At 33.7% G+C, this 134,842-nt stretch overlaps 1 protein-coding gene across 1 annotated transcript; it reads left to right on the plus strand.

Annotated features, from left to right (window-relative positions):
- Positions 1-11,449: 11,449 nt before the first annotated feature.
- LOC118198391 (esterase E4-like) lies at positions 11,450-116,748 on the plus strand. Its single transcript, XM_085821706.1, has 10 exons — positions 11,450-12,143; positions 58,882-59,022; positions 78,032-78,185; positions 78,356-78,541; positions 80,240-80,430; positions 86,595-86,757; positions 99,095-99,288; positions 106,637-106,793; positions 109,050-109,179; positions 116,106-116,748. Exons 1-10 carry the CDS (start codon positions 11,940-11,942, stop codon positions 116,473-116,475), a joined length of 1,890 nt encoding a protein of 629 aa, XP_085677832.1. The 5' UTR covers positions 11,450-11,939; the 3' UTR covers positions 116,476-116,748.
- The last annotated feature ends 18,094 nt before the right edge of the window (positions 116,749-134,842 follow it).

Below are 134,842 nucleotides of genomic sequence, written 5' to 3' on the forward strand. Positions count from 1 at the left end.
TGATCGTTTAATCAAAAGATGGCTCATGGTTCCTGTAACAATGTAAAACTATCGAAATTTTCAAAAAGCAACATCCATTTTCTCCTGCTGAAATTGATAAGCACATTGAAAGACCATAAATGACGTTGAAATGATGTACGTATGACGAAAATTGCGGGTGTAAAACATTTGAAAAGAACAGCATTGTAAAGGACCAACGATAACACAAGAGAGGAGAGGGAAAAAAATTTTATTGGAATTCCAAGTTTTCAAACTTTCAAACCTGCGCAAACGATAACGCACTGCATGCGGAAAATTGTTGACAACAATGAACGTAATACCGCAGAAGGAATCGGTATAACTTCATATTTTATGGCATCTTTCAGTTCTGAGAAATCTTGTGGATTTGATGTATTCACGTTAGATTTCACAAAAATGCATCAGAATGAGGTCGGAGGATCGCGATGGCCACAAAACTACAAAGTTACGGGCGATGACCATGTCTCCAAAGTGCTCTTGTAATACTTGCCGAACACATGTGACGACGTAGAGGCACACCGTCTTGCATCCATAAAATATGTCATTAACGACATTTTGCTGCTGAAATTCTGGAAGCACATCATTCTGAATGAAATCCTAGCTTTCTTTCTCGGCGTTGCCAACTGTGCTTGTCACGTCAGTGTAAGTTGAGCTAACTTGCGCGTTAAACATTTCTGCGTATCCTTTAAGCTAGCTTAAAATTTAACTCAGTATTAATTTGAATTCCTTATTTTTGAGTTAAGCCATAAAAGCTGGATGATTTTGTAACCGCAAAAAGTGCCTACTGTTCAGTTATTTGAGATCTGAATAAAAGGATCTTTTACACTCTTCCAGTTTTGTGTAAGTAACTGGACATAACGATAAGTCGCTTAGTTCCATTCAGAGTCTTGCCTTAGTGATTCCTACCTAAAAACGGAAGGCTCAACAATTTTTTTAGAAAATGTTATTTATTGATTTTTGTAGCTTATCAGATTTTATTTTTAAATACTTTACTCTGATGTAGGTCACTTTTTTATCCATAACCGTGATATTGAGTAATATAACAACGGTTTGAGTATCCCACACTGTGAGACTCAAATCCGTAATTACTTAATATTTTCCAAATTTCAGAGTAATAGGTTCATTTCTGTTGTAAATCATACTTTGGTGATGGAAGTCATATTGCTGTAACTAACTCAGTTGCTTTTAGACTGAAACCTACAACTGTTTTCTTTTACTTCTTAGTTAGCTCCATCGTAACATTCACAGTAAAGGAATACTGTCTTCAATTTCGTATTTTTCCTTTTTTCCTATTAATTTAGCCGCTAAAAATTGGAAGGAGAAAAATGTACGGTATATACTATTTCTGAAGAGACTGGTTTAAATGGCATAGCACATAAAAAACACACATAAAGATACACTAATATCATTATATACATCTTACACATGTTACTATAAATTAAGAGTTTCTCAATACGCTGAAAAAGGCCAAGGGAAGAAGTATGGTAGTAAATCTGGTGCTGAAGTTTCTCCTCTTCAGTTATATTCAGAAATAAAGAGTGGGATAATTTATCACAGCAAAGCACTCTAAGGCTATCTCAAGAGGAATTTTTTTAAGAGCACTTCACTGGGAAAATATTTGGGCGAATACTACACACTGAAGGAGGAAAGAAGCACCTATGGCGACAACTCCCTACGCTTCTAGCTTCTATATAGGGCACCTACAGCATAATAGTTTTGTAGGTAATTTTGGGTTTAAAATGTGTGAATTGGTTAGCGGCATATCTGCGATTCAAATTAGATCGGATATTTAGAACTCTGCTGGGTGAAACCATGCCCCAATTATCTGGGTTGACTTTGGTCACTGTTAGTTTGGAACGCCGAAAAATCCGAATAATTGGGTTATGTTTCTTCTCCTTCTCCAGGTATTACTATATTATACATCAGATATCACAAAAGAGATTTTTTTCAAAATATTTTTCTTTAATTGTATTTTATTTAGACGAACACTGTGTAATCAAAAAATTATGTTTATGTCAGTAAAATGAAATACAAAACACACACTTTTTGCGATAAAATTAAGTAAATAAATTTTATTTTTTGGACTAGACAGGTGACTACTATTTCAATATAAACATAATAACGAAATTAATTTTCCTTTATGCAGGCTATAAAATCAAACTTATAATCATGTTCTTATGTTCCTTGTACTGAAATTAAAAAATTAGTCATGTATTATACTATTTCTGAGTTATACAAATATTCGTTATGATTATAAGGAATTTACGCTATGGAATTCGTCACTAGACATAGCATCTGCGTCCAGCTTCAGAAAAAAACAACGACATTTGTTGTCTAGCACTCATGAGAAAACGACACATTATACTCATCCACTTTGAGTAAGTATGATTTGACTTTACTTTACTTCACCCACAAAGCAGCTGGTATACTTAAAGTTGGTGTTTATTAGCACCTGCTTAAACCCTGTCTGTGATCCTAATTTTGTTCGCAAGTCAGGATGAAGGGAGCTCTCTTTGTAGCAAAGGGTAACGAAAGTACAGTGTAAAAAATCAATACAGACAATCAAAGTGAAGTCAATCAATACAGACAAACAAAGTGAAGTCAATCAATACAGACAGCTAAAGCAGTCTGCATTGATTGTACTACTATGATGCTGAAGGGGGCAGTGCAGGTGCTGTTCTTTTGGTTTTGGTTTAAAACTAGAGCTGTCTTCTTGGGGATTCTCGAAATGCTACACTGTTGTAAACATATTCTTGCCCTTATTTGAAAATAGGTACATGGCAATAAACTATTACACATATACAAAGAAAATAATATTGTGCAACATATAATACAATTCATAGCAAAAGCACTTAAAAGATATTGTGCACTACCAAAATACTGGTGCATCAGTACAAGTACACATATATAGCGGTATGATACAATTATAATATTAGTACATTATTATGACAGACTATTATATTTCCAATACCAGTTCATTTTACAAAAATGTTGTACATATATTAATAATGTTATGTAGAGTTTACGTTGGAAATAGAAGTTCAAAGAGTACTTGAAAAGACTTCTAGTCTCTGATATACCACTATCTACTGCTCTTAGCTATGGCAGGATACCGTCTAGTTATTTAGCCGAATAGAGATTCCAAGAGCTATTCTGTGCATTTCTGGATACGTCTGAGTGCGTATGTGTGGCAGCAGATGTCATTTGCTGATACATGTTTGTTTTCAGCTGATGGAATGAGGAGATGATAAGCCCTTGTTTCTGGACAATCAAAAATATTAATAGCCAGATTCTCCAGCCCCTTCACATATGCATTGGGCACTGTCCCAAAAGCCAAAACGAAATAAATGGGCTCATGTATGGGCCATGTTCCGTCAGGAATTGGTTCAGCTCAGAAGTACCACTGAGTAATTTATCTCTGATCTTGGGAAGGTAATTATATTTTCTCCTGCCAATGCCTACGTTATTCAGGAACTTTGCCATTACTCCATCAAAAGGCGCCTAGTAGATTTTTCCATGTACGACTTCGACCATGTTATATACAGTATCCGTGTATATTCGTCCGTGGCTTTCAATTTGGCAATTTCCTCTGTTTTTTTCATTGCCGAGTACTCCATGGTGTGCACGAATCCATTGGAGCTTTGGTCTGATATATGCAGGCAAATAAATTAGCATTCTCTTAATCTGATTAATTAAGTTATTCTGAATTTTCTAATCTAGTATAAAGTGTAGACGTGATGCTGAGTCAGAATATTTGGTTAATTCATGACTAACCCGAATGTTGTAATGAACTGCTGCTGTAAGTGCCGCAAGTTAACCTGGAACACTTTTCTGGCAGAATTTAGTTTCAATGCCCAAGTGAATTACAATGTTGGTACCTGATATCACATAGAAGCCACAGCATGTGCCTTGACCCACCTTTGATCCATCAGTATATACAATTGTTGATGTAGGTTGCAGTTTCGTATCAAGATTGAATTCTTCTGGGTGGCACGGCACTGTTGGGATGTTGTGCTCATAGTCAGTGCTAATGAATTCTCTGCCCGACAAAGACATATTAGTGTGCAGTCTAAGTGTGTGGACTATGGCATTTTCCTCTTGTAGTTGTACAATGAGATGGAGGGAAGAAGGCCAGCTAGGACATTTAGCGCACTATTAGAAGATGTTCTGCTTCCGTTACATATGCTGAAAAGGAAAGATCGTTGTGCAGACTTGAGTTCAAGCGCATACGTTTTGTGATATGAGAACCTCATACAGAGGCCCCATACTAGGTTATTTTTACAGCTACTGTTTGATACTATATTATTTGCATCATCGAGGATACTCCTAAAGAGGAATTTATTTCTGTATCGATTCTTTGTGTTGTATTGCAGATTAAAATGTACAAAGAATTCTATGAAGTGAGGATAGCTTTACATGAGAAGTTCGTTTATTTCCACCCCTAAATTATCGGAAAGGTGATACTTGTCAGTGTCAAGTCTGGCCAGCCTTGAGAACGGCTGTTCCAGAAGGTTGGTGGACCTGTTCCAGAAGGTTGGTGGACCTGTTACAGAAGGTTGGTGGACTGTCGTTGGGATTTACACCTGCTATCCTGTGAGAAGAGATGTATTCTACTGCTGAACATACTCTGAAGTTATCTGAAGAAGCACCCCAGAGAATGCTTGGTAAAGTAAAAACTAATTGAAAAGTAAGTGTCACTATACTTTCTTCACCAAAATGAAAGACCCATTGCGAGGGATCCAATACAACATTAGAGAAGAGGTTATCCGTGTTAAAATGCGTTCGCGGAGCACAATTGGCAGAAATGTACGTGCTGACCGTATACAACGCTTTTTAGTAATTTAACAGTAAGAAGAAGATGCGGTAGACTATTATATTGGGAGACTGATTGTCAGTGTTTGTGCGTGCAGTAGTAAAGTATTTTCCGAACTTACTTCGTTCGATTTATTTTTCCGATTACTTCGTTCAGTATTTTTATCAAAAACGTTGTAAATACGCCACTAGCTCTGGTAAAAAAATAATAATCCTGAAAGAAAAAAAAATCCTCCTATAATAATATTTAAATATCCTTACATGTAATATTTTGATAAATAAAATTTCTGTTCCAAACAAGTTCTGAATATCTCCTTGGGCGATTATGTTAAAGAAACGAACAAGGAAAAACTTAAGAAATTATGCTTTCCTAGATAAAGGTAACATTTTATCACGACATTTAAAGAACATAAGAACTGTTAACTGAAGGCTTTGTTAAGATAAATTTAAAGAATCTGACTAATAGTAGTATAAACAGGCAGCCATATCAAAATAGAAAGGAATATTTTAAGTAATAGCATGAAAATCTTAAACTGTGTTATTAATTAAACTAATGTTATTAAAATACTGTAAAGTCTCACTCTTTTTTGGTGACATACACTAGGCCAAGACTCTATGTGGATCTAAGCGACTTATCGCTATGTCTATGTAAGCAATAAGAAAGTATGAAGGATGTAAAGGATACTTTTATTAAGAACTCAGATAGCTGAACAGAAGGCTCTTCTGGTGCTCACAAGACCAGCCAGGATTTATAGTGTAACTCTAAGGAATTCATAGTTAAACTAAATTTAAGTAGAATTTAGCCAAAGGCTATACAGAGATATTTAACGCGCAAGTTGGTTGTAACCTACACGCGCATGTTGGTTGTAACCTACACCGACGTCACAGCACACTCTCCAAGAATAAAGTAATGCCGTAGAAAGAAATGCTATCATAGAATATAAACTAGTTACGTGGTCTTCAGCAGGCGGAACATGCTCTGACTAAAATACTCTCACACTCTCGCTTAAATATGCGCGAGCTAAAATTTCTATTCTGGTAGGGAAACGGAAAAGGAGAAGTGACAGTAAAGACTCGTAACATAAAATAACTGGTTAGTTAACATAACTATCTTATAATACGAACGCGTGTTTTAAATTCATGGAAATTCAGAGAGTAACTTGTAAAAGAAATGATTGCCATAATTAGAAATAAGGTATTTTTGTCACTGTATTGAAAATATTTAGATTTCAATTAACTGCATAAAAAAACAGTTCTCATATTTTAAGATTTTACATAAAATTACAACTTAGTGTTTATATTTTTTAATATAACCAGGCTAAATATAAACAAAAAACATGGGTTTAACATTGTGGAGCTATTTGAACTTCCGAGTAGAAGACGGGAAAAATCAACTAAACCCTTACCGGGATTCAAAAAATCTTTCAGTAGCAGCTAGACGTGCTAACAATTACACCCCGGGAAACACGCAGTGTTTCCCGGGGTGTAATCCTCGGAAGGCACTCGAGACATGAATCTGAGACCTTCTCTCTACAGATTAGTAAGCTGCTGCTTCTACCCCTGTGCTAGTAATTTCTCTTTACGGATTAGAATTCAAGCTTAATTTTGGCCTTTATTATCTCTTCATCTAACTAATTGCGTTGCCACATCGACTGTGTACATTATCAGTTTCCACAGTCTGTGAGCGCTCCACCTACACATCGAAGGTTCTAAGTCGAGAGACATTTTAAAGTCTATACAACGACTGAAAATAACACGATATCAACTCAATGACCACACATCGATTGAATATTTACTCAAAGACTACACGTCGACGGAATACAATTCCATATCTGCTCATCCATAGATGGGCGCACTATTCTTGACCTCCTGAAGCCGGTAACTAGCAATAGTTAATTCTGTTTTCAATTTTAAAATTCAACCGAATTTTAGACCTGAACGGAGATTTTACAGCGGGCTTAATGAAATGCCTTACCCAAAACTGATATTCTCAGTACTTTAAAATCGCATTTGAATCATTAAATTTCTAATTCTTAATGATAGGTTTGGTTTGGTTTATTGAAATTACGGCAAAGCATACTAGGGCTACCTGCCCATGGGGAGGGATGCTTCGTGGAGGAGTTTCCAAGGAAACGTGGCTCGTATATACGTTATACATGGGGAAAACTATGAAAACACCCATGAAGCCAGCCCGTTCGTGGGATTCGAACCTCGGATAGAACTACCAGTGTTCAGCGACTTTACCGGTCGTCCGCTGGTAGGCTTTCTTAATGAGAGATATTTACACGGACGCTAAGTAAGAGTATCTAGCTGCCGAGAGAACATCCCAAATTTTACGGTTTCTAAATCCATCTTCAGAGTAAAAAGTCTCGAGTTTGATTCATGGTCAAACTCGAGAAAGCAACGAATTGCGTTTTTTAAAAGATACGTGATATTTTTCATACATCATCAGGAAGCTAGTTCTGGCTTATATACTTTTCCGTGATTTGTTTCAAAAAAACTTCGAAGACAAAAAAGAAGATATTACTTTCCTTATTTGGGGCGAATGTCTTTAAAAAAAAAGGGTCTTCTGAGAGGATATTGCTTGTATCCAATTCCCATTACATGAAAAAGAAATGCGAAAAGTCTAGACAGATAACTTTTTAACCTAAATATATAATCAAGGACATAAGAGAAATACTAGGATTATTTCTTTCAGCTATGGGATATACCTGGATCAAAAACTTTGGTAAAAGTGTGGACTAAATTTGTCAACCTGTCATATTTGTATACAAGGTTGTAAATCTGCAAATATATAATTGTTTTCCTCAAACGAAAATTAATTGGTTTAAATTTATTATTGAAAAAGCTTATCCTTCATACAGAATAGTAGCAGGTGTGGTAGGAGAGGTAATATTTTTAGCCCTACCTTTGGTACGCTTAAGAGTCGCACATTAAAAATATATTAAATTTTTGGTAAAAGAAACGAGGGCTATCTTCCTAAGGGGAAGATTTCTTCACAGAGGTTTATTTGTGGGAAACCGGCTCATACTCACGCTACATGTGAGGAAAATGACAAAAACCAGCCCGTTCACCAGGATTTAAACCTGGATCGAACCACCAGTGTTTACTGGTTTTACTGCTCGGTCCCTGGGTTTACGAATACTACAGTAACTACCAAGCAAGAAATGAGAATGCGAGTGCTCTTTAAATTCGATTTAGAAATGTACTTTTTGTCACATTTTTATAAGCTGCTTGCTTTGATCCTTTTTAAAAACTGGAATATCAGAAATTGTTCATCGAGTCTAATTTACCTTCCAGTTTTTCAGTTTCCCCCTTTTCCCCTGTCTGTTTTCACCAAAGTATGTCTGCATTGGTTTTTAAAACGACTATGAATGTATGTTTTCATAAAATTTAAACCAAAGAATTTGTATTAAAAAAAATATGTTATATTCTGAGTATTATTCCTTATTCTTTGACATGTATTATTGTCATAACTAAAGAAAACGTTAAGTAAAAAAGAATGCTTGAATTTTTTACAGCTAGAGTTTTTCCTACGCAACTTTTATGGGTGCAGAATAAAGACTATTGTTTGAAAAGTTAACTTTAAGAAAATATTCGTCGCTTCTTTTCATTTTTCAATGACTATTAAAATGCAAATTGTGTATTTTTGCGTCTAATCTGTAAACAATCAACTTCTTTAAACTTTTCTTTAAAAAGCTGACTTCTGCACCAGACGATCCTTTCCAACAGCAATTACCAATTAACGTTAAGATTGATTAAAATAATTAATTAAATTGATTAAAAGTTAAGAAAGAGAAAGGTTGTTGTCTCCGACGTGTACTAAATTTGTCATTCCAGTAACTGGCTTCTTAAATACCAGAAAGCTTTCGATTCTATAACGAATCGAATAATGCTATAATTAAAATGACCAGCCAACATACCCTTCGTTGAACCCTTGTTTTCAGTGCCTAATGATCTGTCTCAAATAATTATTTTGATGTGTTAATATTGAAGTTAACTCTTGTCCAGAACTAAATTCTTTTTTACTGCTCAATGATCTTTCTCAGATTGTTTTTGATTACTTTCATTTTCGAAAACATTACTTGTAAATGTAAACATTGATCATCTGAGTGCGTCCACTTGACACATATTTTTTCGACCTTTTTTCTCTTTGTCTTTCTGAATTACAGTAACCGAGATGCTGCTGTCACTGTTATCGCTGAAAATAATAAAACAACAATAAATGTTAATTAATGCAAACAATAACTAAAGTAGGCGACTCATACCTTCAAGTTCATTCTTCTCATAAAGTCTTAAAACTAACATCACAACAGTTTGCAAAATGCAAATTATAAAATTAGATCGTAATATAGATCGTATCCTATTGATTGTATTATTCGAATCTTAAAATTCACAATCTTAAATACAGAAAAATAACATTTTAACTACTTTTCAAAATACAAGTTTTAAAACTTCGAATTAAATTTTAAACGGCTTTACAAGTCGTGGCCATCTATAACTGTTCTTTTTTTGGAGGGGAAAAATAAATTAAACATTTAGATATTTTCAGTGCTTCTCAACACTGAGCTATTATTTTTCATGCTGATAGTTCGTATAAACTTTGTGAATATGTATGTCAGAAGAGAAAAAAAAATGAACCAAAAAACTTGGAATATTTTTACAATTCCATGCAGTAACAATTTTTACAGATGAAATATCCGGATATCTTTATCATCCGGATATTTTCATCAATTTACCTTATAAATATAAATATATGTAGCGAATGTAAAAAAGTATAGCAACACTTAACACACTCCCTAAACGTGACATTGATCCGCTGACTGCGCCCACGGCACACACATTTTTTTCTCTTCGCCTTCTCTAATATAAGACAAACGAATTGAAGGGTAAACGAAACAATAATACGAATGTTCAGTCCTTCGTTTCGTTTTCACTTAAGGAGATGGTGATAAATATCGAAGTAGAAAAGAAGTTAAATCTTTTCTACTATCCATTCTATTTATCCCACTGCAGGGTTTATTACTATTATCCTATTTTCCGTACTTTTAATTTAAATGTTTAAATCTTACCCCTGCATAAAGGTATTATAGACGGCAACATTATTCTCTTTATTTGAAAGTTTCTACACTTGCTCATGCTTATTTAAATTGTTTAAATCATAAAAACATGAGGTATAAGTTAGACTATTAACTTGTACAATACGGATTCGAAGGACCTGAGCAAATAAGTTTTGTAGAAATGCTCGTTTATAATCATATAGAAAAGAATTTTTTTTGCAAAATTTTCTGCGAATAGAATGAGCGTATTTATCGGAAATTAAAATTATTAATACATTATTTGAATAATAGATCGTATTTGAGTAAGTGATCATTATTTAAATAACTGATCATATGAATAATGGATAATGTCAACATTTGTGTATGTGATCATATAAATAATTGATAGTATCATATACAATATTATTCTATATATCATCAAAATACATATTTTGAATAAATTATCATAAAATTATTTATACATTATTTTAATAACTGTATAATTTATCATATACTTTTACATCAGTATATCAAGAGAGAAGAGAAACACGCCAAAAGAAGGTTAAAATTAGCAAAACAACTACCTTATGTTTTATTAAAATGCAAATTAGGTAATTGAATTTCTCTAAAATAATTTTCCCCCCTGACGTAGAGGTACTTGTACCTATTCGCTCTTGAAATAGACAGAGTTTCAGTTAAAAATCTATGCCAAACACAAGGTTGTTGTTTTGCATAATTTTAACTAATGTTTGGTAAGCTTTTGAAGAAAGGCTAACTTTATTTATGAATCTGTGGGATACTATCGTCCCATATAATGAACTAATATTTTGCATACCATTTAAAGGCAAGTGTTTTTAAGTTATGCACTAAACTCCACCTCCCAATTCTGCTATGGTATACGATTTCAGGATATTAATTATTACAACCTCTTGATGTTCTCTAAATTTGTTAAATAGATAACTGATTAAAGAAAATTAGTGAGATTTGACTGCTCACATTAGAAAAGGAAAGATTAGTTAAAAAAACATACTTTACCAAAATTTTTTATAGCTTGCCATTAATTAGCCTTGTAAAATTATATTCTTTTTTTATAGGTGCAGTTGAATCAATAAAATATTCGAAATTTTATGAATAATATTAATTTTTAAACTTAAGAGCAAAGGAAAGTGCAAAAAATATATTTTTAATATATATAGAGATAACAGCATTTTAAAAAATGTATCAGTATTCCATTTCATTTTATATGAAATTCTTCTAAACTCAAAAACGACGATGATTCTATAAGTTTTCTAGGCATTTCGTAGATCCTTGGCATAATAATTATTTTTTACTAAATACGTGAATGTTTACAAAAACGTAATACATTTAAGCATAGTAAGCAATGAGGGCATCAGCTATGATCTAACGCAATATTTAGTTGTTGCCGTATGCTGGAGCCCACATAGCAATTTCAATGCGAAAACCACCCATTTCTAGGTATAAGACGCCAAATTCCATCGCCAAATGACCTGCAACCCTGATTCGAGTAAAGGGGGAGGGAAGGCTGCTATTATTATCCTTTGCGCGAACAAAAACTCTGCTGCACGTGCATTGTAGCGTTATTAGCCCAAAACCAGTGATGACGAACAATTCCGAAGCTTTCGCGCGTACCTGACATCAAATGAAACCGTAACTGCAAGTTGCTCATTCACTTTTCACTTTCGCATAAAAGTTTGAAAATTTTATTAATTTTCTTTTCCCCATAAGCAAGTTATTCCTTATTGGGACTTACTTCGATATATTATAGATTTAATTAATGTGGAATGATGTAATACAAGAAATAAATGTCAAGTTTTATTTTGAATGGACTGGTTTGGAGATGAAATATCTGTTCTGTTCTTCAAAGAAAATAATGTGCCATGAATGAAAATTCATAATATTATTCAATTTTTCATCTATGGAACATTTCATAATATTTTCAAAATATTGTGGACTGTCATCCTTAAGTCAAGTCGAACCAAAGTGAAACATTTCTTTTTTATCATCGCATAGCGCTCTGTGTGACTGTATCGTCTCATAAACTCATAAAAAATGCGTCGTATATTTACTTTTCAGTTTTTTGCCGTCTTCATGTTTGTTTTGAGTGGTGTTTTGAGTCAAGAATATGGAACTACTCTAACATTAAAGCAAGGTTTGGTGATTGGTCGAATTTTGAAAACATCCAACGGAAGAGACTTTTATGCTTTTAGAGGAATACCTTATGCCACGCCGCCTATAGGTCTTCTGCGATTCAGAGTAAGTTATAACTCATATTTGAAACTATTTTCATAGATTTATGTACTTAGATTTGATTATTCAAATTATTTATCTTGGGGAATATATATATATATATATATATATATATATAGCATTTCAATTACAAATTTTCATAGGTTTTAAAAAAAGGTTTTTTTTTTTTTTTTTTTTTTTTTTTTTTTTTTTTCAAAATAATTTTAACGAATTCAAAACGCTTAATAGTTCAGAACGTTTTTTTAGTCACACACTGTTTTCTTAATCTAAATTAACAGTTAAAATATTTCTTAAATTTCCAGGATAATATAATCTTTATATTAAAATTTTACATTTGGTGAAAAACAAATTCATTCTTAAGCAGCTTTAGCACTTGATTTTAGTATATGTTATTATATTTTTTAGTCCTTAATATATAACTTTGGAATAATTTTTTATATGTATATGGAGAGAGATTCTAATGCAGTAGCTTTGTTTATTATATTTAAACTATACTTTCAACTCTCAAATGATAGTCCGTATTAGAATGATATACTGAGAAAAACATCAAGTTCTGTGTCTGCTCTTTGTTAGAAAAAACTAACACTAAATTTAAATTGAGAGAGAAAAATTCACAGAAAGTTGCGTAAAACCCTTATTAGAATTATAAATTAAACCAAATTCTGAATAATACGCTGTTATTGTTTACAACCAAGTAACTTATTTTTCATATTTACTAATCGCTATTTTAATTTTTTGTTTGAAAAACCAAACTGATATACGTAACTTTTAATAATATTGCACTTGTTTCGGCTATACAAGTATACTGCTAAAAAATTCAGTATCTGCATAAAAGTATTCAAAACTGTATATTACTATGCATGCAATTTTTTTTTATTTGAAGAACCTAAAAGCAGACAAATAAAAATTGTCTGTTATACGTGATAAATTTCATGTAAATACTATACCCGCATTGATAATAAGGTTCTCATATTTTGTTAAAAAAATTCTTTACGTTATTATTAAATACACGACAGTAAACAAAATATTAACAATTATATAAAAGAACATTTTTAAATTTCACGTTAATAATTAAATTCCTTAAAAATAAAAAAAATATAATTTTTAGCCATAGTAATATTTTGCAACATACATGACTAAAAGTAAACGATTTTACTTTAACAAATAAAAAATGTAGTTTTTAGTAGTAATATTTTGCAGCATACACGACTAAAAGTATTAAAGAAAAGACGTCAATTTTTAGCGTTGAGCGTTGTAGGTTAGAGTTCTTCCGCATAATGTCTTTTTAACATACATAGTAATTTCAGCTTACGTTACAGATTTTAATTTAAAGCTGTTACTTGCAAAGCATACAAACTGTTCTTCTTCCATCATGTTAGACCCGAAGACGATTAATTTAAATATTATTTTTAGTAAAACATTTATATCAAGTGACTGATAACAATGACAAGATTAAATGCACTAAAATATTAATATATTCCACGCCCATTTCCTCTTCTAATGACTTTTTCTCTTCATTCCCTACATATTCCATTTCAGTTGTAAGACATCTAAAAATAAAGATTTTATGATGTCTGCAAAATGAATGATTAAAACTTCTATAAAGCCGATGTATTAAGAGTAATGAACTCTTAATACATGAAGCATCGCATTAAAAAAGCGTTTTACTTCTTTATACAGATTGTAAAGAACATACTAAGCGAAATTAAATTCCACTTTGGAGCAAGCATGATTAAATAGAAGTTTTGCATCTTTTCTTATCCTACTTTTCTAAATTAAAAACATTGCATTGTGTTTCAACAGTAGTTAGAATTGAATGTTGACTAACGAAGTTACAATATTATTTTCAAAAACATTTACGCCTATTTTAATAAATCTTTCAAATGCTTTGTTAAAATAAGTGTAAAATTTAAAAAAAAAATATTTAAAAAAATTTGAATCTGTCAGATTTTATATTACGCCCACAGGGGCGTTTTTTTAACGTTTTGTGTGTTATAGTTATTTATTAAATATCATGTTTTCCACTCTTAAACCATAAAATTCAATTCAACTACAATATCACAAAATATTTAAGAGAGCATATCTTTAGAATTTCTGATACACAGTCTCGCGCGCTGGATATATTTTTTTTTCTGAGGGGGGGGGGGCATTGCTCGCTTTGAAATCATTGATTTTCTTAATCAGAAACACATAAATGCTTCACATAATATGAAATAGATAATAAAACAGATTTCGAAGTCCAAATTTGTTCTTCTGGATGCCCATATTTGGATGGAGACGTACGTTATTCAAAATGTGACGGTTCTAGGTACTATTTTTTTATTACAATGCAAGAAACATACATACGTTTATGCAGATTCTTCCTTATTTAATTTCTTTAAATATAATACAGAGCTCTAATATTTTATGGCAACAATTTGAAAAGTGATTCGCCGTTTATAGTGAATCGACGCAAAATGTCAAAATGAAATTAATATCCCTTTTGGACAAATTGTCCCTTTGGGATAAAAAGCAGTGACGTTGGCAAAGATGCACATTCTATGAACAAAAAAAAAATCAGCTTCTAATTTAGCTTTGAGTAATTAAACATAAAAGTTCCATCCCTTTGTGGTCAAGCTTTCCTACTCAAAAAAATCCAAAAATGAAAAAGAACTTAAAAGTATAATCATTTCCTGTTATTTTGTCGTGCCTATTAGCGATCTACATTTAAATGCTTCAGAAATCATTGGGAATTTTCCGAAACAAAAAGTGCTCTATTGGACACTTATTTGGTTTCGCTTCTGTAAAAAAATTTTTTTTCTTCATGGAATCTGTAGTAAGCCTCTTCCTTTTTTATATTTTTAATCTTTGATTATTTTAATAAGTTTTGAATACAAATTTTATTGATGCATTGTTAAAAATAGTTTGTTTTCAGCTAATCAAAACATAGTAAGTATTTACTAACTAGAATTTATACTTTACAGGAACAATGAAAAAAAATCGAAATTATTTTTATTCGCTTTCCGTTATCCTTTCTATGGACAGCGTTCAGATTCTCGAACAGCAGTTTCCAGCTGGGATTCGCAAAAAACTCTAGATGTTAGGGGAAAATCGCTAGGAGTTTTGCGTAAAGTTCTACGATTCGCTCTGGAACTTATTCAAAAAACCTATTCACTTTACAGAACGAATCAACAATTGATTCCAGCAAACAGAGTTATAGCTCTTTTACAGTTCAAGGAGAGCCCTTATTGCAAGCGTAACACGAAGAGAGATGTGCTATTCGTTCACCACCGGATTCACTTTACTGAGCGAGCAAACGCCTGATTTGCAAAAACTCTTTTAGAGATCCACGTGCGAGGAAATTTCGATTCTCATTTTAGGGATTTTTCATTAGTCTCTCATGTTAAAATTGAGTTTAAATTGTTATCATTTCTCGAATGTTTGAAAATTCTTTTATTCTAGAATTTTAATGCGAGTTCTGTATAGGAAGGAGGTTTTAGGGAACTTCAAACTGCATTTGAAAGACATCAGTGCCTGAAGTTAGCGTTTGATTAATTTGATTCTTTCCATGTCACTGCCCATTCTATTCTTTTCATTCCAACCCCGCTAACCGTTTCCAATCCATCTGCTCGTTCAACTCTTCCCGCTCTTTGCTCCATCCTCGCTCACCACCGTTGATTCAGTCTTCGTTCTCGATTATTTTTTAATCAAGGTTATAATAGTTAGCAAGCAGCGAGTCATGAAAAAGAACTCATTCAGTTCCGAAGGACTCAGAAATGAAGATCTAGATTGCTCATGTTCGTTTTAATTATGACTGGGATAAATAATTCAGCAAGTAAGGCTGTAGGGATTTTTTCCCGAGAAAACATTCGATGTCTACGTAACGATAATTTTTAATTAATTGACAGCTACGTAAACTTGAAAAGAATCGCTTTATACACGTATTTATTACACGTATTTCCTTGAGAAGAAATTCTTGAACTTTTTAGCGCATCTTATTCTTGGTTTTCATCAAGAGATTTATTGTTCAAGATTTTTCATCGATATTGCGTTACGTTTTATACATAGAAGACTTGAACTTTTAGCATTAACGTGCCCAAATTCTGTACAGATCCTTTGTAGGTAACAAAATTTTGAAAACCTTTCTGCCCTTTATAAAAAAAAAATGTGGAGTAATTGCAAAATTAGTAATTACCAAAAGAAGAAAAGGAAAGCAATTTCAAAATATAATACAAAATTTCTCCCATTCTATCAGTAAAGACCTAAATTTTATAGGTAAATAACCGTTACCTAAATTTTAAAAATATTTCCTTCTAAAGCATACAAAGTATGCACTGTAAAATGTGTAATTAATTTGCTTCCCGATTATATATATGAAATTCAGGAGAAAAACAAAATCTTAATAATGTTTATAATTTGTTTAAAGATTTCATAGAATCACCGTTTTTGTATAAATTCAATTCATTACATACTTTCATATTAATTTTTTAAAATTAAAGCGTAAATTTGATAAAATTTAGGTTTAATTTTTAAAAGGTTTCAGATATTAAAGTTCAACAAATTATTTTTATTATATGTAAAGAAAGATGCATATTATGCGAGAGATGGCAAAAGAAAATCTTCATAACCCTCAGTGAGTTCAGTTCGCATTCCAGTTATGTACCGCAGTGAGCCCAAAGAACACAACTCGCGTTACAAATTTACAACTGATAAATATCACGTGTCTTTGGGAAGGAAGAACTGCATCATCTCGCAGCCGCCTAAAGGTTAAACAGAGATAGAGTTGTAGAGATTGCCAGATCTTCAGACTGTTCTAACCACCAAACATTTAAATCCAACTATGCCCCCGAAGGAATTCGAACAGCAGATCTTCGAATTATTAGCTGGACGTATTTATACAAAGCGTATAAGCAAGAGGAATGCGATACTATTTGCATTTTCCCCACTTAAAGGTAAACTAAAGAGATACCAAAATCCAGATAATCAAATCCAAGTACTGGCAATATATCCTGAAAATCCAAGAAGTAAGAGTGATCTATTTCGTACCCCTTTTTAGCTCGTGTTCCTTGAGATTTTCTTCAGCCGAGAAGCATGAAAATTTACGATGCCTACGAATTCGCCACTTTCCAATTGGATAAAGCTAACCACTAGCACCATGCGCACACACACGGAGGCATGCACTAGTTCCTTTTAGAATTACGAATTTCAGGAAAAACAGTTCATAAAATCTGCGCTTCCGTTTGATGCAACCCTGCTGATTCTTGATTAGGCACTTATTATTTTTAAGAACACACATGTAAAGTAAATGGTATTGCTGTAATAATTTTCTAATTTTCAAAATAAAAGTGATTAAAATTTGGTATGATGTGCATTTCGGAGAACAGTAGGCAGTGAAATACTTTTAAAATTATGGGATCCTACATCAGAGAAGTGTGTATTAATGAACAGGGTATGGTGAGCTGAATATAACCGATGAAACAGTAATACACTGGAACAATTACCTGCGAGAAGTTTGTGATCATAGCGTTCCAAACAGAGCTTCTAATAAAATTGGAGTATCTAACAAAGTAGTAGAAATTGAAAGGTAGCCTTTTTACGAAAATTAAAAACGAAGTAAGTCGAATACTGATTGTTCATTAAATAAAAAAGCAAAAGTTCCTTCAAAATCCTGTAGTAATATTTTTATCTTGTAGTAACGACTTTCACCATTCGGTAGCATCCAACTTTCACCGTCAACGGGATAATACTACATAGTACGTAAGTACCGAAAACAGTTATTATTTAAATGATTATAATAAATTACGTAAGGATTATTCTTCGTGGGAAGATTGCCTTTGCAAAAGGCGTTTTGAGAGAAATAGACTTGCATTATTATAAATTCATACAAAACCATAAAATTTTCTTTCAGTATAAATTCATATACAACCATAAAAATTCCTTTCTGTTCTGTCCTTAACTACTTGATATAAATCTCATATGAAGTTAGCAAAGTCTGTCGGAGGAATATTAAAATTTTGCTCAAACGGACCGCAAGTCTTTCCCACACACGTATCTAGTTGATGCCGCTTCAATAAATTTGAATATTCAGATGATGAGTGACCTTTTCTTCCGCACTGTAGCAAACTAATAAACTTCTTACAGTAAACCAAGGCTTCAAGTGACGTTACAGACCTACCTTCACTAGCCAAAAGGTCGAAACTAAAGAAAGATCACTCAAAACGTTTTTGGAGACCTATCAATTGTCCTTGAACAGATGCTGTATTTAAGAGACACTCCCCTTTGTCCAGTCGGCAGTAAGAAGATCGACCACAAGAGTAAAACAATGAACTTTGTTTATCAGATTACTCTTATTAGCTATTAGAAAAGTACCATATCTTTTTCATAAGGACTTTAAATGACAGTTTCGATTTATTTTAATTAATATTGCCACTTTTAATTAATGTTTAAAAACAGCTGTTGATAATAACACTCTACATTCAATAGTTTCAAAAATTGTTAAATTTATTGTTTTGGATTTACAATTCAGATTATTTGATCTCATTATTTTTTAGGTCTAACATTTGTTGTTATTCTGAGGTACGTAGTACATTAGGAAACAATTGAATTAAAGTAACGCAAATTGATATCTTTATTGAATGGTTTCTCAAAAATAACTGCAAAAATTTAGCTCATTAATAATTTCTAAGCGAATTGGAAATTTATCAACCCTTAAATATATGGCATTTTGAAATCAGTCGAAATAAATCATTCAGTTACTGTTATTTAAGGATTTTTTAAAGAATTATACAAAATACGTTATCGTAATTTGTATGCTCCATAGTGTGCAAAATATGTTTGCTTTTAATATCGGCATCTAATAATGAATGGATATATTTTTACTAAATTGCAACAAACTGCAGGTTGAAACAAGGCTGGTACCCTGCATTCCCGGTATCAGCCTTGTTTCAACCTGCAGTTTCATACATATGTTACGGTGAAACACCGAAATCTGGAGAATGTCGACTTTCACAGGAGAATGTCAACATTCACATAGCCGCTTGGTTATATGTCCGAAATATTTTCCAAATACTCTTATTTCTGACTTATACCGGTATATGTCGACATTCACCATGTACTAATGGTGAATGTTGAACATATAAGAATATTATATTTTCTTCTCCGTAATTCAGTCGCTAAAAAACGCACTTGAAACTTAAAATAAGAACTTAAGAACCTAAGAACTTAAAACACACAGTACACACGGTACAAACACACAGTACATTTAAAATGAGAAAGGAAAATAATAGAAGTTAAAAACTTACTAAACTATGTGATTCAAATCTTATTTATTGCAACAATTTAAACTGTTATGACACTTTGAATTTCACAAGAGTCCCTTGCTTTTACAACTGCATATATTTGTGAAAACTTCCTTTTGCAATGACAGCGTGTATATATACTCCTCTATTTTCGACTTACACCACAGCATGTTAGAGCACTGTCGACATACACCGGTGAGGATCCGAATGTACAAGAATGTAATGCAATATTCAATCTTTAACCGACGTATTTGGTAAATATTGACATTCTCCGGTGAAAGTCGACATTCTACAATTTCGTTCTTTCACAGTAACATATATATATTAAGTATTGCCTGGCTTTGTTAACTGTTAAGCTTCTGTCCCATTATTGAAAAGCACTTGAAATAGGCGGTGCGAGGGTCTCGTATTATTCTTCCCCTGTCACTAATTTCTCGAGAGAAATTTCAGTTCGCCATGTATTTTCACTGCCCCCATGCCATACAGACACTATCCGTCTAAACATCCATGAGATTCGAACCCGGACCTATCGGTACAGACGCAGCATCACTAACCACTGTACTGGCTGGGCTGCTGCAACAAACACAATAAACCAGTATCCTAAAATACAGGTATAATTTATAAATATTATTTTACTACTGGTATTCAGTGTAATAAAAATGGAATAAAATACCGTGAAAATGTTTAAAGTGCAAAGTAATACTCAAAAACCTCTAGTTTGGGAATCCCAGCAGCGGCAGAACGATAAAGCAGCTCAATACTGTCAGTTCAACTTATTAACGGTTTCAGGCAAATGAATTGTCTTCGTGGTTTTCTCCATGTGTAACGTGCATACGAGCCAGGTTTCATTAGAATATCCTCCCCGACAGGATCCCTCCTCTTAGGCAGATAGCCCACACGTGCTTTGCCATAACCAAATAAATCAAATTAGTCTATCTTCTGAATTAATAATGGGCTTAATGAATTTTTGTGCTTATAACCTTTACGTACCTTAAAATAATAGCATTTTCATATATTCTACCTTCATTTAGAACATATGAAACTTCAAACATATTTCTTCCAGTTTTATTGTATTTGATTTTGTTATTGTTGTCGCAGATATACAACAGCGTGCATTTAAAGGTTAAAATAAAGAAAATTAACGTATTTATTACACTGAGAAACTTTTATAAGGATCTTAAGCGAAAATATTATTTCAGTTAATTAAATATTTTTCAAAATTGCATTATTATTTTTCGTGTTACCGCTTTCTAAATGCCTTGTAAGCCACGGCGCCTAAACACGTTACCAAGACATTACGGTTCCCAAAATAACGCTCTTGTTAGATTCTTAGAAAGATCAAAGCAATTAGACCTATGTTTCTAAAAACATCAACTGCGTCGAGACACGATTTTGCCCTCAACAACAACAGCTAAAAAAAAAAAAAAAAAAAAAAAAAAAAAAAAAAAAGATAAAAAAAATAAGAGCATTTTTTTCCACTTTACGATTGTTTCTTACCCTATAAATTTTCAGCAAAACTTATGAGTCAAGGTTAGCAATGCGTCCCACCTCCCATTTAGCAATATAATAGCTCACTTCCGAGCTAAAGATTTAGTTCACTTTATTGTATTCATTAAATTTATCATGTGACTTACGCATTCTGTTCCCAAGAAGCGATTCTCAGGTCGCTGTGAAATGGATTTGACCCTGACCTTTTCAAATTGTTTGATTTCTAAACAATATATGGTGAATATGTATATCACAGCTTCTGTTAACAGCATTCACAAAGGATCTGGTAAGTTCCTCTTTTTGATGACTGATGCAATATTTCATGTAGCTTGTTCTGTAGTAAGAAAGAGTCTGCCTCAAATAATATGCTTTAAGTTTAAACTATTGAAACAAGACAAAGACAAACACGAAAAACTAACCAGTTCTTTTTTTTAATTTAGATATTTGAATAAAATGTACTTTAAGTAAGTTCATTGTTCTCAAAATTAAAGTATGTAATTATGAGTCAAAGAATCCTGATTTTTAAGCAAGAAATCATAGATTTTAGGATAATCCATTCTTTTGAAACGCTTCCAGAAGTGTTCTGACTCTTTGAAGAAGCATCATTTTGAAGATGCGCTTTTGTCCTAAGAAACAATTAGTATTTTCTGCATTCTTTTAAAATTCGAGTGAATCTATCTATTTATTTGCAGGAGTATTAAAATGGCCGATTAGTTTAACCTTATGCCAGTCTAAACGTTAAACAAAACCATGAGCTGTTACAACAGCTACATTTGAAAAACTTCCCTGCAGTAACAGATTTCTGAGAATATTCACCAGCAGCGGCCCCAATCTATCAAATGGAAATATCAGAACAATTTTTTCAACAATAAAAGTACACTGAAAGAATAGTACTTTTAAATGACGAATATGGTGATCGGTCTTCGAACGAAATCGAAAACTTTTATTGATGTATATTACAAATGCATTAAATGGAAATGCATATTATTTTTCAAAAGAGTATATGTATTTAACTTCTCTCATAAACACATCTTCCATAGAGACTCACAAGTCATATCTCGAACTACTTCAAAATTTTACACCATTTAGCGAAGAGAAAAATATGAATGACACTTTCGATTTTGCTTTGCGTTCATTAGTAATACATGCCTGATGAGTCGCAGTGGAATTTGGTGCTCGTTCGAAAATTAGAACGTAATGTGCTCAAGACGTATCTGCTTTCGCATGCATAATTGTGGTGCGCTATAATGTCTCATAGATGAAAACGGAATAAAAGGGAAAATAATTATGAAGAATTCCAATCTTACCATTGCTGACCAAATGAGTTTGAAAGCAATGTAATTAATTAGTTATAAATAGCTCCGCTGATACCATTTATTGATTACTGAGCTATCGAGAGATTGCTAGATTCCTTACGCTTTATGTGTGAGCATGTAAGCATCAACTTTGTCATAGAAACCCTATTACAATTCGCAGCTAATGATATTTTTAACATTGAAGGAGATTGATGAAATGACACCTTTTGGGTTGCAGTCAATAATGCAAAAAGGGCATATTATTCGAAGGACTTTTAAACACAGTAAAAACATATAACATATTAAATATTAAATTAAAAATTTAATAACCTTCCAAAGCTTGTGTTTGTTTTCATTTTGTTGATGATTACATCAATTTAAAAAACATAGTATTAGATAGGTAAAAAGACTTACATTTATTTGAAGAGTACTAAAGATGCTTTTACTTTATCCTAATATTTCAGGTAAGATTTTTCAATTAATAATTGTATATATATTTGCTGTTAATAAAAATTAATATTTTAGCAATTGCGGAAACGTCCACACTATAAAAGAACTAAAAGATTTTACCTCATTTTTAAAAGTAATAAGTGTTGTGTAGTTTAAATGAAGTGCAGCAAAAGATGATATAATTTAACAGGTGTATAAAAAAGTCATGCGTCTCCACATCAGATGTTTTCATTTCTGGAGTACATATAAATAAAAGTATAGTTTAAAATATGTTTTATCATTATACTTATATGAAACAAATAATTTTAAAATCATTTTTTGTGTGACTATATTTTTCTGATTGAAACAATACAGTAGTAAAATACATTGCAGGGATACTAGAATAAGGGGAGAGAAGGGGGTCAAAATTTCAAAAGGGAAGATCGCTGGAGTACTCTGTATTACAAAATAAGGCGTATGCCAAAGAGATAAGGCTGGAAACCGCTGATCAAGTAAAAAATAAAGCAATTTTCAGGCACCATAATCACGTCTTTGAGTTCAAATAGCGAAAATAAGTCAAGCTAGATAAAAGTCGTAAAAAATTTACGAATAAGAGAAAGTTGGGAGAAATATGTTGTAAATCAAATTACCCAGGAGTAAGTAGAAAGTCTGGAGATATGGGCGTCTTTACATTAGTTTTCTAAAACACTTTTAATATTTTGGACCAACTGAAAATTTTTTAGTATCAGGGCAATTCCTACATTCAAATCTTGTTATTCTGCCATCTCGGTTGATTTTTGTTGCCTTATGATAGAGTTTCTAAAGTCATAGTGATATGAGTTATATATATTAGTAATATATATTAGTATCCCCCCACACGAATTAGTGTCCTCCAAACACGTTTGTATTATTTTTACCATGATGTTGGTTTGCTGTTAGTATCCTCCCACACGAATTGGTGTCCTCCAAACACGTTTGTACTATTTTACCATGATGTTGGTTTGCTATTAGTATCCCCCCCTCACACGAATTAGTGTTCTCCAAACACGTTTGTACTGTTTTTACCATGATGTTGGTTTGCTTATTTGTATGTGTGTGACGATTTTTTCGTCCACGAGAACTCTTATATGAATCTTTCAAAAATTCCTATTTTCTGTATCTAAGCTTTTTGCCTTCATATAAAGATTTGATTAAATTTTCCGTAAAACTCGACAACTAGGAGTTGTGCTTTACTCCTAGTTTATGAAAGCCCATAAAAGTTTTTAATGAAAACCTGTATCAAAATATAATCCCCAACTTTTTGCTACCAGCATTTGAGACTTTTATATGAATGGCAACAATATATTAGATTTTGGTTAGAATGATAAATCGGAAATAGCACTTTGCTGAAGTACTGAACAGAATTTGGGAGAAGATATATTATAATATACTGCAAAACTTCTCGAATTTGGTACTTAAAATTCGTGTATGCATATATGACGCATATATAATCATGATTAAGAACAGCATATCAGATTTGACTATATATGATGAACCAGAAGTGGTACTTAGCCATAATGCTTAACGGATTTTCGTGGAAATAACTTAAAGATTGTACATTGGGATATAGAATCCCACTGTACAATCATTAAGTTATTTTGAAGCCGAAGTACTTAAAAAATGAGTAATACACTCTCCGGGACTCGAATGTGGACCTCTCGAATGTACGCCGAGTGTGCTAGCTTTACACCACGAAGGCATGCTAGAAGGAGGGAGAAAATGCCTTGCCTCCTTTAAAGAGCGACTGAGGATTAGTGGACCCAATCGCATAATCCTGCCGCGACGGATTATTGTCCACCACGTTTTAGTTCGGGTGCTACTGTAGAGTCATTAGGTCATTTTGAAGCAGGAGACATGAAAAATGAGCAATGCCCTCGCCAGGACTTGAACCTCGACTTCTTGAATACCGTCGAGTGTGCTATCTTTTTACTTCATTTACGTAAAACGCGATACTGAAATCTCATTCTGGTAGGGAACTGTAGGTGGAAAACAAAAATTTAATGGAAAGGGTTTCAAAATTTAAAATAACCATTAGAAACTTAATATAATCCCTATAACATATTAAGACTATTTGTATTGTATCTAAACATGATATTTATTTATATCAAGCCGTAGTAGAGTATGATTTTTATAACAGGGTTTCATTTTCAGAACTTCAAAACTCTTGTAATGTAGGAATGTTACCAAAACATGCGCTTGCTGTTATCTTGGTCTGTTTATGATAACGAAGTCCAAGAGCATAGCAAATTAAAAAACATCCGTTATTTTTCATTTTACTAATACCAGAACTCACGGTACTCACTATTCACCAAAACCTAAGAGCATTATTTATTGATACCTAAATATCGTGGGGATATTTATGCAGATAAAATGTAATTTAGATTTGTTGATACCAGAAATAACATACAAAAAATTAAATTGCGGTTTATTTTCAAAGTATTTATTTTAAATACATTATAAACGCTTAGTTTTTTTCTGATTAAAAATCAATTAAATTAGTTTTCTCTAATTAAAAACAATTAAATTATGTTTTTCAACTATCGAATAAAACGTAATTTTTAATAAAAAAAATAAAGGGGCAATCATTTTTTATATTGATCTGAATTTTAAAAAACAATCTTTACACATGGTTTATTATACTTAATGAAATATAATCCAAAATTTCTTATCAAGGACCTTTTTTATTTATAGAAACAACAAATTAGATTTGGTTTACGAAAGATCAAGCGAAAATAACACTTTACTTAATGTCTGTTGCTATTTAAAAAATAGAAATCTCGGGAGTTTATGACATGGCCACGTCAGATTTTTTAAAATTAATTCTGATACTGGGGTCGTAGCGTAAATTCTCGTAATATGCATGATAGTTAAATTTATTACGTAGACCTTGTTGTGTAAAAATTCCTACAAAGGTAATGTAGGAAGTAATGTCAGAGAGGCTGGACTGTTAAGCAAGTGATCCGTTTTGACAGATCTACTGATTCGAAAAATTCGAAAATTTCTTTTTAAGGAAGTCATATGCTTCATATGCTTGTGAGTTTTAGTAGGTACGAGTATGAAAGGTGATTAATGTCTAATGAAATCAAATTTTTAACTACGTAGATTTCAGATAGGTACATGGATGGTTTGAAATATATCTAAGTAGGTTTGGAAGATATAAATAACGTTGAAGAAATTATCCGGTTGAAAGCCGTTAAGCGCACTCATTGAGCTTTGTGTTATCTTCATCGCTCTCTTGAATAAAAGGGATGGATAGTAATGGATAAGGATTGAGTCAGTTTTGGCAAAGAATAAAAAAGATCTATCAAACACTGCATAATTAAAGAAATTTCAGCGTCTGTTCAAATATTTTTGTATTGAATTTCTAATCGGGTAAATAAACTTCAAATAAATGGAACACCTATTTATTATTAAAAGAAACACAATGAAATTATTCAGAAATGTAATTCTTTTCTCTTAATTAAACATTTTGAGTAAGCCTAAAATTTCAAAGAATAAAGTAGAAGAATTTTCTAAAAGGTATATTATTTAACCTCGCTCAGTATTTGATAGCATTATATTACAAAATAATAACAAAATATCGAATTCAAATATGGTTTAATTCTTTAATTTCACTTTGTTGTTTTCAACATGGATCATAATTCGTTTTTCCGGATAACATGGATTTCTTTAACATAAATCTTGCATTTTGTCATTTTCTTGAATCTTCGATGTACTGAAAGTTTTCCTTTTCATACGATTTAGCTGTTCGTGGCAAAATGCAAGATTTATGTTTACACTACCAAATAAAACCTAGATGAGAATTTTGGGATAACAGAATACCTGTTGTTCTGTTTTCTCTCCTTGTTATAATTAAAATAAGTATGTAAATTCCACTCAGCTGATACCAGAAATTAAATAACTTTCCTCTTTAATTAAATAGGAAATATTTTTTTCATCGTTTACTACTGAAGCTTTACATTTGGAAAAAAATAATGGTTTTACTTGCTTTCGTTATTTAGCCTAACTAGCTGGAATATGGCACCAAGTTACCGAAAGATCCTGTATCACATGTTCATTATTTCATTCCCTTGTAATTTATTACTGTAATCTGTTTTGCTGACTAGTAATTAGGTAGAAGGGGGTAGGGAAGTTGGGAAGCACTTTGCTGAACACGAGAGCTAGTCGTTTGCTAGAAGTCCCAAGTGAGTGTACGCGCACGTTAAGGTTTAATACTCACAACGTCGTGCCCAAACTACTTTGGAAACATTACGCGACCTAAAATATAATAAAAAATTCTACTCGGGAGGGCGTTTTTTAAAACCGTGATCGACATCACGCAGGCAAAATAAAGAAACCTGAGGAGAGAACTTTTGCGTGACAAGTAGGGCATGTGGAAAATATTCAAGTTGTATCACTTCTGCGAGACATGAAAAAAAAATCAGCTTGTTACGGGATCCTAATTCTTAAACTCTTTAATGCCCTCAGGAACGTTACTTAAAGGTTAAACTTTTACACAAGCAATTACCGAGGAATAAAATTTAACAGTATCAGTCATAAAACATCTCTCTGCCATAATAAAGAATAGGATTAGTTTTAATAAGGGATGCTGGAGACAGGGGCGTCGTAACGGTGGCTTTCGGTAGAATACTTTAATTGCGCTGTGAAGCTCTTCCGTTTTGGATACGGGCAAAGCGGTAGTTAAAGAAATTATCTACTTCCTTAATTTAAAACTTTTTTGTCTTTTTATATATATGTAAACATAAGTTGCTTGTTAATTTAACAGCTACTGATTCATTTATTACTGGAATATTTTCAGTACATAATGAACAATAATTAATTAAGAATAGAATCCTGAGACCAATGCTGCAGTGGGTAATTCAAAATTCGAGTAAGATATTTTCCTATTTATTACGCACAGGGTAACTTTGGAGTCTCTTTTTTCATACTTTAAAGAATGAAAGAAGAAACTTAAAAGACACTGGATTCAATAACGAAGATTTTTTTCCTTAGTGAATTCAATGCTGTAGATAAGGTAAAAACTTTTTTTTTTTTGCTTGTTCTTTTAGTGAGTCATTTTATTACACTTCAAATATAGGATACATATAATAAAATAATAAAAGCGCCGCATTTAATATCCCTTCCACCAAAATACTTTATTTTTAGAAAATAGAAAATACTTTTATAAGGTATTTCTTCCGCCTTCTTAGCATGCCTTCGTAGTGTAGTGATCAGCACGCTCGGTGGGTATTCGAGAAGCCAATGGTTCGAGTCCCGGCGAAGGCGTTGCTTATTTTTCATTTCTCCTGCTTCGAAATAAACTAATGTCTCTACACTTTTACATACTCAAATCAGGAAAATATTCCGATTTAAGAATGTCCAGTTCGATTTTACCTGAAAATACAAATGTTTTGTCATAGCTCATTTTGAAGCTTCGTTGCAGTTTAGTATACATAGAACGTTATGCAAAGGAACAGCAAATTTTAATCGTGAAACCTCATTACAAGACAGGAGAGTGTTACATTCCTATGACATAACAATGGCATTAAATCCTCAGACATCAAATATTGCAGACTATCACTGACCAAGTATATTAAACTGCTGAACACTGGCTATTCGATTGGGATTTTGAATTCCTGGAAATATGATGCATCTAAGAGAATTTTTATAGTTTTTCCCATGTATAAAAATGAATTCGAGCCAGTTTTCCTTCACAGACCTCTTCGATGGCATTCTTCCCCCCACCCTCAAGCAGAGAGCTTTCCTGTGCTTTGTCAGAATCGAGTACGCAAGTAAACAAACATTAAGAACTCTAATTGCTTTTTAGAGGAAGCTCTTAATAGTTTAATTCAGCCGTAATAAAGTGACAGCATAGACGGAGATGTAAAAAACAATGAACAAGGTAAATTTGAATCCAGAGAGAAGATATTTAACAAAAAAGCACACAAAGAAAAAAGAGAGAGAAAAAAATAGCAAGAATGACCACAAGAGTGAAATTTAAAAATATGTTTTCCTGAGAGATTGAAAAAAGTAGAAAATTATTTCCTTTAATAAACAATACTGTAGAATTTGCTGTTACTGATTTACTTAAAATGAATCAAGCAGAGCTCATTGCTGCCCATTTATTTGAACTGAACTGCTTGAGTTAATTTTGTTTAGAATTTCCCAGTATATTTCTTAAACTATCTTATTATGTTATATGATGAAAGGGTCTTGCATTAGTAGTGATGATAGTAGCGCCGAAAGTAGAAGTCTGTGTCCGATATATTTCCCATTATGGAGTTATATTTAAAATTAATGATTTCAAAAATATTAATTGCTTATTTATATTAAATTTTTGATTAATAATTATCTGTTAATTATTATTAAATCTAGCTTTTAGTTATTCGAATGTTTAATTGTTAAATCAATGTTGATCGTGAAATGGAAGCGAAACACTCCAACATAACATTTAAAAATAGGTAGAAAAGCAAATTATAGTGGCACAAAGTTCTGGGAAGAAAACAAGAACTCTATCAATTTCGTGGGAGATCAGACACAGATCTCTTTTCTTCAGAAATAAACAAATTTTTCAAAATGGGAGGAAGGACTAGCATTTTCATATCAAAAGCTGTGGGCAGAACAAAGTGAGCTTGAACGTATCTGTACCTATCGAGGAAATAAGTAAAGAAACGTGAAGACTGAGGTATTACAATTCCAAAAGAGTTAGAAAGAACTGTATTCAAATTAAGTTGTTTGAAAATCACACTGAAAATGCAAATTTCGCATCAAAGAACATGAATTCAGATAATCGTTAATGATATGCAAAATTTTATAGCCTTAAGGATACATTGCTCATGAATTATAGTATATTCACCTGAGTCTTAAAATATATGTGAACTGACATCCATAAAGGATTGAAATAATTCTCAGGTGCCAACTAGCGCCAGAACATTTGTAGAGTTCTTCACTTGTGTATTTCTCAGTTACTGTAGAAAGTGAAGAATCTTAAGAACTAATAAGCGAATAATCGCTTCAGTTCGTGCAAGAAGAAACAACAAGATGTAAGGGTAAATAAGCCTTTATCATTCAGATTAGATTTAACAGAGCTCCGTCTTGGAGTGTACAATAAAAGCCGACACTTGGACTTGAACTTAAGATGCTAAGACGTAAACTAAACCTAATCCAAACTAAAGAGATATAGCCAAAGCTATCAAAGTTTTAACGTAATTGGCCCCTCAAACACGAGATGACTGCAAAGTTATCAAGGGCCTGAGTACGGCCGAACGTAATAACAGCTTTGAGAGAGTAGCCAAAAAGGCAGACGCGCGCTAATCAGAAACTCTGATTCTCTCAAACTCAGCAAGTAGAACTTCGCGGTTAAAAACCGCTCTTCCTCATTATGTATTCAGACGTAATTCTAAAACTACTTTCTGGCCGGAACTAGTAAGTTGAAGTTAAGAATTTGACAGGAAAGAATTTGACAAGAAATAACAAAATTTAACTGTTAATAAACACATTAAAAAAGTTCAATGCAAGTGTTTCATTAACGTATCAGAAACGTTCAGACGAAACGCTCTAAATCATGCTTAAATGTTATAGTTCTAAAACTTGTCCATTACCAGTGTTAGTGGCGCAGTTGTGAAACACGTAAAGAATGTTTTACGAAGAATATTCATGCAACATTCTACATGAAAGTTTACGTGATATTCTAGTAGAACATTCTGAATCATGTGAGTGTGTTACATTCCTAAAATAGGCAATTGTACGTCTGATACCGGTATCAGTGGCACTCTCATATGATGTGTTAAGAACGTTCTACAGAACGTTAATATGACTTTCTAAATTCCATTTATATCCACTCTCTATATATATCCACTTTGTTACTCGGCTTAGTGATCTCAGTATCTTTATTCTTATATGTTTGTACATTGTCCATTTTTTGCTTTAAAAATGATTGAATTATGTTGCTCTTATCTTCCGGTTAAGGTTTTTATGCCTTTAGTAAATCTGCATGCGATATTTTTTAGAATTATTAACAATTTAAAAGTTGTTTAAGTGCTGCTAAGTGTAATTATTTTTGCAATGGCATCTATGTTTGTTTACATTCGAAACTTTGCAGAATAGTAGATTTGTTGCGAATCTAGAGAAACTAAGCTTCGCAACAACAAAGATAACGCCTTCTTTTATTATTGCGAATTAAAGCACGCTTAATCCATTCTGGAATTTATTCGAGGAAATAAGTGTTTAAGATTTACTTCGCAATTTTTAATATAGATATTTTGAATTTTTATGTATTTTATTGCATAAATTAATTGAATGAGAAATACTGAATCGTCTGTGAAAAAAACTGTTTCTTTTTTCTTTGGGGGGGGGGAGGGATTGTTTAATTTCTTTTATACAACGTTTTAGATTTATTATAATATTTGAATAGAATGTAGCAACGATTAGATAATTCTTCAGATGATATAAATTTTGTGCATTCTGAGTTATAAAATTAATAAAATGTAACGTTGTTAAGGGAATTTAGCGTAATGCCAGAGTGTCGCTATGGCACACAAATATAGTGAATTTTAAAGAGTGCATTTATTCTATTGTGATTTATGCGCTATCGACGAAGTAGATTTAATTTAATCCATTAAGTTTAAATGAAATGCAAGACAAATGCGTATAATTTAATATTCCGTACAAAGAAGTCATGTGGTGTACACATCAGATTTTTTTCACATATCTTCGCTTTTCTCTCTTTTCACAAGGCTGTTTGCAATTATATACCATACTAATCTGATTTCAAATATTAACTATTATGACGACACTAACTTCTTGAACGATGGACAGATAAGGTCGGGAGTACATCCAAAAATAATTTTTTCCCTTGTTTCTGTAATTTGACCTTGATACGACTGATGCACCTTTCGACATATTTATTTTGCGTGAATGGTTACTGTATCAGGTATGAAAGAATGTTAAAAAAGAAAGACAAGGGAAAAAAGAATAAAAGGAAGGGAAAAAATCAAATACCATCACGCGATTACGTCTACATACAATTATCAGGCTTCAAATCGATAATTTGATGCTATCATCAATTTAAAGAATATTACAAGAAAGACTACACATGAACATGGCTGCACTGTTACCATTAATTAATTTTAAGACATCTATTATCTGAAACCTTTTTGTATTAATGTTAATAAAAAAAGACAAAAACGGAAAACGTTTTTAAAAATACTCTAAGTACAAGTACAATAACATTAATTACAAGTTACATGCAAATGTTAAAATTGAAGGCTTGCGTTATAAGGTATTTCTCCCACTTTCCTAGCGAGCCTTCGTGGTGTAGTGGTTCTGCACGCTGGGCCGGTATTCCAGAGGTCCGTGGTTCGATTCCCGGCGAAGGCGGTTGCTAATGTTTCATCTCTCCGGCTTCTAAAAAATCCTAATGTCTCTACAGAGGCGCCCGAACTAAAAGGGTTGTGGATGATGACTCTCCACACCCAGGATTTGGCGATTGGGTCCCCTAAAAACCCCAGTCGCCCTTTAAAAGGGGGAGTATATAAGGTATCTCTCCCTCCTTCTTTGCGTGCCTTCGTGGTATTGTGGTCAGCACAATGTAGAGACATTAGGATTTTTTAGAAGCCGTAGAGATGAAAACTGAGTGACCGCCTTCGCCGGCAATCGAACCACGGACCACTGGAATACCGGCCCAGCGTGCAGAACCACTACACCCCGAAGGAACGCTAGAAAGGTGGGAGAAATATCTTATAGCGTTAATATGTTCTTAAATTAAAGCAAGCAATTTTAAATTACAATAAACATACAAATCATAAAACCTCCGTAAGTACTTGATACGCTTTAGTATGCATTTTAATAAAATACCAAAGGTGTTTACACATTTTAAGAACGATTTCGGCTCCGTTTAATTAATGTTTAAAATGTAAAGCGTTTTTTTTTTCAAATGTCTGATCTGTTAACCGTTTTTTATGGACTATAAGTCTTCATCATGATTTTCATGACAGAAGGGTCTTTCGCAAAATTTCGAGATATACTGATTTTCATTCGTCTTCCACTACTTTCCAGAAACCACAAATCGAGGCAGGTTTGCGCTTAGAAAGAGCCCTTTTCAGAAAATTAAAGGTATTTGTATTATAGGTATTTTGAAACAAAATTGGGCTTTTTATGAAATGACATGCCAATTGTTTTCCATATTTCTATTCTAGAACTCAAATTACGCCAAACTGCAAAGTTTTGTAAAATTCGCGCCAAAATAAAATTCGCCCATTTTTTATGATTTATTTTTTAAATTTTTATTTTTAAATAATTTTTATAAATTTTTCAAAAAACATCTTGAATTATAATCTATAAATTTTTACCGTCATCTTAAGTAGACATATTTCTGAGCATACCTATAAAAAATTTGAGTTTTTCTATTCAAAATTTCAAAAAATATACTTAAATTTATATATTGGCCCGTTTTGAAATTTAGCATATTTATTGAAAGCGATAAAACATCAAATGTGATTTAGGCACATTGTTAAAATTATTTGAAAGTAGAAATGATGTGACGTTTCTTTCGCTAATGCACAATGTACTAAAAAGCTAGGAATGCTATGACTTTTTTTCCTCTCCTGCACAATGGAAGGGAAAGGAAAATAGGTTGCCATATATTAAGAAGGTTTCCAAGTGAGTTATCTTTGGCGTAAACTGAAAAAAATGCGTGAAGTTAAATTTTTTAATTTCTCCGTAAATTTCGCACCAAATTTTACGAAATTTAATATTTAGACATAATTTGAGTCTTAGAATCGAAATATGAAATAAACGTTTATGTTATTCAAAAAAATCCCTTTTTGTGTCAAAATACCTATGTTAGAACAATGCTATATATAATTCCAATATATATCCTAAGTCGAGCTTTCGAGGCAAGAAAAACTTAATTTGAATTTCTTCAATCGGCCCAGTAGAGCGGGAGATATAGAACTGTCTCATTTTTTTTTCCGCGGTGTACTTAAAAACTCTATTATCGATTTCTCCATCGGCAGAATTCTTTCGTGTTACCAACGATTTAACTTTAGAAACGATTCCTTTTTCAGATTTTTATCCGGAGTCTTCTCTCCATGTAAAAGCAATGACTGAAGCTTCTTCCTTTCCGATTAATAATGTTGCTTATTTTGCACTTAGAAATTTTAATACCGTGCCATATCACTGTATTTTTGAATCATGGAACAGGAATATTTTTCTTCGGAAAGCTCAAAAACTTAGCCTTCAATCCTTAGTTAGTTTACATGCGACATTTTGGAAGATGAATTAGTTTAAATATAGCAGACGATATTTCTCATTTCAGCTAATAATTTGCTGCTAGAAAATTTTCTTCCAAAACATTTGCTTTCTTAAAAAAATTGTTCATCAAAATTATTCTAAACACTCTCTGTATATACTAGTGACAACCAATGAATTTGTACGCATAAAAGTGGTACATTCATATATAACCATAATCTTATATGGAATAAAATACAGTTAATAATTGGATATTGGAAAAATTAGTGATTTTGAGACCCAAGAGGGACCGACTATTGTTGACATAATGATTATTAGACCTAGATTCAAATCTCTGTGCGTGGGCTGCTTGTGTCTTTTTGTCGTTTCGGACAAGTAATATGAATACGAACCAGTTTCCCTTCAAATATCCTCCAGATGGTCACTGCTTTCATCTTCATCCGAGTAGTAGGTAAGCAAGGGTTAATACTACTCGGATGTTCACCTGATGTATAGCATAAGACTGTGATAGTTAGAAGATCCGAATGAAGGGTATTTTAGAAGACTGCTTAGTTTTGAGTTTCCTAGTAGAGTACGTTTAGAATACTTTTATGACCACATCTCGTTAGATAAAGATCAGTGCTTTATATGATTATGGCAAAGCCTCGAGGGCTATCTGCCTAAGAAGAAGGACGCCTTCGTGGAAGACCTTCTAAGGAAAACTGGCTCGTATACACATTACAAATGGGAAAAACACGTAAAAACCCATGCAGACAGCTCGTTCGCGGTATTCGAACCTCGGACCGAACTACCAGTGTTCAGCGACTTTATCTCTCGACCGCTGGTGGGCGGATAAGTGTGACGCTCAGTAATTTAAAAGTAATTAATCGGAAAATATGACGTTTTCTTTTTCTGAAAAAATTTCCATTAAAGTTAGAAATTTTCATTAACTATTTAAATTTTTTATTAAATAATTCCTTACTAAAATATCTGAATTTCCGCATTCAAACTGAAAAACATTAAGTTGTCATAAATATTTTATGGATCCCATTTAATCCCATATTATTTTTCAAACATAAATGTAGAAGTTATTTGTTCCTTGTAAATGGAACTGCATCGAATATTTATTTCATTGAGCTGATTTGTATATACTTAAAATCGATATATAAAAGCACGCTTCGGCCAAATTTTACTGGATTTTTGGATATGTACTTAAGTGATTGTTTGTGTAAGATCGCAGACTGGTCGTCGATCAGTGCTTCAAGTGATTCCATCAAATAGTTTTTACTTCCTTGTACGAAGTAAAAGAAGTACTGTAATAGCGAAATATTTAGGGTATCATAGTTCAACGAAAATATCAATTTTAACCCCTCTCGAAACCGTTTGAACGATTTTTTTGCTGGATATCTGTACGTATGGACAGAATAAAGGACTGTTCTTGGCGAAAAGGATTGTAAAATTGATTTAAAATGGATTCGGAGGAGATTTTTATTTAACGTCTGTAGAGTAGCCGTTAGTTAATCTGCATGACGTCAATTTCTGCAGCTTCAATGTTTTCAATGTTTTTTTTTTTTTTTTTTTTTTTTTGTGGCCGAATGGGACCAAAAGTAAATTTTCAGTATTGTGCACAGAAAAATCTGCCTTCTTGTCCGCTAGCTGAATTCCTTGTTTTTGCGTGGAAACTCTGATTTTATTAGATTGCTTTTTTTAACTGTATTTGGTTTCTTTCGTTTTTCTGTATTTTACAATTTTAATGAGGATGTTTTGAATGCTGATATATTTTTGCTTTGCCGCCAAGTGAGAACTGAATTAATTGAATGAGACTTCGAGGAAATAAGTTCAAATGAAATGCAGCAAAAATATGCGTATAATTTAATAGGCGATACGAGGAAGTCATGTGATTTTTAAATTGTCTCAAGTTGAAAATGCCAATGTATTATTGGCCACATCAGATTTTTTTAGATTGTCGCAAGTTTAAAATGACAATGTATTATTTCGTTATGTTTTCATCAAAGTCAAATTTATATGCTCAAATTATTTCTTCTATACTCTCAGCTCTTTTGCTTTGAATTCCAATCTGGGCATTCTGTAATTCGCTGTTTATTTTACATAAATATACATTTTTAAGAACACATTAGAAATGATTGAGCACTTGGAGATTAGCTGGAAAAACTATGCCATATCAACTCACGGAAACATAAACTATTATCAATATAAATAAAATATCAAATTACTAAAACAGCTACATTTCGTTTTTTCTTACAGAACTCATTTTTAACGCAGTTTAAATATAAAGAATAAATTCTTAAACTGGACACTTTCGTTTCTCACATTTTTTATTTGCACTCTATTCCCTCCACGCAAGAAGCAAGCTGAATGTCCTGATTTGTTGGAGTTTAGCATTAGAAGTTTCCCCTCAAGAAAGGTTAGGGTTGAACTAGCTGGTGAGCATTCATTCATTTTTAGCGAAGAAACTGGAGAAAAATCTTTTACCTGTTCTTAAAATACAAAAATATTTCATCTGTTTTTTTTTTTCAGCTAAACACTAGTTGCAACTGTACTTCCTTTCAAAAGCAGATATTCTATAAACAATATAGTTTTGTTGTATAAGGTATTTCTCCCGCCTTCATAGCATGACTTCGTGGTGTAGTGGTCAGCCCACTCGGCGCCTATTCGAGAGGTCTTTGGTTCGAGTCCAGGCGAAGGCATGGCTCATTTTTCATCTTTCCTGCTTCGAAATAACCTAGTCTTTGCAGTGGCGTCCGAACTAAAAAATAGAGTGTATGATGATTCTCCACCACCAGCATTTGGCGACTGAGTCTTCTAATCCCCAGTCGCCCTTTAAAAGGGGGAGTATATAAGATATTTCTCCCGCCTTTTTAGCGTGTCTTCGTGCTCAGCACACTCGGCGCGTATTCGAGAGGTCCGTGGTTCGAGTCCCGGCGTGGGCATGGCTCATTTTGCATCTTTCCTGCTTTCAAAAAATTATCCGATGTATCTATAGTTGAAAGAGTTGATTGTAGTTCCGTTATTTCAGCTAGCTATGTATATGTTCTTTTTAATGTATCAAATAATATTTACCAGATAAATAAACTGTCAAAGCAAGAGATTTAACCAGCTGAAAGTTAAAAGCTTGGGGGAAAAAATCTATTACATGTAAGGTTAGGAAATGAAAAAAAATTGCGACATTTTAAAAATATATTTGATAATAACAGACAGTTGTACAAGAAAATACAACATGTCCAGAATTGCATTTACTTCACTTCAGGTCCAATATTTCTGTTCTATGTAGCTGCCAGTTTCTTTTAAAATGCATTGTCTGCTAAGATATACTAAATCCATATTGCGTTACACTAGATGAATCTTTCCAACTCTACCAACTTTATTCCCCCACCCTTCAGTTTTGGAGCGTACAGTGAGAGCACAGGACATCACCATGAAAGCGAGGTTAAACCATAGTGGTCATTTCAAGGTTGGAGGAACACGAAAACAAATAATGAAACTTTGCGAACGCCATCTCTTTCCAGGATGCCGGAAGGATGACCTGTCAAGAGATTGTGTTTGCTTCCGCCTCTATTTGTTGCCCAAAAATAAAAAAGCTTCCATTGTCTCTTAATGTTTGTAAACAAGTGGCATCTGGACGAGTTGGTGACGTATGCAAGTGACTTCAATCGCGCAAGGTCTTAGAGAGAGATGTATTTGTAATTGTTATGTGGATGTAAACTGTTATTTCATAATAGCAGTAGTAGGTCCTTGGTGTAATGTCTCCAGAATTTATCGAAAGTCTATGTCCTTCAGCTGAAATGTAATTTGGTTTGTTGCATAATATCTTTAGTACCATTCTTTTCCGTAACATATAAAAAGCGTTTTCTTTATTATTGGAATTTTCCTTAAATCATTTTTAAAAACTGAGGTGTAAAATTAGTTTTGAAAGAAATGTTACCCGTTAAACTATTTATCTGGTAACTTTTCTGTTATAACTGATTTTATATCTCAGTTTTCAAAAAAAAAAAAAAAAAACAGTTAAACTATTTACCTGTAGGACTGATTAATTTGCTGTAATATTTTTAGAAACATTTCAGATGTCAATAAATGAAAAATTTTTTAGGTGTTCTTAAAATAAAAATTCTCCAAAATATAAAATATACTCTTAACTTCTGTTATCTAATTTTTATTCTGTTTTTTCAAGTTTCTTACAATAAATTTCTTCAAGACATACTATTTTCTTAAATGTTTAAAAAGCGCAAAGATAAAATCGATTCTAGTAAGTGCAATATGATTTCAAAGCCAAGTGTTTTTTATACTGCTTTCAATATACAATTACATTTAAAAATGAAACGTCATCGATTACTTTAATTCAGGTCTTTTTTAATTCTAAAGTTCGAATTTATAGTGGCTCACAAACTCCAAATTTTTCTAATATAGTATATTTTTGCTATTTTAAGCCTTGCTTATTATAAAATAAATATCGGCAAAGTATTCCTTGTAGTAAAGTAATGTGTTTAAAATGTATTAGTCAGCAATTCACATAATAATTCGGGCACTCAAACTTTTCATGAGATGTTTTGGCACATAAAGCTTCTTTTCAGAGTTTTTAATTTTAAATAAAAATAAATAAATTTTAAATAAAAATACATCAGCAGAACTATCGTTTGCATTTGGAAATTATTGCTTCTGCAGCAGAATATATTAGTAGTGTTGCACGTGGTTGCGGATGTGTGCAACAACAAACTATGCGTATTGGAATTTTCCAGTGCTTTTAAGGATGAATTCATAACATGCCATAAGAGCCAATTTTTGATAACAAAAATATTTAATCACATCACAATATTAAAACTTAATTACTACAGTCAACAGACAATCACGTTAGAGGAAAAGCGAGCGACCAACCGCACCGACGATGAGACGTGACTGTGTGTCGCCGAAATCACCTTCGGTTACAGTTAATGATAACGGCGCGCGGTTGGCGAGTAAAACACATGTTTACAGAGTCGCTACACTACTCCCCCTCCAGTGGCACCGAATTAAAGGTACCGAGGGTTAAATCGGACTCTACGTCCGGAACGTGTATACTGAGGAGTACTTGTTTTCTGGGATCCAGGCACAGGAACTGACGTAGTAGCAGATGTTGGTGTAGACCCAATAGATGAAGGTGCCTTCGAAGGAAGTGGGACTGATGTACCAGTCTCGACAGTTTGTGGTGCTAAGATAAAGGCTGGTTTGAGCCAATCAAGGCTCACCACTGTCTCTTTGTCGCCGATTAGTATCCGATAGTTCTTGGATGTGCGACTTAGAACTAGGTGTGGGCCTGTATAGGTAGGCTCCAAGGACTTTTTTGATGCATCACACCGTAAGAACACATGTGAGGATGTAGCGAGTTCTTTAGGAACACAGGTGTTGAAGAATGTATGCTTGTAGGCTTAGGGTATAATGCAGCCATGGTTTCACGCAATTTTTTGAGGAATGCATGGGGCTGGACATTGGGTGAGTTTTTTGCGGGATTTATAAAATCTCCCGGTAAACGTAAATTGGTACCATAAACCATTTCAGCACTTGAAGAACCCAGGTCCTCTTTGATAGCCGTTCTGAGTCCTAACAACACAGTAGGAAGGACATCAACCCAGTGAATAGCAGTATGGCATCTAATGGCCTGTTTAAGAGAGCGATGGAACCTCTCAACAAGTCCATTGGAATTCGGGTGGTACGGTGATGTACGGATCTTTTTAGTTCCCATGAATTTTGTTAATGCAGTAAATAATTGAGATTCGAACTGCCGTCCTTGGTCCGTGGTAACGTACTCGAGTACTGTACTGTACTCGAGTAACCAAACTCGAGTAAGTTTCACGGTTTGGTTACTCGAGTACTGTACTCGAGTAACCAAACCGTGAAATCCATACAGAAAAAAAGGTTTTTGCCACAGTGTCGGCTGACATATCTACAATAGGGATAGCCTCTGGCCAACGTGTGTATCTGTCGACACACGTAAGAAGATATGTATAACCTAGTGATGGGGGTAAGGGTCCAACCAAATCGATATGTACATGGTTAAGCGAGCAGATGGGAACTCAAAGCGTTGACATGAAGTTCGAGTGTGCCTGTGAATTTTTGATTTTTGACAGTCTGTACATGACCTCGCCCATGCAGGGATGTCCTTCTGCATACCAGGCCATACAAAACGCTGTTGAATTAACGTGCGAGAAGCACGGATGCCAGGATGGGATAAATTATGGAGGCCGCTAAAAATACCATGCCGGAATTCCAGAGGAATGTATGGCCGCACCACATTACCTTGCACATCGCAGTACAGTGAAATATCTGGTTCTAACTGCATAGGTACTAAATTAAGTCCATGAGAAGACTTGTCAGACAAAAGATGTTGCAATTCTGGGTCCTGTTTCTGACATTCAGCAATGGCGGAGAAATATGTTGTTGATGGCAACTGAACCTCTTCAATTCTGGACAGAGCATCAGCAACTGTATTTTGAGGGCCTTCTACATGCCTAAAATCGGTTGTAAACTGCGCTATGTAATCAAGATGACGCATTTGCCTGGGAGAAGCCTTGTCAGGCTTTTGTCGAAAAGCGAAAATTAGCGGCTTGTCGTCGGTATAGATAGAAAAAACACGACATTCTACCATATGACGAAAATGTTTAACAGCCTCATACGCACTAAGAAGTTCGCGGTCGTACGTGCTGTATTTTGATTGCGCTGCAGAAAATTTTTTCGAGAAGAAAGCCAGAGGCTTCCATGCTCCGTCTACCAGTTGCTGCAAAACCGCGCCCATGGCCGTATTATACGCGTCAACCACTAATGCTAAAGGGTGCTTAGAAGGATAACTAAGAGCTGTTGCCGACGCTAAGTCATTCTTACATTGTACAAGGCTGTACGGGTATCATCAGACGAAATAATTGGCCGCGTATCTTTCTTTTTACTCCCAACCAAATATGTGTGCAAAGGTGCTTGCTTTTCAGCGGCATAAGGAAGAAAGCGACGATAAAAATTTAACATGGCCAGAAAACGACGCAGCTCCTGAACAGTTTTTGGCTCTGGGAAATTTTGAATTGCAGTGACTCTGTCACTAAGTGGGCGAACGCCCTCCGAAGAAACTTCGTGACCAAGAAATGACACTTTAGATTTCCCGAAAACACATTTTGATGGATTAATGACTACACCATAAGACTGAAATCGGCCAAGGACTATGCAAAGGTGTTCAAGGTGCTGGGTTTCAGTTGTCGAGGCTACCAGAATGTCATCAAAATATGGGACACAAAAATTTAAATCTCAAAGGTCTTCATTAATGAAGCGCTGAAACGTTTGCGCAGTGTTACATAACCCGAAAGTCATGACAGGAAATTCGAATAATCCAAAAGTGTTATTACAGCAGTTTTTGGTATATCAGGTGGATTGACAGGGATCTGATGATAAGCACGAGTCAAATCTAACGTAGAAAAAAAATATTTTTGCCTTTTAAGACTTGCATGCAGTCCTGAATATGAGGAACCGGATATCTATCAGGCAAAGTAACTGAATTAAGACGTCGATAATCCCCACAAGGACGCCAGTCGCCGTTTTTCTTAGGGACCATGTGGAGTGGACTGTCCCATGAACTTTTAGATGGCCGACAGATTCCTTGCTCAAGCATGTATTTAAATTCTTCTTTTGCAGCCTTTAATTTCTCTGGAGGCAACCGCCGTGCTTTGGCAAAGATTGGTGGTCCAGTAGTCTCTATGACGTGTACAATACCGTGTTCAGCAGTCGGCTTGCCAGTGACCGAGCGGATGACGTTAGGGTATTGCTCAAGTAGTTTGTGGAAAGGAGAATTACCGGAAATTAATTTAATTCCAAAATTAGTGGCATTTCCAATGCTACCTATCGCGAACAATTGTGTGATGGAATCGAGTAAGCGTCGATTTTTAATGTCGACCAACAGAGAAAATTTTTGCAGAAAGTCTGCACCAATTATTGGGTGCGAAACCGCAGCGATGACAAATGGCCATTGAAATTTGCGACGCAATCCTAGATCCAAAGACATTAATATTTCTCCATGTGTTGCAATTTTTGACACGTTAGCTGAAAATAAGTTAAATTTTCCAGGCGGCCGTTTGGATTCGGCAAAAGAGGGAGGTACAACCGAAATGTCAGCACCTGTATCAACAAGAAAACGTCTGCCTGATGGTTTATCTGTTACGAACAATCGACTAATGCACGGGCCGTTGTCACTCATGGCTTCGAGTGACGGCCCCTTCAGTTTAAAGAGGTCTTCTGAAATTTGCATGGATGTGTACACTTGCGCTCTTTATCACCGAATCGGCTGTGATAGAAACAAATGTCTGATTGAGTACCAGAATGAGCGCGTTGGTATTCCCTATTATTTCGGTTCCGGGACTTTGATCTACCGCGCGGACGATACTGAGATTGTGTCTGTAAGGCTGCGACCTGCAATGATAATTCCTGGATTTGTTGTTGAAGAGATGAAATATCAACACTGGGATGTTGAACTTGACTGATTGTTTGTGGTTGGAGAACATCATGAATTTTGTCTGCCATTTGGGCCAGTTGGAGTAGGTTCTCGTTACTGGAGGCAAGAATAGCTTGGATATTGTTCGGGAGACTATTGAGCCACAATGATTGTAAAACATAGGACTTAAAATTGTCACCCGCAAGCTCCTGCATTTTTGACAATAACTGGGATGGGCGCATATCACCAAGTTGCAAATTTTGTAATAACTGCTTTAGTTTGGTGTTTTCAGACTCCTCATAAACTGAAATTAATTTATTTTTCAATTCCTCGTATTTATTATCCGTGGGGGGGGGGTTTCAGAACAATCTCGCGTACTTACTGAAGAACCTCAGTGTCGAGGGCGGAAATTGCAATATAAAATTTTGTGTCGTCGCGTGTTATACCCCCGAGCTTGAATTGTGCATCTAATTGAAAAAACCAAAGGTTGGGGTCACTACGGCAAAATGGGGCAGGTTTCACAGCAACGCGAGCCATTTGTATGTCATCAGTGGCTAGAGGATCACTGGTAGCCATAATAAATATGAATAAATACAGATAACAAAAAAAAAAAACAATATAGTTCAAGAATATTGTTGCAGTACACGTGAAGAAACACAAAATAATTAATGTTAGGACCTGGGTTCTAATGACATAGAACATGAGAAATATAGGAAAAAACTCACCCGCTTGACGAATACATACGAATCCATGTGCGGAATAAAAGGTAGAAAATATCACCTTGATGTACAGAAATTATTCACTCGCTTGATGTTGGAACACTATCACTAATGGAAGATGAAGATAATCTGCATGTCTGAAAGATGATCACAAATATAAACATGAAGGTAATCCACGTGTCTGTAATATGATGAAACCGATGCAAGATCCAATAGACACGATAAGTAATCCAATACACATAAGTAAAAAATATTGGTTCAGCTGCATTTCGCACATTATTACAAGGTCTTGTTTAAGCACAAAATTTCTGCTGTACTATAAATTTCGACGATTCATTTGGCTTAAGCCTCACCGCCCTGAAGTCACCATTTGTTGCACGTGGTTGCGGCTGTGTGCAACAACAAACTATGCGTATTGGAATTTGCCAGTGCTTTTAAGGATGAATTCATAACATGCCATAAGAGCCAATTTTCGATAACAAAAACATTTAATCACATCACAATATTAAAACTTAATTACTACAGTCAACAGACAATCACGTTGGAGGAAAAGCGAGCGACCAGCCGCACCGACGACGAGACGTGACTGTGTGTCGCCGAAATCACCTTCGGTTACAGTTAGTGATAACAGCGCGCGGTTGGCGAGTACAACACATGTTTACAGAGTCGCTACAGTAGTTTCACATCTGATGTGATCATGGTAGGAAGTTATAAAATGTCGATAAGTTCTGTTAGAAGTTTAATTATGGCGAAAGTATTTGATATAAAGAGTTCAACTATCTTTGATGTTATAAAAGATGCAAATTACATAAAAGTGTTGAAAGTTCAATAATTCACGGAATAACGTAGGTAGAGAGCTAAAAGCTGACACAGAGGCTTGAAATGTCATGAGGTTTTATTGAAAGCAAAACAAAATGCTTAAAACGTCCGACAGATGGCGCTTCATATGATAACAAAAGCAATAATTAGCATAACAATTGATTTTTAGCAAAGACTATGTTCTTTATAACAAATGTTCAACATCTCGGCCATCATTCATCAACAATATCTGTAGTCGAGGGACAACGTTGTGAACAGCACTGTACGGCATATCTGTAGGTATGGTGAGAAATTGCCGTCGGGATGTTTTCTTGTAGCATCTCTAACTGAGCTCGGACAATCGCGATAGGCTTGCGGTTTCAGGTAACCCCATAACCAATCAGCAAGCAATCCTCACCAAACGATGAGTACAAAAAATCTTTCACACCTGTAGCAATATGCGGTGAAGCGGCCATCCTGCATAAAAGTCCTACCTTTCAACATGTGTTTGGTGTCCTACATTCCAACATGTGTTTGCCATGTAATGAAAATCTGAAAGCATATAGAAGAAAACTTGGATGGAAAATAAGGTCAAGTTTGATCCGGATAACAATCAGTCAGATTAGGGATGATGTGACTCTGTAACATATCAGCATACCTCGCACCCGTCACACTGACAGTTTGAATAGTAATCACACTGACAATTCAAACTGACAGTTTGAATAGTAGAACCACGCATTTTCTGGAAGAAAAAGGGTCCAATCACGATTAAAGTGATAGATCCACATAACACCATGACAAACACCCGGAAGCGAGGATAGAAAGGTGACACTGTCATGGGGGGAGGAAGAATGATTCCTTCTCTCCCTGCACTAATTTCGTACATGATTCTCATGCGGCGTCACTGACATTTTGCTTCCCAGCGCCATATGTTGGCCTTTTTTTTTTTTTTTTTTCTCTCTTTTTCAATTAAGCTTCATGTCATTTTAAGCATGTGTATCTACTTCTCTTTCTATATTACTCCGTAAATTGTTTAATTTTCAAATATTAATGGACTTTCGAGTCAGCCGGTATATGGGAAGGAGAAGGAGATTTATCCTACAAAATATTAAATGAAATCTAAGCATTAATGCTGCGAAACATACAGTGGATTTCGAAAAACATTTTTCAATAAAAATTAAATCGTTAGAATAATTTAAAATTTTGCAATAAGAACCATTAGAAGAATCATTAGCGCATATGGATATAATGGGCGATGAGCAAGAAGGAAATTAGTCTTGAAAACGAAGAAAGTACGCCAGACACTCGTAAAATCTAGGCTAAGCAAAGATTCATGGCATTAAAACAATGTTATATTTGTAAAAGAATCGCAATTTAATGCATTTAGGTCCAATGGATTTGACCGATTATTTTGGATATACCTATTATTATACCGGATTTGGATAACCGATTATTATACCGGATTTTTTCGAATTATTGTGTGACGAAAGAGAACTTTGAATGAAAAAAATGGTCATGTTTCATCAGGATAAAAATCCTAAACATATAAACTTAAATGTTTCTCTTCTTTGTGATTATTATACAACTATTCTGAAGTTGTCTAAGCTCATTCAGATTCTCCAGACTTAAAGGCTGTTATAGAGTAATCAAATGGCGCCAAAATTGGTTTCCTAAAGGTCGGGTACCTAAAGGTTTCCTACTCTGTTGACATAACACTTAATTTTTTTTAACAGTAATATACTAATATCAATAAGCCCAGTACATTTGCGTTGTGTTTTCGGATTAACCCTGAAATCAATTTGAGACTGAGACGGGTGAAAATCATTGAGCACACACACAAAAGAAATAAATAAACATTGACTGATCTAGAAAAGTGAGCCTATTTATTAAAATTTTTAAGAGTTACTTAGTCCAGTAATTTGTAAGCAATTAATATTCAATCAGTACTGTTAACATTGATTATTACACAGTGCAGAATTAACTTAATAAGCAAATCTGATTCAAGCTGAACTGTAAAATATTGCTTTCAACAAAATGCATACCTCTACAGAGTAATATTACTTCTATCTTAGACTCAATAATATCAAACTATTATTGCTATTACATTCAGATAAATATGATTAGATAAAATTTTGGATAAATTAACAATACCCTCCCCGGGGAGAAAAAAAAAGAATAATAACCAAGTTATACATTCCAAAAAAAACATTTCACACAGAGTAATCAATACCAATGTAATTCTGGTTATTGCACATAGTAACTTTCTATTTTCAAAAGAACGATTTAACCGGGTAATATGTTAATTAAAATCAGCTATTACATCCTACAAGCAATTTAACTCAGAATAATCAATACCAATGTAATTCAGGTTATTGCACATAGTAACTTTCTATTTTCAAAAGAATGATTTAACCGGGTAATATGTTAATTAAAATCAGCTATTACATCCTACAAGCAATTTAACTCAGAATAATCAATACCAATGTAATTCAGGTTATTGCACATAGTAAATTTCTATTTTCAAAAGAATGATTAACCGGGTAATATGTTAATTAAAATCAGCTATTACATCCTACAAGCAATTTAATGCCTAAGAGGAGCAAAGAAGCTCAACTAATGACACCTTTACCAATCAATCTTCACCAAGAAAGAAATTCACAAGTTCAATTAAATAATTTAATGAAGAATAAATTTCCTTAACCAATCTGACTAATTTACATTCAGTTTCAATTAACTAATTTAAATAATGATATATTTCCTTGGCCAATCTAATAATTTACTTTAATGGACAACAAAATGATTTCATTAGAATTAGGTTAGTTTACTCAACTACAAAATTTTTAATTCAACTAATTAAGTTATTTCAATCACTATTAACTATTTTAGTTGTTAGAATTACTCATTAGGAATGTCTAGTAAAATTTACTATAAGAATTGCCTATTATAAAATTTTTTCTTTCTTTTTTTTTTTTTTTAATATCCGACCAACAAATAAAAGAAAACAAATAAAAGAAACTTATCTTATGAAATACAAGCTGCAGATGAACAGGAGGAGGAGAAATGCCCTCATATTTAAAAATTATCAAGATGCCAAGGAGGACGGCTGCTGAGTGTAGTAGAAAATGAGAAGAGTTCGAGGGAGGAAAGTTTTCAAAAAGGTCCGGCCATTTCCATTGATTTAAGAAGCACTACGGAGGTTCTCTTAGATGTCCAATCCAATATTGAAGTTAGCATTTTTGTCGTGGGACACCGGAGCTAGCGATGCAGAAGACTCTTGATGGCGGCAATTAATTCTTAAAGATTAGGTAGGTCGAAGCAGATGGAAACTATTCATGGAGGAAAGACTGAAATTTCTTCTTAACGGCACTAGAACTAGGCATCACTAGCGATGCAGAAGACTCTTGATGGCGGCAATTAATTCTTAGAGATTAGGTAGGTCGAAGCAGATGGAAACTATTCATGGAGGAAAGACTGAAATTTCTTCTTAACGGCACTAGAACTAGGCATCACTCTTCTTCGCTTTTTCCTATTTTAATTATCTTTGAGTAACTTACATATTAAGGCACGGCAATGAGGAGCCTATAATTTAGTCGAGGGCATAATTCGTGCAATTAAGTCCCTCGTTCAAAACTCCAGGGCAAGAGGCCCGTAGATCCGAAGGCGGAAAAATGCATTTTCCGAGATGAAATTCTGCTGCCAACGAGACAGCGTCAGACTGTAAGTAGAAAGTGCAAAAAGTGTAAAAAGTGTAAAAAGTGAGCTCGTCCCCTAAAACAACCCGTTAAAAGGGAGAGTGCCGGACTGCCAATTTGGCGCAACCCATTTTTCGCCGAAAGTTGAAATAGTTGCAACCACAGCATACCCTCATGTTATCAAACTCGCCAAAACCACCATTTTGAAACCTCAACGGAAAATCTATGTCGCCAAACCCTCGCCAAATAACTGCCACCTGCGACCGGGGGAGATTAGGAATTTCAACAACCCTGCAAGGGTCCCAACGAAAGAACGCTGAAAACTCGCAAAAAGTGACTTTTCAACCGGAAAGAAGGCATTTCATCCCCCTTTAACTAAATCACAAGCGAAACGAAGAAAAATCTACTAATTAAAGCTCATAACTGAAATGCAATTAAAGTTAGAAAAATGAAAGTTATGCCAAATTAAAGAGCTAATTTTTCTGCAACTAATGATATTAAATACTAAGAAATCAAATTAATTTTTGACATGAAAAACTGAGTTTATTACGCAGAAAAAAAATACTTATCCATTGTTTGCGTGTACAAGATTGAAGACGCAGTTCGCGTAAACTCGGAAAGTCAAAATATATTACACTAGAATTAATAGGCCCAAAAAGAATATAACCAAACTTGTGTAGCTCAAATTTTGAATAATTACAACTTTAAAATTTTGATTTTTATGAATCAGTTAATTAATTTAAATTCGCTACACAACATCCCTCCGATGATCGTGAAAAAAAAATTTTTTTGGCGAAGCCAAAAAAATTTTAGAACCCACAGACAATGGAAAAGTTTTACATAAGTTACTAAATACGAAGAGGGAAAAAATACATAATGGTACCACATGCTAATTGCCAAACGAATAATCAACTCAAAGCTAGTTGTCACGGAGAGCAGTGATAAAAAAAATTAAAATTCAATTACAAAGCACAAAGTTTAAATCAATTAAATTCAAAATCTAATTCAAACTCAAATAACCAATTAAACAGCAGCAGGAGTGAAGTGTCACAAAAAAAATCCATTTGCAAAGCAAGCTAACAAAAGTACAGAAACCAAAAAAAAATCACAAGTGAGTGAAAATTACACCTTAACAAATCAGTCAACCAACAGTGACACAAAAAAAATCCTAAAAATTACACACTGAACTGAACCAGAAGCTGAAAGAAACGGAGAACACCCCTAGGAACGGAAAAGAGAACTTGACCAAAAAAAAATTAAGCCGAAAAAAAAACTAGAACGCATCTAGAAGCAAAGGGGAAAAAAATTTTAGACAAACTTACTTGGAAACAAGGAAATTAAAAATTCGGACCAGCCGAAAAAATCCTTAAAAACAAAACACTATTGTGTCAAGAACTCGAAACCAAACTAAAAGAAATTCACCAAATGCAGACAACTCCCAGAGCAAACCAGTTGTAAAATGTGGAAGAAAAAAAAACCTTTAACTATTCCTTCAAGAAAACTTAACTAACACTCTAAAAAAAAATCAAATTCCGAAAATAGCCAAAATGAATCTAACAAAACAGAACTGAAGCAGGTTACACACAGAATTTACACGTAAACAAGAAGGTGCCCAACAAAAGGTTTGCCACAATTTTTAAAGAAAACAATGCTGCCCCAATGTTCTCAAGGTCTAGATCCTGGAGAGTAATTAAAGAAGATGAAGAGTATGCATTGCACTCTAGGTAGCAATCGTAAGCATGACAACTTCACAACAAAACTGCAGGCACAAAAATGCAAAAGCAGACAAGAGGGAAGTGTTTACACAGAAAAATCTCAACTCAAAATCTCAAAATCCATAAATCTCACAAAACCCATTTCTATATTTCTCCTTAAACCACTTCAAAACAAAACTCCTTGAAATACACTAAGCCTCAAGAGCAATCACAAATTTTTCAGTAACCACACAATATAACCAGAAACCAGAAAAGAAAAGTTTTTGAAAGACAACCAACTTGAAAACAGAAACTCAGTACAAACTCAGTGGAGTTAATCACTCTTAAAATCTTAAAATCAAATTAAAATACTTCTCAAATCTTCCCAACACTAAACTCACATAAGTAATTTCTAATTCCACAAATTCAAGTTTAACTTCTCAAAACTTTTCGCTTCCATTCGTAACAATGTTTAAATTTCCAAAACACATTTCACATCCACTTTTAAATTTACTGCAACACTGCAACAAGTTCAGCCAAAGAAAAAAATTTAAATTCAAAATCAAAACAATAAGCTATTAAGCTCAAAAATTGACAAACCAAAAAAAAAAAAAAAAAAAAAAAAAAAAAAAAAAATCACTGTTAAAACAAATGTTACACCACACACAAATAACCTCACTATGAATCAACCTTTAAAACTACTTGAAAAGCCAACAGTTAAGAGTAAGAATAATATCTTTTAACTACATTTCCAACACTTCAAACAAAACGAACTCTACCTTTCCAAAAAAAAAAAAAAAATCTTTGTTTTTCCAAAATTCACAATTCAAAATTTTGCTGTAAAATGCAAAACTCACTATTCTACTGTTTTTAGACATTTCTCAGACAGCAATAAATGTTCACTAAACTCACAACCTAAGGTAGAATATTCAATTACTCAAATTCAGAAAGCTAAACAAGAAACTTCACTCCGGCTGAAAATTAACTTCCAAAAAAAAAATTCAATCAATCCATAAATAAATAATCACTGGTCCCGTGCAACTTTACAAATCTAACCAAAATTAACCTTAAGAAACCAACATTTCAGATTTTTCAACATTTCAAATATCCAAATTTTTAACTCAATTCAATTAGGTACTGATTCCATGGAAAACAAATCCAATAACACATCTCAAGAGGTTTTAAAAGAAAAAATTACTAAATCTTGAACACAAAAATACTGCTCTGACACTAATTCAATTAATTAAAATTAAAATTCTTCAAAATAATCACTCAAAATGCAATACGCAAAAAAAAAAAAAAAAAAAAAAAAAAAAATTAATTCATTAACACAAATGCAATTCTCACCAAAACATAAAAGTGATGATAAATGTATATCAGTAATTGCAAGCACAAAAATAGGGATGTATCCCAATGCGTGATTAACATGCGTGCCTTTTAACCTTATGTTGCAAACATACAGTTGTAAAAGTGTGAAACAGTAATCCTCAAAATCAATATGTAAACATGCAATACAAAATTTTGCACAAAACAAAATACTTAACTAAACAGGTACTGCGTGAAAATGTTTGTGTTGGATACAATAGTTCTAAAGTCCAAATGTGTATCAGTAGTACATATCTGGTATGCAACCTCAAACAATAAGTATAAAATAAGCACAGTAATACGACCACTGTATAGGCCTGTCACTGTAACTAACTAACGAGTAGGGTTTCAGTAAAAAGCCTAGACATGTGGAAGAAAACTTTCACATAAATATGCAATAGTGCACATGACAATCACCAGTCTCAAGTCAAAATTAAGTTGCACTATAAGCGCAAGCCAAAAGTGATGCAAAAATAAACAGCACAACAAAAATTGTTGAGTGCTAAAAATTTGGTTCGAAAGTTCACGGCACCAATATGTTATATAGAAAAAATCACGGTACCAATAAGGTTTCCTACTCTGTTGACATAACACTTAAAATTTTTTTTAACAGTAATATACTAATATCAATAAGCCCAGTACATTTGCGTTGTGTTTTCGGATTAACCCTGAAATCAATTTGAGACTGAGACGGGTGAAAATCATTGAGCACACACACAAAAGAAATAAATAAACATTGACTGATCTAGAAAAGTGAGCCTATTTATTAAAATTTTTAAGAGTTTCTTAGTCCAGTAATTTGTAAGCAATTAATATTCAATCAGTACTGTTAACATATTGATTATTACACAGTGCAGAATTAACTTAATAAGCAAATCTGATTCAAGCTGAACTGTAAAATATTGCTTTCAACAAAATGCATACCTCTACAGAGTAATATTACTTCTATCTTAGACTCAATAATATCAAACTATTATTGCTATTACATTCAGATAAATATGATTAGATAAAATTTTGGATAAATTAACAATACCCTCCCCGGGGAGAAAAAAAAATAATTAACAAGTTATACATTCCAAAAAAACATTTCACACAGAGTAATCAATACCAATGTAATTCTGGTTATTGCACATAGTAACTTTCTATTTTCAAAAGAACGATTTAACCGGGTAATATGTTAATTAAAATCAGCTATTACATCCTACAAGCAATTTAACTCAGAATAATCAATACCAATGTAATTCAGGTTATTGCACATAGTAACTTTCTATTTTCAAAAGAATGATTTAACCGGGTAATATGTTAATTAAAATCAGCTATTACATCCTACAAGCAATTTAACTCAGAATAATCAATACCAATGTAATTCAGGTTATTGCACATAGTAAATTTCTATTTTCAAAAGAATGATTAACCGGGTAATATGTTAATTAAAATCAGCTATTACATCCTACAAGCAATTTAATGCCTAAGAGGAGCAAAGAAGCTCAACTAATGACACCTTTACCAATCAATCTTCACCAAGAAAGAAATTCACAAGTTCAATTAAATAATTTAATGAAGAATAAATTTCCTTAACCAATCTGACTAATTTACATTCACAGTTTCAATTAACTAATTTAAATAATGATATATTTCCTTGGCCAATCTAATAATTTACCTTATGGACAACAAAATGATTTCATTAGAATTAGGTTAGTTTACTCAACTACAAAATTTTTAATTCAACTAATTAAGTTATTTCAATCACTATTAACTATTTTAGTTGTTAGAATTACTTATTAGGAATGTCTAGTAAACTTTACTATAAGAATTGCCTATTATAATTTTTTTTTTTAAATATCCGACCGACAAATAAAAGAAAACAAATAAAAGGAACTTATCTTATGAAATACAAGCTGCAGATGAACAGGAGGTGGAGAAATGCCCTCATATTTAAAAATTATCAAGATGCCAAGGAGGACGGCTGCTGAGCGTAGTAGAAAATGAGAAGAGTTCGTGGGTGGACAATTTTCAAAAAAAAAGTCAAATCCAATCCAATATTGAAGTTAGCATTTTTGTCGTGGGACACCGGAGCTAGCGATGCAGAAGACTCTTGATGGCGGCAATTAATTCTTAAAGATTAGGAAGGTTAAAGCAGATGGAAACTAGTCATGGAGGAGAGACTGAAATTTCTTCTTAACGGCACTACAACTAGACATCACTAGCGATGCAGAAGACTCTTGATGGCGGCAATTAATTCTTAAAAATTCGGATTATCGATGTAGATGATACTCTATTCATGGAGGAGAGACTGAAATTTCTTCTTAACAGCACTAGAACTAGGCATCACTCTTCTTCGCTTTTTCCTATTTTAATTATCTTTGAGAAACTTACATATTAAGGCACGGCAATGAGGAGCCTATAATTTAGTCGAGGTCATAATTCGTGCAAGCGCATGAAAAGAATAATTATGCGTAAAAGCGCATGAAAAGAATAATTATAGCTAAAGGTTATCTAACAAAATATTGAATGTCCCTTTATTTTTATGTTTTTATTATTTTTAAACTGCTAGTTCAAAGTGTCCGAGTACTAATGTGAATTCATTTTCAGAACATTTTAAATAAATTCTTTTTTTTTATCAAAAACAACTTTTGAATAACATTTTACAAGCCGAGCAAGTTTCAAAAATGGATGATTAACAGTATACATGAAAAAAATAATGTTATTTCGTTAGTATTTAATAACTGATATTTGAAAAATAAAAAATGTAAACAAAAGTAACCTAAAACAAATGTGATACCATGTGATTACGTCTTGTAGGTATAACAAGGACATAGCTTTAGTTCCTTACCATCCTATAAATTTCGACGATCTTAAACAATGCATCACAGCAGCAGCTGCTACTATTGACATGTTGAGAACTGTTTGTATCTGGGAGAACTTGACTACAACTTTGATATGCCACTGCCATTTGTAGTTCGACCCATGTTTGAGTGATATTCTATTTCAATCCACGCTTTCAAAAGCACAATTGATGTGACTATAATTTTATCGTCTGCCTAATTCGGATGTGCAAGTCTGCAACAGTTACACTATCATCTGTTCTAGCTTAACCAGGTGGTACTTCATTCATTTTCTTTAGAAAATTTTAACAGAACTGCTTTGTATCTGCTCTCATCAATTAAAATATATAAAAAATATTATTTATTGTTTCAAACTACATATTTATTTGTTATGCTTTTAGTCTAAATTGCACATTAGATTGAAGTGCAACTTATTTATTATAAGTCCCTCGTTCAAAACTCCAGGGCAAGAGGCCCGTAGATCCAAAGACGGAAAAATGCATTTTCCGAGATGAAATTCTGCTGCCAACGAGACAGCGTCAGATGGTAAGTAGAAAGTGCAAAAAGTGTAAAAAGTGAAAAAAGTGAGCTCGTCCCCTAAAACAACCCGTTAAAAGGGAGAGTGCCGGACTGCCAAGTTGGCGCAACCCATTTTTCGCCGAAAGTTGAAATAGTTGCAATCACAGCATACCCTCATGTTATCAAACTCGCCAAAACCACCATTTTGAAACCTCAACGGAAAATCTATGTCGCCAAACCCTCGCCAAATAACTGCCACCTGCGACCGGGGGAGATTAGGAATTTCAACAACCCTGCAAGGGTCCCAACGAAAGAACGCTGAAAACTCGCAAAAAGTGACTTTTCAACCGGAAAGAAGGCATTTCATCCCCCTTTAACTAAATCACAAGCGAAACGAAGAAAAATCTACTAATTAAAGCTCATAACTGAAATGCAATTAAAGTTAGAAAAATGAAAGTTATGCCAAATTAAAGAGCTAATTTTTCTGCAACTAATGATATTAAATACTAAGAAATCAAATTAATTTATGACATGAAAAACTGAGTTTATTACGCAGAAACAAAATTACTTATCCATTGTTTGCGTGTACAAGATTGAAGACGCAGTTCGCGTAAACTCGGAAAGCCAAAATATATTACACTAGAATTAATAGGCCCAAAAAGAATATAACCAAACTTGTGTAGCTCAAATTTTGAATAATTACAACTTTAAAATTTTGATTTTTATGAATCACTTAATTAAATTAAATTCGCTACACAACAAGGCTGTCTAACACATATGGAGTGAGTTGAATAAAGAATAAGGAAACATGAAATTTCTTCGAAAGCTTTAGTAAAAGCGATTCCTACGGAGGAACTGCTTTTAGTAAAGCGATCATTGTTGCTCGAAAAACAATTAGTTAAATCCACGTTAAAAGCGCATGAAAAGAATAATTATAGCTAAAGGTTATCTAACAAAATATTGAATGTCCCTTTATTTTTATGTTTTTATTATTTTTAAACTGCTAGTTCAAAGTGTCCGAGTACTAATGTGAATTCATTTTCAGAACATTTTAAATAAATTATTTTTTTTTATCAAAAACAACTTTTGAATAACATTTTACAAGCCAAGCAAGTTTCAAAAATGGATGATTAACAGTATACATGAAAAAAATAATGTTATTTCGTTAGTATTTAATAACTGATATTTGAAAAATAAAAAATGTAAACAAAAGTAACCTAAAACAAATGTGATACCATGTGATTACGTCTTGTAGGTATAACAAGGACATAGCTTTAGTTCCTTACCATCCTATAAATTTCGACGATCTTAAACAATGCATCACAGCAGCAGCTGCTACTATTGACATGTTGAGAACTGTTTGTATCTGGGAGAACTTGACTACAACTTTGATATGCCACTGCCATTTGTAGTTCGACCCATGTTTGAGTGATATTCTATTTCAATCCACGCTTTCAAAAGCACAATTGATGTGACTATAATTTTATCGTCTGCCTAATTCGGATGTGCAAGTCTGCAACAGTTACACTATCATCTGTTCTAGCTTAACCAGGTGGTACTTTATTCATTTTCTTTAGAAAATTTTAACAGAACTGCTTTGTATCTGCTCTCATCAATTAAAATATATAAAAAATATTATTTATTGTTTCAAACTACATATTTATTTGTTATGCTTTTAGTCTAAATTGCACATTAGATTGAAGTGCAACTTATTTCTTCGTAATACACATCGCAAACTCTTTATAATAGGTGAAATGCTTCTACATTATCTTTACTCCCTATTATAAGAACAATTTAAATACTTTGAGTATCCGTAAGATAAACTTTTGGATATCTTGGAAACAATGAATATTAAATGAATGTTACGATAAAGTTATTAGTTTTACTTAAATCGGAGTATATCTTGATAAATGACGTTATTATAAAATATCTGAAATTCTGATGAGTTCTTGTCGGTTTAATTTACAGAAAATGAAATTGATAAATCTTTAATTGCATACGTAATATTTTATCTTGACAATACTTTTAGGATGTCACCATTGTCAAAATGAAAGGAATATATTTAAAGTTTGTAAGCATAAAATCGTATCGATGAATATAACGTGATATTTAAAAATCAACAAATTTTGTTAAGATTACTTGCAAGAAACATATTAATTATTCAAACGATTAAAAATCAACAAACTTTGTTAAGAATGTTTGCAAAAAACGTATTAATTATTCAAACGATTTTTAAATTGGGATACCTAATTATGAACATGTAAAATTCGGGTAAATTTTTATCTCAGAACTTATCTGAGGATGATAAATAATTTTCAAATTTAAATTACGAAGAGGAGTTGACCCTTTCGGTGCTCCAAAAAAGCATACGATCTTAGAAGAACAAGAGTTTTGGAAAACTGACCGTTTGGTTGATTAATTAATTAAGGCAGCGCTAGCAAATCGTATCTGTAGTTCCTTTGTTAACCTCTTGCGTTCTTCCGTAGCAGATAGTTGGTTTATCTTTTCAAAGAGTAAAGATGTTAAAATATGTCTCATCTCGGTTGCAACTTAATAACATGAATAGTTATGATTACCCGAACATCCAGAAAAAACTTGCCATTGAAGACATTTTTCCATGAATTCACCCAAAAACATAAAGAAGCATTTTATTATGAACCTCTGGAATTAGGATGCCTTTTTACTTTGCCAGCGTTAGAGTTTTAAAAAACTACAATGCATATCGTTCACAAAGAGGATCAAAATACTTAACGGTTTTCTGCTTGTGTGATGTAGTAATGTAGATCTACCTCTTCAGTATGCATCTCGGATACAGTGCTATACATTAAACTTGCCGTACTAAGAAGAAGGAGAAACGCTGTGGGCAGAATCATTTTTAGTGCGCAAATACATTGTATTGGAAAAATGGCATGATTAAAATTCTAGATAGCTTTGAGGTAGCGAATATGTAGAAATCTGTACGCTAAACATCCATGTCTGGCAACAACAGCAGATGCTATACGGCTGAGCATGAACAGACTTTGGATACTATTTTGGAAAAGTATAGACCACACTATTTCCTATTTGTGCCAGAGTTCATCCATCCTACTAGGTAACAGATTTTGTAGCTAAGAGATCTCGAAAATGTGCCGACAAAGCAGGAGACAAGCACCCTGTATGAAACATTCGAAACGTGAGAGAGAGAGCGTAAACAATTTTCGTACAGTCCTGCTAAAAGTAGTGTAACGTAGATATCGAAGGTATGGCACCGCCACAGGGGCTCTAAAAGTTTAGTAATGTAAGAGTGTCTGGTCAAGATAACCGGTATGAGGACTAAACGTGGAAAGGGTGTTTACCCATTGGGCACAGCATATCATTAATCTAGGTGCTAAGCTGTTAATGTCTGTCAAGAATGCATACTTCCCACTTTCTTTTGTTCCTCTCACAGCTTCCACAAACGAATCCTGCCATCATGCTGCGCTTCGAATTCGTTGTAAAAGACGACTAATGTAATTCATGCCTTCATGTGTGTCACTGTAATCAACGATACCTTTGTTGTATCTGTAAACGGCGATATATTCACTGTAATAAACGTTGAAACAAAGGTCGTCTTGCTGGCAAACTAACAAAAAAACAAACTGAGTTGCAGAGGTAGTCGCATCATACATTCGGATACTTGGCGTTGTGGAACGCACCAAGGTTTCTCACCCAGAGTACGTGAAGTATTTGTACGGTTCCTACAAGGAGTGCAGACAAGATGTTTATTGTTAAGGGCATTGATTAGTGCTGGCAAGAGAGATCCCGCAAGTTGTTCTGTGTGCACACGGGTCCTGACTGCAAATTCTCATAACTGCAATTGAACACACTGATTGCAAATTCTCCTAACAGTCATTGGTTCTAGATTAACATTAGCAGTCGGCGTTACGAATTACCAGTCCCGATAAATTATGATTTTTCTGCGATCGAACTGTCAAGCGTTTCCTGTTGAGAAATCTCGAAAATGCGCCGACAAAGGCAGAAAATAAATACGTATGAAACGCAGAGGAGAGTAAGTAGTATGTGGTTTCTGACTGGCCTATTGATGCTTTTCCTACTATCCTGGTAGGTTACGATTTACAAGCAATGAGATTATATGAGACGTGCTGAGATATGCTCCTTCTTACACAACGCATAACACAATTTCCAGTGCCAAAACAAAAGCAGGTGCGTTTTATGAATAAACAATCGTCATTTCAACCTGTACTTTTCTATCAGTTCGAAATTTCATTACTCTTGCTTGTTACTTGCGCATACCATGAAATACTGGTCATTTGCATATGCCAACACGTTCTGCTTTTCATAGATATTTCAAAGCTGTTGTATGCTTTCTTCATGGTATAGCAACTCCATATATAATGGTCAACAATGTAGTATACAATTTTTTTCATTAGATCTTTCAGTCCCTTATAATTTCTTTCCAAGATCTGTGAATTTTATGTAACGTATTTACAGCTCATATTGTACTAATTCTGCTCTCCCTTTATGATTTTCCTTAATGCGTTATTATTAGGAAGTGTTATAATTATGTAAAATCTTAAGGATCTTTTATTATTATCATTATTAAGAATTAAGAGCGATTCGACAGAAATATAAGGCAGAATAAGAGTTTTACAATGTTTAATATTTTATGAGACGGTATATTGATGAACTTTCATTTCCGTGGCGAAAGTTATATCAGTGAGATATCAACTATATCAATACTTTTCAGTTTGAGCTCAATAATACGCGTAAACCATAGGGTGTCTCTTTCTCTTTTTTTAGGGGGGGGAACGATTGCTAGGTAAAACAGCGATTTTTTTTGACTGACTTAATGAATCTCAGAATGAAGTTCCAAGATGTTCTAGCAATGTCATTATACCTCATTGAAGCGTAGTACAACTTATTTTTTCGCTTAATTAAATTTTTTTTCTTTACTTTCAGGAACCTCTTATGTACCCAGGATGGGCGGGTACTCTTGATGCCAGAGATTATAGATCCATATGCCCTCAATGGGACAATCAAGGTCGAATGAAAGGAGCGGAGGATTGTCTTTTCATTAACGTTTTCACGCCAGGATTACCCGTAAGTATACTTCCGTTTTGAAAGCTAAATGATTAAAGTATTCAGTGTGTCAGGATCAGGGCTGGGGAGTCGGTAGGGAAAAGGACCGACTCCGACTCCTGGAATTTTAAAGACTCTGACTCCTACTCTACTCCGACTCCCTCATATATATATATATAATACACATGGGTTACAGCTTATTTTTTAATATAAAAGAAGTAATAGATGCTACAGAAAAACAATTGATGGGATAGCAAATTATTTATAATAATTAGCATTTATTATGAAATGGAAACACTGGCATTAGTTATTTCTAAGAAACAGTATAGCTTCGGCAAGATTTTCTTTGTTGGAGGGCCATAGATCCGATTTGATAATCTTCAGAGCTGATAAGAGTCTTTCCACACTAACTTGAGTAGGAGAAAGAGCAGTTTCTGTTAGGGCTACTTCTTTAAATTTTCAGATAGATTTTTAAGTTCTAAAAGAGGTGTCTTGCAAGTGCAATCGTATTTCTTTATTTCTTCAAAGGCCGTGTAGAAATCTTGTTTGTACTTTTTTCATTTTTATATCTAAAGGCTCTTCGTTCTTTATTTTCATTTGCTTTGCCTTATTCTTTTCAATATTATCCAAATATATTTCTCAAAATCTAATTTATCACTGGAAGAGGATGATAGAGGCTCAATTGCAATGTCTACAGTTTTACAGTCCTGACTCGAATTCTCCAATTGTTCTGAGAATAATTTCATTCTTAATGAAAGTTCATAGATGGCTTTCTTTGCCTTTTTAATTTGTTCGTCCTTCAAGAAAATTCGGTGTTTCGAATCTCTATATATTGAACCCGGCAAGATCTCATTGTCTAGCAAATTAGTTTTTCTTTTCTTCAATGAAGAAATAATTCCTTCTGCAATAAACTCTCCATTTCAGAAAGAACAAACATCACATTCTTCTATTCTCGGCTTCTGTCAATTCTTCAGATTGCAGCTTTTTTGTGGCTATGTACGCTGTAGAAAGAAGAGTTTCCAATTCTGCAAGATCATTCCACAGTCTTTCTGTTAGTGAAACATTAGGATTACCTACATCTTCTAAAAAGGTTCTCAATTCTAACAACCTCTTTATCATAAAATATGTACTTCCTTATCGAGGTGCTTGATCAATAATTGCTCCTTTTCCTGCTCGCTTCCTAAGAATGGCATCAATTTGGGGAGTTCTTGTTGCTTACCTAAATTTACCAGTGAGATTTGTAACTTATAAGGCATTTCTCCCACTCTCCTGGAGTGCCTTCGTGGTGTAGTGGTTCTGTACGCTGGCCCGGTATTCCAGACGTCCGTGGTTTGATTCCCGGCGAAGGCGTTTGCTATTTTTCCTTTTCCTGCTTCCAAAAGTACCTAATGTCTCTACAAACTAAATGAAGTAACTAAATGAATCAGTTTAATCACTAATGGCAAATATCAGATCCCTCTTCCTCCCCTATATTTATTTATTAATATGTCAATAAAATAGAAAACAACTATTTATTAATGTATATTGTCCATAAATAAAAATAATAACTCAGCTTGTTATTAATTTTTTCAATTAATTCAAATTTCATTTCAAATTCAAACTGTCCAACAAAAACTGGAGTCGGAGTCGACCTGTTTTTAGTGACTCCAGCTCAGACTCCTTTTACCCTAAAATCTTCCCGACTCCGATTCCCACTCCATGACTCCGACACCACAGCCTTGCTGGTAAGTTCTTATATCCAAATTATGTCAAAAATTAGAATATTTAGGCAAAATCCTTAAACCAGCTTTTATGAAAATCCAGCAGTGTCTAAACTCCTTAAGCCCAGCAAAGTTTGGTTGCCTAGCAACAAAGCTCAACTTACTCCTTGTGACCGAAACACACTAGTCCCGTCTAAGGAATCGTTCAGATGAGGATTTAGTGGTTTTAAGTACTAGGCAACCACATATTGCTATGTAAAAGAGAATGGTACCACACGTGCGTATGCTATTTTATGTTATAGCTTAATTTTCGCCTACTATTCCACAACAGTGTAGATGTACTAGAATTAGTAAAATTAAATTATGGTTGCTTTGTGTAATGTATAATACACATTTTGAATAACAAATAGTGAACGAATATTTATTTTGAATGAACAGGGTGTAAGAAAGTGATGCTAAGAAGATGGGGGAAATACCTTATAGCGTTACGAAAAGTAAGCTCAGATATTTGAAGTCTTAAAGCATGATATATAATGAATGTCAAGATATTATCACGTACTTAATAATCTCCAATTTGCGTTTCATCGAATACATAAAATTACCTTCGACTGATAAGTAAGCCGCTGTGGGTTCACTCGCTTCTAAATGAAGGAGAGAGGTTTCTTCGGACTCCTCCACAGCTGGATGTAGTTGATTGTAGTTGTATCGGCCGACCACAACCAATACAACTACGATCAACTACAGCCCACAGCCAATACAACTACACTCATGTTACGTGCATGTTGGTTGCGGCACTCCTCCATGGACCTTATAAGAAATAGACCAACCCAAATGGGTTTTCTCCCTCGTCTGGCACTTGTCCCCTTGACCACATCCGAAGAAGAAGAGACGGCGTGCAGAAACTTAGCTATGATTGGCTATTGCAGCACGTATAATTGTCAACAAAAAGTTGATTGTAGCGCCTCATTTCAAGAAATAGAATTTTTAGACATTTTTATTTTTGAAACCGGGATTAATTTTTAAAAATTTAGCATATTTATCAAGCATAATTAACGTTCCAAATAATTATAAAGCTGTTGCATGCTTTCAGGCCTGGATATTTTTTTTAAGTTTTTCCTATGCTGTAAGGAAATTTGCAACTGCTGCTTCTAGGAAATAAACCCCGAAAATCCCAGTAACCGGCTTATTAGCTTCCGAAAGCGAATACAAAATGAATTATCAATTTTCAGTTATCTTACTAACTCGTAACCAGTTGAACATAACATTGAGGAGAAAATACAACATTAAGACACAATAATTAAGACACAGAATACAACATGTTAAATTTTTTTGAAACTTTTTTCCCATTTGTCTCTAGTGTGACTGCAAAGTTTAAAGCTATTATTCAAATGTTATTTTTATATTTCTATCATAAAATTTAAAAGCTAGTTTTCAGTATGATTGCTGTTTCTATCTTACATGCAAAATTTAATAATACTTTCAAATTACATAAATGGACACAATTTTAATGTTTAAGGAAGAGTCATTACTTGCACACGAAAAACGTATTTGTAACTAGAATAAAAGATGAAAAATGCTTGAACGTTTTCCTGGATATAACAGATATGACAATAATTACATTTCGTCGCGAATTTCCAAAACTATTATTGAAAATTTTTGGCGATTTTTCTAAGATTTGAAAAATATTAAATTTCTGCGTAAAGTCGAGTAAATAGGTGAATTTTATGTATTTTCCATTTTTTTCAAATTTTTATCTTAACTGAAAAGTTATGTTTATATTAAAATTACTTTTATAATACTTTGCATAAGGATTTTCAAAAAACGCTATGAAAAAGTAATCTAATTCCAAAATTCAAACTACGAAGCACTTCTAGGTTTTTAGAATACAAGAAAATATTCATTTCGAGAAAATTCATTAAGTCGCTTATTGCTACCTTATCAGATATTTCTCCCGCCTTCTTAGCATGTCTTCGTGGTGTGGTGATCAGTACGCTCGACGCATATTCAAAAGGTCCATTGTTCAAGTCCCGGCGACGGCATTGCTCATTTTTCACGACTCCTGCTTCTAAATAAATTAATGGCTCTGCCGCCTGTCAATGCTGAACAAACAGTTTCGATAGCAAGCGATTCTTTTTACTTCCTGTACAAAGTAATGTAATAGCGAAAAATTTCGGGTATCATACTTCAACGAAAATATCCATTTTGACCGCTCTCGAAACCATTTGGACGATATTTTCTTTGCGTGACATCTGGGCAAAATAAAGGACTTTTTTCTCAAAAACGGATTGTAAAATAGATTCAGAAGAGATTTTTCTCGTGACGTCTATACATACTTACATATGTATGTATCTGGCATAAAACAAAAAAGAGTACCCTCAGAACGTTGAAATTTTGTACATGGGAATGCTATAACATATAGTTGTGCACCTACTTTTTTGGTTGCAATCGGCCGCACCAGAGGTATATATATATACTCACACACACGCTCTATTACTCGGTTTGATGAGCTCAGTCTTTTTATTCTTATATGTTGATAAATTGTGCATTTTTTGCTTTAAATAGTGATCAAATTATGTTGCTCTTATATTCTGGTTGAAGTTTTTTTATACCTTTAGTTAATCTGCATGCAATAGCTGTAGAATTATGAATAACTTAAAAATTGTTGAAGTGATAACCTAACGAAGTAGCTATTTATTTACATTTAAAACTCTTAAGAGAATAATGAATTGAGTCAGTTTGTGCACCAACGTCACCATCTTTTTGTCGAGTGGGACCACGAAATCGTTCAAATTTGTGCACCGAAAAATCTGTTTTCTTGCCCGCTGGCCGAATTACTTGTTAATCGTTAGAAACTCTAATTGTAAAAAAAAAAAATGTTTCAACTGTTTTAAACTATATTTGGTGTTTTATGTTTTCCTGTATTTTACAATTTTTAATGAAGGCGCTTTGAGTTTCATGTATTTTTGACTTGCAGCGAAGTGAGAGCTGAATTAATTGAATGCGAAATACATCTCTAATGAAATTCAGGGAAATAAGTTTAAACAAAGTGTTCCAAAAAGTGTATAATTTAATAGGCCGTACAAGGAAGTCATGTGGTGTCCACCTCAGATTTTTTTAAATGTTCTGCTAAATGTAAAAGTTCTGTCTATATACGATATAATATATAAAAGTGGTATCGAATCAAATGGTACTCTTGATCTTAAATAACGCTGTGAAATACGTTTCCAAAAATTAACCAATATTTATTTCCAAATGTATAGCATGATTTTTATTTAATTTTATTGATTTGGTTTTTATTTATTTTTGCATCACACGTTATTAGCACCAAAGGGGCTATTAATCTCGAAACTCACTTTTTGGCCGAATCACTTTTCAAATTGTTGCCACCAAATGTTACCGCAATGTATTACTTTAAAAAAATAAATCACGAAGAATCTGTATGTAATTGTGTTAGCAGGAGTTAGTCCATGAGCAGATTGGTAAACCTGCGATGCTCAGAGAGAGCACAAAAGCCTTAACAAATCTTCTGATGTAACTGTGAAATGTGAAGTCTTCCAAATTTTATGTGCATATACTATCATAGCTTTGTTTTCTGTGTACATCCCTTTTCCCGAAATGTTAATTTAAAGTCTTGACCAAGATAGCGCAAATCTTGCCTGTGAAAATTTGATAAATCATCCCTGCTGAAACTACGATGGCCTCGCGTATTTTGCCATTTTTTTCCCTCACGATAAAATATTCTGCCTTAATAATAGCAACTCAAATATGTGAAAATGACTATGTGATAGCATTTCTTAAGTCTAATGAATTATTTATTTTACAAAAATACCCCTGTATAATTTTTCTTAATTAGATATGAATATTATTAACTATAAATTAATTCCATCTGTGTGCACTTTAATAAATGTCTAATCATGAACTGATTCCTTAAATATTAGGACATGGAATGCCTTAAACCCAAATGTTTGAGTACCTGTTCTTGAATGTTAACCGTTGAGAAGTTGGTTACACCTTCTTAACTCCGCAAAGGCAGAAAAAGTTGCTTCAAAGGCAGTTTCTTCACATTCCCCCAGAAATGATTTTAATTGGTTGTAAAATTATTCTTCATTTTAATGATGCTTTTCGATCTTTATAACAAAGACTGAATAAAATATGCATATAGGATTTCTTTTTAATTGTTTTTTTATGAAAGAATAAATTCGCAGTTATGAATTTTCCCACTTTCCCTTCATGTATAAGCCTAAATTTTTAGACAGAGAAACACGCTATTATAAAATGTAAAATTAGGAGAACAACTTTATACTGGTTTCATTGCATAAATCTATTTGCTATTTATTAAGTAAAACTTTAATAAGTTAAAATATTTTCACAAAACATTACAAAAAACTTACATTTAATTCAACGGCTTATTGCAAGTGATTGTCTACAGACTCAAAATAAAATTGATGACTTAAAATATAACTTCCGATTTTCATAACTAAATTTTGCTATCTCTTCAAACCTAAAATAGATATATTCTCTAATATGATTATGGCTAAAAGAATTAATCAGAAAAATTTATCATTGTCTAAACTAGTTAACGCTCACTAATAACATGATATACGTTTTTAATGTAGAAGATATACTGATATATTTTTTTCTTTTGACCCACTGTAATAATTGTAAATTTTCTAAACTTCAAGAAGAGATATTATTTATCTCAACACGAATAGAGTTATACAGCTTCCTTAAAAGGCCATACAAGCATTATATTTCGATTTAAAGCTATCATGAGAGACGATTTATCAGAAGAACATAAAGAAGCATATACAAAGTTTTAAATTTAGAATTTTTCAAAAGAACTAAATAAGAAACTACCATGAGGGAAGTTTTTGAAAATTTTCAAAATCATTTGTTTGGGCAGAACTCTCTCAACGATTTTTCTGATCTCCACGTGTTGACACATCTGAGAGTTGACAAATCTGAGAGCCTTGAGGTTCTGTAACGAAATCCTCTTGCAATATCTGAGATCCTATTACAGTAGTAAAAGGTGATTTTTTTTTGCCTCCCGTATTCATGCAATAACTGTTATTAACTAGCACCCTGCAGAAAACATTATTCGTCTGCCCACTAGACCCTGATTCTAACAAGCACTTCAAATCATCTCTAGAACAAACATAGTTATCCTGTTTCCCTTCAAAGCCGTTAAATAATCCTAGAGTAAAAGGTTGAGGCTCGAATAGGACTGATAGGACAGAGATGTATGCCAAACATGAGTCCCAACTATGCGAAATTAAAAAATGTCATATTTGAATTCTTTTCTCCGTTACTTTTAATTAAAAGCGTTTATCCTTTCTTCGTTAACCATATAGTTTTCAACATTTATATGCTCCTGGCTTACTCAAATACAAATGTTTGAGAAATATATAAATGCAATAAATTATGATGTTACTTACACTCGACCAAATTCCGTGTTTCTGCCTCGTCTATCCTACATTACATATGGCTGATGAAATTGTAAGGTTTATTTATGTTAATTAACCAGTTATTTTGTGTTCCGAATCTATACTGTCCCTTCTCTGTATTCGTTTCCTTTCCAGAATGCAAATTAGCTCACATGCATTTAAGTGAGGTTGTTTGAGGTTAGTCAGAGCGTGTTCTGCCCGCTGAAGGCCACGTTACAAGTTGTTCTTCTACGATAAGCATTACTGTTGCTTTAGTTTGTCTATACTGCTGACATGCTGGTGTATGTTAATGGCCAACTTACGAGTTTAACTGTCTCTGCGTATCCTTTGGTTAATAGCTAGTTAGTTCAATTTAAAATTTTACCTTTAAGTTCACCCCATAAATGCTGGCTGAGTTTGTAAGCACTGGGTTTGCCTTCTGTTCAACTTAACTAGTTTTAAATTATAGTGTCTTTTACACCCTTCATCCCTTTCTGTTTGTTTTTCTAGATGTAGCAAGTCTAAGTAGGAGTCTTGACTTAATGTACGTTACCAAAACACGTAAGCTGTTTCAATGTATAAATTATTCTTCAAGCTATTTCTTTTAATTTTTGAAGAGCGACGTATTTTAATATTTAATAGTGTATTCACTTATAAAGAAAAGTAGAAACCGTTTCGTTTTAAGAAAATAAAAAGAATTTTCTGACTGAAACCTGACTTTTATTTTTACACATGGATTCAACATTGCTTTGTAACGTGTTCCTAAATCTGGAAAACCTTGATCATTTTTTATTTAGAGTCAGATTTAGGCAAATTTAATCTGTATATAAATCGTATATGTAGCTTCTCATGTAAATAATAAATACTACATAGACATTAATTTAATCAGAATATATGATAAATTTCAAAGAGATGATACTTTTTGTTTAATTATTGATCGCCTTCCTCAGATGTTAAGTGTATGCTTTGACTTTTGAATAAGATTTTATGAATAAAATTCTGTTGAAATGTTATTATGTGATTTTGTCTTTATCGTCCCTTTAATTGTTGAAGTGTTATGAAATTATTGATTCTTGTTGTTGTTTTATCTTTGAAACATTAAAAAACATCGCAACAGCACTCTTAACTACACAGAAAGAATGAAACATCACTTGATAATGAAATGCAAATGCATTATACTTTTTATTAGTCAAAGGTACTAATACTCACAATTATTCAGCTTATAATGCTAGATAATAAATACCAGTCAAATATATTCGGATGGTACCGCATTTCTATATAAGGAGAAGTCATGTGTGCTTATCATTTGTATATACGTACACTGCTCAAAAAAAAAAAAAAAAAAAAAAATGGGACAGTGCTATATCTCCCGTTCTACTGGGCCGATTGACAAAATTCAAATTGCGTTCTTCATGTCTCGAAAGCACGACTTAGGATATATATTAGATTTATATATAGCACTATTCTAACATAGGTATTTTGACACAAAATCGGGCTTTTTCTGAAATAACATACCAATTTTTTTACATATTTCGATTCTACGACTCAAATTACGCCTAAATATGAAATTTTGTAAAATTTGGAGCGAAATTTACGGAGAAATTCACAAATTTATGTTGGCACTTTTTGTTCAGTTTGCGCCAAGAATAGTTCACTTGGCGAACGTCTTAATATATGGCAACCTTGTTTCCTTTCCCGTGAGAGGAAAAAAAGTCACCATCATTCTTTTTTCCAAATAATATTCTTTATATATTTTTTATTATAACTGTTATTATTTTAAGTAATTTTTTCTTTTTCGAATTTCATTTTAATTGTTTAAGTTGCATTTTTTTCTTCGAATAACTGTTTTAAAAATTTCTATTTACCTATTCAAACTGCGTCAATAACGATGCAGCGTTTATGTTTTTTTTCAAATAGTTTTCTTTACATATATTTATTTGTCATAGTTATTGTTTTAGGAAATTTTTAAGTTTTTATACTTTTATTTTAATTGTTTGTGTTGCATTGTCTCTTCAGATAATTGTTTTAAAATTTTCTGTTTATTCCTTCGAACTGAGCATTTTAAATATATTTATTAATATAAATTTTCCAGAATTTGATTTTATTTATTTGAATTGCGTTTCTTTCCGAAGAATATTTTGTAACCCAGACTATGATGCATTTGAAAACTGCATATATTAAAAGAGAAATTACAGTAAAGCACAGTTAACACGCCTTTCAATGTTCCGTTCAGAAAAGAAATATATAAATAAGAGAGATGTATAACGGACATTTTAACATAGGATGACTTGCATACACTGCTTTAAACAGTTTAATCATTGTGCCATTGCTTTACACAGTTTTATCCTACATTTGGTTTCTTAAAATGTTATTCATATTTTAGTCAAATATTTTATTTTTGAAATCGCAAGAATCAAATATCATAAGATTAAAAAGTTTTAAATTAAAAAAAAAGTAGAAATATTAAATTTTACGCAAAAATTTATTTTTTTCTTTTCTTTTTCTTCAGGCATTCTACTTTATTCTTGCTCTTTTTCTTTAGGCATTCTGCAAGTATATTAAAAAGTATCCAACTTTTCGAAATAATCTTGGTATTTCTGACAATTATTTTAAATAAAGTTATCGTCTTCCATTTCATAAAGGCCCACAAACGGCCGAGCGGTAGAGAATCGTTGAACACTGGTAGTTCACTCCGGGGTTCGAATCCCGGTAAACGGACTGGTTACATGGGCGTTTTCGTGGATTTTCTTCTGTGTACCGTGTATGCTAGCTGGTTTCTCTTAGAAAGTTCATCACGAAGTATTTGGTCAGAGCCTTTATCAGTCTTTAGAGGCTAAACATTTTAAAGGTATGAGATGAAAGGAAAGTCTGGTTTCATCAAGAGATTTTGGTTTATTTAATTATGCCTAAGGGAAGGGATGCCTTCGTGGAGGATTTTCTAAGGGAAACTGGCTCGCATACACGTTACGTATGGGGAAAACCACGAAAACGCCCATGCAGACAGCCCGTTCGCGGGATTCGAACCTCGGACCGAACTACCAGTGTTCAGCGATTTACCGCTCAGCCGCTGTTTCATCAGGAGGAAAAAAAACGTCTTTAGGTGACATCCACATACATCACTAGATAAACTCCTGAATCTTCAAATAATTCGACTGAGAAAATCATGGGATTCTCCATTTATGATACGATATGATGTTCTATAACGTAATTTAAATTTATACAACCATATAGTCTACACCCAGTCGCTCTTCACTTTAATCTGTAATGATATCGTTTGTCTTTTCTGTTAACACAAGCTCAATTGATGGTATTTGGTGGTGGTGGTGTACACATCTAAGGGATTTCTCTTTGAACACCTAAATTCTTTGAAGTATCCTTAAGGTATATTCAAAAGCGTCCAACTTTTTGAAACATCTTGGTATGTCTTACAGCCAAATTTCCCTGAAAATTTTTGCTTACTTTTCTCCCTAATTTTCTTCTTTCCTTCTATAGTTATTTTCAGTGCTCACACAAAAAAATTAAGATTTTTCGATTCCTAGACTTCCATAAATTTTGCATTCTTGTCAGTTTTTTTAAAATATCAATTGCATCAACTACGTTTCAGCTGAAGACAGCTTTTCATTTTCTAGACATTTTAACTATAAACAAAGTATAAAGCAAAGTCCAAAGCATAAATATTTTAATTAAAAGATTTTTGCTAAATGACAAAGAAATAAAACAGTCCAACAGGGTTTATTCTGTACCACCGAGTGACCCGATTCTTATATCGGCTGAAACAATCTAAATCATATTAAAGATCATGTTTTTTTATACAATCTATAACGCGAGAGAAAAATTAGCTTCTTAAAACATTCTTTCTAAGAGGATTAATATAAAATATTATATTTAAATATATATATTTTTAAAGCTGGGACTTGAACCAAACTGTCATACTTTTAAAGTTTAATTTACATGGTGGTTATAATTAAAGTTCCAATTTGAAATGGTCATAAAAGCAAAACTACTGGACCAAATGTTATCAAACTTGGGAATCGTGTAAAGGAGGTTATGGGAATTTATTTTCCGCGGGAAAAAAAAAAGAGTTCAAAAACTCACCACCAGTGGAAAAATGGCGCTGTATACAATATTGGTAAATGAAATAAGACATGAAAACATCTGTTTAAAATGTGTTTAATAGTTTCCGAAATGTGTTACAAAGCATGTTCAATGTAGCGTCCAGCATTTTCCGAGAGCAAGTTAAATCCTGTTACTGCATTCTTAACAGCAGTTCTTAGCATATCAGGAGGAATGTTACGGACATTTTTCATTTCTGCCAAATTGTTTAGAATATCACCATAAACAGTGCTTTTGAGATAACCCCATAGCCAAAAGTCACAGAGATTGAGGTCTGGTGGGAAGAGGGAAATTGTATGCCTATAAGACGTTCATTCGTGAAATGTTTCCTAAGTAACTGTGCGACACACGTGAGGTGAGGCCCAGCCCTGCATAAAAATCGTAGTATCTAAAATGCCATGTTACTGCAGTTCCATGCAGTTCATGTATCACGAAACATTTTAATATTGACTCTAAGTGAGCTGCAATCACAGTGGTCCAGCTGTCGCCTGCTCTTCAGAGAAAAATGGTTCAGTTATAAAACTAGCTGTCATTCAACACTAAACGGTGTGGAATAACTGCTATGCAATCGAATGCAGTAGGAGAATGCAATGGAACTAGATAGATAACATGAGGGATTTCTTTGGCCCAAATCGATTAAAAGCGTTTTGAATCAGTATCTTCATGTTTTAGTGCCGAATTCAGGCTTCAAAAATTACAAATTAGCGATCTGTAAGAAAACGATTTCCAGATTGTACGCACTTGTGCGAGTGATTTGCGATCTCACATTTTCTAATCGCTAATTCGTGGTTTTCACGGACTAATTTCTCACTTACACAAATGGCGCACTCGACTTTTATCGAATTCAACGCTTTTAAATGGTAATTTGCCTACTTCAAAGTTTCTTAAGGGTATGCAACATGTTAAACCCGTGTAACAAAAGGTTAAGTTAGATTCCGACCCATATTTCGTTTAACAAAATTGCATACAGCGCCATTTTCCCCCTGGTGGTGAGGTTTCCAACTTCCTTTTTTTCGCGGAAAATAAATTCCCATGACCTCCTTTACACGATTACCAAGTTGGATAACATTTGACCCAGTAGTTTTCCTTTTATGACCGTTTCAATGTGGAACTTTAATTATAACCACTCCGTATATTATTAAATTTTCATTTGAAGTTATGCGTTATATGTATACCATACGTAAATTTTTCGCTTTTATGGAAAAATAAAGAGTCGAAGCAAATATACTTAGGATAATGGAAAAAAACTGAAAAAATTTCCCCTTCCTTCGAAAATAAAACTTTGAAATTCGACCTTGAATTTATTGGGTTATCGAAATAGATAATTTGACTTATCTTCTAAGTCCTAGTTCCGACAACAATTCCGTCAAAAATTCCGAATTACTTAAGCTAAAGTAAAAGATTTAGTATATATTCACTGTATGTTAATAAAATAATCAGAGTGTAATAAAAATAGATTATAGAATTTACGCTGATGTAACTTTTTGTCTGACTGCACAGCATGTAATGGAAGAGAAGGTTTGTAGAGATCTGTTTTTGACATGCCTCTAAAAGTAGATGTCATATTAATTTTGTCTCTTCAATGTCAAAAAACTTTCCTTTGAGAGGCAACTTTAGTTTTGGGGAAAGAAAAAAATCACAAGAAGACAAATTTGAAGAACATGCAGGACGATTGAGTACACATACTTATTTTCCGAACATAAGCGGTTCTCCGACTGGTTATTGAATAATGAAAAGATGCAATGTCATGCAATACAAAACATTCGGAATAGGTTTTCTGACTGAAAACGTAAGATTAAAAGTCATCTGCTTAATTCACAGTCATTTACAAGTCAACTACTCGGGCAATTGCAGAATCGTTTTGATCCTGAGCTTGTAAGACAAACCTAATATCACTGGATTTAAACACTTCTTTAATCTTCCGAGAACGTTCCTTCTTTAGCTCATATTCCAAGAATATTAAGTGAATACAATTATTGCAAAAGCAATTGAATATTCATTTGCACTACGGCTTGGTAATTTACTAACGAGTTAACAAAACTTAAATTCTGCTTTTTGTGTCTAACAATACAACAATATTTTAAATATTTAGAAATAAAATATTAAATTGGAGCCTCACCAGTTGCCTAGCATTTGAAGATTGTTAAATACTGTTACGAATTTAGTATTTAAAAAGCTAATATTAGTTCAATTACAAATTAAATGGTTTTATTTCTCGCGCAGTGCAGCGCGTGACGAATATTAAAAGAAAGCTAAGACGTAAAATTGAAAATACAAGAGCGCGTGCATTAAATAAATAAATAACTCTTTTTCATTTCGAGAAAGTACTGGAAAATTCTAGCGCGTGATTTTAAAATGTTATAAAAGGAGGAAAACATCTCAGTTCGTAGTAGTTGCTTAGTTTGTTGTTGTTTAGAAAACTACTGTTGTTGATTGTAGCGAATTCGCGGATTAGCGTTCTTTAGCTGTTTTGAATTACGTTCTATTGGACATTTGAGTAGTTAAAAGAAAACTACTGTGAGATATTGTAATACTGCGTGATAATTTGAGAAAATTTAAGCATTTTTGTTGTGATAATAATAAATTTTTGTTCATTTTTCATCGGACTTGTGCATTCATTTAGTAACGAATCCGTACGCACGCAACAATTTTTGGTGTCAGGAGTGGGGTTTGAATGCCAATAACAAGAGCGATGGAAGAGCAGTTAAGGCAATTGATAACAGCCTTTGCCTCGTTTAAAGAAGAAATGAAAGAAGAGATGAAATCTAGCCAAGGAAAGATGGAAGGGGCCGTCAACTCTGTTAAGGACGAAATGAAAGCCGTTCAAGCTGGTCAAGAAAAGATTGAAGCAGGTCAAGAAGAAATGAAAAGAGAGATTACCTGCATAATAGAAAATAAATTTGAAGCTATGGAAGGCAGAATTGACACAGTTGAAAATAAAGTTGGACTAATTGAAGAAAGAGTTTCTTCGGTGAAAGAAGAAATAGAAGAAAGAGTTTCTTCTGTAAAAGAACATATAGAAGGGAGAGTTTCTGCTGTGGAGGAACGAATTGAAGGAAGAGTTTGTGCCGTCCAACACCAAATCGAACAACAAATTGATGAGAGAGTTTCTGAAGTTGCCAAAGAAATGGATACTTTAAAGAAATTCGTAGCGTCGGCAGGGAGCAGGAGTGATGATTTTAAATTCTTACCAATGCCTGCTCGTCCACCTCTGAAGCTATCCACATATGATGGGGAGACCTCCTGGCAGGTGTATAAGACACAATTTTCTATCGTGGCGGATGCGAATGGATGGGATTCCCAAGCTAAGGCCTGTCATCTCGCCGCGTCTCTGAGAGCAGACGCAGCGGATATCCTGCAGACGCTTCCCGAAAATCTAAGGCTAGATTTCGAAGCTCTATCCGGCGCTTTGGAGCTGCGCTTCGGCGAGAAATGTTTAAAAGACTACAGCAGGTTCCAATTAAAATCCCGTCAACAGAAGCTCACCGAAACACTTCAGGAGCTCGCCACGGATGTTGAAAGGCTGTCACATCACGCCGTTTCGGAGTGTCCGACAGAAACAAGGGAAATACTGTCCCTGCAATATTTCATCGATGGCATCCGGGACCATGAAATACAGAAAGCACTGCGAATGGCGGATGTTAAAGATCTGAAAAGCACTTTAGTGTACGCCATGAAATGTGAGGCAGCCCAGCAAGCCACTCGTAGAGACCGCCACCCAATCAGAGATGCTCATGTCCAGGAACCAAGGGATCAAGTTACTGTTCGTCTAGACGATATAACCAGACAACTCAATGACTTAAGAAGAAATATCAGTGAAAAGAAACCGACCTTAAAATGTTGGAACTGTGGAGCTGAAGGACACATACGGCGGAACTGCAGAACACCCCAGGGCACGGATGTTAAGACCGCTTCTAGCAAGCAGCAGGGAAACTAATTAGTGGCCATCTCGCGGGGTGGAGGTTGCCAGATAAAGAAAAGCCCCAGTTTAAAGCGCTTCAGATTTCTGCAGTGAGAGGCGGCAGTAATGGACTTTTCATAATAGGACATATTAATGGAATTCCCTGTAATATGACGATAGATACAGGAGCCAACGTTACTATCATCCGAAAAGATTTGGCTCAACAACTGGGAAGCAAACTTATGTGGACGCCGCCCTGCGTTACCCTCCAGACTGTGTCCGGTGAGAAGATCAACATCGACGGAAAAGTAAACGTAAACATCACGTTTGGAAGTGCCGCCTACCATCACACAGCATATGTGGCGGATATTACAGATCCATGCATACTCGGATTAGACTTTTTAAGGAAATACAATTTTTCCTTAGATTTCAAAAACAATAAGCTGCTTTCAGCATCTGATGGCATGACTATCCATCCTCAAAAGGGATCCTCGCCTGGAAATGTCGACGCCTTGTCCGAAAGATCGAGCTCGGGAAGCTGCCGAAATCATACCAGGGTCGAAAAGAAACGCAAGACTACCAGCTATTCTCCATCTCAGAAGCTCTTCGGTCGAGACCTTCGTCTGCCTTGTGACCGCCTGTTCAGTCGCCCTACGGATGGGCCTTCATCGCCTGAGGAACACATCCAAGATGCCCAGGCCCGATTTGAGGGGATGCACCGTTCTGCACGAAAGCGAGTCAACTTGGCGACGGAGAAAATGAAGACCAGATGCGACACAAGAGCTACTAGACAGAGATCCAACAAAGGAGACATGGTGTGGTTGTGGAACCCAATTCAACGAAAAGGACTGAGTCCTAAATTACAGTCACCTTCGGATGGTCCATATACAGTGCTGAACACGAATGACGTCGTGGTTCGGATCCGTGAGTCTTCGAACTCTTACGACAGATTAGCTCATTACTATGGCCATAGTACGTAATGTAAATAATTGTAAATAGTATAAAACCATGGTCCTTTTTGTTTTTAAATGTGTATTTGATTTGTTTTGTATTTAGTATTTGATAGTATTTGATTTGTTTAAGTTAGTTATTGCATTTATTGTTCATGTTGTTTGATATTGTAATGTAATGTTTATGCCTCAGTTGCATTTATGCCACAGTTGTAAGTTTAGCTTCCTGTCCAGGGATTGTACTGCCCGGGACGTGCAGTCCTTGGAAAGGGGGCAGTGTTACGAATTTGGTATTTAAAAAGCTAATATTAGTTCAATTACAAATTAAATGGTTTTATTTCTCGCGCAGTGCAGCGCGTGACGAATATTAAAAGAAAGCTAAGCCGGAAAATTGAAAATACAAGAGCGCGTGCATTAAATAAATAAATAACTCTTTTTCATTTCGAGAAAGTACTGGAAAATTCTAGCGCGTGATTTTAAAATGTTATAAAAGGAGGAAAACATCTCAGTTCGTAGTAGTTGCTTAGTTTGTTGTTGTTTAAAAAACTACTGTTGTTGATTGTAGCGAATTCGCGGATTAGCGTTCTTTAGCTGTTTTGAATTACGTTCTATTGGACATTTGAGTAGTTAAAAGAAAACTACTGTGAGATATTGTAATACTGCGTGATAATTTGAGAAAATTTAAAAATTTTTGTTGTGATAATAATAAATTTTTGTTCATTTTTCATCGGACTTGTGCATTCATTTAGTAACGAATCCGTACGCACGCAACAATACTAATTGTTTGTTGCGAAGTCTAACCCAGGCTGCATGGTTCGTTTTCGTAGTTTTTTAGGTTCTCTTTACAAAGGTTCTCTATGAAAGCATCTAAACAAATAGCTCCCATGTTTTTTCTATGTTCAAATAACCAACTAACCTAGTTTAAGCGCGATTTCCAAGGGAAGTTACTAGCAAAACCCGAATACTCATTAAAAATCATGTAGCTTGCCAATCGCGAGTAACATGAAAGATACGGCGCCAATAATTGAATTGCTGTTACTAAACTTAGATGGTTATTCCTTAATTAAATAGCCCACCAGCGATCGAGCGGTAAAGACGCTGAACACTGGTAGTTCGGTCCGAGGTTCGAATCCCGCGAACGGGCTGCCCGCATGGGTGTTTTCGTGATTTTCCCCATGTGTAACATGTATACGAGCCAGCTTCTCTTAGAAAATCCTCCACGAAGGCATCCCTCCCTTTAGGCAGATAGCCCTCGTGTGCTTTGTCATAATTAAATAATCCAATCCAATCCAATCTTTAATTAAATATAATTGATTTGTAACTTCTACTAGAGCTGACGGTTAGAATTGAAGTGTAAATAAATAATATCGTGTGCAATATTTGCAATATATAAGAAGGATTTATTAATAACCGTAATAATTACTTATTATATTACTAATGATTAGGATTCAGTTCTTGACAATTACATTCTAAATTAAAATTTTAAGAATATAATGAAAATACGCTACGTACAAAAATACATTTTAAGATAGAAAAATGAGTTGATTTTTTATGTTTTAAAACTTCTTGAATTCATTTAATAAACATCGTATCCTCGTTGTTAATTGAATCCAGAATGTTGGGTGTCGTTTATATAATTATTCTTACTTGTCTACAGAATCTGCTGACTTATCCAGCCATTAAGTAGCTGCAGATCATTTCTACACAACCACCGAACTTCCATTAATTCAGTCTCTAGAGGGTTGTATGTTTATATCATAATTTGACTTTTATAAAAATGATTATTCTAAATCTTATGTTTCTATAAAAATATACTGTGCTTTAAAAAACATCAAACAAAAATTCTCAGTTTTAGACAATTCGATTTAAACGAAGTAAAGCAGCAGACGATAAAACGCCGAAGGTAAAAATTTACTCATACAAAAATTTACTCTTATTTTTATTTTTTATTTTTTATTTATTTATTTATTTTTTTTAAGGTATAGAGAAATTTAAAAAAAAATAGTTAAGAATTTGAATAATATCATATATAATTTAAAAAAATAGCTTTAAATATAGTATTAATAAATATTTATTACGCATCATTGAGGGAAAAAATGTCATATAATTAATTCTTCGTAAAATTTTACTTGAAATTTAAGGTTAAAAATAGCTGTGGCAATTCAGTGTAACAAAAATCCATAGATCACATTTGGCGTTATTATCGCTCAAAAAAAGATGCCAAATTTCAAAACGCGAAAATATGTAAATTCGTGTATATCTTAGAAAATTCTGAATAAAAAAGCCTAATTTTTTGCAGATATGCTTAAAAATACACCTACTTTAAGATGATGGTAAAAATTTTATAGGTTATAATTCAAAATTGTTTTCGAAAAATTTATAAAAATTATTTTAAAATATAAATTTTAAAAATAAAACACAAAAAATGGGTAAATTTTATTTGGAATGAACCTAAATTTCGAAATGTGAGAGAAAAAATCAAAAAAGTTTAATAAAAAAAGAGATATTAATAAATATTTGCCAAATTCAATTAACATTGAGGAGCTAAAATTTTGAGAGCTTATATTTTAAAAACTACTCGTACGATTTTTACAAAACTTGGTATTCTGGCATAATTTGAGTCGTAGAATCGAAATATGGAAAAAATTGGTATGTTATTTCAGAAAAAGTCCGATTTTGTTTCAAAATACCTATGTTAGAATAGTGCTATATATAAATCTAATATATATCCTAAGTCGTGCTTTCGAGACATGAAAAACGCAGGTTGAATTTTGTCAATCGGCCCAGTAGAACGGGAGATATAGCACTGTCCCATTTTTTTTTTTTTTTGGGGGGGGGCAGTGTACCTTTGTCCTCAGTCTGTGTATCGTTCTAGTAGTTTTAGATTGAATTTAGTCTCTAAAACTATATTTATTTTATTTACATGTTTTGTCTTTTTAACAGACAACGGGAGCATATTCACCAGTCACTTATCCAGTCATGATCTTTATCCATGGAGGGAATTTCGAGGAAGGATCGGCCAACATATACGGTCCAGAAAAGCTTATGGACAAAGGAGTTATTCTTGTCACTTTCAATTACAGATTAGGACTATTCGGTAGGAACCATACATTTTATTTTCTACTTGCATGGAAATGATCAACAGTTTATTTTTAAGCCAGATAAAAGTTATGAAAAAGATTATTAGAGATCAGTTATATTTTTAAATAATATATAATTTCCTGTTACGAAAATTTATTACAAAATCTAATGCATATTCTCGTATAGGATTCCTGAGTTCCGGAGATGGTGCATGTCCAGGCAATATGGGTCTAAAAGACCAGGTACTGGCGATACGATGGGTTCGAGAAAACATCGACCGCTTTGGTGGTGATCCGAATGCTATCACGCTTTTTGGACAAGGGGCTGGAGCAGCCAGTGTCTTTCTCCACATTCTGTCACCACAAAGCCAAGGTATATATTGCACAAAATTCTTCCGAGTAGTTATATTTAACTCTTAACAAACAATAACACTACAAATAAACACTGAATGTGTTAGAAGGAAATATCTGAAAGAGGGTCGATACAAAAATTTTCAATAAAGGTTGAACTGCTAATGGAGGACTGGTGCTTCTTAAAAACATCAGCAGATTTTTATACTGTATAATAAAGTGGTATCATATTATAATGATGAAAGTCTAAAGGTACTTACATTGATGTTCAGAGGGGAAAGTTATTAAAATCAAATTAAACTTAAACAAAATAACATATAAGCATTGTACATAAATATTCATAATGGCGTATTACATAATTTACAAGTTAGGTAATGATGTTTAAACTATGCAACAAGTTTAAAACGCATCAGTTGAGTCCTGTAGAGTAAAATGCTGCTGGTGTAAAACGGCTTATTTAAGCTCCTGGAGGCTTTGAAGAAGAAGCAGCAACTTGCCACAACTTGCGAATCCACCAAGACCATCAAAGGTATGTTCAGTAGTAACCGAATAGGACAAGTATGCGTAGATCCCTTTGAGCAAATATTCTAAGCTCATAGTTAAAATATTTGCTCGAAGAGAAAGAATATTCAGTTATCATGCAGTTCATAGATATTCAGCTTTCTTATAGTTCTACAAGTACAGCACCATAGCAGTAAAAACACTGTTTTGAGCCCACAGAACCCCTAAAAGCGAAAATCCCCAAACGAAAATCTCTAGCTTTGAATCGGTATTCTTCATGAATATGCGATATATGGTTGGTTCACCAAATTCTCACCAGATGAAATTTTACCAGCATGGCTATTTAAACTTAATGTGAAAGTACCCAGTTGAGGATCACTCATTTCATTGACGATGAAGACATCTTTTAATCTTTGTTCGCTGGAGAAAGCAAAAAAGGATACATTGCAATGAACTTGTTATAACTGTAAAGCCTTCGTTAAGCAATAGGGCGGTTTCTTTGGGTGGGTGAGAGTGGATTCAAACCATTTAGCTATTTAACGGGACATCAGTCACAAATAATGGTCGTCAGAAGCTGCAGCTACCCCCCGGAAGACACTGACCGACAAAACGATTAACAATTTCCATGCTTAAAGAGCGACGCCAAGTCTTAAAAAATCACACTTTTTGAGATATTATCTCTCTGATGACGCCTAGACCTACTTCAAGTCTACTGATTGCTTTCGTTTCCTGTAACACAGTGATTAGCATCTAACCATTTTCAAATTTACGTTTTACATTTAAACAAGAGTGTGTGCGATGTCAACATGTTTCCTTTCATGATTTGGTTTCGATCGTTTTATTTGACATTTATATGAAATTACCCGCACAACACATGTTGTTGTGCGGACATGAGTTGTTGTGCGGACATGAGTTGTTGTGTTCATAAGCGTACGCGTTAGTATTTAGGAATAATGAGAGTAATGAGGAGATTAGAAGAAGATTTAAAAAACAATTCAGGAACAATTGAAGGATAATTTTAAATGTGATTCAAACTGTATAAAGACATTAAAATTCCATTAAGTGTATTTTTTACTATTGTTACTGAATAAGTTTACTGCGACATGTTTGCTCATCTTTTTGCTTAGATTTGAAAGTGGAATACTATGACATACTGTACATAATTTCTGTGTTTAGGTGAACAATATTTAAACTCATTCTATCATTTTATATCATCCAGGGCTCTTCAATCGTGCCATTATGCAGAGTGGTTCTGCTCTTTGCGACTGGGCCTTGGAAGGAGACTCTTATGGCTATGCAAGAGAGGTGGCACAGCGACTGAATTGTCCAATTGATTCATCCACAGCTATAGTTGACTGCATACGACAGAAGCCTATTCTAGATCTACTCAAAGCTCAAAAGGATATTAAGGTGAGACGGTTGAAAATTCTATAAAATATGTTTAAACTGTAAGGCTATGTAATTCAGGATTTATAAAGAGAAAATAACCAAACAAATAAGTTAAAACTTTAATTTCATATTAATTTCCCCAAAATGCTATACCAAATATTTCTTCAGCTTCCCATGAAGTACGCATCTCTTGACTCAATAACAAACGCCCTGACCAAGTTGTCGAAGATATCTCAGCCACCCTCAGTTTTTATGCTTTTCCAAACGTATAGAGTTCTACAAAATTGATGCTACGGAAGTAGAATGTCAAAGAATAGAATCGAATAATCTCTCAAATGAATAAATTATCCCTTTCTGCTTTTCAAAATAAAACATAATATTTTAAGCATGAGATGCAGTATATAAAGTGTAAATTTATTTCCTTCCTAATTTATTTTCGACGGTCATTTCAGAAGCTTCTTGTATGCTGTCACATTGCAAGAAAACTGGAAAATACACCATAATTTATCAGAAGATTTCATTTATAAGAATTCGCATTTATCCATCGAAGACCATCCTGTTTGATCCTGAAGTCCTGTATGATGAAGCAGAGCTTCCAAGACATTGCTGTGGACTAAAAGGCACTTATCTTTAGGTTTTTGCCAACAGCAGTTGAAAATTTTATCAGATTTTGTCCATTCGCCTTGTGTGGTCCCACAATCCATTTTATTAAAAAAAAAAAAAAAAAGACGCAGCTTTCGAATTGTCGTCATAGAATAGCACAAAATAATATTGTATATAATCGTAACTGCCGTATCATTTTCTACCATTAGGACATGAGTTTGAATATCGGTTAAGAATCACTGATTACGTGCGAAATGAGGCAGTTAGATGTAAATCTAGTGGTTATATGAAAATAGGGCTATAAATCTTGGTCAGTCTCCTCGAGCTCTTTGAAAAAACTGGATGGCGCATAGTAGAGATAGATTTGCCTAAATTAAATAATCCTCTCCCTCGCATTATATACATCTAACGCCTTCTTATAACCTTCATATTATTACGGTAAATTCAGATGTAATTTACAGCCAGACTGTCATAATAAATGATTTAAACACATATTTCATTGCTGTTTTCTCATGTCCAAGATTAGATCAAGATTTAAAAAACGAACTCTTAAAAATGAAAGAAAAGCTGTTTACAACTGTAAGGCTGCTATTCCACATCCGTTTATTTCGGAAGAAACGCTGTTTGGAACAATATTTCTACTTTGTCACAACAGCCAACTACCATAGATCACGTTGGGGCTAACATGTAAAGGGGAAACTGGTTCTCCATTACAAACAAGCTGAGAGCATTCGAAGCAGATAGCTGATTGGTTAACGAACAACATTGCAAATTTTTTCGAAAGAAAAGACAAAAATCCCGCGTCTTTCTTTCAATAATAAACCACGCAGAAAAATTGTCCGAAACAGATGTTCATGTGAAACAAATGCGTGTGTGATGTGGGCCTAAGAAATTCACGCAACTAAACCAGTTTTATAGCAGTTTTAAACACTGAATTGAATTTTGTTTAATATGTGTAACGCAGTATTTTGATTAATTGTCTCCAAACTTCTCTGCCACTTAATTGTTATCTAAGCTTAGATACATTTATGAACATATTATAAGGTCAACCATTTAGTAGTTTAAGTCTTTGAGACTCCTTTAGGAACCCAAGTTTGTAAAATCACTCTTTGTTATTCTATTAAAGTAAAACATACAAAAAAGAATAGATGCAGTAAGAAAGAATATTAATTACAATACAATAAATCTTTAAACAAAGAAAATCTGTGAAGTTTTCATTCGTCTACATCGGTAAATCGGAGCATTTATTCTTAAATGTTCTATCACTTTTGATAAAATACGCGCACTGTAACGTGTTTTGAACTTTTCCCGGATTGAAAAGAACACAAAACAATAAAATCTGAAGAGAAAAAATGTGCAATATATGCGAAGCATTAAACTTTACGTGAGACATAAATGTCGGCGACATTTTTTTGACCTTGAAACATTATTCATTTCGCTCTCAACTATGAACACTTATAATGCAGCAAGTGACTGCGTGACTGTGCAATGATCTGTGCATAATACTATTGACCTCTTATAAATCTAACAGAACCTTGACAACACGCATTTACAATCCAAAAAATGCAAGATACGCATGTATGACGTCTAGTGTTTAATAATATCTTTCACTTCTTCATACGAGACCATTGCTTTCGCTTTGTTAGTGATCTGCACACATATTTTCGATTTAGATGTACTCGAACATAGACACATAGTAACTTACTAATCAGTCTCTTGGAGGACTAATCTAATCAAATTTTTTACACTTGAGAAGAAAGGGTACCAAAGCATCCTGTGTCTCATTGACTAAATATCTCCACATAAAGAGTACACAAACTAGCGAAGTCCAGCCAATGCAAGGAATCTATGTGCTTCCATATATTATGAGAAATTAAGCGTAAGTCGAGTTTGTTATTGTAAATTAAAATTCTAACTTTAATATTCAATATTTCCTTACTCCTCTACAATAGATGCTGCTTAATGTGATCGCGGTTAATGTTATTTTTCGGATGTTGTTATCGAATTGTCGAAGTCCCGATCATCTGCATGCAGAAATGTGAAAAACTACACAGCTTATTGTGATCAACGTTTCAGTCAGTATTATCAGAGTATTATATAATATTTTTAATTGAAGTAAAGTTGCTAAATAAGGCAAAAGCAGATTACAAAAATTTGCCAAGTGACAAAGAAATGTCGACAACTAAGAGACTAAGTCACCAAGCAGCATGCTTTCAATTTTATTCAGCGATTATTTAAAATTAGGTAAAAAAGCAATAGTAGATTTTGAATAAGGCTATGGTTTTGAAGTGTGATTAAACACAGATCCCTCTTCTTCAGAAGCAAAACAAATTCTGTTGAGTTTTTTTCTTTTTCCTAACTCCTAAAAAAAAAGTTAAAAACATCTACGACAAACTAAGGTTTCTTTTTTGCTTAATTTAAAATACATCGGCATGTTTCTTACAGTGACGGATCTATTAATATTAGCGCTACAGCATCAATCAAGCAATTATCAAATAATTTACAGAAATATTATGAACAGTTCATAAATGAACTTTTGCATTAATAACAATATGAACAGTTCATAAACATTTTTTTTCATTTTCTAATTAAAATTATGTGAAAGTACCTATTAATTTGTTTCTAGTGATATTTATATTAAATTTGTTAAATTCTATTCGTATTTTGAAAGATATCTTTAGTGTTATCATTCAGTTAATGTTATCAAAGTAAGCGGCACCTACTGTATTTTAATTTGTATATTTCCTTCTCTCTGACCTAGAAAGAGTAACTGTTTTATTATAAACTGCGTGATTTCAAAATTAATATCCATCACGTTATCCTTACATAAAGTTCTTTATGCAGGTAACTTACATAAGGCTTCAGCCAATTGTAATTTTAGAAGTTTAAATGTTAACGGTGTAGGATAAAACAAACTGAAACTAATTCATCTGTAAACTACAAACTTTTCACATATGTCCCAGGCTTTCATTTTAAATGTGTTGTATTTTCACTGTTACTTTTATTCTGTTAACTTAATAAGCTTCTTTACTGTTTCAATCATAATTCAAAATTTTATCAGTATCAATATAATTCTCCAATAACAGGCGTTTATGGCGTCGATTATGATGGGTAATTCATTTTAAGAAAGTTCTTCTCAAGAATAAAGAGAAAAGTGCTTTATCGGCCATTATTACAAGTATCTGAGTCTTCTCTTGTAAATTATTAAACACGCATAGAGGGAAATTCTAAACTCTCTGTATATACAAATAGAGAGTTCAAAACTTTCAAAATTAATATTATTAATTTACTAAAGTCGTGCGGCATGCTACGAAATTAATTAAATAATCAAGATATAACTAAAGAATTAAATCCAAATTTAGTAATTAAAAGTCTGGTTGGAAGAAAAATCTAAATTGGAACAAAAACAAAACATTCAATAAAATAATACAGTAAAAATAATATAATAAAACACATAGTTGAAAATTATTTGGTCTTTTTCAATGAGCAGCCGAAAAGTTTTTAGCAGAACCACGTTCCTGAATTTTATCTGGATTTGACGACTGTGTGCTCATTGTACACAAATGAACATAGAGACAAGAACAAATGTGTGTTGACCAATGTGTAATGTTGGGTTACTCAAAGAATGCCCTGTACCATCCGATTTAAAATCTATTTCATATAATAAAGTTTTTCAGAATAATAGGTGTGCTTATAGTAAGTCGATCGCTACGTGTGGGACATATGTATCCCACCATTAACTACGGCTGGAACATATGTGTCCCAGTCTTTGGCTTAAAACCCATTTGTCAAAAATATCCCAAATGCTAAATTTACCTTATTTATGACATATTTTGTTCATTTGGATAGAAGACGAGATAATTTTTTTAATTCGTAATCAAAGGATTATACAGAATTAATAGCGCCACAAAATAATAAAGCTCTTAAGCAAAAAGGTTGAAGTAAGTCCTAGATGCAAAATTACACCAGAAATAAACTGCAAACTGCAGTGAAAATTTATGAAATTTGTTTTATTAGAGCTCGGAATCGAAAAACAATTTATCATTTTGGAGAAAAGAGTGAAATTACCATTAGTGTCGAATATGCGGTCCAAAGTTTCCTTGAAACAGGAAAAAATATCACAGATTCGTTTCAAGAAAGCTAAAGCAGTGAAGGCAAACAGCATGTCCGAGCCGTATTCGCATCTTAAGTGTCCGATTAATGCCCCAAACTCATTTAGTGAGCTATGTCTTATAATACTTGCAATGAATATTAGCTCTGAACTTATTGATTAATTTTTCTAACGATTCTAGTCAAAGCTCTAATCATGCCCCCTCTTGACACCAATCATACTCCTCCTGAAGTCATTGAAAGACGGCTACTGAAAATATTCAAAACAACTTCACCAGCGCATACTTCTGAACCGAACAAAGAAATCATCTGGTCCTGTGGCCTTCTAATATATCTTGCAGGTCTGTTATTAAACTTCGACACCATTACTGATCTAAAGATTTAATTGGGTTAAATCTCTGAATCGACTGAAATTACACACAAAATACTAACGGTCATCCATTCAGAGCCTCACAAAAATCAGCCTAATAAAATAATTTTATGTGCACCCAAACGTAAAAATTGTGCACAATCTTATATTAAAAAAAAGGAAGATAAAGAAATATGTGTGGCGTGAATGCACTCATCTGATAAATATTTATTAATGTTTAACAATGTTTTACCGAAACACTGCGTATAGTGACGTTTTTCATTAATTTCATGAGTTAATTCATTTTGCTAACTTTGCTGCTCATTGTTGCGCAAACTTCGAGATATGTCGTAAAATAGAACAATAAAATATATAATTCATATCGTAGTAAGTCTCACACGTTTGCTTTTTCGGGTTTGAATGGGGGTCTTACTAGTTTAAAATAAAGAAGTATACAGAAAGTTAAATAAAATGTGATTTAAAATAATATGCAGAAATTACAGCACGCAGTGTTTTAAATAAATATGTAGGAATGCAAAATAATGAAATAAAAACGTGCAATGATTTTGTAAAATTTTGAATGATTTTATTAAGTGTGATAAAACATGTACCGCCCAGATCAGAATGTGGTTAGTGATGCTGACTACGGTACCGAAGGGCCCGAATTCGAATGTATAATGTTTGTACAGCATGATGGCACTCAAAATATGCGGCGAGCAGAAAGTTCTCTCGACAGGTTGATGGTAAGGGAAAAGGGGAGGGAAACCCACGGACCTATCTCCTGAGTACTGTCCTGCAAAAGGGTGGAGAACTGAGCAAAGTCAGACTGCCACCTGTATGGAGCTCGAGGCTCTTGCCAACGACAGACGCAGTCTTGTTCTCATTGCCACGATAAGATTCGTGGGCTTGTTCTGATTCGATAAGACAAATGAAAACAACAACAAACACGTAAGACAAACGTTATTTTAACAAACTTTGAAAAATATTTACCAGTAAAGCTTCAGTTTTCGAAAATTAATGTTACCTATAAAAAAATAATTAGATGAAAAAAAAATCTGCAGGAAGTTTCCTATGATATTTTATTTAATACTAAAGTGTTCTTATATATTATTCTTTTGTTTAGATATTTGGAGATTACCCACTTCGATCTGTTCCTGTAGTAGAAAAATCGGGAGAAAATAAATTTTTGCCAGATCTGCCTATTAATTTATTAAATGAAGGCAACTTTCGCAGAATTCCTTTAATGGCTGGTGTCAACAAAGATGAAGGAGCTTTCTTCTATCCTCGTAAGTATGCAGAATTCAATCATAAAAATTCAGTTTCAGCCAGAAATGTTTTCTTGTTAATTTAATCTTAAAACTCCCTTTTTTGTTTGGTGCCCGCAGCACTTTTCAAATGTTGCCACCAAATGTAATTGCTTATGCATGATTTTTAAAGAAATAATATAGTGAGTATAAAAAAAACTGTATGGTAGCACAAATAAAAGGATGTTGCGACTAAATACTATCATCATGTATTATTTTTAAAAAATAATGTAGTGAATATAAAAATACATGGCAACATTAAACACCTTAATCCAAAATTCTAAAGATATTGGATATAAATATTTTTAACTTCCACACTTAAGATTGTTGCCATTTGGAAAATGTAAGATATTTAATTCTTCTTTAAAATTTAATCTGCCTGTCAGCTTGCACCGAAATAACGGCTAGTTATTTAAAACGTGACATGGAAAACAAAAGTGATTCGAGGCAAAAGTTAAGTTTGAGAAAAATAGCATTTCTGGGTAAAAAGATTTACGGCTACACTTAACACTGTATCAGGAATTTTAAAGATATTCTGTTTTTAAAACTTTCGTGATTTTGCTGTTTAATTTTATGCGGGATAAGTGCAAAGAAAGTGATGTTTGATAATAAAGTTGAAAAGACAAAAAATGTTGTGCTCGCAAGAGTGAGTTTAAGAGCAGATAAATAAACTGCGATCTCAACGAGATCATAAATAACTTCAAGTAACTCTCTGGTGAGACGTTAAATATGAATCTTTCAGATTTATTATTATTGTTGTTATGCTTGTCTTTTTAGAAATATCTTTTGCAAAAATATTTATTCTAAAATCTACATTCGCACAACCTTTGAACGTAACAGCAAAACTTTTGTTGCATAATATAATACTTGTTTTTTTATTAAATTAATCTCCATATCTCAACTTGAATTTTACAATAAGTTTCACTCTTCACAAAGTAATTCGAACTCAGATTTTAAATATTAGCTTAAAATTTTATAATCCAATTTCATTTACAACGTCAACAGAAGCATACAAGTGCGACTTGCTACTGCTTCTTTTGAAACTGATGACACATTATGCATATTTCAAATCAAGTGTTCATAAACGAACTTCATTTTTCTCTGATTTAGTAGGATTGTTGTTGTGGCTTATCAGGTTCAATGTTTCTTCTAACCTTCTTCGGAAACATACAATGACCTGACTAGAACAGAGAGCTTACTAAAGCTATGTTCACTAATTGTAGTAAGTAGACAGGATACAGACGAAGGGTATACAAAACCCTTTATTTTTTTCTTTATATACAATGACTTCCGTACTTCGGAATACAATGACCCTCCACTCGGGGTCTAACTTAAAAGATATCAAAATAAAACTAAACTCTAATTTAACTTTAGAATAAGATTGGCCTTATAATAACAGAAAGCGTATGTAGCACAGAGACTGTGAACACTACAATACGTTTAATTTATCAAGAGGATTAAAACCTCTGGCCTGGAAGGCAAAGTAGCAACTGCGTAACTTCTAAGGTAAGCGGCCTGCTTCGAACTCACGGCTTCCTCTCTTTTGCTTGGCAAAAAGGCCACACTTAAATACTTGGCGTTCGCCAGACAACTTTGCATAAACTCCTTCACGCTTATAATTCTGGCCGGAAGTAGAAAATAAGAAGTGATAGTAAAGATTTAAAATAAAATAAACGTTAGTAAAACTTAAGATCCTTACAGGCTAATCCAAATTGTCTGACCTAATCAGAACAAACTCATGAATTTATCTTGGTAAGGAGTGAAAAATTTTGTCTGTTATTGGCATGAGCTTTGAACACAATATAGATGACAGTTAGGCTTTGTGGAGTTCGCTCTAGTTTAGGGATAGCACCCCAGGGAACGCGTCTACAGATCTCCCATCCGTTTTGTCCTGCCACCAAACCATTTACTGAGTACTCCGCTGCCAAAACCTCTATATGAAAAAAATCAAAATCCTCACCTTGAATACTCTTCATTTGCGTCCTGGCGAGGGCTAACGGAAAGGATAATTAAAGATTTAAAATCTTAAAAATTGTCTAATTAACAAAAAAATACTTTATAGTCTGATGTACTTTTTCATTTAGAACCTTAAACATAGCGCCGAGAATGCAAAAGGCAAATAACACTGTACTCAAATTATGCTTTTGGAAAGCCGCTGAAATGGCTTTGCATAAACTCCTTCACGCTTATAATTCTGGCCGGAAGTAGAAAATAAGAAGTGATAGTAAAGATTTAAAATAAAATAAACGTTAGTAAAACTTAAGATCCTTACATACTTCCCGCCAGAGTTAATTAGTTTGAAACTGAGGTCTAAAACGACCTTGTTGAAAACTTTTAGCTCTAGAAACTAACGCGAGGCCAAACTTTTACAATCGTAACTTAGCTAGAAACTAGAAAAATTTAAAAGAAAGAAATTTGTTACAATAGCAGCTCCCGGAATATACAACAATCTTTTTTCTTTTTCATCTGTACTGCATCAAAACAGGAGCTTTATTCAATTCTGGTTCCTTCCAGAGATCTGGAAGGAAAACTAGTTTAATGAAATGTTACAGAATGACATTGTGAATAACATATAGAATATACTTTTCTTAACATTCTTATTTCATTCATGACTATTTTAATTATCTATCCCTGTGCTCTCTGACATGTGTTGTAAAAACACCAAACACGAATGTGTTTCTGTCTATGTGTTCAACACTTCCTCCTACAATCAAAACACTAACGTGTTAAAATTCAACATACGAGACCTCTTAACACACCCTAATTTCAACTCTAGACCCTGAGGTACTATTCTGAAAGTGGCTAACTCTAAAGTGTAGCGTCAGAGAGCCTAACTACATCATTCAACCTTTAACACATATTCAGCATGATTTAATCTTTACAGTCACACGAATAACAAATTTTTTAACATTACTTTCACTTTTACCATATCACGTTATTTCTAAACATTCAAAATAACAGTTCACATGTATACAAGAACATATCAAGATGCCGTTAATTTTACACATTTGAAAACATACATTAGTAGTACATTGTTAACTTCTATTCTTTTCAAAGCAAGTGCCAATTCTTTCTACATTGAAATAATACTACATTTCAAAAAGTCTTTCAGACTAAAACTTCTTTCTTGTTAGAATGTTTTAAATAAAATTTATACAATAACTTTTTACAATATTTAAGTCTTTACACAACGCTATTATACATCAACTTTAGTTTTACGCGCGAGTAATTGAAAAACATAATAAGAAAATCGGTCACAACACATTTCTCGCCCTTTTGGCGATAAAGGTAGACCTCGCATGAGGTAAAACTTCTTGAAATCTGCCACTTGCAGTAAGAATGAAAGATTAACTTAAGTTTGTAAAGTAACATAAAATTTTACTTATCTTTGTAATATTCAGACATCCTTTTCTGGGCCCAGTCTTTAAAGGTGCTGCAGACCGTAGCTTGGTTGATCCTCCTTCTTGTACGGGCTCGCCCTTCAGTGCTTTCCTCTGGAAGCTTCCGTTTTTCACCACTACGGCCACCCTTGAACATCTTCCTTCTGTCCTCTGCTTGTGGTCTTGGCCGTTTGAAGGCCGCTGGTCGTGGTGGAACCGGGAAACTTCTGTCGTGATCCTGCTTGGACCTCGTTGTTGGCCGTTCAAATTTTTCTTGTACTTTTTCCTCCGCCGCTGATGGCCCTTCCGCAGTTCGGCGACTTTTGCTGCGGAGAGTTCTGTCGGATGAGTCAATCTTCCGTTTCACAGCCGGGTTATAGTTGCCGTCCTTTCTCCCGGTCTTTTCCACATACGTCGTCCTTCTCCCTTCTTCATTCCGGGGGTGTTCGTGAACTCTGTTTTTTGGACGGTGGAACGGCTTCTTTTTCTTTGTACCTTCAATTTTTCCGCGGGGCAATTTTCTTTTCACTTGCTTCTGTCTCTCATTGGCTTGCCCTTGTACTTGTCGTTTTCCCACCTCTGGAACTTGTACCTGCGGTGTCTGCCGTACCGGATCCTGCAAAAGATCTGAAAAGATTTGCATTTTATTACGGTCATAGAATGGTTTTATCTGGTCAATGTTTGCGGAACAGGTTTCACCATTTCTTGCCTTTAACACTACAACAGCGTGAGTTATTTTTTCTATAACATATGGTCCTTCAAAGCGTGGAAAAAATTTGGCAGTTTTATCTTCTGGTGCTGAAGAAAGTGAATGCTTAATTTTTAGTACTTCATCCCCTACTTTATAAGTTACTCCCCGTCGTTTCAAGTCATAATACAATTTTTGTTTTCTTTGTGCTACTTCCGTATTCTTTTTTGCTTCTTTTATTAGTTTTTCTATATCACCCATTTTAAATTCTGGGGCTCTTTGTTGCACATAAAATAGTTTATCTAACGGTGTTATAACCTTTCTGCCTAGAAATAACTCAGCAGGAGTTTTGCCCGTTGTATCATGTTTTGCGGTCCTAAGGGCGAAAGCAAATTCATTGACATAGTTATCCCAGCTTTTATGAAAATTTTTAACATAACTACGGATAATTTTCACTATATTTCTGTTGACCCGTTCCGCTATATTTGATTGCGGCCGATACGGGACCATTTTTAAATGACGTATGCCCAGTTTTTGGCACATGTCTTCAAATATATTACTTACAAATTGAGGACCATTATCCGATATAACTTTTAGGGGCGCCCCGTATTTTAAAATATATTTATTTAAAATAGAATCGGTAACTAATTTCGCGGAGGCTCGTTTTAAGGGAACAATTTCGGTCCATTTACTAAAATGATCAACTATAACAAGGAGATAGCGACTTTTGTTTAACTGACTTTTTGGGAAAGGGCCCAATAAATCGATGCCGATTATTTCATTTGGAAATTCGGATTTAATACTATTTAGAAACCCGGCTGGGCGGAAATTAATATAATTAACGGCTTGACATGTTGGGCAGGACTGGACATACGCCCTTGTTAACTTTTGTAGTTCAGGAAAGTAGACTGCCTCGCGTACGCGTTGAGTAGTTTTTCGAATACCAGCATGAGAAGCTAAAGGGCTGTCATGGAGCTCTTGCAGGATATTTAATCTAAGACTAGCTGGGATAACAGGTCGAAATTCGTTGTTGGAATTCGTAGTTTTTGTGTAGAATAATAGACCATCTATTAGTTCGTAATGGGCCGCCCTATTTCTTATCGCCACAATATCTTGGTGGCTAAAATTTTCAGGATCCTTCAAATACTCATAAATACTTCCAAACTCAGGATCCTTACCCAGTTCGGTTATTACAGTTTCTCGGGAATTTATTGTACACGCTGTCAGCATTGCAACTTTTACGGTATTACCCTGTTCGTCTAATTTAATTCGTGACAGGGCATCTGCTACGATATTTTCCTTTCCGGGGGTATGCTTGATTACCAGATTATATTCTTGCAGCTTGAGTGCCCATCTTATTAACCTTGGGGATAAATTTTTTCCAGAGTACAATCTAGTTACCGCCGCATGATCAGAATATACTGTTATCGGCGCCTTTCCAAAATAGACTCGGAACTTTTGCACTGCTAACAGAACTGCAAGTGCCTCTCTCTCGGTCGCGGAATAGTTTCTTTGTGTTTGATTTAAAGTTCGGCTAAAAAATGCTACTGGCTGCTGATTTTGCGAAAGTACCGCTCCTACCGCATAATCCGAAGCATCCGCTGAAATTTCTAAATTTTCATCCTTTTCAGGAAATTTCAACACAGGGGCTTGCGTTAATGCTTGTTTTAATTTTTCGAAAGCACTATTGGCTTCGGCCGTCCACGAGAATCTTGCCTTTTTCCTTTTTAATTTTAACAATGGCTCAGCGATAGCCGCAAAATCTTTTATAAAGGACCTATAATATGAACAAAGTCCTAGAAAAGAAGAGAGCTTCTTTGCCGTGTTTGGAGTCGGATACTTTTGTACAGCGATTATTTTTGATTCATCTGTCTCGATCCCTTTTTGCGATATTTTGTAACCTAAATATTTTAATTCAGGGGCTGCAAATTTGCATTTTTCGACATTAACTTTTAGACCGGCCTCATTTAATAAAGAAAACACCTGTCTTAAATCCTGTACATGTTGGTCTAGATTATCACTAGTAATAATGATATCGTCTAAATAGATAAATGTGGACTTTCCGAGAACAGGTCTTAACACAATGTCCATGCATCGCTGAAATGTTGCTGGGTCGCCTGAAAGGCCAAACGGCATTCGCAAAAATGCATAAGTGCCAGACTTGGTTATAGAAGCAGTCTTAGGCACGTCCTCAGGCCTGATCCCTATTTGAAAATAACCATTCGTTAAGTCTAAAGTTGTCATAAATTTGGTTGATTTTATGTTCCTTAAAATTTCTTCTATAATCGGTAAGGGATATACCGGATATTTCGTTATGGAATTTAATTTACGGTAATCAATAGCGAATCTCCACCTTTTTGGATGCTCCAAAGGATAATCATTATTTTTCTTACATAAAACCACCGGACTAGCATAACTACTTGAGATAGGCGTTACGATCTTTTTACGTAGCATATCGGTAATATGCCATTCTATAATTTTTTCCTTATTCTTATCATACCGGTATGGTTTTTGACGAACCGGCAATGCATCTCCGGTGTCAATACTATGGTTAGTAACCTGGGTAAATCCTGGAATATCACTAAATAAGGAAGCAAATTCACTTACCACTTGTCGGATTCTATCTTGCTCGTCATTAGGCAGGTGGTCGAGATTTACCCTTGGCGGTTCAACCTTTTCTACACGCACTGGTTTCATCGTCAGCTTAAGAGACGCTTCATTAAAATCCAGTGTAGCTTGTGCGTCTGAAAGAAAGTCTCTTCCTAGTATTAAGTGTGCTTGCAAATTCTTTACTATAAAAAACATCACCTTTACTTGTTCGTCCTTGATACGGATGTACAAAGGTACTTTACCTACGCACTTACATTGTTCTCCTTGCGCCGCTAATACTGTTGTATTATCCGCATTATATATGCGGTATTTGCGAAAATACTTTCTAAAAAAGACTTCTGCCACACAGGAACACTGCGCGCCGGTATCCAGGAGTGCGGTGGCCGGGATATTATTTACCAAGACTTCAATCTTCGGAAGAGTTAAATTTTTCACCATTACTGTATTTAACTTGTAGGAAGAGGGGTTTTCGTGGCCTTCGGATTTCCGCACCCTCTCGTCAGCAGAAATCCGTTTTAGTTTAAATTATTTTTTCTTTCGGTGCTTTCCTTCTTTCTCCACTGGCCTTGAGACTTTTTTCCTGGGTTGCTATTGAACTGTCGACGTTCGCCGGCTGTTTTTGAATGCTCGGGTTTCCTTGCCCACTGATTCGCTTTTTCTCCGTAGCCATGTGCTTGAGTTTGCTGTAGTCTTGGCGTACCAAATTGGTTTCGCTGTTGATATTGGCGTCTTCTTTCGACGTCCGCCGTTCTTCTACTTTCAAACTGGATTGCTAGCTCAAATAATTTTTCCAGTGTAGTCGGATTTCTCAATTCAATAAAGTCTTGCACTTGGGGTAGTAACCTCGGCAAAATCACTTGAATTATTTCAGGATCCGGACGGTTTCCATACAAGAGCTTGAAAACGTGAATTTTTCTTAAAATAAACCTGGAGATGTTTTCCATTCTTTGTTGATATATACTGAAAAGTTCTGTTTCTAATTTCGCACGATCCCTTACAACAGGGAAGGCTTTTAGTAGGGCAGTCTTGAAATTTTCGTAAGTATAGGTGGGACTTCCTGCTTGACCCAAGAGACTTCTGCCGATACATTTGAACCAGTTAAGCGCTTGGCCCCTCAAAGCGCTGGTAGCTAAGGTAACTTTTTGAAACTCGTGCACGGGGTAGAGCATGAAGTGGTCATCCAATTTTTCCAAAAAACTGGTTACCTGTGAGTTTCCATTAAACGTTGCTTCTGGTTTCATCGAAGCGCGCATGGTCTGGACGATGTACCCAAATCCTTCCAGGGCGGCAGCTGGCATTTCTGGATTCTGAGCCGTTTCTGCAGGCAGCACAGGTTCTTCTTGAAACTCGGCCATGGTTATTCTTCGTCGGGCGCCACTATCAGGTTCAATGTTTCTTCTAACCTTCTTCGGAAACATACAATGACCTGACTAGAACAGAGAGCTTACTAAAGCTATGTTCACTAATTGTAGTAAGTAGACAGGATACAGACGAAGGGTATACAAAACCCTTTATTTTTTTCTTTATATACAATGACTTCCGTACTTCGGAATACAATGACCCTCCACTCGGGGTCTAACTTAAAAGATATCAAAATAAAACTAAACTCTAATTTAACTTTAGAATAAGATTGGCCTTATAATAACAGAAAGCGTATGTAGCACAGAGACTGTGAACACTACAATACGTTTAATTTATCAAGAGGATTAAAACCTCTGGCCTGGAAGGCAAAGTAGCAACTGCATAACTTCTAAGGTAAGCGGCCTGCTTCGAACTCACGGCTTCCTCTCTTTTGCTTGGCAAAAAGGCCACACTTAAATACTTGGCGTTCGCCAGACAACTTTGCATAAACTCCTTCACGCTTATAATTCTGGCCGGAAGTAGAAAATAAGAAGTGATAGTAAAGATTTAAAATAAAATAAACGTTAGTAAAACTTAAGATCCTTACAGGCTAATCCAAATTGTCTGACCTAATCAGAACAAACTCATGAATTTATCTTGGTAAGGAGTGAAAAATTTTGTCTGTTATTGGCATGAGCTTTGAACACAATATAGATGACAGTTAGGCTTTGTGGAGTTCGCTCTAGTTTAGGGATAGCACCCCAGGGAACGCGTCTACAGATCTCCCATCCGTTTTGTCCTGCCACCAAACCATTTACTGAGTACTCCGCTGCCAAAACCTCTATATGAAAAAAATCAAAATCCTCACCTTGAATACTCTTCATTTGCGTCCTGGCGAGGGCTAACGGAAAGGATAATTAAAGATTTAAAATCTTAAAAATTGTCTAATTAACAAAAAAATACTTTATAGTCTGATGTACTTTTTCATTTAGAACCTTAAACATAGCGCCGAGAATGCAAAAGGCAAATAACACTGTACTCAAATTATGCTTTTGGAAAGCCGCTGAAATGGAACTGCTCCATGTCTGCTTGGGAGACTCCATAAGTAACCTTTCATTCTAGTCTCCGGCCACATTTGAACTCTATCCCTCTTGAAGTAACCCACGTCCTCTTTTCTTCACTTAGTATTCAAATTTATAACATGCATTTGTTAGCAAACGAAAGAAATTATAAGGTATTTCTCCCGCCTTCTTAGCATGCCTTCGTGGTGTGGTGGTCTGCCACTAGGCGCGTATTCCAGAGGTCCGTGGTTCGATTCCCGTTTCATCTCTCCTGCTTCCAAATAACCTAATGTCTCTACAACTTTTGAAAAATATTGTTTGAACGTCGAAGAGAAACATCAAACTTCGGGGAAAAAGATACCTATATATCATATACTATACAAGTATGCCGTATAATCGAAATTATTTGTCCTAAAAATGAAATACTTTACAATTAGTATGATCAAAATGAATTAAGACAGGGATGAAACGATATATAAAACTTAAAGAAATATAAATTACCATCTTGTACTTTATCGCAGTAAAAAATTCAAAGAAAGAAGTTTTCTAGTGCTTATCAAAAATGATACATCATAAAATATGTCTAACAAACAATAAACTGGTGTTTGACACAGTAAGTTAATTTCAAAAATCTGAACGTGTATTCATTCTGCAAGTAACATTACTTATTTTTGATCATTTATATTAAAAACTTGTCATATTAGTTCAAGTAGTTCTCCTCAAACTTCACAATTAGAAAGTTTGTTAAATAGAGGTTTATAGGTATAGTATCTAGCTTTAAATATACATATCTCTAAAGACGTATTCTTGCGAGGGTCACTGTGAAATTATTTAGATACAGCTAAATGATACAAAATAACCTCACTAGAGCTTACGTGTGTTTAGTTTCCTTCAACAGCAATGCACTTTTGTAGGCGACTTCTTCAAACTATCCATTTCTTGGAGTTGACGAAAAATATGCGTTCACAGCTTCATCAGTCTCATCTTTGGAATGAAAATGACGGTCCCGTACATTTTGTTTCAAACTGAAAGACAAGCAAAGGTTACATGTTGCAAGATCAGGACAATCGGGTGGATGTTCCATCACTTTGATGTGCTTTAGTTCTAAAAAATCAACTGTCAGTCTTGCTGGATAAGAAGATGTGTTATCATAGTGAAGCATGAGTTCTTTAATATTCACTTCTTGAATAATTTCTGCAAGACATTTAGTGGTTACGAGTTAGCTATACTACCTTCAACCCCTATAACTTGATGGTTTGACGAGTCCTGCATTTCTGAAGAAATCATTATACTTTAATTTTTTTCCCTTGCTCGTTGTCTTTTCACCACTATTGACTTAGAATGAACTGTTATCTTCAAAGACTCATAATTCACTTTCTTGCTGTGTTGGAAAGTCAAACAACGTTTCGTCATCGGTTATAGTTTTAAAAATAATGTGGTGTCCACCATCATTACTTAACTTTAAGGTTCTTTTACTCATTCGGACATCCTCCGGTTTTTGGTGCTGTGTTAATTTTTTGGGGAACCCAACGACAAACTAATTTTTTATACGCAATTCTCCATGAATAATTTTATCTACAGCTGCGGATCCAATGTTACGTTCCTTCTGTATCACTTGCTAGATATAGCGATTATCATTGATTAACATTTTCTTATGGCTGACACATTTACTGCGATTATAGCTGACTAAAGAACTTCCCATTCATCACCGAGGAGTTGTTCATCATCCGTGTTCTTCATCAAGGAAAAAATTTCGATCTCTAAGAAATTCTATAAACCGTCTGAATTCAGTGTCACAAGATGCAGTTCTTCCTTTCCATAACCAAAAGTGAACTCCAAAGGTAGTGTTCTTAATTTATCCTCATTTTAAGATCACAAAAAATCCTTTTGTGAAAATGTTCTCCTGGCAGCTCCCTTTTCCTTTCTTCGAAAAGTTATTATACGATAGATAAACTGCAATTATTGCCACAAATTATCGTCTGTGAGTTACCTACGTATTAGATCACATAAGTATTTCTAGTTAGAGAAAGTTAAGTTTTGGAAATACGTTACTTATAATAATTCGATACAAATTTCATTTTTAGTATCTCGCCGCTCTAAGCACTTTCCTTTTCCGTTCTTATTTGGCATGTTGTTGTTTTCTTCCAAGCGCTATCATACTAAATTTCAGAAGGCATTAACGTGAGTTGATAACTGTTCATTTGGATAGCCTTGAATATACAGTAGCTTTACTCGAGAAACTCTATTTTGAATCTAAAAACCAGTGCGAAAACATAATTCACCAGACCTATAATGAGATGTAATGATGCTTAGAGGTGTGTAGGTGTATTTAATTATGGCAAAGCACACTAGGGCTATCTGCCTAAGGGGAGGGATGCCTTCGTGGAGATCTTTCTAAGGGAAACTGGCTCGTATACTCGTTACACACGGGGCAAACCACGAAAACATCCATGCAGCCAGCCCGTTCACGGGATTCGAACCTCGGACCGAACTACCAGTGTTCAGCGACTTTAACGCTCGGCCGGTGGTGGGCCTTAATGATGCTTAGAAATTTAGCTTTAAGAATCAATTAATGTTCGAGAACTGAACTCCCTTCGTTACCAAAAGCTGAAATATTTATTAACTAGTGTTAAAAATGAAAGATTACTATGTAAAAATCACTAGTACCTTGGGATGAAACCTAATCCAAAGGTATGAATTCTTGTAATAAATTTTTAGAATAATTTATTTATTATCAAACTGTAAATACCTTCTAGATTCATTTTCATCTTTAGTAGTATCCTTTTTAAAGAATGAGAAATTATTCGTATCTATGTTAATGTTAATGTCAAACTAATTTAACTTAATTCTGAAAAACAAAAGTGAAACCAGAGTTTTCCATAAATATGTTTAGTCTTAACATAATATTTTTAGCCATAAATATTTTTAGTTTCCACTTTTCAGTTGAAAAAGTAATGTTATACAGTTTTTATGTATAATATCCAATTCACCTATACTTGTATTACATTTGAAACTTTATAGTAATCTAAAAATTCTTTGATTATGCATTATCATCTTCCTGTTTTTGTGCATTCTGTTTTTTGTCCTTTTATGATGCAGATCATAGAATAATCTTACATTATAGCATTCGAAACAATTTAGTTATTCAGTAAGGATTAATTTGTCGTATGATATGGAAACTATTTTATTTTTATAACTATAATTTTTGCTAAATTTTGCAATTTATTTTCAAATTTTAGTGCTTTTCAACACCTACAGAGATGCCCTACGAGATAATCCGAACTTTCTGCGCACCCACCTCATTCCCATGTTCATCCTAACTACAACGAACATCCGTGGCAATGTGGATTCTGTCTCCGAAACCATTGTCTTTGAATATTTCAACCGCATCAATCACTCCAACGTCTCACAAGTCTTACAGCCATTCATCAACGTAAGATATTTTCATTCGTAATTTTTTGGTATCATAATGTTGATAGTTAGATGTTAAATCCATGGTTACTGTAACCTGTAACAAATGTGGCTTTACAAAAATCCAAATTCAAGCCATAATTAATCTAGAATCCACATCAACTCATAAGAACATATAAGTATATACTGTGTATCATATAATTCATAACAGATCAGCTGTGAATATTTCACGTAACTCACGAGAATCCACCAGTGAACATGCGGTCCAAATTCTCTTTCTTGTATATACGGTCCAAATGCCATCAAAATAACTTTGCATATCGTATAGCAAGATAACACTATTATCTTGCTACACAACATGACGTTACACTATCCAGTTACAAAAGTGTTTTAAATGGTTCATATATTCATGTTTTATCATTTTTAACTAAAAATAAAAATTTCATAAAATTTAAGAAATCTAATTTTGTATACGTTCTCCCGGTCCCCATATTTACATGTAAGAAAATGTCATGCCCAATACAAAAACAACAATATAAAGAGAATGACTATGACGAATGTGAGTACGACAAAAAATTGATCGAGGTACTTGGTTTCAAACATCATATTCAAGTGCCATGCACAAATGAAAGAGCAAACTGTTTTCATTTGTGATTATCTAAAAATAAAACTTCACTTTAGGAAAAGATTTCTTATGTTAACAAATTAAGTTAAGAGCAATTTTATATATATATTATTCGTTATCATGACAGGCATTGATCAATATATCTTTATATATATATAAGCGGCTAAAGTGTGTGTCGCTGATAGTTTATTGTTGCCACTCGGAAAAATGAGCGCGGAAATTAACGTTTCCGCAGTTTTTAATTAATAGCTCGGCCGAATAAAGTCATACGGAGATGAGAACGGTATCGATGGATTCGGAGAATTTTTTGGAATCCGAGGATACGCGTCTCGAATTTCAACTCAGCGCCGTTCCGTAGATATTCGAGAAAAAAGAATTTGTCACGTAGCCAAATCCCTCTAATAGGGAAAACCCAAGAAAGAAAGTGGAAAACATAGGGAAAATTAGTTTTTAATTAATATCTCGGCTAATTAAAGTCCCAAGAAGACGCGAATGGTCAAAATGGCGTGCCACGGACCTGCAGAATCCAACGGTGTGCTTCGCTAAGCCCGGGAGCCAGCCGTTTAGAAGGAGAAGATGTTACTTCACCCCATATATATATATATATATATATGCGACTTAAGTGTCTGTTTGTCGCCGATAGTTTATTGGTTGCTTGGGTAACTGTACTAGCCAATGGGATGAAGTTGCCACGGCACAGGGTTGCCGTTTCAATTGATACGTAGACAGTTTCCTGTAAAACTTGCCTTTGCTATGACCATCAATAAGTCTCAGGGCCAAACGCTTAAGCGTGTTGGCATTTTTTTTACCTGAGCCTGCATTTGGACACAGTCAACTTTATGTTGCCTGTTCAAGAGTTCGTTAAAGAACGGACGTAAAATTAAAAATAATGGATGGTCCTCTGCAAGGCGAGCTTAAAAATGACGGAAAGATCTACACCAGAAATGTTGTGCACAAAGAGATCTTTGACATGCGAATTAAAATTTTATTACTTAAATCACCTTTATTTATTGAGCTAGCGGTGGCTCTTAAGAAATGTACCGCCAGTGGTTTCCTTCATTGCACTCTACTTTAAGCAATTAAAGCAAGTAGAAGGGGGGAACCCGTGGGGCACTAAGCGAAGAAGAGTCCTCGCCGCCCGCCCTGGGTAATTCAGTTTGAATTAGCAGACACCTTTGCACAAATCATTTTAATTAAAATTTATAATATCTAGAACAGCGGTCATTTCGTAAATAGTAGAATAACTTAATTTGGAACTAAATGAATTTAAGATCATACAAAATTTGATATATATATATACAGTGGTGGCCAAAATTGTGGACACTTTTGGAAATTTTTATGTTTTTGAACTTTGTATGCTTATAGAAAGCGTTACGTTTCACAAAATGCAAACTTGTATATATCATTTTAAAGCGAATTTATTACTGAATTCAATACAAAACACAAAATTCAATTATTTGCAATACAAAAAAAAAAAAAGTTCAACGATAATAGTTATCGATATACATTAGATAGTGATGATTGCAGTGAGTTATCAGTACTTAGTAGGGTACCCTTTATTTTTGATTACAGCTTCACATCGACGTTTCATTGAGCTGACAAGAATTTTAAGCTCTTCTTTCGTTATTACATGATGCTAGGAAACAATTATAGCCTCAATTAGTTCCCTTTTATTTGATGGGCGCCTCATTCGGACAAGAGTTTTCAAACGGTGCCAAAACATTTCGATAGGATTGAGGTCAGGACTGTTTTCTGGCCATGACAACAATTTAATGCTCTTTGTACGAAACCACTCTTTCGATATTTTGGCCGTGTGGCAAGGAGCAGAATCCTGCTGAAAAATAAACGAAGCATTATTGGGAAAGAGATCTCTGATGGAAGGTAGAAGTTTTCGTTCTAGAATAGTGCCAATGCATTCAGTGTCCCATCGATGACATGAAGGTGACCAGTACCATCTGCTGACATGCATGACCAAATCATAACGCTAACTGGGTTCTTCACAATTGCTTGAATGCAGTCAGGATGTAGCTCTTCTCCTATTCTACGTCTTACATATTTTCGCCCATCACTACCGAATAACGATATCTTAGTTTCATCACTCCATATAACTTGTGACTACTGATAAAAAAAAAAGTTCAACGATAATAGTTATCGATATACATTAGATAGTGATGATTGCAGTGAGTTATCAGTACTGATCATCTGTACAATTAATGTGTTCCTTTGCCCACTGTAGTCTTTTTTTTTTTTTTTTTTTTCGTTGCTGAAAATTAAGATAAGGCTTTTTTCGTGGAATTCCACATCTCAGTCCAACATCTGTTAATCTTCTCCTGATTGTTCTTGAACTGACAGAAACACTAGCATCATTCAGATCACTTCTGATGGCCGCTGATGACATTTTTCTATCTTGGAGAGTCATTAACAGATGTGGTGCACTTTTTTCGGCCTTTTTCTTCTTTGTTTTTTATTGAATTTGTCTCCTGATATCGTAAACAAAACTTTCGGACTCCAGATGTAGTCACTGAACCACCCACCTGTCTTGCAATTTCAGCATAGGAAAGACCACTTTCTCGTAACACAATAATATTACATCTCTTTCTAGGTGTCCAATCTACTCTTTTATTTGATGTCATTGCTTCTTGACTAAATATTAAAAATTTTTACAAAAATTCCTACTTGTAACTGCAGTGTATAAGAAACAGGTCCTCCTTCTACAGAACAAAATAAAATAATGAATTGTTTCAAGTGTAAACATGATGTCAGCTTCTATTGGAAGTTACTAACATTTGATTGGTTCTCAGAACAAGAACAATGATTGGCCAGGAAAGCTAGACATTACAAACCACTTCATAACTGTGTATTTTATTTATATTAAAGTATATATAACTTTTTTGTATTGCAATTAATTGAATTTTGTGTTTTTATTGAATTCAGTAATAAATTCTCTTTAAAATGATATATACAAGTTTGCATTTTGCGAAACGTAACATTTTCTATAAGCATACAAAAATCAAAAACATAAAAAATTTCCAAAAGTGTCCACAATTTTGGCCACCACTGTACATACATATATATATATATATATATATATATATATGCATTTAGCCAAGAGATAGTGTTCACGAACTCTTATAGAATTGTTCTAGAAAACATTACCAGGCTTCAGTATTGTCAGATTGTCAACTCCAAGAATTAAAAATAGCTCTAGTTTAGTAAATATTTTCTATGACTTTTAGACTAAAATTCTAAAGAAATAAAACCGCATGAGAATATTAATAACGTATTACTAATGCTTCAAAACTTTTAAATTATTTACGGGAAAATTCTTTCGTCATACCATTTTTAAAAAATTATAAATTAAGGAACCTTACCCAGTAGTAAATCCCAAAAAAGGATCACTTAATGGCCTTTTTTTTTTTTTTTTTTTTTTTTTTTTTTTTTTTTTGTGTGTGTGTGTGTGGTTAGTTTTAATTTCCTTGCCCTTTTCGCTTAAAGTTTCTTTTCTCTGGCTTTGTGACTGCTTGCCACCTCTTTTCCCCTTTCCTCTAACCCCCCCCCATGTGGGGCCCCACGTCCCAGACTGCTATTACGTCATGCCTCCATCGGACACTATTTTACGGAGTCGGAGACATCCCACTGCTGACATTCATTATCGGCAATAATAGCTCAGTTCAGTTCAGTTCTAATTTCAACTCTTCGTGTTTCACAAAGTATACCACACACAAGTATTATTTATTTTGTTAGTATTTATTTTGTTTTATTTATTTTGTTAGAGCTATAACTTACACAAGTAAGTTATAGCTCTAACAAAATAAATAAACAAATGTAAAATAGCATAGGAAAGGGGAGGGAAAAATTATTAAAAAATAACAATAAAAGTAAAATAACAACAAAACTACAAGTAAAAAATAATAATAAAAATGTAAGTAAGAGAAACAATGAAATAAAATGAAAACGTAAAAAATAAATAAATAAATAAATAAAGAGAACTCAATAATCAAAATTGAGAATGAATTTTCGAAAATTAAACTAATGAAATTGTCTCTTTATTCCGAAAACGTTCAGGAAAAAATACAGTGCCCAGAACACAGACAGGCGAGTGGCATTTAAAGCGAAGGGAAAATATCAAATTGTTCTAATATGTTTATTAATCGAACCTTCAATTCAAACTGAGAATGATGTCGAAAATAGGAAATTTTGAAATTAAATATTTCATTCAATTCTTGTCTCACAGGAGTCAGACGTTTTGCATGTCATTTTTACTTCCTTGTGCGAAGTAAAAGATGTACTGTGATCGCCAAAAATTTTAGGTAACATATTTCAACGGAAATATCCATTTTTACCGTTCCTGAATCCATTTGGACGATTTTTTTGCGTGACTTTTGTACGCACAGATACAGTAAAGGATTCTTTTTTACAAAATAGATTGTAAAATTCATTTAAAAGGGATTTTTTTCGTGACGCCTGTGAGTACGTATGTTTTCCGCGTAACTCCAAAACGATTAGCCGTAAAAAGTTGAAATTTTGTATATAGGATTGCTACAAGGTCTAGTTGTGGAAATCCCTTGTTTTCCAATCGGTCGCATAACCAAACGTATGTATGTATTAGAAACGTCCTGCGGATTGCAATTAGCTGCAGGATTGCAAAAAAATAAACTTACAGCATCTAAAATTAAGTGTAAATTGGAGTCAAAGCAAGGCAGGTCCTCAACAATAATTATAATTGCATCATTGCGTAAGAGGTTTAACACAATATCTAAAAATTCAAAATTTAAAAAAGGATCATAGCAGTACAAACTCGAAAACTAAGAATGCAAAAGGAAAAAACATACAAGAAATAAAAATATAAAAATTAATCTCCTTTTACTGAACCTCCAGAACTCAACATGGGAAAATGAATTAAAGCTTAATAAAGGTTGATTAATATGCTTCGAAAACGTGTTTCGTTCTCTTAGTTCATTTTAGGTCAAAAACCGAAAAAAGAAACAAAATTTCATTACATTAAATTCATATAAAACCGAAAAAAATGAATCTCAAATGTGCCAAGATTTTCCAGACACGCCTTCGAAGCACTTGGAAAAAGATTAAAACATATCATTGTTTCAAATTGACTACACACACAAAGAAAATCATAAAACTTTAACATATGTAAAATGACCATTTTAAAAAATTCAAATTGGTCTAAAAATATTATATACAAATCCGAAATACAAATTCAAATATAATTATAGAGCGCAATACAAATATACTTTAAACCAATTAATCATTTAAACAATACTTTAAAATGGGCGGTCCCCGATTATGCTTAATTGAATTTTTAATTCCAAGAAAACAAAAAAACTTTTCAGAGATTGCTTTAAATAATAAAATCAAATCTCAGCTTACTTCGACAAAAACCTGAAAACCTATTAGGAACAAAATTTAAAAAACGCAAACTTAACTGAAATCATATGACGACCTTCAAACGAAAATCTACTTAATTCTTCAGATGAACAAACTGTATTTCTTGTAAAATTCGTAATTGCTCTGGAGAAGCAGAAAAAGGTAGTTCTTGGAAAAAGCGTGCAATAAGATTCAAAGCGTCCAATAGCAGAACTAAGTATTTAAAAATGTGTTCAAAAATCCTATCCTGTTAAACTTTGTGCGCGGGGTTTTCAACCGTGGGTGCGGTTGTAAAAATTATTACCGTAGGAAAGGGAAGTAAATAGGTACCATAGGAAAGGGTATGGGTTCTGTAAAATCTTAAAACGTGAAAGTAGTACTGGCTTAAAGTTGAGGAAAAGGAAAAATATATATTATAAAAGATAAAAGTCTTCACGTAATCGGGATACAGAACGTCTTTGAAACTAAAAAGCTACATTTTTTTTATACTAAAAGCAAGAATATTTGTCAGCATAAATTTATAAAATAGTAGAAAGGAAGTATACATAACAATTGAAAGGGAAAAGAAATAATATCTTTGTACATATTTACATTAAATTTCTTATGGTAGTCATCCGACTATCAGGTAACAGATAAATCATTTTAACAGTTCTTGTGTTTGATAATTGTAGTTATCCATCTCTCTTTTTCTGTTTTATGCACTTTGGCTGCTATCTGGCTTTGAAAAGAAAAACTAAATAATAACCTTTCAGCTGTCTGTAAGAAAAAAAACTTTGTTAGATGTCTTCATCGGGCAGCGTGAAGATCCCTGTGGTGTTTGAGGAGGAGGCGTTTTGGTTTATTTGATTATGGCAAAGTATTCTAGAGCTTCTGCCTAAGAGAAGGGATGCCTTCGAGGAGGAATTTCTAAAGAAAACTGGGTCGTACAGGTGTTATACATGCGGAAAACCACGAAAACGCTCTTGCAGCCTCCTTGTTCACCGGGATTCGAATCCTGGACAGAACTACCAGTGTTCAGCGTCTGAGGGAGAAAAGAAACATTTTTTTGCTCAGTTCGTTTTACGAGGTGATAAATTTCGGATCGCAGTTAGATCAGTCGTCTTCCCCCCTTTTCGCGTAGGTGAACTGTACCAGCCCAAGCCAACACTACTTCTTAGTAATCACTACTCTTAAGATGCATCTGTCAAACGTCTTCCGTATATAAATACTTTACCTAATTAAATGTCTGTGTTTCCCGGGTATGGGTTCTAAAAGGCGTAATGGAAAGGGAGAGAAATTATAAAGCCAGAAATAAGCAAAACTCTTTAGCAATTTCAAATGATTGTTAGCAATACTTTAAAATGCTTAATATATACTCTTATAGATGTCCACAGATGCCATGTTTGTCGCCTGCAATGACATCACAGTGCATTCCTATGCTGCCACTGGGGCTCAGGTTTATATGTATACTTTCGAATACAGAGGGGAAAACAGTATGGTTGAAATTCAATATGGCACTCCCATTGCGTATTTTGATCCAGGTAAGAATATTAAAATAACGAGTTTTTTTTTTTTTTTAACTCTTACTATACTTTAATTTAGAAGTCAAATATCTATTTTTCAGCGTGTTATTGTATCCTACTTACTATGTTTGTGTTAATTAATTTTCTAATGTAAGGGATGAATAATCACCATTCAAATCAAGACTATCTCCCGGATATTGTTCTTCAAAAATTTAACATTTTATTGCGTTCTGTAATTTTGGTTACTAATGAAGATAGCATTAATAGGTTCAAATTTTAATTGTATCGCTTTTTAAGCGTTCATGAATCAGAACCGCTGCAGTAGCTATTTATCAAAACTTAAGCAACATTACAAATATAACCGCATCTAACTTATCACCATCATTGAATAAAACAGAATATTTGTCAGCATCAATCGCTGAAATATGTTCTGTAGAGTATAGTTGAAAGTAATTTGAGAATAATATTCGTAATAGATTAATTCAAATAATCTGATATAAGCTGCCATTACAGACAGATTAAAACAGATCATATATCAATCAATCAATCAATCAAATGTAATTCATTTATATGAAATATAGCAAAAACGTTTGACGCTATGTACTATTTTAAAATTTTAATTTAGTGATTAAAATGCAACAATGAATCCAAGTTAATGTGAATTTTGTACAGTTGACTACTTACAGGAAATACACCCATCCAAAATATTTATATAAAGGTAGAGGTTTATGAACAAAATCCATATTCATATATTTGCTTCCTTAAACACTTAAATTGAAAAGAGTGCCATTTACTAATCAGTCAGTCGACAATCAGGGCAAAGCAAACGAAATTAGCTAAGTTGAGTGCAAAAATAATGCTCTATTTACTTCAGTGTAATTTCATAAATTTAAGAAGAGGCATGATATAATGGAAAATCCATTGAGTAGCAAATCTGAAATTATGAATACGGAAGTAGTTATCTCTTGCAAATTTGCTAACTTAATTAATAAAAAGCTGTGAATTGAAAGAACATTTACGTGTAATGAAAATGCAGCGGAGCTAATTTTATATTTTACTTCTATCCAAAATACTTTAAGGGAATTATGATATTTGTAAGGAAATAAAGCAAAATAAATCTCGATTGACTATTTTATTAGGTGCTAATGTTGACGACTCAAAAATATTACTATCATTAATTATTGTGAATTCGCGAACATCCTTTTGCTTCCAAACAAATCCTGACACTCAGTTTCTTTTTAATGTAAAAAATCATTTTTTACTCTGCTTATTGTGCAAGCTAGCTATATCCATTACATCCAAGTATAATCAAAATCATAAATAAATATTACATTAAATTATTCGTACGATTAATGTACTCAAAATGCTGATAAAGAACTACTGGAAAGAAAGTTGATGAAATATAAATTACACAAATTGCGAATGACGAAAGGCTTGGCAAAACGTACTGTCTGAAACTGTAAGAAATACCTACAGTGCTCTTCACATCGTCCAATAATATCACTCTTAAATGTAGACAAATTATATAGGAAAAACTAGTGAAGAAGAAGTAGAAAGCGTTTAATTAATTTGCAACCTAGTTTTGGAGACACAGCTGCCGTTTTCAGTACTGTAATTCGTATTTAATTAAGAATTTGAAGAAGAATACAAAAATGGCATTGATAACTGCGAATGTCAGACTGTTCTCCAGAAAGAACCAACAAACGAAATAAAATTCTTATTAAAAAGGAAAATGGTTACAAATTTTTTAATTTATATATTAAAAGTACTAAATATATTTTAATAAAAATTGTATAATTTTTTATTATTATTTCAAATGGATATGAATTACTGAAATTCATACCAAGAAAAATTATGAATGTTTAAAAAACGTAAGTGAATAAATGTAGAGTACTCTTCATCAGAGGTTAATAGCTCATTTACTTGTTTATTTTCGTGTGCTACTGCAAAGAAATATTATTTCGTATCATTTTTAAGTAGTCCAGCTTAAATCTTATTTAAACGTATTTCAACTTTGCACATTTCTTTCTTGGCTCCAATCGCAGCATAAGAAAGAAGTTCTGCTAATCTGCCTCTTTCCGGAATTCGAGAAAAAAATTTTACTGTATACAATGACGTCTTGACTTTTTGAGAATACAAATGATGGTGACTCAGCTATGCTTATTTATGATGTGTGACAATGCATTTTCTTAAGACAGATCAGTGTTAACTGTAGCTTTGCCGTTATCATTCTCAAAGATCTAACTCTCACTTTGCGTTCCTGATATCTTCCAGGCGTGTCGCACGGAGACGAGCTTCTATACCTCTTCAGCCTGGATGTGGAAGGTCTTCGCACTCCTTCCTTACTTGATAACCTAGTCAGTGGCCGGGTGGTATCTCTTTGGACAGATTTCGCAAAATTTGGGTACGTACATCATTATACTAGCTTTCAGACTAGTAAGGTGATTTATAAATATTACTGATATTAGTAATCTATACTTACAGCTCCGTTTCTTTCGAGTTCGCTGCTGGCTGCACCAAATACTTCTAAAGTTTTAATTGCTAAATGATTTTGGCGATGCAAAATAACTGTTCGCATCAATTGTCGCTTCAGAAATTGTCGGTTACAGTAGCTATTTGGAATCTGTGCTCATCTTCAATGCTATTCGCTTAAAAAGTACTCAAGACCGTATTTTCTTCTTCAGTCCTCAATAGTTGAAATTCTGTAAAATATTTTACATGAATATTTCCGTCAATAATACTTGTAATATTTAAAACTAGTGACACATTATATTGTGAAAACAATTACACTTCAATGTCCAGGTTCAACGTTAAGGATTCAATGTCCAAAAACTATTAAATACAGAATTTTTTCGCTACAGAATTCAACAGAGAACAAATGGTGTTTTATTGTAAAATGTCTTATGTCTCCTTCTGGAACTTTATTCTTATCTAAAGTAAATGTATGTTAGAAATTGACCACTGCCAAACTGAATTTATGTTTTTTAGTGGTTCGTTATTCCGTTGGCATATTTGTAACCTTATGAATCTTTGATAGGGAATTATTTCATGATCATTTTTAACTTCTTTTTATTGATGAAATTTTGAAATAAAATGAAGACGATATTCACTGCTTAGGTAATCTAAATTTAGGTTTACTATTGTTACTAAGATCAACATTAATAGAAAATACGCTTTAATTAAAGGATTTTTGAGTTCAACTGTAACTGAATTATTTTGCTCGACACATCTGCTGCATTCAATACAAAGTATGAATTAAATATGCTTCGATCATATTGCTTCTGTTATTATTTTGTGGGAATAAGAAAGTATTAGATCTATTGGCAATGGATTAGAACACTGAAGAGTTATATAAAATATATTAGATAGGATATATTTCAGAAATAATGCCCAGAATGAAAAGAATTCGCGGTGGGGGAAAGATGGTTTATACGCCTCTCCTCGGAATCCAGTAAAAATGTTCTTGGTATTGATGCTATTGGTGTATTCCGTAATTACTTGTGATCCCCCTAAAAATTAAATAATTAAATAAAATTGTATTGATATAATTATTTGGCTCCAGTAACCCCCCTCCCTGTGCATGCTGATATTCAGGACAGTATACAATTCAGGACAGCGACTAAAATGCCGACAACATGTGACTTATATGTACTTACTTCCCCGAAAGATAAAAACTAGTACGAAGAACTCATGCAGTAAGGGCAACAAAATAACTAAGATACTCGAAAGTAGACTGCGTAACTTTTACAGCATCCCTATTGTGAAGATAACGTAGTGTGGTTATTTTTCCTTTTCTCATATATAAATTTTAAAATAAAAACAGACAGCTTGAACCAAAGAATCCTTAAAATGAGTCTTAGTAGTTTTCTCTTCATTCGCATAAAAATCGCTTGTACAGACAAGAAGGTACTACGATACAACGGTCTTGAATATCTTACTTCGTATGCGTTGTGTAGTAAGAGTTCAGAAAGAAGTGTGCTAACTAGATATTTATCGCCAACTAATAAACTAGACACACAATCCTTCTCAATTAAAAATACCGGATATTTTTTTAATCCAATATATAGTTTCGGATATAATTATATATCTTGGATTATTCGGACTAATCCCAGATATTTGATAATTCTAAGTTTCTATATTTTGTTCATGTGTATCCTTAATACTTGCCATTTTTTTAGAACCTTCATTAGAAAAATAATTTTAGCAAGGCAAATTTTCTTAAGCATTTCTAAGTATGACGCGATTATCGCTATTAGCTTCTGAATATTTTTTATCAATAAAAACCAAACCGATAAGTACAGAACACATGCCGATATTTCCATCAGTCATAAATATTCACAATTAAAAATTAAATGAGTTCTTGCGTCTAATGGTGAATAAATCGATTATATTCGGTCAGAAGATGAAAGAGAGACTATAAGAATTATGAGGAAGATCTGTAATCAACAAATCTAAATTAATGAGACACCTCTTGGATTCATTTTCCTCGCCAGGCTTTTGATATTATTTTTAAGTTCTAATTTAATGAAATGTTTCATGGAATTGCGGTGCCACTGAAGTGTTGACTTTGAAAGAGGAACAGTGCCTTTCTCATCTAGGAAGAATGATTTCCCAGTACCATTTGTTCCACAACGAAGGAATTGCAGCTCGATGTAGATGACCAAAACACTTAAAGAATGTCTGTCACAAACAGTTCAACCAAATGTTTTTGCAATATATTCTTTAATTAAAGGATTTGAGGTTCAGTGAAAATTCAATTGTCTTGCTCAATACCTTCTATACTTGATATACAGTATCAATTCATATGTCTAACTCTCGCTGTTATTATTGTTCTATTCAGAAAGAAGAAAGTACTTTAAATAACTGATTTAAATAATTTATTTAGACGCTCACAGCTAATTAATGGATTAGTTTTTTGAGGGAAATAAATCGTTAAAAGAAAAGTTACCTGAGGATTGCAGTCACCATACCTCCTATGTAACAGATATAAAGGTATAAAGGGTTAAAATAAATACTTATAAACTTTGAAGCTATAACTGTGAAACTTTTTTCTTCATATTATTCCATATTAAAAATAAATCTTCTTGATTTAAAACTTTGTTTCTTTAGTCCAATAATTCTCAATTTTTATTGGAAACATAAAGTGTGCGCAGGACAGATTGGGCATTTTCCTCAAACCCGCCCCGGAAATTCAATAAAAAATATGTTTTTATACTGATGCATGTGTATGCACATTTTCGTATAGGGCACCTCTAACATATGTATTATTGTATCAATGTAACACTATATTTCATAATTTTTTCTGAATCTCCAACTTAATAATAATCTCTAATAATACTCTAATAATAATAAAAAATAATGAAAAGTTTATTGAATGAAAAAACACTTTTCTCAATTTCCACCCAGTTTTCTGCAAATCATAATCTCTAATAATATCGTAAAACAATATATGTGTCCTATATAAAAATCAAAATCTATCAAAAATATAAATGTATGATAGCTATAATTTCATTGCGTGCGTATGGGCTCGTAATGCATTGAATGCACACAGAGCCGATGAGAGCTCAATAAAATTTATTTTCACGAAACAAACAATTTACAGTTCTGGAACTTTCAATTAATATGTGTCATTAGGTTTTCTTAAAATCAACTTAAAGTATACAACACAAACAGGTACTTCTCTTCTTTACAGCCTTGGCCACAAAAAATGGCGATGGCGTATTTTGGGCTTACGTTGTTAAAAAGTACGATTTGTTGCCAAATTTTGTAAGCATACTCGAAAATGAAATTGTCAACGATAAGCAATAAAACGACAACTATGCAATACAAGTTGTAACGTTGCGTGCCTTCAACTTGCACGCAACCAAGGGGTGACTGTGAAAACTGTATAAAAGATAGAGTCTTGTGACGGGTTTAAGTCCCTTTTTATTCAACGTAATAAATTACAATTGCGTGCTCTTGACGCTCGCAGACTGTGCCAACTCGGCAGTCAAATAAAAATAATAACCTGAAAAGAAACTAAAGACAAGACTCTAACTACGAGGCTCTCTAAAATAACTAACTCACCGCGTTTTACAACACCGCTGCTAATTCAGCAGACTTGAAGCTCGCTTGAACGATTAACACTACTTCCCGCCAAGCACATAGGCCGAAACGCGGGGTTCTTCAATTTCTCGCTAACTACCTCCGCGCTCGTGAAGTAAGCATATCACACCGAACTCGTTTCCTTCCTATTTAAATCATAATACTTCCGCTGATAATTTGAATCCTTGCGCGTTCTACTCAAATTTACATATTCTGGCATTGGCAGTTCCAGGGGAAAGTAAGGCTTGACAGGAAAGATAGTTTAAACTTAAAATAAATGTTAGTTAAAATAAATCTAAACCCTACAAAGTTATTTAATATAGAGATAGAATTAATTAGAAAAACAAATACGGCAATATAATTTTACATAAATTTGTATTTATTATAATATTTGACACAATTTCTTCAGCAATTTATTAAAACTAATAATGTAATTCATCAAACTTTATTCAATATATACATTAATTATCAAATTTAATACATTTATGCAAACAATTTATTAAATATGGCATATGTAAACATGCTGTAAAGTTTTATTTATTATTTTACTTAATACAATTTTGTTAGAAGTTTATTAAAAAAATCTAAACATACCAGAGAATTCATTTTTTACAGTCTCTTTCTAGAGGCGACAGTTCAGCAATGGCTGCGGATAATGCCTCAGCATCAATTATAATCATCAAGGAACTATACTGTTTTTTTCTTAATCGAAGATTAAAATTAGAAAGCACAGTAAGTGTTTCAGAATGAAAAACGGTTATATTAACAGAGTTCAATTACAAAAGACCAGTTAGATCGTTAACCGTTTGTTTCTTACCCATACGCAGACCTATAAATAATTGTTTCTTGCCAATTCAGAAATGCTTCAAATGCAATTCTTCGCCAAGGCCTCTGCAGAAGACAAGTACCCACAAATAGTCATATATCATATTACATATACTTGCACATAATGAAAAGCGTTACTTGGTTTAGAGCAAAAGTATCAGTGTTGTAAGTTAAAATAAGCTGTGTTAACATTAAAAATATAAATTTCTAAATTATTGGCACGAACCTCTATCTACTAAGTAATAACGAGGTAATACAATTATAGCAAGCCGCTGGTTCGGTGGCAGGACCCGCGGTAAGAAATGGATCAAGCGTTTATCTCTTGCGGACCCTAGAGATCATCTGGGATTCTATAAGATGCTCATGTTTCTAAATACAGTGGTGGGTAATTGCTAAGGACTGATGACATTTGCAGTGATAGCAGCCACAAAATGGAAGGCAGGAAAATGTGAAAATTAGTGTAAGTGCGAGATACAGTAAAACATGTTGTGCGTATGCAAATTCTGAATTGCCGCAGTTGTTCGTCACGTGATAGACAAGATATGTGTATTGATCGTTGGTGATCAAAAGCATAATTTAATGGGAAAGAATCAAATGACGAATTTGCAATTTTCGACATGTCTTCCCGACATCAATTAGAGGATTTTATGCATGGCCGTATTATTGGCAAGATTGAAGAAGAGCGAAAAATAACACATGTTGCTAATGTGTTCGATATCAGCACAGTGTTATTTCAAAGCTTTGGAAATCATTTCAAACAAATGGAATGTGTACCAAACGTGACGGAGGAAGTCGTGTTCGCTGCACTACGGCTGCAGAAGGAAGGTACACAGTGCTATCGACAAAAAGGAACCGGTACAACACAACTACTAAAGTAGAAAATCAGTTACTTGCTACTACTGGCAAGCAAATCTTCTAGAAAACTGTAGCCAGACATTTGCATCAAGAATGACTATACGCCCGTCATCCAGTTGCGTTCATTCCACTGCCTAGACGTCACCGTTCCGGCCTTTTGCAATGGTTTCGTCAGCATCGCAATTTGAGGAAAGAAGACTGAGCTTGTGTACTATTCTCAAATAAAAATAGGTTCAGTCTCTCGTCTGATTGTGAACGGAAACTGAAGTGGCGTGAGAGTGGTACAGCATACAGTCCGGCAAATATGCAGGAAAGGGACCAATATTCTACATGTAGTAGCATGGTATGGGCTGGAATCATGATCAACGGCCGTACGTCGCCTTATGTGCTTCCAACTGGGACTATGACTGGCCAACGACACATTAATGATGTTCTGCTGTCTCATGTTCGCATGTTCTATGGTACTGTTAGTACTAAATTTGTTTTCATGGACAACAACGCAACATATCATCAAACAGTCGCTGTCCAGGGTGTCTAGAGAGCGAGGATATTCAACACTCTGTGTGGCCAGCACGTTCTTTAGATCTGAATCCCGCTGGAAATGCTTTGGGGAGGAGTTTTGGTGATCGACAAATGACGTCCAATAAACAAGAACACCTTCATCGGTGCACTGACAGAGGAATGGCTGCTGGATAATATTGTGCAAAGCTTGACACTACGTGTGGAATCTCGCATTGCCGTCCATGGTGGCTATATTCCCTTACGCCAGATTGCCTGCGGAAGGTGATTGCATTTGTTTCTCTCTTACGTATTAAGCACAAAATAACCATTTCGTCCCTTGAACACTTTTCAAAGCCTTCTGGATTCCAAAGCATAATAAATTATCTTTGTTATTATGGCCCAATATTCTGGTAACTCTGGTATTGTTTTATTTTACTTCGCATCCAAGCCCACTTAATCTTTTATGCACTATAAAGCCGTTTGTGATCCGTCCTTCGCAAATGTCTGCCATTGTAGTTAGTACATGGGAAAAAATGCCTGCTTCATCGTTTGATAAGTAATTGGTGCCCCCTATACTTCTACCTATACCTGCATCTGGCTACTAAGTAAGAACATTTTTATTTAGTCGCATGCATTGCCTTCACATTAAAGGATAAAAGTTATGTAAGTGTTCCATTAAAATGTCTTATATACTGCTAGCAATCTATTATCTAAGAAACTGCAGTTTATAATTTCACAGTCATTTTTCGCAGTATAAAGGAAACGGTATACTACAAAAAATAATCATTTCATCTCATCTTTTCGAGGAATCTGATGACTATATTTTTCAAAATTCAGAGACCAGTAACCCGCAATAGCGCGCCGAATAAAACATATTTCGGAAATTTAACTTTCGAGATATATGATTAGTTGACTTACACGAAAACCAGTTATTTGGAAAAAACCTACGAGAGACACAGCTTCAAGCGAAATATTTTCATCTTAAATGTTAAATGATTTGTAAGCAGGAAGCTAAAAGTATATTTTAAAAAATAAATGTATTAAATGTAATATTCTATTTTCCAGGGAAGCTCCACAGTATATTAACTACGAATACCCTCGTTGGGAGCCCTACAAACCAGAAACTCAAGCCTATTACAGAATAGAAAGAGATTTACGACCAGAGGCATTCTATAAGCAGAGAGCTGTAGACATGTGGACAAGACATCTTCCCGCTTTAGCTGGTATGACATCACCTACGAATAGCCCACTTATACAAGACAAAAGAACAGAAAGTCTTTACAGAACCTTAGCTTGGGCTATGGTTTCTGTATCTATTGCCTTATTGGTGGTTGTAGTTGTATTACTTGTGGTCCTCTACAATCAAAAGAAGAGTCAAAGTTTCAAAGCTAATACGGAAAATCAGTCAAGATTATCAGGTTCTACACTTTACTAGAAGAAAATCGAAGACACAAGGCAGGATTGGTGTTCTCCCTCTTTATACGTACTGAAATGAATGAACTGAAGTAAATAAACGTCCAATAACTGCCCATGCCTCAGTACTCACTTGGACCTTACTTAAATATTAAAATTCAATCATAAGACATTTTATCTTGTCTAAAGCTGTTCATATATGTAGAATGGAAATAATAGATTGTTAAAACATCATCTTAGATCATTGTAAAAACGATTTATACTGTTTTAGAAAATAAAATATAATGCAAATGGCTTTTTTTTTTTTTTTTTTTTTTGTTACATAGTGCGTACAATTCAAATGCTTTTCAGTATATATTTTATGAAAATGAATATTGCATATATATGTTTACAAGACAAAACAAAACCCATAATTGCCTTCACAAATAGTACTACATTTACTCACAGAATTATTATCACAGAATACCTTTCTTCAGAGATATCAGCATGCTAATGTAGACTAAACACGCTGATTTTTTAAAAAGAAATCTAAATATCCTTAATTGTAAAATTTTCTTTTTTTAGTCTACATTTAGATTAAATTTTGAAGTATAACAGTCAAAAAGGTACAATAAATTATTTTCGCACTCTCATAAGCATCATGTTACTCCACAATAAATTATATTTGTACAAGCGATTTAAAAAATAAACTTTGCAGGATACTCTAGAAGCATATTTTTACCTGAAACGTTACGAAGCATTTTCTAGAAGTTGCAATCATTACTTCTTAAAATTAGAAATTCTATGTCAAGAAGAAGAAGGAGGTCTGTGCTCCAGGAAGTTGCTCGTGGTTCTTCACATTAACTCATGGTTACCCCCTTCTCCTTCGTCACCACTTCTCCGTTCTCGTGGGTCTCCATCGTCATGGATATGCCAAAATCAAGTGCCGTTTTGTCGCAGTATTTTCGACTGACCTGATAACATTGTAGATCCTCTGCATTACGGGGCGTGGATTTCTTTCTCCTTTTCGTTGATTCTGGTAAAACTTCCACTTGGATCATGGATCAACTCTGAAAATACATTGAGGACGCTTACAGTGGGCTGGAGCAAACTTGACTCACTCAAGGCACATTAAATCGTCCACAAGCACATGAAATCAACATGCTTTAAAGCATTCATGAAGATACTTAATGGTACTTCTAATAATGTTGTAAATCATTGTTCAAATGATATTGTGCCGTCAACTTCTCATGAAATTTCTGTGCAGACTCGTGGAATTATTAAAACAGCGCACAAAGTTTAACATGCTACTAAACGATCTGCTACACGTGACAGAAGTCCGAAACATCTTTACAAAAGTGTCGACGAAAAATACTTTTACTTTTGCCCCTGAGAAACCTTTGTATGAATATACAAACCTGGTAAAGATACAACTAAGCTGGATGGGTGTCGCACCATAAGTTTACTTCGCGGAATTAGTAAAATTTTTGAAAGAATTATTTATCGCAAAATGCATCCTTATTTGCCTGTTTTACCTAACAAACAGTTTGGTTTTCGAAAACCTTTGTCTACCACGAAACAATTAGTTAGACTATCTGAATTTAAGGGTGCAGCTCTTCATAATAGAGGATATGTTGCCTTACTCATGCTGGACGTGGCGAAAGCCTTCGACCGCGTGTGGCATGAGGATCTTATATATAAACTTATTCAATTGAATACTGACAGAGAAATTATAATCCTATTGATGTCGTTCATCTCAAACAGGAAATTCATCGTAACCCAAGGAAATGACTATTCAGACATCAGACCCATTGCAGCAGGGGTCCCCCAAGAAACTATCCTTGTCCCTATACTTTATTCGTTCTACGTCGCCGATTTCCTCAAGGAAAATCATGACCATCACTACGTTCTTGGATGTTATGCTGATGATACTGCTCTTGCAGCTAGATCTACAAATGTTAACCATGCGATTAAAAAATTACAAGATCATATCGAGAGATGTTGCACCTTGTGGAGAATTGCTGTTAATGCGACGAAATCTCATTTACTTATCATTAGAAGGAAAAAACTCCCGGACTAATCCTACTTGTCAGCTTACCGTGTTCAAAGAAACTATTCCTGTAGTCAAGACTGTCAAGTATTTGGGTATAACTTATAATTCTAAAAAATGGAATGACCATATTAACAAGATTAGAAACAAAGCAAATAATGTTATCAATAATCTAATTCCCATTTTTGGAAAACATTCAAATATGGATCTTGGGGGAAAAAAGTCATGTTTTCACCTCCATCATCAGAGCATTTTTAGTTTTTATGCTTCACCTGCATGGACCTCTGCTACAGAAAAAGATCTCCTGGAATTACAAAAAATTCAAAATCGTTTCCTTCCCATTATCACTAATGTACATTACTATGTCAGAAATGTCACACTTCACGGAGATCTCAGACTTGACACCATTGAAACTTATCTTAACAAGACAAACACAAAATTCTTCGGTAAAGCACTTGTATGTCAACACTTATATTCATTTAATCTCTTCAACTATAAAATACTAAAGTCATTTCCCGCACAACGCAAAAAGATTGATCTACCTATCACCTCAGGCGCGTAGCCAGAGGGGGTGCCCTGAGCACCCTCCTGCTTTACCACTACCTATACTTATAAAAAGTGCTAAATAATTTTCAATAAATGAGACTTAAGTTTTTAAAATACTGCTTTCCAGCTTCCCAAAAAATGCATCTCATTAACAAAGAATGACCGGAAAGTCTGCTATTTTCCATTTAGAAGTAAGATCAGGAAAAGTCATCCTTCCTCAGGAAACAAGCTGTAGGAAAATATTTCGAAGGTTAGGTGACACTTTCAAGTCGTAAAGCTGTTGTTCTTTTACAGTTTTGAATATCCATTTGTATCCGCTCCAACTTTCCCTCTAGCTATCAAGCTAAATATCACTAAAGAAGAAAAAGCCCTTTCGTTTCGGACAAAGCATCTAAAAGCATAATGTTATAAAAATATATTTTATGCATAAAAAGCATAAAAGAAAATAAGTATTTAAAAAAAAAGAAAGAAGAAAGAAAAGAAAACAAATATAAGCTGGAGCATTTAATTTTGAGATTTGCTACTTATTATCTAAATATTGCACAAAAGACAGAAGGAAACGCAGTAAAATAATTTTGAGTGATTACATTAATTTCGAATTTCAATTAAGTCAATAAATATAGCAAAAATATTAAACTTTTTTTTTGGAATAACATAGAAAGCATGTGAACTTCGATGTTTTCAATGCAATGAATTTCATTTTCTTAGTCATCTAGCGATTTATATTCCTGTTATTTAAAATGATGTAATAGGGTGGTTGTTAAATACGCAGATAGTTCATTCACTACCTAGTAATTTATTTTATTTAATTAGCCCAAAGCGACTATTAATTTCGTTTTGGCATTTTGTGTTGCTTATTATAAACGGCGTTTCACTTTTCAAAGTGTTTCTGCAAAACTTAGATCACCAAATATTTAAAGAAATTAAATAAAGAATCTGAGTGAATCTATGCATGTTTTTCGCTTCGTGAAAAAACAGCGGTACCTAGAGACATCAAATTTTGAATAACGTAGTCCTTCATTCGAACATGGGTATCTGAAAGTCCAAATTTGGAGTTTGGAATTTGTTTTATTATTTATTTCATATTTTGTAAAGCTTTAACGGATTTTTAATTAACAAACTCAACGATTTCAAAGCGAGCAGTGGTAACACTGTACGGAAAAAAAAATTATCTCTAGCGCGCGAGACTGTGTATCGAAAATTCTAAAGATATGTTCTTTTTAATTTATTTTGTGATATTTCTGTTGAATTGATTTTTATGGTTTAAGTGCGAAGAACATATTTTATAAATAAAGGTAACACACAAAACGTTAAAAAAAACGCTAAACGTTAAAAAAAATTTGGTTAGTGGTCAAACTGTGCAATTTTTAATTACCTGCGGTTATGAATTGTACTCGAAACATTACAATTTCATTTGCAGTAATCTTAATTTTATTTAACTATACTATTCAGAGATATCATACGGGTAGTTAATGCTTTAATGCTTCCAAGTTGCGTAGTTGGAGGAAATAATTTTCACAGCAAAATTATTTGTTTAATGTATGGTATTAAGGAGGGAACAGTTATTTTAATTCTTATTTGAAGTTTTTCTTCGAAGAGCAACACCAATCACAAAGGAATAACTAGATTAAAATTTGCTAATAATGTCTCAACTTCACCAATTTTATAGAGCTGTAAAAGGAAAATATCTTATACTTATCCCTATGCTGTGACATACCTTCCTTGCTCCTATATTCAAGAACTGAATTGTTTAATCTCCTATGCTCTATAAAGAATTCTAATAAATATGAGAATCATTGATTTAGTGACGGAAGAAAAAGTACAAAAGCCTCTTTCTAACTCTCTCTTACACTGAAGAATCAACTGTAAATAATGTGCTGCTTCTGTCAATTAAAAAGACCGACTCGATATGTAATTCGACTTATTGCCTAAGAAAAAGTTTAAATGTGATCGACCATATTAAAGTGCTATTGAAACTTTCATAAAATCCTAATCCAAAAACTAAAAAACTCAGAATTAAAATAAAAGTTTAAAAATAATTTTATATTTAAATGCTAATCCCAAAAGGCAATCGTTTTTTAAAGCTATCATTATTGTTTCCAGCTATATACTATCCACATATTCGAATACTATTTATCAAGGGGAAAAATCTTTGCTCCGTTTTCTGTTTTAAAAACAAATTAAATACAAGGAATCCTCTTATTGGTGACCATCTATAAATGTAATCGGTATTTCTGAGAACGGCAACTATTTACTTAGCAGACCAAAATTGTCTACAATAAAAGACTGGCGTTTTAATAAAAGACTCACAGTGTTTAATGCATTTAAATTTCACACAGATAAAATAATTGAATTGCACAAATAAAATAATTAAATTTTGTATTCAAAAAAAAAAAAAAAAAATTCCAATGAATCGTTTAAATACAGAGAGCTAGTAGAAAATTTGTAAATCCCTCAGGATATTGACTAGAAAATAAAAAGTGCAAAATCGCATTATGTAGCTTAGCAATCGTTTACTCTAATCTTGCAGATAAAGCATTGCCTGAAATCCATTTTTATTTAAATTCAAATCATTGTTTTAAATTAAAAATATTATTACTTATATTGAAATAAAAATTGTGAAATGAATCTATCCATACGATAAGTTTTAAACAGTGTTTTCAGTATTCTTCTTATGCTGTTATAAATATATTTGCTCTTCTGTGTAATATTCTTAAGTGGCTAAGTTTAAATATAAGTATATTTGTATCTTATAGTGTCTTACGTTTTGGTGGCTCATAAATCTGCATTTTTAGTTACATTGAACTCATATGATCGACTCTCCCTATATGATTTCGATCAACGAAAATAATATTAAACCTTTGCTGGACAAGATGGTCCATGCGGCATAAGGCGTACCATAATTTTTATCAAAGCTTTTTCGATACAATTGAAGCCCTAGGGCACATTGTTTGCTCAACCAAACCAGATGCTTATGAATATAATCGATGGAGTGCACAATGTAAGCGAGAGGCTATGGTTTTGCTGAATTAAATAAATTCAACCACTTTCATTTCATCTATCTCATTTAGAAGAAATTACAGCTTAACTTCAGAGACGACTTGTTGATATTGTGGAAGCCTATAACATGATCCAGAAAATAGTTGAGTTTTTTATTTCTGAGCTTGAAAATGTAGAAAAGAATTTTGAGAGTAAATTTGATCATGCTGGGCAAATGTGTAAAAAATTAGATGTAGAGCCTTAACTGCCACGTACAATTCGAAAGCAAGTTTATCGAAATAATGCTCATTGTGATTCTGTGTTTAATTATTACAAAACTATTTTAGCAATCCCTTTACTTGACCATCTCATTTTCCATTCAAAATCTCAATTTTCAAATTTAGAAAAGACTACATCACTTCTGTTTTATGTAGTACCATTTAGTTTGCGCTTATCGTGTAAATGAGATTGCTGCACATGAGGTGAAGGTGACATACAAAGATGATTTACCTTCTCCGGAAAATCTTCTAAACGAAGAGATGAAATATCGGCGACGGCATTTTATGTCTATTCTTAGAGCAAAGCTCTCAGACACACCAGTTTTGGCTTTAAAAGCTTCGAGTAAAATCTTTTTCCCAAATACTAAAGTGTTTGGCCATAGCAACTACACTGCCGATAACATCTTGCAAATGTGAACGTTCCACAGGTGCTTTGAAAAGGTTAGAAAATTATAAAAGAGCTATTATTATGACAGAAGAGCGCAGAAAGCCTTTGGCAGTAATGCACATTCATTATATCAAAGAAATATCAATTGACAAAGTTATTAATACAGCCACGAAAAATGTAATTCGAAAACCAAAGTAAGATGAATCTCAAAATTCTTCTTTTTTAATATTTTAATAATAATTTTTAATTAATTAAAAAAAACAAAAATATTGAGTTCCACATTTAATGTTTTTGTATGGTAAATTATAAATACGATAGTTAAATGCAATATATTCATAATTTTGTTGCATAATTTTATTATTAATAAAATTCCTAATATAATTATTATTAAGATAACTGCAATTAACGTAATATATTCGTCACGTAATTATTGTATACTTGGAGATGCTGTAATAGGTAGAACAGTATAGGCATAGGAGTCGTAAGGGGCACCCCCCCCCCGTAATTTGAGCTGGCCGCGCCCATGCACCTAATAATTTTTTTGTATTTTCCTTCCATATTGTTTTGTCTTTCATTGTACTTGTTCTTCATTGTATTCGTTCACACCAAGAGATTTTCTTACTTTAAACCACTACCAGTTAATTTTACTACACTTATTGACTTGCCTTTTCAAACACTCCAGCCCTTCCTTATTTGCGATGTCGGGTAATTTCATGATCCTCTTGAACCCTGTTGCGTCTGCACGCGCATCTCAATACTTGCGTCTGCACACGTGTCTTGAGCTCTTGGAGTTTTGTTATGTGAGAATGTGAATTAAGAGTCTCCGAGAGAATTCATGGCTTCGAGTGGCCATGAACAGTGTAAAATTGGAAATAAAGTATCAAAATTAGTACAGTCCACGAGTCCATTATAGTCTAAGTGCATGTGTATATTATCTGCGGTCCGTCTTTGGACCGGGGAACTATGGATTACAAGTAACGAGTAAGTCAGCAGTTTCAATTTAAAAATAAAGTGCTATTTCATTATTGGGATACTGTATAACAGTTTTGAGAAAATATTTATAGTATTTATGTACTGTGTTAAGAGTATTATGAGAACAATTACTTTATAGTTTTATATTATTTTATTAAGAGTATAATGTTGATAAAAGTGCACTCAAAGAAGATTTAAAGCTTTAGAACTAAATATATAATTAAGTGAAAAGATAATTGTTGCAGATTTAAATCTAGCGATTAAAAGTAGTGAAACTTTTAAATCTGATCCAGATTCGGTCATAGAGTTGGATAATTCTATAGTAGAGCATCGTAAATCTGAAGACGCTAAAGTATTACAGTTAGAGCACATTCAATTGGAAAGATGTAAAACACAACTGGAAATTGCTCGATTACGAGCAGAAAATAAAATTTATAATAATGATCAAAATGAAATAAAAGGAGAAAATTCCGATTCCTTAGATTCCCTTATTAAATGTATAAGAACACTAACACTGAAGGTTCCAAGTAAACCTGAAAATTGGAGTTATTTTTCTCGTCTTTAGAAAGAGCTTTCACGGCAAAACAAAATTGAGAATAATGTGAAATTGAGGATAAAGTATCAAATATTAGTACAGTCCACTTTGAATCCATTATAGTGCGTGCATAACAACCTCCACTCACTGCTCCCTTCCAGGTCCTACTTACCATGACTGCATTCATGTTATGTGCCTTTATTTCAATATGCACTGATCCAGACACGTCGCGCTCTGCCAACACTTCCTTACAGAAGAAAGCCGGGACACTGGATTGTGACGTCACGAGTAGTCGTCTGAGTAGAAACCCCGAGAGGAACACGAAACAAAATAGGCTGCGCGCTAATGCCGCACTTAACGCTGCTTTCACTATTTCATATAGATACTTGGGTTGGATTTTATTCAAAGATTTAATATTTTTGTTCTATATACGATTAATATTTCTTGGATTTTAATATATTAAGAAAATAAACAAGTAAGTTTTTATAAGTTCTTCGGCCAAAAACTAAAGGATTCATGTTTTGTAGGTAATAATAAATAATAAAATAAAATAAATATCAATGCCCATGATTACAGATGTTTACCTTAAAAACTATATTAAATTCTAAAAAATTAGTTCACAGGGAAGCATTGCTAACTAGTAAAATTTATAATAATGATCAAAATGAAAAATGTGCATTTTAAAATTATTACTTAAATCTGTAGAACCAATAATATTAGTTGTATTATGTTAGTTATATATCTGAACTTGAAAATAAAGATTCACAAGTGAAAAATAATAAATTTTTATTTACAATTTTATGCAAACAGACAGCACAACAACGTAACACCCAAGTTATAACATACAAATAACTAGAAAACATTTGTTCCTACAAATCTACTAAAAAACATTGTGCATGAAGACAGCTGTTATTAGAATACAGCTGAATTTCTATCAAAATATCTACTTCCCTGCTTATTAAAATTAATTACATTAAAAAAAGGATCGTACTTTTCTCTGAAAGAAAAGTATTTCCCTAAGATCGTCCTTTCTTCATGATTTATATCGTATCTAGTGACGCTTCCAAAATTTTTGGAAAAAAAAAGTTACTTCTTTTCAGAATTTTATATACTAGTTTCAGTGTAATTTTCATTATAAATAAACTTTTGTATGCAAAAATGTCTTTTTGTGACATATGACATTATGAAATATATGACTGCTTTTATATGGGCAGAAGAAATCTCTTATTATTATATATAATGAATATTTAATTACTTCAAAATTTGGCCCACCAGCGGCCGAGCGGTAAAGTCGCTGAACACTGGTAGTTCGGTCCGAGGTTCGAATCCCGCGAACGGGCTGGCTGCATGGGTGTTTTCGTGGTTTTCCCCATGTGTAACGTGTATACGAGCCAGTTTCCCTTAGAAAGTCCTCCACGAAGGCATCCCTCCCCTTAGGCAGATAGCCCTAGTGAGCTTTGCCATAATTAAATACACACACACTTCAATTACTTCAAAATTCAACATAAATTTAAGAATTTTCTGTTTCTTATTTCTAAACTTTAACTAATGAATTACACTTCCTTGACGGTTTAACAGCAGCATTTAATAAGTTAATTTTCTAATATTTATGCAAAAAAAAAAAAAAAAAAAAATACAAATTATGCGTATACAAACTATTACTTTATCCTTTTTCTTCAAATCAGTAATTTGTCTTTAAAAGAAAATGGTATAAAAATGTACTAAATTTTGACTATAATATGCTATGCATCTTGTAAGTTTCAAATACATTAGTATATTAGAAGTTTGCTTAGCAAATTAAATGTGCAATTTAAAATTATTACTTAAATCTGTAGAACCAACAATATTAGTTGCATATGTACTTAATTGTATTATGTTAGTTATATATCTGAACTTGAAAATAAAGATTCACCACCCAAGTTATAACATACAAATAACATGACCAGCTGATCTTCTTTTTTTTTTTTTTTAATAATTATTAAAATTTTCTTGTAAAAATTGAAGCAGAAATCTCATTCTTATTTATTAATAGGTGTGAAAATTTCAAAATTGCTTCTCTATTACTTAGGTCTCATCAGAAAATATTAGATGAGACTATGTAACCTAAATATTTAAATTTTGGCAACTTGCTTACTGCAACTTGAAGTTTCTATTTGTTAAATTTCAACCCATTTTGTCTGGCAGTTAGAAACACCGTTATCAACTTTTTATAACAGCTATCAAGAGTTTCACAATGTATTATGATACTGCCATAATATGGATAAATATCGGGCAAATACTTGAAAAGACTGTCCATTACCATTTAAAACACTTCAGGTGCACAAATTATATAAAATTTTATAAGATGGCTATTAATATTTATGAAGCGTATGCAGATACATTCATCATCGGATGGACATCAGCATCACCAGTATATGTAAAAACATTTATTGATGTTATGTGAAGTAACATCAATAAATGTTTAGTAAGTGATTATCAGTTAATGTTTCAAATATAGAAAAAAAAATTTAAAATGTTTACCTATGCATCAGTATCCAATTTGAAAGTATCTGGTCACTACTAAATTCATATTGTGGAACATTTCAATTTTATCATTTTTACAAATTACCTTCTTGCTACGTAACGACATAATTCCTTACATACCAACAATTAGACAATTTTCATTATTTCTAAAAATTTTAAACTTTACATTAATAAGAAAAGAAGAATATTTTTTATTGCATATGAACATTATTACACAGCTTTCATACCAGTTTCTAAAATTCCTAAATCACGCCATATTCTGTGTAGGTATGCTAGAATTCTACGCATTAATAAATAGAAAAATCTAACTTCTCAGAATGAAAGAAAATAATATAATAAAATAAATACTACAAACTTGGAACACTAGAGTTAACAATTTTGCTTTTGTTGAGTAGATCGTCGGGCTATCGATATATATCGTAAGTCGGAAAGCGTTATAAACATATCAAAGCCAAAAAATTAAAAATACAATTTAAATGAAAAATGATGTCCTAATATAATTCACAATTAAAACAACAATACAAATTTAAAATACGCAAACGATATGTTAAACATTGCACATAAATAAAGTTACATTACTGTTCGGCATCACACACAACCTCGTTTTTCCTTTTACACAACGATCAGTATTCCCTCGAAAAACATCAAAGAATTCCACAAACTCGGTGTCCATGTGCTCATTCATCTAGTTTCACTTTAAGAAAAATGAGAGAATTGCTGAAACTCGGCATTGCGCACCACATTGACTTTGCCCATGTGCACATCGATCTATTTTCACTTAAAAAAAACATCCCAGAGTTGCACATACTCGGCATCGCGTACAACCTCGGCATTGCGCACCACATTGGCTTAGCCCATGTGCACCTCGATCTATTTTCACTTAAAAAAAATCCCAGAGTTGCACATACTCGGCATCGCGCACGACCTCGGCATTGCGCACCACATTGGCTTTCCCCATGTGCACATCGATCTGTTTTCACTTAAAAACATCCCAGAATTGCACAAACACGGCATCGCGCACAACCTCGGCATTGCGCACCACATTGGCTTAGCCCATGTGCACCTCGATCTATTTTCACTTAAAAAAAATCACAGAATTGCAGAAACTCGGAATCGCGCACAACCTCGGCATTGCGCACCACACTGGCTTTGCCCATGTGCACATCGATCTATTTTCACTTAAAAAAATCCCAGAATTGCACAAACTCGGCATAGCGCACCACATTGGCTTTGCCCATGTGCACATAGATCTATTTTCACTTTAAAAAAATCCCAGAATTGCACAACCTCGGCATTGCGCACCACATTGGCTTTGCCCATGTGCACATCGATCTATTTTCACTTAAAAAACATTCCAGAATTGCACGACATCGGCATAGCGCACCACATTGGCTTTGCCCATGCGCACATCGATCTACTTAAAAAAAATCCCAGAATTTCACAATCTCGGCATTGCGCACGACATTGGCTTTGCCCATGTGCACATCGATCTATTTTCACTTAAAAAACATCCCAGAGTTGCACAAACTCGGCATCGCGCACAACCTCGGCATTACGCACCACAATGGCTTTGCCCATGTGCACATCGATCTATTTTCACTTAAAAAAACGTTCCAGAATTGCACAACCTCGGCATTGCGCACCACATTGGCTTTGCCCATGTGCACTTCGATCTATTTTCACTTAAAAATCATTCCAGAATTGCACAAAATCGGCATTGCGCACAGCCAATGTGACCATAGATCTATTTTCACTTAAAAAACATCCTAGAGTTGCAAAAACTCGGCATTGCGCACCAGTCAAAACCGTCTATACGTCTCAAAAGGAGGTGTTGGCTCTGCGCCATATTCGCGGAATATTAAGGTTCTATTCTTTCCAAACATAGCGCGATTAGCGACATAATGGGAAAAGCAGCTGATGAATCAGACTTCGATAAAAGTCAATTCGTTATGGCTCGGCGACTGGCAATATCAATATCAGAAACGGCGCGTTTGGTGGACTGTTAACAAGCAGTTGTTGTAAGCAGATATCGAAAGTGGTGTATGGATGGTGAAACGACAAGTCTCCGGCCAGCAGTGTGTCGTCGACGACGCATTGATTCCAGAGGAGAGCGGAGATTGCTAAGGATTGTTCGTCGTGACCGAAGAGCTGCAATAGCCAAAATCACCACCAACTACAACAATGGCGACCCAGACAGCGTATCTCAACACACTGTGTAGCGTATATTGCTGCGTATGGGCCTATGCAGCCAGAGGCCGAAACGTGTCCCTGCACTGACGCCACGCCATCGCACACTGCGTCTGCAATGGACGAAGAAATATCAAAATTGGACATGGAAGAAAGTGGCATGGTCCGACGAATCACGTTTTCTGGTCCATCACATCGACGGGCGTGCGCTAATACGCCGATTTCCAAACGAAACTCTGGTTTCCGGATGCACAGTTGGACGATGACAAGCCGGTGGTGGTGGTGGGGTATTACGGTGTGAGCAATGTTTTCAGGCAGCACATTAGGACTCATATTCCCCATAGAACAATACCTCACGTCTGTGCGCTAACAAAAACATCGCCTGCAGACGAGGTTCACCCATTCATGACAACAGTATTTCCGGCGGGGTATGGTGTTTACCAACACGATAATGCACTATGTCATAAGAGTCGATTCGTCAGGGAGTGGTTCGAGGAACATTCCAGTGACTTTCAAGTCAGGTCTTGGCCTCCACATTCACCTACCATTAATCCAATAGAGCATTTGTGGTCCCACCTGGAAAACCAAATTCGTGCTGCCACGCTACCCCCTTGCAATGTAAGGGAATTGCAGGACCAGTTCGTGAGGGTTTGGTACCAGATACCTCAGAATACGTATCAGCATTTTGTGCAGTTAATGCCACGCCGGGTGCTGGCACTTTTGAGGGCTAAAAGTGGTCCTACATGTTAACAAGGTGGTCATAATGCAATAGATCTTCGGTGTATGTTGCACGTTATAATGCTTACCGTCCTCGTGACAAAGACCCATCATTGGGAACAATATCTAAAAAATGATGCTGATAAAACAATATTTTATTCAAAACAGAATAAATATTGTTCTGAATTCGGAAATTTTACTGTACTTCCCCATATATAGATAAACGGACTTTGCAAGAGTTTGGAAAAATATTTTGTGCAGTTCACGGGACTTTATATAAACAGGTGGAACTAATTGGATCTCTAATTACTAAACTAAAGAAACATTATATTCAAGTAAACAGAGATGCAGTTCGCTTATTTTTAAGAGTGCCGACTTTTATTGAGATACTTTTCTTAAATAGAAATGCATATCTTTTTCCCCAAAGGAAAGCAATTGAAAGGCAAAAAAGTGGATTACTTCGAATGTGGCAGCTAATAAATGAATTTTATACAGCTTGTAGTTACAGTGCGCCAGTGTAAGTATTTATATCATTTGCATTCAAATATAATATGTTTTGATTTGAAATATTTCTCCATGAAATTTTAGAAATTGATAATTTAAAACATATTTTAGATGAGAATTAATTTTATTAAGTACTTGTTAAAGTTATTCTTACTGCATTCTTTGTAGCTAATTTACAATTCAATTAAGCTGAATTACAGATATATATATATTTTTTTGGATACATCTTTCCACATGTTCAGTTGTGTAAATATTTTACTTACTTTTATCGCTATACTGCCCACTAATTTGTAAATTTATGCAAAAGAAATTTTAACAACAGAAAAGTTAGATTATCTTGATCAAATGCACAAATTATATTCTTAACAGTTCACAAAACTTAAAAATGAATAATAATGAATACATGAAGAAAAATAAATTCATAAAAATAGTAACAATTGGTGTCTTACTTTTCATTAAAACTATCAAACGAATTACCTAAAACGTTTAAATCCTAGCATACATCATTGTATGTTAAGTAACGAAGATGCCAGCTATACACAAAAACATTAAAATGTATTTAACATATTTTGATTAAGTTCTTTTTTTCACATCTGGAAAGGAAACAACATGGCATTGTGATATTTTTTACCTAAGTTATCAAATTACATAAAAAAGAGAAAATCAATACTTATGCATGAAAAATAATCCCAGGAATCTTTTGCGAAAATCTGTTTGTGCATCATATACTACAACACAAGCTGACATGCTTCAAAAAGAAAAGAAAAAAAATATTGCAATTAGACTTCTTTGCACAAGTCACAGAGATAACAGGAACATGGCCGCCAAGCTTCACCGTTTTGAGTTGAACCTTCCATCCTTCTAATTCTAACCTCCTTGATTCATACACAGTTCCCGAAACCGATGCAACAAAATGACGCGAGCATCAGTATAAAAAATTCTGAAAACATAAAGACACAAAAACAAATCATTCAAACACCCATTTTTGCATTATTTTTAAGAATTGAAATGGTAACACAAAACGTATTTTATGCGCATCTTTGAGGCTCGCATTAGCAACTCCCACAGCATGTAGCTCGGCATAAATACATCAATTTTAAGAATTACATATACGTCTATGACAATGTGACCAGACAGTATCTTGCTGCAACACGAAATCAGGTATCTTTTCTTAGCAACCATTCAGACAGTAAGTTGAAGTAGGTGAACCATCTACTGGTAGACTTTATGAAGAGCAGAGGCTGAAACTCATACAGTTTGGTTATGACGTGCATGCAGATTTTCTGTGTCCCCAATTCTCAAATTATGCTTATCTATTTTGCCACTTAACTGCAATATAGTTTCATTAGCAAACATGAGTTAGTTATGAAACCACCTAAATCCAGTCATGTTAGAAAACGCATAAAAAATTTGTTTTGGTCATAACATGACAGCTTGGAGATAAATCCGTTTTGGTTCGTCAGTAGTTTTCAACATCAGTGCCACACACAATTTGTAAGACTTGAATTGCAGATTCTTGTCTAATAAGCACAACATTGTTGCTTGTGGCATGGAGGTAGGAAAGGATGGAGGGGCCAACCGGCACTAGAAGTGAAGCACTGCTTTGAAGCTTGGGTCACCAGATGTTACTTGGGTCACCAGTTAAGCGAAATTCGCTTAACACTGTTCAACTCAATGTGCGGTCTGCCATTACGCGAGCGGGGGGGGGGAGATGGGTCGAGCGACCCAAGAACTGGTATGGAGAGGAGAAAAAGCCATGGAGATAGGAAAGGAAGGAGGGGCCAATTGGCGCTAGAAGTGAAGCACTGCTTTGAAGCTTGGGTCACCTGATGGGGTGTTCTTTGTTTACATTCAGAAACTCGCTTGACAGGGTTCTGATAGTATTTCAAGACACGACAGTTCCATACAAATCGAAAAAGGGACACTTTCGCATGAAAGAAACATTCATAGTGTGGATAACAGCAATTTGTATAGTTTAGTGACATTTACGCAAAAATCCCATCTTGGTTATTTTTCGATAACTAACAACAGCGATTTTGATTATGATTTTGTTTCATAAAATTCTAAGCTGTTGAACTACAAAAATACAGATTTTAAGAAAAATGTTATGCTTAAAGAATGAAAAATACCTTACGGTACATTTAAAATTGTATACGTCTTTCGTTACCCTTGATACAGTATTCGCTACTTTTATTTTATTTTCCAAACGCCAAAACAAATTTTTTTCACATCCATATATTATTTAACATGTACCTTTTAAAATTTTTTAGAGGAGAGGCTTTACTGCTGCTCATTTCAAACTCATCGTTTTAATTTTATATATCTGAAAAATAATCACTTTGGGCTTACACGTTTTACATATTTGGGTTAATTAAAAATAAAATTACCATCAAATGCTGCAATCCTTGTCAAAATTAATAAATATACACACAGATATGCCAATAAGTTAGCTTTCCCTTGATTTGGAATCACACATTTGTGTAAAATTATGTACAGTTTTACACAAATGTGTGGAACAGAAGAGGGATACATTTGCGAATTTGGCGGAAGTACCATGTGCGGTCAAGATGATGTGACCATGTGAACGTGCTACATTATCAAGACAGCTTATTAAGAATTTGAAAATAGGGTAATCGACGGAGGTGAAAATATTTGTATATCGTGCCAAAGGAGGTCCGATCATGAATGGTCCTCTTATTGATTCCAGATTGTTAAATGTTTCCCACGCAAGTCTTTTTTTCTTTGAAATTCGAGTTTTATGCTGGCTTAACGTACGCAGGTCATTAAATTATTTATAAATGTATTTGAAATGAAGAATTTATTCACTTATAAACAACTGAGAAGAAATCTAATTATTAAATGTTTCTAATTTATAATGATTATAAATGTTATCTAAATATATAATAATCTTAATATTGAATTGTAAACATAAATTGAAATCCTGTTGACAAATACATTATAAAACTATTTAAGCAAGAATTGTTCCTATTGGAAAGCAATTTGTTAAAAGGTATTGTTGAAATATGTAAGTATTGTAATAATATATGTATTGTTGAAATGAACAGTAAAAAAAATCTGATAAGTATAATTAAAAGAATTATTCCCCTTACATTTTATAATAACTCAGTTACAAGTTTTAAATAATACTTAAAAAAAAAAAAAAAAAAAAAAAAAAAAAAAAAAAAAAAACACTTATTTTATTCCCTTTCAGAAATGTTCAGAGAAAGTCAAGTACTATTTAAAGTATTTTGCTAATTCCTAATAATTCTCTAATTTAAAATGAACCGAATAGAGCATTAATTATAAATTGACTTACATTTTTCGATTTAAAAGATGCCACAGAAGCCAAAAAATCATGTCATATTTAAGAAAGTATTTTAGGAAGAAGCTCTATAAATAGAAAAGAAATAATGCATAATTTCAATATTAATAATACAATAAACTTTGATCTTAATTTTTGTACCTTTACCGAATAAAATCGAATTACCTTAATTTTTTTTTTCTAATGTAATTAACGAAAACTTGTGAAAATATTTCATTCAAATTAAACTATTCTGAGAAAACTGTCCTGTGAAAAGTATAGCATTTAATTCCGTTCAGAATGAAATGTTATTTAAAAATATGTTGTTTTCACATACTTAGGACTCTGAAGTGTTGTAGAAAAAGAAAATGAACACATTTATATGTATATTTACGATGTAATTACAAAATATTTACATCCGAACGCGTCAAATCCCATTGAACTCAATGGTAAATGACCAATGTTTTGGTCACCACGTAGGGATCGCCGGTGCTTCAGAGCAGGGTACGGGAGAAACTTGTTTAGGGCGACTCCATCTCACTTCCTACCTCCATGGCTTGTGGTATGTTAAGTTATATGCTAGCAGAGTATGACTTACTGTTACTTTGCATTCAAACTGCATGTATGTTTTCTGCCATTTTGTAGTTCAGAGATAACTCTTCTGATTTTACCTTGCATAAGCAGCATGTTGCCTCAAAATGTTTTACCCATTTTGTAATTTGTTGCAGTGAGATATTTTTTAGTACATTTGATCCAGAATAAGCATTATTCAATTATTCATAAACCATTATTCAGTTAGCTAATTTGATCCTCACCAATCATAATTCAGAACTCTCTCTCTCTCTAAATAATGGAGAAATTTGTGCATGTTCAAACATAAAATAAGGATTTTCTTTCACTAATGTCACCACTCATTATCTGCATTTTGGTAATGGCAAGCTTTTCAATGCCGCGAAATAAAAATTGGAAAGTTACTTTTCATGTTATATTTGCACTTGTGAAACAAATTCATTATAGCAATCATAAATTTCTTTTTGTACCATTCATTTTGAATTGCCCTATTTGTGAATAAATAGTTGTACTGGGAATACAAATAAGTCTCCCCCATTTGACAAGAAATAGTGCCACTAGTAAGTTTTGGTTAAAATTGTCTGACATAAATAGTCATATCGTAAAGTTAGGTATTGCTAATAACATAACCTTGAAATATTAGCAATCTTGTATCAGCATCATATATATTTTTTCGTGCGAAAATGTCGAGTTTTGAGGCAAATAAGCGTCATTTGCGGGAACTTCTGATTTACTTCTTTAATTTTAAATATGCCTCTAAGACACATCGATTGCTTGTAGAAGCATATCATGAGGCTGCCTTAAGTAAGAGAAGTTGCGAGCAGTTTCAAAAGTTTAAGAATGGTGAATTTGATGTCGAA

This window comes from Stegodyphus dumicola, chromosome 8 (genome assembly GCF_044657685.1).
Source record: "Stegodyphus dumicola isolate Sdum_Otavi_A_Nest chromosome 8, ASM4465768v1".
Lineage (NCBI taxonomy): Eukaryota > Metazoa > Arthropoda > Arachnida > Araneae > Eresidae > Stegodyphus > Stegodyphus dumicola.

Excerpts from the sequence above, each read along its gene's own strand:
- LOC118198391 (XM_085821706.1), top strand. The coding sequence starts at position 11,940 with ATGCGTCGTATATTTACTTTTCAGTTTTTTGCCGTCTTCATGTTTGTT. Across the intron at positions 12,144-58,881 it reads TAGGTCTTCTGCGATTCAGA|GAACCTCTTATGTACCCAGG; the intron begins GTAAGTTATAAC and ends CTTTACTTTCAG. Across the intron at positions 106,794-109,049 it reads CATTGCGTATTTTGATCCAG|GCGTGTCGCACGGAGACGAG; the intron begins GTAAGAATATTA and ends GATATCTTCCAG.